This window comes from Melospiza georgiana, chromosome 9, assembly GCF_028018845.1.
Source record: "Melospiza georgiana isolate bMelGeo1 chromosome 9, bMelGeo1.pri, whole genome shotgun sequence".
NCBI classification, from domain to species: Eukaryota; Metazoa; Chordata; class Aves; order Passeriformes; family Passerellidae; genus Melospiza; species Melospiza georgiana.
In genome coordinates, this window is record NC_080438.1 from 16,430,952 (window position 1) to 16,575,130 (window position 144,179).

The 144,179-nt window shown below is 38.3% G+C and overlaps 3 protein-coding genes and 1 long non-coding RNA gene across 13 annotated transcripts in view; 3 read left to right on the top strand and 1 right to left on the bottom strand.

Moving 5' to 3' along the window:
- The first annotated feature begins 1,370 nt into the window (after positions 1-1,370).
- KYAT3 (kynurenine aminotransferase 3) lies at positions 1,371-24,677 on the top strand. Of its 6 annotated transcripts, XM_058030434.1 has the most exons (15): positions 3,288-3,625; positions 4,933-5,004; positions 7,198-7,289; positions 10,387-10,445; positions 11,664-11,808; positions 12,690-12,839; positions 14,078-14,164; positions 15,481-15,603; positions 15,695-15,815; positions 19,735-19,811; positions 20,618-20,707; positions 21,282-21,468; positions 22,475-22,548; positions 22,983-23,069; positions 24,371-24,677. In XM_058030434.1, the coding sequence occupies exons 3-15, from the start codon at positions 7,200-7,202 to the stop codon at positions 24,422-24,424; spliced, it is 1,344 nt and encodes a 447-aa protein (XP_057886417.1). In that variant the 5' UTR covers positions 3,288-3,625; positions 4,933-5,004; positions 7,198-7,199; the 3' UTR covers positions 24,425-24,677. The 6 variants fall into 6 exon arrangements, with proteins under 6 accessions (XP_057886421.1, XP_057886416.1, XP_057886417.1 ...); XM_058030438.1 differs by lacking the exons at positions 3,288-3,625; positions 4,933-5,004 and adding an exon at positions 1,371-1,410; XM_058030433.1 differs by lacking the exons at positions 3,288-3,625; positions 4,933-5,004 and adding an exon at positions 2,748-2,944.
- Positions 24,678-24,952: 275 nt separating this feature from the next.
- On the top strand, positions 24,953-47,908 carry GTF2B (general transcription factor IIB). 2 transcript variants are annotated; one of them, XM_058030347.1, is made up of 7 exons: positions 24,953-25,035; positions 27,391-27,497; positions 37,485-37,618; positions 44,564-44,710; positions 44,847-44,976; positions 45,556-45,837; positions 47,409-47,908. In XM_058030347.1, the coding sequence occupies exons 1-7, from the start codon at positions 25,019-25,021 to the stop codon at positions 47,540-47,542; spliced, it is 951 nt and encodes a 316-aa protein (XP_057886330.1). In that variant the 5' UTR covers positions 24,953-25,018; the 3' UTR covers positions 47,543-47,908. The 2 variants fall into 2 exon arrangements, with proteins under 2 accessions (XP_057886330.1, XP_057886331.1); XM_058030348.1 differs by lacking the exon at positions 24,953-25,035 and adding an exon at positions 25,631-26,040.
- Positions 47,909-50,334: 2,426 nt separating this feature from the next.
- On the bottom strand, positions 50,335-104,938 carry PKN2 (protein kinase N2). 2 transcript variants are annotated; one of them, XM_058030009.1, is made up of 22 exons: positions 104,766-104,938; positions 80,785-81,085; positions 72,855-73,006; positions 68,546-68,663; positions 66,813-66,958; positions 66,505-66,718; positions 63,555-63,740; positions 63,159-63,268; positions 61,123-61,266; positions 60,909-60,984; positions 60,411-60,585; positions 60,042-60,171; positions 59,446-59,582; positions 59,278-59,353; positions 59,104-59,195; positions 57,934-58,110; positions 57,302-57,364; positions 57,129-57,205; positions 55,821-55,963; positions 54,476-54,583; positions 52,826-52,906; positions 50,335-52,745 (listed from the first exon to the last, which is right to left on the bottom strand). In XM_058030009.1, the coding sequence occupies exons 1-22, from the start codon at positions 104,811-104,813 to the stop codon at positions 52,542-52,544; spliced, it is 2,958 nt and encodes a 985-aa protein (XP_057885992.1). In that variant the 5' UTR covers positions 104,814-104,938; the 3' UTR covers positions 50,335-52,541. The 2 variants fall into 2 exon arrangements, with proteins under 2 accessions (XP_057885992.1, XP_057885991.1); XM_058030008.1 differs by having other exon boundaries at positions 59,446-59,600.
- A 22,925-nt stretch (positions 104,939-127,863) lies between these two features.
- LOC131087055 (uncharacterized) overlaps positions 127,864-144,179 on the top strand; it is a 430,836-nt gene continuing 414,520 nt past the window's right edge. For all 3 annotated transcript variants that reach the window (XR_009114830.1, XR_009114831.1, XR_009114832.1), the window contains exons 1-2: positions 127,864-127,950; positions 138,969-139,045. This is a non-coding gene — a long non-coding RNA (uncharacterized LOC131087055). The remainder of the gene's footprint in view (positions 127,951-138,968; positions 139,046-144,179) is intronic.

Genomic DNA, 144,179 nt, shown 5'->3' on the forward strand with positions numbered 1-144,179 from the left:
AAACTCTGACAAAACACAGGTGAAGTCAGCTGATTTTTTATGGGCTGTTAATAGTGTGCTTGGGCACCCAAATTCTGCCAAGTAATTTTGTCCTCTTCAATTCAACTGCTTCACTAATCAGTTTTGAAGTGTAGAAACTCCTGACCTCCTTTCCTCTTAAAAAAAAAATGGAGCTTGATTATATAAAAAGAAATTAGATTAAAAATGCACTAATTCTTAGTTCCAAAAATGCACTAATTCTTAGTTCCAATGAAAATGTCTTAAGCTGCCATGGCAGACTTCTATCAAAAATTGAGGAGGCATTATTAAGCAGTTACAAAACGAGAGAGATGCTTCCAAACTGAACCTCAGTACAAGATGCTTGGGGTCCTTAAAAAAGGTCAGGAAAGTTAAATTTGGGTGATGGCAAAGTTACTTTTAAATTACAGAAATAGATACTGTTTTTATGTATGAAAGATAAATCTAAAAAAGCAAATGTCTCACCACACCTAAATTTATTACTTTAGCTGAGCCCTGGGTTTCAGGGCTGATTTAATTTTATGAAAACTGTTGAATGCTGTATTCATCAGACAATGTATTTAATCATTAGGCTCAGTGCTCCTGTTTTCCCTGCTGTGGTAGAACTGGTAAAGTTCTTTTAAGTTAGTGATCTTTGAAACAGAAGTTTTGGGCCTACATACTACTCAAAGTGTAGGAAGGCTGGACTGCTTACTCAGTTTCTCTAACGCTGATGAGGCCTCCTTCAAGACTATCTGACTGATATGCAAGGTGAGGATTTCTTGCTTAAAGCACAAAATATCCTTACATTTTAAAAAATTTTCCTTTTGGGGGAAGAATTTGAAAAATTGCTACCGCACATGGGTAGCAACAACAGTTTTCATAGTTGTCCACAACTACAACAGACTGATTGTTGCAGAAGTTGGACTTCTTATATGGTTTTCATATTACTTCCATTGAAATTTAAACCAAAATTATTGCACCAGAGGCTACAGAATTGTAACCAAATGAACAGACGCTGCTGTCTTTGCTGGTTAGTTAAACTGCAGTGGATGCCATTAACTCACATGCTCAAATGATTCTGTTACACCTACACGAGTCACAGTCTTGCAAGAGAGGAAATGTCAGTGCCAGATGGAGCAGACAAGACCCAAAAGCTCCTGTACTCCAGCAGAATCTCTGCTGATCTGGTAAACCCTGAGCAGCACTGGGGGTAAGAACTCAAACAGTGCTTGCTTCATCATCTGAGGATGAATCAGGAGACTCTTACCAACATCCCTTCAGCTGGCTGTGTCACGGCCTAGAGCAGACAGGATGATGCAGAAGCCTGGGATTCATGGATTACCCCTTGGCATCTGCTTTGTACACAAATCTCTGAAAAATGCGTGCATCAGTGGAACTAAAAGGCCAATGGTAGGCTAAAGTTTCTTTTTTCCCCTTTTGAAGGGCCTTGTGACATAGCAGAGGTTGGGATCTGCTGCCCTCCAGTGCATGCTTGCAGATGTCCTCTTTGGAGACCAAGAGAATTCTCAAGAAGCACTACAAACAAACAAACAAAAAAAGTGTTAAATTTTTTGTGTGTCTTATTTAGGACCTAAAATAATTGCTGGGACTTGTTTCTTAATTTTGCTGTATTGTTCTGGCCTTGTCAGACTATTTCTACATCCAAGTAGAGTGTTCTAGTTTGTTCTATGAAATTGGTTCTCTTCAATCAGCTGTTACTCTTTCATTTTCTATGAATATACAATGATTATATACATAACACAATACATATGGTAATGATGTGCAAATAGTGTATATATCCCATTTTGTATCTGCATTCTGCCTGTAATTGTTATCTTTGTGATACTTACTGACACATCAGAGAACTTTCTAGTATCCACATTAAAAGGAAACAATAACGACTTGCTATAAAAAGCATTTTATCACTGGCTTGTCCAGTTCTTTCAAAAATATTTATCTATATTATTGAACATTTTTGAACATGAAATGTATTTGACACTATGTCATGCCAGGCCCTTGTAAAATCTGATTCGTGGGTTCTTTCAGCTCTGCGGAATCACAATGGGACTTAGCATAAAAAATTGCTTGAAGTTATATGGTCTTTCTCTTAAACAATGATGTGCAATGATCTAAATGATCAGTACAATGACGTTGGTATTAAGGGTTTTATAACCGGCTTTATAAACATTTATAAGAGCAGGAAAAGTAGGCTGTAAAGACATTGCCAATATATATATTTTAACTTAGTAATCAAATTTGGTGACAGTGAGCTGTTGATTAAAGGGAACTTTTAAATTTACGAGTTGGGTAAGTCTCTGTCCTGATTGTGAAGAGAAACCTTATAAATGCAGGTTCTGTGAGTTTATTGAATACCTTAAGAAATCTGGAAAATCTCAGTTTTTTTCCTTATAAGTGGTTAACTTAGGCATGAGATAATTTCTTACGATTTTGACACTTTATTCCCTCCAGAAAGGCCAAAGCCCAAGAAAGGTAACCAGTTAGCCCAGTTTTCCAAAGAAAGCGCCAAGTTTTATGATGTTTGGGAGGCGCTACGGACATGGGTGTGTGCAGCTCCATGACGTACCAGGGAGACATTTCTAAGCCATGGTTCTGCCCCGCCGCTTCTCCGCATTGCGCTCAGTCCTCCCTCCCTCAGCAGCTGCCCACACGCGCGGCGGGACGGGCGGGACGGGCGCTCTCCGGTCCCGGACTGGAAGAACGGGAGGCGTGGGCACTCTCCGGCCCTCTGGGCAGTGGGACGGGCGGGACGGGCGCGCTCCGGCCCTCGGACTGGAGGAACGGGAGGGATGGGCGCTCTCCGGCCCTCGGACTGGAGGAACGGGAGGGATGGGCGCTCTCCGCCCCTCATGGCGGTGGGACGGACGGCCCCGGCCCCGCCCCATCGGCAGCGATCGCGGCGGGCGGCGGAGGCGGTGTCGGGGTGGTGAGTGTGGCGAGTGTGGCGGCGCCGCTGCCTCCGGGGCCTCTCTGAGCCGAGCGCCTGCCGGGGAGGCGGCTCCAGCCCGAGCTCGGGGTGACCGCGCTTGTTTCCCGCAGAGCGGCCGGGGAACCCCGGGCGGGGAACCCCGGCTCTGACCGAGGGCCTGCGGGCGAGGGCGGGCGGCGGCGGTGCCGGCAGGCTCCGGCCTCCCCAGCCCCGTGCTGCTGGCTGCGAACGCGTGAGTGGGAGCGTAAGCGCAGCACGGAGTGGCTGCATGGTAGAGCTGCTCTACGAGCGGAAAAAAAAAAGAAAAGAAAAGAAAAGAAAAAAACCCACAATCTCATCTCGCTCCTTAATCCGTATTGTAAAATTTGTTTCCCCGCGCACAATTTGCTCAATTCCTTGTAGATTATGGAAGAAGAAATGACAAAATTTGACTGCTATGATAAATCTTTCTCATAGAGAAGGTTTTAAGTTCAGTGTCTTTGCCCAACTTGCCTGAGTACAGTGATTTGGCAACAGTTCCTTTGGCTCAATAAGCCATCTATTACATATAGATGGTAGGAAAAAAAGTCCTGGAGAGCCCTCCACTGGTAAAATGGCACCTTTTCTTTCTCCAAGGCTTTCATCCTCTAGACAATAAGAAGAAACAGTCCTGCAAAGTCTTGACAGCATTTAGCTGAGGTATAACATTTCCTAGATTTGCGTATCCAAAAAATATTAAGCCCAGGACAAATATAACAGGGATTATATTTGCATTATGACATTACTGTGGTGGCAGACAGGGTTTCGGTGTTTATAGTAATGTTTATCACTGAGGCTCCACAGTAAAATGAAACTATTTGTTACCTGAAAAAATGCAGCAGCTTAAAGGGTCTGACCAAGTGTTGTTCAAGCTCTGTGACATGGTTTTTTTTAGAGATGGAATAACTGAAGCTCAAAAATGAAGGAATGGCAGCATTTGGCCTTTTGTTTCAAAGGAGAAAAATGAATCAATTACAAAATTGTAACTTTTTATAAATGCCCCAGAGGTTCAGCATCCCAGTGTCAGGGTGCTGTATGACCAGGAGGCTGGGCAGCTGTGAAGGGAGCAGAAGAGCTTACCACTCAGAAATTTTATCTATGCTGGAACTGTTACAAAGCACAGCATGAACTAAATGATTGTTAGTACACAGATGTATTCATCTATTTCCATGACCAAGTCCAATTATATCTTCCAGCCTAGTTTAAGTACCAAACCTGAGTTTCAACCCAATTAGCAACCAGAATGTTGCTACTAGTCCCACTAAAAAACATTTATGGCACTGACCTTTCTGGTAGCCTTGCTTGCTTCTCACTCCCCTAAAAATATAGAAAGCTGTAGGAGTAGTAATTTGTTATCCCTTTTCCTCTAACATGTTAATTTTCCTGTTTTCTCTATGGATATGCAAGCCTGAATTCCAGCAGGACTGACTACATGAATGCTTCAGAGTACTGAAAATTAGAATTGGATTAAAAGAATTCCTAATTTAATTTCTGGGTTTAGCAGACATGACTCTTGGCCAAAATGCTCATGACTGACTCCAGGATTGGAAAAAGAAACATTAATAAGACTAAGAAAGAAATTAATATTACCTTTTAATTCCCCCACAAAGATCAGTGCATTTTCTCTGTTTGAAGAACCTTACAAATTTTGAAGCGGGTTGAAATGGGGTTTGCAGTACTTCTCTAGCTGCCCGGAGTGTAACTTCCCTCATCTGGAAGAAACTTTGTATCCCAATGATAAAAACTCAGCTTAGGATAATAAAAACCATCTCATTGATGTGCCTTACACATACTTACATATATGGGGTAATAATTGAGAGTGCATTCATTGTAAAAGTAACAGGAAATAATTCTCTTGAGCCTGTGGTATGTCTTAACATGTCATATAAAATTACACTGGGAATGTGTGTGTTTGGAAAAAAGAGAAGGGGTAGGCCTTGGTTTTGGTTTGTTTTTTTTTTTTTCAGATCAGTGTGTGGGAGAGTATCTGGTTATATTAAGGAGACCTTTCCCTTTAAATCCTTGAAGTCTAAGTGGAGGTACTCAGAAATAAAAGAAGTCATAAAAGTACTTTATAGCAGGCTTTTTCATTTATTGCCCAGTAATCTTGTCTCTTGAGTCTGAACAAATGCTGTTCAGTTTTCAGTGTTAAAGTGTCACAAAGATAGAAACAGTGGGAGAAGTGTTACATGCCAGTGCCTGTTCTTACTGAGGCTGTTCAGCCAAGTCATTTCCATTATGTTCCTCATAAAGTTTTCACAGTTTGTACGTTTCTGTGGTATTAAAGGTGGATATAATTTTTTCTTCAGGTATTTTAGGCACTTGCAGAGATTGACCACACCACAGTTATACAGGTCTGCTGCTGCTCATGCAGTGTGGTGGGTTTGTGTGATTGCCTCGTGTCAAATACTGGCTCTGGTTTTTGGTGCACCATGGCACTAATGCTGGAAATATTTACAGCTGTCAGTAATTTTTCTTATTTGCAAGTTAGTTCTGCATGTAAGGCTTGCATGTTTTTTGTTTAATTTTTCTATTTCTCAATACAAAATGAATCAGACAAAAGCATGCATGTTTGTCTTTCTGCATTAACTAACTACTGCAAGTGTTCACAGTGGGCTGCAAGAGTTGTGCTGTCTTTGGTCTGACTCTGGGGAATGGCACCAATGTCATGGTTATGTTTTAAGATAGCATCAGTAGGTTACACAAGTAACCTTAGACAAGGAGAGCAATAGAGACCTGAATAATATTTTTGATTTTGCATAGTTATTCTCAAAGATAACCCTGAATATGCTAAGTGGTATTATTAGAAATCACTTAAAATGGATTTTCTGGTCTTTTTAAAGCACATGTATTTCTTCTATGTCTTTAAGAGTGTCTGCTGACTAATGTCAAACATTTTCTTGCTATTTACTTTTGTTAGTACTCAGACTAGCAGAGTTTCTTCTTGTAAATGAACATAAATTGTTTACTTGCACATTGCTAAATGCAGTGGGATTATGGGGCTATTTTGAAGGTCTAATTGAGTTAGCCACAACTCAGTAGTGTGTGAGAAAGAGCCTAATTTCAGAAGTGAGACTGAGTTTGTAGCACAGGAGTAAGAGAAAGGCAAAATCAGCATACTTTTAAAACTTATGCATTGAGTCATCTTTGACTGGCCTTTTCTATTAGTTAATAAGTGTAAAGGACACTTTCTTGTTGGACTAAAAGGATTCTTCTTAATGAAAACATCATATTTCACTGTGCTATGGATTTGCCATTTCCTTTCTGTTCACGAGGCTCACATGGTATTGCTTTAAGAGGCAATGGCATTCCCATGTTTCTAATGCAAATAGTATAGTTTTTTTTCTTTTTTTGTTCTCTTCCCCTTCTCAGATAGCAAAGTCAGGGGGGAAACACCCTTTAATGCATAAATGATGGAAAAAAAGTTAATAATTCTACTGCTGTGGCTACTGTGTTTCTGACATTAGATTTGTGGGTTACATGTGTCTAACACATTTCAGTTATTGTGGCAATGCAATCTAACATACATGTTTTAAAGTATCTTCTGCAAATAGTTGCATGAAGTACCAGTTCTTACTTCTTTTTTGATAGTTATTAATTAACAGAACACATTTTCTCCACTCTGTGAATGATTTTACTCTACACAAAGTGTCTTTTCTTGCTGTTTTCAGCTCTGGGAGATATTTAATGTTTGCCAAGTCACTGTGACAAAACTTATTGTAGTTACATAAAGTTCCTAGGCCTCCAGGAACTTTAAGATGACTGGTCATCTTAATTATCCTGATTTCAGCACACCTGATTTGAAACATTTGGAAATGGAGACAAGTTTTAAAGATGTGTAACATTTAAAAAATTTGGCTCTTTTTCTATTGTATATTAGCAATCTTAATAGCAATTTTCATTACACAAATACATTTTCACAGGAATTCTAACAGAGACTTTGAAGCTTGAATTGCATTTAGTCTTAGCTATTATTCAAAAAAAAAGATCAATGTCAAATAAAGGAAACCTTCCTTTGAGATGACATTCAGAAACACTTTTCAGCCCTGTCAATTACAGAGTTTCATCCTCTATGCTTACAACTGTGACAAAGTAATCATTTAGTAGCACTTAATTGAAACAAAATCACTGGAGGGAAGAGGAGAGGATCTTATCTTAAAATTGTCTAGTGTTGTGTAGGAACTGTTTCCTAGAATCTGTAAGGTTTTTCAGGTCACTTATTTATTATGCAGGCATGTTTCTTGCTTCACGAAACTTCTGTTGCCGTGGCATTAAGCTAAGAGCAGATTTGCTTTCCAGATCCATCAAGCATTCCACCTCTGCAGTAAGTATTCCTTCAGCTGCATAGAGAAAACTATTTCATATTTCATGCAGTGTTTTAGAGATGCATTAATTTTGCAATGTTGCAAATATATATGCTTTAGCTATGGTTTGTTTCTTGTTATAGATGAAAAACATTTACTATCAAGAACAAAATAAGGTATTTGAATCAGTCAAATATTAACCAGACTAGCGTAACAGAATTTGGTGATTATTGCTTTGTGTACTTTAAAGTCACATCTAGAACATATCACACCAGAAAGATTCCTTAGCTTTTAGAGAGAAGCCTGAGATACAAGAGACAGGTTCAATCTCAGCTTTATCACAGGCTTTTTGTAGGTAAATTTATTTAATTTTATCTCACTTTTCCTTTAATGATATGACAATAATGTTGCTTCTTGATGCTGCAACAACAAGGGGTCTATACGTACCTTAAACTTAATTTTATAGAATCTTTTCAGTTTGTCAGCTTAACTGCTTATGAGATTGTGTAACTTCATTTTAAGTCTTCAGTTATGTTCAGAGCAAACAGCTTTGCAACATGGCAGGCAGCTGGAGGTGACACTCTGCATTCCATAGAGAACACTGAAATGTAAATGGTGTTCCCAGTTCATCTAGTCAAACATTGGGTCAACTAAGGCACATGACAGATCCTTCAAAACAGATGCTTGAGTCATACTGGGAAGTTGCAACATATTTTGCCCATATGAGAAGTGCAAGTAGGTCAGCTTTTGCCTGAGTCAGTTTTTCATATGCTATATGTATTTATATTCTGTTTAATTGAGTTGGATATTCATTAAATGTCCTCAAATTGAATACTGGTTGGTTTTGTTTTTTTTTTAATTTTTAATTTTCTTAAGATGTTGGCTTAAGTTGTAGCTCTTTAGAGCGTATTCTACAATTATTTATGTACCATGTCAGAGTGTCTGCTTCCAACATCATTAAACTTGCTGACATTCAATTTCATGACAAGTTTCTCTGAATTAAGAAAAAGATAAATACAAGCAGCATCGGCTTTCTATCAGGTGCTTCCCTTGTTAGAGGGTGTTAGGGGAAGTAGGAGGTCAGTTAGAGCTTGATGAAGACATGGGTCTCCTGCTTAACACCCATTTTTGACTCCTGGAAGTCCTACCCCTGCACCTAGAAGTGGATTGGAGATTATCAGGTGATGGCTGAAAAAAAAAAGATTCTTAAGATTTATCATGACCTTCCAGAAAAAGAATGTGAATGAAGGTTTCGTCTTAAAATCTCACTTAATTAGCTGGCTTGCCCAAACTAGTGAGGTTGACCTGAACACCACTGTAATCTGAATCTGTGAAAACCTGAAAACTACTGCAAGTCCTGCTATTCTCTTTTAAAACTAGTTCCAAGATATAAGAAAGAAAGAAATAGAAAGACTTGAATTGTTAAATATATTTAAACTTGTATAGTAGGGAACAGTAAGGTGAAGGCTTATTTTATGGTCAATACATTTTTAGCTAGGGAAGGTTTCTCAATGCAGTTAAGATTTACATTATAGTTAATTATAAAAGTCCTGCAGTTGATAAGCCTTTAGCTTTTAGCAAGTTGAAACAATTGAAAGAGAGGCAGTGCATGGAACAAATTTACTCATGCAGCATACAGAATTGTCATTGTTAATTAGCAAGATTTGAGGTGAGTCTTATTCCCTCTTCTACAAGAAGTAGCCTAGCATGTCAAAAAAAAACATATGTGTGTGTCTTAGTGTAAGCATAACCTGTCTTGTTAGTATTTTTAAAGCCAAACATTGATCATATTTACCAAAACATACATTGTAAAATTGGATTAATCTTCTAAACTATATGTGTGTTTTTAAATAAATTCAATACAGATGACCTAGTCAGGACTCTCCCTTAACTCCCTCTTGTTCTGGGTTAAGAATTTTGCCTTGACCCGTCTAGTGATCTTAAAGGTTTTCTTCCTGAGGACAACTAAAAGGTGTTCTGTGTTTGATTCCTCTTGAGTTTGTGTCACACAATGAGGTCAGAATCAGATCTGTTGAGAAGACAAAGGAGCACAGAAGATTCAGTTTAATTTTATAGTTTCCCATTCTTCATATCACAACACACAAGATGGCTTCATTACTGTAAGCAGGATGAGTGCCAGCATTGCCCTGCTGCATCCTGTGTCTACTAGCAGTCATTGAAACTTGAGTCTAATGGTAATGCAGATATTTTCATCTCAGAGTATGCTGGCTAGAATATGGTTTTTGAATCTTTCTGGTAATGACAATAGCTGGCAGTGATAAAAGTAGCTAAAAATCTGTAGCTTGACTCAAAGAAACAGGAGTGTCTGGAGTATTGAGAAACTAGGTAATTTTTTCTCTGGTATCAAGCTAGTTTGCAAAGATAGACATGAACTTGCATCTTATAGAAATAAATTTGGGTTTATATTTCCTAACTTTCTTTCCAGTTTTAGCTTAAAAATACCACAACTATCAATAGGTTTTTCTCTGCCTCCATGTAGAGCAGTTATTACAAACCTATTTTATGGAAGTTTTCCAATACCTTAATTCAAGGTCTGAATGCACAGAAAAAGCCATATTCTGACGTGGTTTTGCTGTGCTCTAAGGTAGATACTTTAAAGCTTAAAAAATCTGAACAAAACCAGGAACTGTCTTTGCTATTTTCTTCTTACCCATCAATTTTACAAATAAAATTACATTGCAAATGCATGCTTTCCAAACTGGATTGAGCAGGAATTGGACTAGAAATAGCACAATCTTTAAGCTGTTACCATATCATAGAAACAAAAAAGAAAGTATGTACACTAATTATTTCCTTTTAAGATCACCTTTTAAAGCTACGGAGCTAAATTTTGCCCCTCCTCCATCCTTGCTGATGAAAGTTTAGAGGATTTAGATAAAGATGAATAAGAATTTAGGAGATTTTTGTTAGTCTGAATTCAAGCTATTATGCAAGCTTTAATGAAAGAACATGTCTGTAATTCTGTGTAGCTACCGAATTCAGCTGGCAATGGTGTATTTGAGAAAGCATGAGGGAGGGTTTTCATGCTGAATCCAACAATATCATACTTTGTCTTCCTTAACAAAACCCTTCTGTCTGTATGTTTTGATCTTGCAGACAATGCCCTTCAGACACAAAAATACAAGACGGATTGAAGGCCTTGATAGCAATGTGTGGTAAGTAAGAGGAAAATATCTGCAAGTGTCAGAAAATGTCCTTGGCTGATGTATTTTCTTTCCAGAAAGATAATTATTGCTAATAATAAGATACATGGCAGTTGCTATCCCTGCTGGAATGTATTTGGCACCTGTTTAGAAGCAGTGAATTAAATTCAATTAAAGGTGTGATTAATTTTTATTTTTGAGCTTTAAATATTAGGCTTGGGCTTCTCTTCATCTATAAAACCATGTAAGACAAATATAACTCATGGGCATGGTAGTATAGCTGATTTTCAAATTTAAATGTTAATTCCGTTGAATAATGTGTTTCAATTACACCTGATTTGTGTTTACCAAACAAGTCAGATTTTTATTAAAGCCATTATACTTTTTTTATAATAAGCCATTATACTTGTTTTATAATTTGGCTCATTATTTTTAATACATCTTTTTCTAGGTATTAAATTGGTTTTAAAGCAATATTGCCCTCACTGATAAATATGGAATTTTCTTAGTTGGTGAAAAGACTATTTTGGGCTTACCTTAGTTGTATGTATGTGTTGCATTACTTGTGTGTACATATACACAAGGTGTTTTGATTATTCAGCCTCAAGCTAATTTTTAGCAATTTGTATTCATTTTTCACAGGACTGTGATGCTATGTGGGAGGGCAATGATGGGGAGAGGGTTGTTTTGTTTTGTTTTTTTAAATTTTTTTTAAAATTTCAGTAGGGAGGAAAGAGTAAAATGTAAAGCTGATCTGTGCAGGGAGGAAGGAAACATTGTTCAAGGATCCTCAGGTTATTAGAAACAGTTAATAGGCAACCTGAAACAGTCTGTTGCCTAAAATTACTTTAAAAAATTACAGCACTCTGAGGTGACTGGGTAGTTTAAATGACACCTTCAATTGACTGATTTTAATCTTTAGGACATTTTATGTGCTTGGTATTCAATTTCTGCATATATCCAAAGCAACTGTGTGTTTGTGTATCTGCACATCTGAGCACACTTCTTCCAGAAATGTTATTCTATAGATGCAGAACATCAATCTTTCCTTGAGTGCCCTCTGACTCTTGTGATCACATTATTTTAGCCCTCAGCTCTCCATTCTACTTAAACCTGTTCCCATTGCTGGGAATTTGGCAAACTGAAATATTTTTGTTTTGCCTTCTAGTGCTAATGAATAAAAAGATAATTTTATCTGGTATGTTAACTTTAAGATGTTTTTCCCTCCAGGGTTGAATTTACAAAAGTGGCAGCAGATCCCTCAATTGTTAATCTCGGCCAAGGCCTTCCTGATATATCCCCTCCCAGCTATGTTAAAGAGGAGCTGGCAAAGGTAGCAGCAGTTGACAGACTGAACCAGTACACCAGAGGCTTTGTAAGTATTGTGGAACTCCAGGACCCAAGTTCAGTGGAAAATGTGCCACAGGGAAAAAAGTTGACTTTAAATTAGTTTTATCTATAGATCATAGTCTTATGTCCCAAATTAAGTTCATCTAGTAGCTTTGTCTGTTACTAATGAACTTCCTCTGTGTAGGCTTCTTCAAGGCAGAACCCTTCAGCAAAAGCAGAATGGTAGAGCAGGTCTGGGAGGTCTCTGAGGAGTTGATTCACTTTAAAGAGTGTAGGTTATTTACCTCTGACTTTAGTCAGTGGGAACATGAATCAGAGAGTACAATGGGAGAATGAGAAAGAAATACTTGTATTGCTGCCATGTCCCTGGAGGGGACACAAATGGTGAATGGTACTCTGAGATTTGGGATGTGACTATATGAATCAATATTTTGATCACAAGTCCTATTTATCAGCAATATATAAATACAATAAAAATTTTCCCTTGCGCCAAATACTTTTAGTTGAAAGATAAGAGAGGAAACAGAAGGAGATGAAAGAGACTCAAGAGGAGGTGAGGATGAACTGGTGTCAGAGTATTCCCTTCTCTCCTTCTGTCTCTTGTCCTAGCTAGGCTATAGGCTATCTGGACCTACTCTGAGATGTGATAATATCAAAGAAATTAAAAAGCAGCAGATAGAAAAAAAAATTCTGAGTAGATACAAATAAATTGAAAACAAGCTTTTCTTTCCTAGTGTGCAAAAACTTTAAACCCTGTTACCTGTTAGCAGCCATTAACACTGAGGGCTAATGTATTTTTCTATTTCAAAATGTAATAGTTTGATACACATAGAAAAGAGCCCAAACTCAGGCTTTATACATTGTCAGGCGCGCTCCAATTGGTTACTTTCTTTTTGGTTTGAACAGGGGCATCCATCACTGGTGAAAGCCTTATCTCAAGTCTATGAGAAAGTTTGTGGAAGAAAGATTGATCCTCTCACAGATATCCTGGTGACTGTGGGAGCTTATGGATCTCTCTTTAGTACAATACAGGCACTAATTGAAGAGGGAGATGAAGTAAGTTTTTACTGGAAATATTCACATATACTCGCAAACCTGAGAATCTTTCTCTTTTTCTTATTTGTCTACTTCTAAATATAAGTTAATGTTGGGGCTTCTTTCTGTCCCTATTGGTTTGATTTTTTACAGTTATACATGTGACTTGTGATTTCAGAAGCTGTGATTAGGAGACTATCCTTTGAATGTTTTCCTATCACTCATCAATTTACAAACACCTTTTTTCACTCTTAGGGCATCTGTGGTAGTTTATTTATCCCTGTTACTGTTAGGTGACACAATACACACTGATTTCTTATTTGAGAAAACATGTGGGATGTTGTCTGCAACAGAGGGTACAAAGAATTGCTGATGTTTGGGTAACCATTATGTATCAGGTTCTGTTTTGGGCCACTGCATGGTGGGAGCATAGGGCGCAGAAAAGCTTAGTTAGTTAGTTAGTTAGTTAGTTAGTTAGTTAGTTAGTTAGTTAGTTACCGTACTAGCTGTGATGGCTCAGCTCTTCACTATTACTGATGTCTGCCTTTTTGACAATCAAATAAAGAGTCATTTTACAGGAATATTTGTATCCATAGTGGATAAAAACTTTTTGTGTTGTTGTGTATTTTGCTTTCAGTGTTTCATTGATTTCACTTGTACATTGTATTCTCATCTTGCTTTTCGGTTGCTCTGATAGTCACTTCTCTTTTGTTTGGAATAGTTCTATAAGCCTTTGCTTTTGGTGGTTTTTTTTGTTTGTTTTGTTTTCCTATTGTCTAGCCTCAGTGCAGTTTTTCTTGAGTTTCTCCTCTTTCTTTACCTGAGAATTATTGATAAAATTTGAAGACTTAACTGTTCTTTTGATTTCTAGATACTGGGAAATCCTGGAATTTCATGGGCGTAATTTAAGCAGCTCTGCTGTGGTTCAGTAATTTACCATTGCTATTTCCCATCTTTGCTTTGTACCTTCAAATCCGTGTGTAGGTCTCAAACATGCTTATTGTTAGAAGTCAGTAGCTGTAATTTGTAATTAGAAAAACAGCCTCTGTATGTTGTCAAAAATGAGTGGTGGTTATCATACTTAGCCTTAGGGGATTGTTGTATTGTACTCTAAAAGGAGGAATATTCTGCAATGTTATAACATTAAACCTGGAGTGCCAGAAACATTATCAACCTATGGCACCAAGGTAAATGTAGAAATAGGATGGTATCATGCACAGTAAACTCTTTGTTTCTGATACTGATGATTGTCATTTCAGGTAATAATAATAGAGCCGTTTTATGACTGTTACGAGCCAATGGTAAAGATGGCGGGTGCAAAGCCTGTTTTTATCCCACTAAGATGTGTGAGTAACTTTTTAAAAATTACTAATTATATAAAGTTTCTCATTCATGTTCAATGCAGTTTGCTGAACATCTATATGATGCTTTTCTGTATAGTTTTTCGTAATGTCAAATTACATAAAAATGAGATTGCTAGAGTGTAAGTCTGAGACAATGATAATCCAAAAGAGAATATTTTATTAGTGTTGGAGAAGGTGTGACAGTGTTTCTTATTTGCTTTAATTTGTGCATTCTGAAAGCTGATAAAACTGCTTTCTTCAGTTTTCAGTGCAAATTATGGAAGGGGGATCCACGTATCAGTGCAATTTCTCTGTCAGTTGGTTTTCAAAAGGTTTGGTTCCTGATCCCTACAGCAATTCCTACAATGACAGAATACAGTTTATTTTCCAAAGTATGCTTACTAAATAAGGACTGATCATGCAGTAGATGTATTTGCTATACATACAGAATTACCGTTTCCTTTATTGTTAAATAGGCTATAGGTTAATTGCCAAATTGGTACTGCTGGCATTATGCCCACAGCTTGCAAGGATTGTTCTGTATGCCAGCTGTGCCTTGTGCAACTGGCAGCCTTGCTGAGGGGTTCTTTGGGCAGCACTATTGCAGGAACACCATGAAATCAGAACAACACAGAATGACAAAACCTCCAGGACTGCAGTGGGAGTAGGTGGAAGTCCATCTTCTAGGGATGTTTTGAATGACAGGGCACCTCCAAGCATTTTCTGTTTCACACTCTTGTTTTCGGTCTGGCCCTCTCCCAGTCATTGCAGGTGTCACAAGGGTGGTGTGGCCATGCTCTGTTGTTCTGTGTTCCAACTGGCCCAAACTCCTTAGCCATTTGTAATACTTCAGGGATAGTTGTATTGTGTAGTATATAAACTCCAGAGACTCAGTACTACAGATTTTTAGCTCTTTGGCCATTTTCATTAGTTTAAGAAGAAGGAAAAGACCTTGAATTCCCAGTGGTGATCAGTCTTTTCAGTCAAGCAAGCACACACTTGCTCTACTGTGTGGCAAGTCTGTAAACTCTCCTGCCATGTGACTGCATTACACACTGTAATAATCAGCATGTGTGCAACAAGATCCTGGAAATCAATTCCTGCAGGGGCTTTAGGACAGAAAGTGGCCAGAGGAGGACAGCCACTGTCACTACAGTTTACCTGTTCCTAGAACAACCTCTCTTAGGTGAGCAAGACAGATTGGATAGGTTGTCACATATGGTTATGAAAGTGTTTCAGCGTGAAAAGTTGAGCAACTTTAGGCTGCAACATGTATTAAAGTCACATATAAATTTATTGTGGGTTGTTTTTTTTTTTAGAAAAAGGATGGAAACACTGCATCTAGTGCTGACTGGGTCTTAGATCCTGCTGAACTTGCAAATAAATTTAATTCCAAAACAAAAGCAATTATTCTAAATACTCCACACAACCCGATAGGCAAGGTAAGAGTCCTGCTTTAACACCACTTTAATTTCAAAGAATGCCTTAAATACTGTGATTAATGTATTTTCCTTTACTTTTCCTGTATCCCAGGTTTTTACCCTGGAAGAGCTCCAAGTAATAGCTGATCTCTGTATAAAACATGACACCCTGTGCATCAGTGATGAGGTGTATGAATGGCTGGTGTATAAAGGGAATAAACACATTAAAATAGGTACTGATTTTTTGTGGCATCTTAGAAGTAGTAGTGGAATGATGCTGTGAACTTGCCTCCCAAGGATAATGCTTGCTGGAAGAAGCTCATATTTCAAGCTTTGAAGTTTTTCAATGTTTAGGGTCTAAGGAGGGGATCCTCTCTCTTTTCTAAAAATTATTTTAAAGACTTATTTCTAAATAGAATTTCCAAGGCTCTTAAGTGACTTTGGAGCAGATATCCATAGAAACCAGTGGGACTGATGCTTGTAAGTCAGTTATGATCATATAAATTTACCATCCTTATTCAGTTACTCTGTTGGCCATGACAAGTATAGTTGCTGTTATTCTATGTATATTAGACAGTGCTTTGCTGAAGAACTAATAGAAGGAACAGGAATTAGAACTTTCTTCTCAAAGCTTTGTAGAGATAATAATGAGGGAAATGGACAATGAGGAATACAATTATTTTTGCTCCACTAATTATAAAAAACTAAAAAATAGTATAAAGGTCATTGTGGAGATAGTGCATGAGCACTGTCCCACCCAAGGATGGAGACAGGATTAAATACTAGACATTGAATTCATTGAAGTAAGTCCTGCAAGTGCAGTATGAAAGCCTGTTAAATCTTCAGGTAGTGTTGTTACAGGGGTAAAGCAAAATTGCCAGAACAAACCAGAAAAAAAAAAAAAAAAGATGCCAGGTTCTTGATCCACTTGTTTTACTTGATCCAAGTTGATCCAAGTTTCACTGAAGTTAGTGGAATCACTCCCACTGCCTTAGAACAATTTAGCCTAAGGTTACTGAACTCCTTTTCCAGTTCAATAATGCTACAGCTATGTATTTCTGTGAAAATTTCTCATCTGGTGGCCTTGGGTTGGCTCTGCTGATGTATTTGAAAAGTCCAGAACTTCCTTCTCATATGTACAGATACTTTGTTTCTGATGGTAGCATCTTGCATGAGCCACCTGTTCTGATGTACTTACTGTATGGAAGGCACATTTCAGTCGTGTGCAATAGAGGCATACAGTAGATTAAACAATGATATCAAGGCACTTAAGTATAAATTAGGCATGGAAAGACTTACCTTTTTCCCTAGCTCTGCCACTGGTTGAATGCTGAATAACTTTGCTTCTAGGCTTCAATTCCATATTTGTAGAGTGACAACAAAATCCATTGGTGAGGGGCTACATCATTGTGAAAATTGAATCTTATGAGTAATAGAAAGAAAATGATATCTAAATGACCTTGCAGTACTTGTTAGCTCAGCTGCACAGTTGCTGATCATCCAGCTGCAGTACATTGATTATATTGGCCATGCATAGGGTCTGTTTTGAGGGTGACCTAATTCCATGGCTGTTGTGGTTACCTTGATAGTGATACTGTGTCAAAGACCTTCGGACATGGAAGAAAGAGAACACTTTGGGTATGTTAATGTGATAGTAATCTGAGTCACTGCATCTTAACAGGTTACCTAACAGTAACTGATCATGTGTCCCAGCTGCAAAGTGAAGTCAGTTAGATTAAAAATTTCTGCTTGGGCTTAGCAGGTGTTTCATGGCCTTAGCATTTCATGCAAGGCTGTCTTCAGAATCAAAATCTCTGTGTGGTGTAAGGTAATCCCTTTTCCTTTTCAACAGGAGCAGGTCCAAGCACATTGTCAGCTACACTGCATCTTATGGACAGGTGGTGAAATCTTAGGATGAAATATCTCCATTGTCAGCACCTTAATGCTTCAAACCAAAACATTGCACCAAACCAAAGACATTATGTAATTTAGCATAAAATGTAAAAGTACTGTATAAAGAAAATGCAAATTAAAGCCCAGAAAGATAGTCAGCTAGGTTTAGGTATGGATTCTCTAACACATCCCATGAGGTCATTAACTTTAGTGTTAAAAGTACTCTAGAACTTTCAGGGTAACACTGTAAACAATAACATTATTTCAGTAAAAGAAACAGACTCTGCTCTTTTTTTACTTAAGTTTCTCCTATTCCTTATTACTTTTAAGTCTACAAAAACAATACAATAAAAATGAGTGTGTTATTTCTCTATGTATAAACTCTTGTGCTTCCATAATAACTTCTATATATTCTATCCAATGCAGTGACACTTTTTTTTTTGTGGGAGATACAAAATGGATATTGCATCAATTTACAGGATCTGATAGTTGTTCCTTCATACAATTTAGCAGGGGTTGCTAGCCACAGCTCATAAAATTAGTACAGTCTTTGTGCTGTCACTGAAGCAGTTTTCTGTAGCATATAACACTTCATCATGTTTCCCATCATCTGACTTCTGTGAAAACGTGGACTTCTTCTGCATAATGATTAGGGTTGCACTGACAGATTTAGAGATTGCATCTCATAGCTGAGGATTCTGAGCAAGCCACTCAACAAGCTGAGTACTATCCCAGGTAACAGGCTTATTATATGTTAGTTGCACTTCATTAGTTTTTAAATTGTAGTCAGACTTGGTTATGGTGTCATATGATGTCATATATGGTTGCCACAGGGAAATTTCCCTCTCTATTTAAAACTTGTTTGGAAAAGCAATGGAGCTACTTCTTTCTCTGTGCCCTTGTACTGCTGCTATTGTTTGAAAAGCTGTCACATTCTATCTCCAAGGTTGAATTCCTGTGACTATGTGGCAAAACAGGCTTGCTAGAGGCCATTAGCTTTGAAAGGCAATTCTTGTTGCAGTCTGTGAGAGCTGGTTTGGGTGCCTCTAGGAAGTGATCTCTACTGTTGGCCTAGCTTGGTAGAAGATACATCTGTTCAAACTTTTTCTTTTCAAGGTCACAGAGTAGTTGAGTATGGGTAGGCTAATAGAAAAATTAGTTTCTTTCATGCTGTTTGGTTTCTCTTCTTGGTAAGTTTGCTCCAAAAATTGCAATACATGTTTTCAAATAGCTGAAAGACTTATGCCATGTCTAATGCTGGTAACTGCCACAAAACCTTCCTCGTGAAATTCGGGAGTTTGATTTGGAAAGTCTTTGTTCATTGGTTTCACTAGAGAGGGCATTTAACAACTGACAGATTCACTGGTAGGGCTTCTAGTGTGCAAATGAGGTGAAGTCAGATGTTGGTGACTACTGTAATTGCAGCCTTGACTGACTTTGTGTCTCAGACTTAGGTGTGTCTGGATTTGTCTGTTTCTCTTGAAATTAATTAAGTTAGAGTCCAAGCAGAGCTTTGCAGAAGCTGCATAGAGAAAAAAAATTGCAAACTACAGGAAGGGACCTTTGCTCTCTTATCTCCTTGGAAAGGGAACAAAGGATTTTGGTCTCCTATCAGATACAACTGCAAAGACAGAGAGAGGCCTCTGTGAGTCTCTTAATCCTTGCAGACATTTGAGCTAACTGCTATTGTCAGTCAGTCTCAGGCCTGTTCAAATTGTACAATACAGCATAATTTATTTACTCACTCTGCTAGTTTTCTGGTGTTTTGTTGTTTGGTTCTGGGTTAGAAGTCTTAGTAATTAGTTTCTTTTTCTGATGTCTGAGACAGCCAGTGACACTGAACTGGACAATTCTAGTAAAGAGGGTTGCAGTGCCTGAGTTAATGTTGTGTATAGTACAATTACCAGGCATCAGAAATAACCTGTCCTGGGGTGAATGGATAGCCTTAGATAATATTTTTCTTATGGATAACTGTGCATTTTGGCTGAGGATAATTAACATGTAGTTTTCAAACTGTACCTCTCATTTTCTGTCTCTTCTTTCTCTTTTCATTAATCCTTACCTTCTTTTCATGCTAGAAAACACTGGCCCATATATCCTTTTTCATTTGTTACAATTGCTATAATTTCAGAATATTCTTGTTGTTTGCTTAAGATGCTGCAATGAACATACAGCTCTTAGCTAGAGGCATTGCAGTTCTTCAAATTACATGGAATATGTGAGTGCACCTGTACCAAAATAATTTTATTTTATGTACAGCTACATTGCCAGGTATGTGGGAAAGAACAGTAACTATAGGAAGTGCTGGAAAAACATACAGTGTAACTGGCTGGAAGGTAAGAAGAATCAATATAAATGAGTTAAATTACACAGAATGCATTTATTACTCTAAAAACATTACTCTATGACCTGTGTTCTGAAAGTTTCTGGCAAATCTTCATGTCTCCAAATGTGACAATACCATTCAGTTGGAGCAATTACCTATTTTTAACACCCATGTCTTAATTATCTTCTTGTCTCTTAACTGATAAACTCTTGTGAGCATAAATTACTAAAAAAACCACCACAGTATGTTTTGTTCAAAATCAGTGAAGATTCTTGGAGAAAACATGGATATTATAATATTTTAACTTCCCAGTTTTCCCATCTTGACTTTTAAATATGTATCAGAAAGTGAAAAAAAAAAATTTTTAGCAACGAAATTTTTCATCACCATGTGTTCATCAGCATGTGTTCAAAGTGAAGCCAGCATATATGATGCAGTAGTGAGCTTTTGTTTTATATTCAAACTGGCTTTGACACAGCAGCTTAAGAGATGGATAGGCTCTAAACCAATTAGAAATAACATTTCTAATAAATGTTCAGTTGGATTTCTAACTCTTGTTTTATGAAGAGTTAAAAGTTTACTCAGTGTCCTATGAGAGATAGGGATAAGGGAAAATAGAATAGTTGTCTCAAATCTACCATTTATTAAAGGCATCATACATCAAGCTTTGTGTAAACCAGCTTTTTCTTAATAATTTATCAAAACAAATGCTTAAAAATAGAAAAAACTCAAGACATTGGCTAATTTTTAGTATTTGTTATCTCTTAGTAACACCACTGCCTGTAAGTGTAATATATGCACCCTTTCCTCCCTTAGCTTGGTTGGTCCATTGGTCCTGAGCACCTGATTAAGCATTTGCAAGTTGTTCACCAAAATACACTCTACACTTGCCCAACTCCATTACAGGTAGGTACAGATGGGCAAAGGAGATTGTTTTCTGGTGTAAGAAAGCTGTGGGCCTCATGTAATAAAACAGTAATCACTACAATGACCTTTTAGTTGTCAAGATACATATTCTAGGGTGTAATAGGAGGAAACAAATTTGATCAGCTCACCAGACATTTAAAAAAAAATCACTCTTGCGGATTCTGTCATCTTGTACCCACAAACTACGTGTTGCGTAAAACATGAAATCTTAATGGTTTCCTAGCAAATATAAATGAAAGTTCTGTCTACTAGTGTCCAGTATTCTATGGTACATTATTATGAAACAAATAAATTTAGCTTCAATTCAGATTGTAAACTTTTGTGTCCGGGACTCTGACTTCAGTGTATGATTAGTGCCTAGCAAAAGAGTGAGTGTTTTGAGTGATGCCACAGGACAAAGTAATTAACAGATTACAGATGTATCTTGTGTAATTTGTGTGGTGATTTGCTTAATATGGGCCAGGATTGAACAAAATTCCACGATTTCAGCAGGAAGTGGGAGGGTCTGTGAGGGTACTGAGTGTTAATGTGTGCTTTTACCCTGTGTTTCCAGGAGGCTTTGGCACAGGCATTTTGGATGGACTACAAGCGCATGGATGACCCTGACTGCTATTTTTACTCCCTGTCTCGAGAGCTGGAGAGCAAGCGTGATCGGATGGCTCAGCTTCTGAAAGGGGCTGGACTGAAGCCTGTCATTCCAGATGGAGGATACTTCATGATCGTTGATGTTTCCACGTTAAGTCAGTATAAAGTTTATTAAAGAGTGTGGGGAAAGTAAATTTGGTTAATGAGAAAATTCAGCTTTCATTTTAAACTATATTCTCATCTCATATGCACCCATATGTGTGCATAACATTGTCTGGAGTACTAACTGGGATTGAAATTTTCAGTTTCACCTTAGTTGGTAAGGTAGATTTTATGAGCTTCAGCAAAGCATTTGTGATCCTAACTTGTCCATGCTTTGCAAAGCCATGACATGTTTTTAGAGGGGATAAAGGAGGTAGATAAACTTTCCTATTTTCAAAACATCTGTGATTATGAGAATGAGAGCCAAGCGCCTGGATAATATACTGAGTTCATCCCATTTGCATTTTCTTTTTTCTGTTTGTTTTTTTTTTTTTTTTTTTCCTAATCTGAAGTCACGCCCTAAAGGCTCTTTGAAGCATTCTGATCTCTAAACACTGAATGCTACCAAAATTTACAAACCTTTTGAAAATTCAGGCTATGGTAGCTTCAGAGAAAGCATTCACACAGGGGATGGTCTTTTTAGTTCCCCATTTTTTCACTAACTAGTCTAAATGGCATTTGTCATTTAGACAGAAATGTTTAAACACAGAAAGATATCACAGTTTAATCATGTGTCAGGAAGTTTTCAGTAGCTCAGTTTCACAGATGAGAAAACTGCATTTTCAGGGATTATTGCTGTCCATGCAATAAATGCACTCTTCAGTACCCTCCATAGCCCTGATCCCCAATAGTCCAGACTTTAGGACTTTTGGAGTATTACAAGGCTTTCCTCCAATTTACATGTCTGAATTTGCTTTGGATGGAAAACAAGTGCTCAGATCAGAAGGAAAAGGTTCAATCTGTTGGCCTATTTTACTTCTTAGAGTATAATTTAAAAATTATAAATTAAAAAAACACATATAATTTCATTCTTAAGTATTAACTGTAATAAAATGCTGTTAATGAATGCCTTCCCATTGAAGTCTAGGAAATCTTACAACATATTTGTTTTACACTTAGATGTGGATCTCTCTGATGTAGATGAGAAACAACCTTATGATTATAAATTTGTCAAATGGATGATAGCATCTAAGGTAAGATGTCTTAGTCATATTCTAGTTTTATGAATTCTTTTCTATTGAAAGCAAGAGCAGTGCAACTGTAGTTATTAAATAATGTAGTAGAGATGTTCCATTCAAAATATTATTTGGTGTTATTGATAATGGTGTGACTAAAATATTTTAAGTATGTTGAAAATGTACACTGTAGGTTTTTGCTACATCCCAGCACTTTTCTTTCAGGAAGCTTAAGTGTTAGCTGTACAAAAGTACCTTTGAAATATTTTGCCTAAAAAAAAGTAATTTGAATTTAGTACAAGCCTAGCTAGTGCATACAAAACTGAACCTTGTCTTTCCCTCATGTGTTGGGAGGGAGAGTTCTAGAAACAGAATAGTAAAATCATCATGCTTAAACCAGATTTCTTATACACATTTAAATAAGCAAATGCTATTTCTGTTTTGTGTTTCAGAAGCTGTCAGCAATTCCTCTTTCAGCATTCTGTGCTCTTGAGACAAAGAAACAGTTTGAAAAATACATACGGTTTTGCTTCATTAAGGTAAGCTTGTGTCCTGAAATCAATCCAGTACAGGAATCTGCAAGAGACTGACCTACATTTTTCCCAGGATCTCTTGTATTGAAAGCTTTTAGGAACATAAAGTTAATTTGATGTAAAATTCAGCACAAAGTATCTTCAATTGTCTTTTTGCTGAAGGACTTTACACCATCAGTGTAGGTGGCATGGCCAGGAAGGGCAACTGGCAGAAAATAACTGGATGGGTAGCCCTTTTAAGCTTATTGTATTGGTTTCAAAAAGCATTCTTGACCAGCGGTGACAGTGAAAATTATTGAGACAGGTAAGCTATCAATTAATGTGATACCCATAATCCAGAGCAGAAAATAACTGTACAGCAGAGTGTGTGCCCCATGTCCATTCAGTGTCCAATACAAAAAACAATGAAGAGGACACCTTCAAATTTAGAAAATACACAGACTTCATGTGAGCTCCAAATTACAGAAGCAAACATGTTTTTTTTTTTGTGAATTGGCTGGTTTTTGCCATTTTGTGAGCACCTTCTTTGCAAATATTCTTCCCCTGTTAAGTTTGTTCTTGAAAGGCTGGAAGGCTTTGGGGACAGGTATGTAAACTTCAATAAGGCCAAAGCCCTGAGATGTTTCCCAATTGTTCTGTAACAGCATAATGAAGCATGTGCAAATCCTGAGCTGTTCTGTGTAAAGATCAGAGCCTTAGCCTGAAACAGTAATGAAGGGGAGTTTCTCCTTGTGTTACTTACTTCTTCTGATGAGGTGTAAAGTCTTTATGGCATAAACTGAGCCAGAAACAAGCAAGATGAAGTTACTGGTTGTACCTGTGGCTGACAAACAGCACTAATGGTTTCAAGCTAGACTGCCTGTATGACTCACCGGGCTGGAGCCAAGCTACACAGTTTGGAGGGATTATGTTTAAATAGATCACAGCATAACCGGGCTGCAAGGAGTTTGAAAAATCCCAACTGTACTCACAGGGATTAGGAAAGTGTGCTAGCTTGTCTCCAAACCAGAGCTGCTAAGTTACATCACTGCATTAATGCCATGAATTTATGTAAGTTTTGCTTTCATTAAATGAATGCTGAGATGGTATCTTTTAAACATATCTAATAAATGTTTTCAAAGAATCAGCACTGAATTCTTTGTATTGTCCAGATTTCTACCTAACAACTGTCAATGAAAAACTGGCTGAAAAGAAATTTACAGGATGCAGCTGAAACAACCAACTACTGATTTGAGATGATATAATCATGATTGGCTCTTTTCAGGAACTCAGTACTTGCAGTAATAGTGTTGTTTCTTGTTTTGCAGAAAGACAGCACACTAGATGCAGCTGAAGTGATCCTGAAGAACTGGAATAAATAGACAGACTGATTTTTCTTATTAACTCTTCCATATAATGTAACTATCTAATAGTAGGGTTTTTTAAAATTGGAAATGTAAGAAAAAAATTACTTAATACAGTACCGAATTGACATGACATTGTAAATAACTTTTTCCTGATACTTGCTGAGGAGTTAAAACAAGGATTTACTGAAATATGTGTAATGCAACTCAGAGGTTATTTTCAGTCTTTTAAAAACAAAAATTAAAATTTTCAGTCTTTCTCTTAAAGAAACCCCAATGTACTTCTGTGCAAACTTGCGGCAGTTTTGCTCACGCTTGTCTGCTGTGGAGATTCACGAAACTGCAGAGTGTGCCCAAGAGCAGCTGAACCGGAGTCACGGCCCGGGGCCGGCACGGCGGGCTTTGCGCAGGGGGTCTGTGGGGTGCTGCTTGCCCCGGCGGGAGCGCTCCAGCCCGCGCCCCGCAGCCCCGGGCCCGGGCCCGCCCCGAGCGTGCGCCCGCCCCTTCGCGGCACCCGTAGGAGCGCTCGGCGGCCCCGCCCGCCGCTCTCAGGATTTAATTGCAGGGGCCGCTGGGCCGCCCGCTATTCGGCCCTGCTGCAGCGCCGCCGACATGGCGTCCACCAGCCGGTACGGGGCCGGGCTGGGCGCGGGGGGACGAGCGGGAGCGGCTCCGGCTCCGATATCGCTCCCGTCCGCGGCACGGGCAGAGGATGGCTGCGTCGCCCCCACTACCGCCTGGGGACTGAGCGGCGGCCATCGCCGCCCTTGCCCGGCCCCGGTGCTGCCGTTTTAGCACGGCTCTCGCGGTGCACGGCACACCGGCCCCTCTCCGGTGTCCTGATTGTCGGGGCCGTTCCTTAGGGCGGCAGCGGGCGGGCCTCAGGGCGCCTGTTTGTGCGGGCCGCGCCGGGCGGCCCTCGGCTGAGCGGCCTCTAAGGGGCCGAGCTCGCCTCCTCTGCGTCTTCGTGTCTCTATTGCGGGGCAGCGCTCCGAGGAGACGCCGAGGGTTTTGGGGGATTGATGTTCTGCGTGCGGAGCTCCTCGTCAGCCACAGCTCGGTGCGAACGGCGGCTCGGCCTGGTTTGTCCCCCGAGCGCGGCTGGGGCCGGGCCGGGCGGGCCTCAGGTGGCACCGAGCCCGTCCCACCGTGTCCCCCGGCCGGGCACCGGCAGCTGCGGCCCCCGAGTCCCCCGTGCTCAGCGCTACCTTGAGCCGAGTGCAGCTCCCTGGCCTGGCTCCACCTTATCGGGGCCTGCAAACTGCTTTCAGGCTCCCGCCCTAAATCCGGACCGGCGCTAGTCAGCGACCAGACGGGTTTCGGGTTCTGAATTCCTTCCTCCTGGAGACACTCCGAGTTTTTCTTTCTGGTCTGAAAGCCCGCGGAGCAGACCGGAGTGACTCTGTAACGCCTGCTAAACCTGTCCTGGGATCTAGGAAGCGCTTCCGAGTAGTCTTGCTGCAAGCCGGCAGTTATTTGCTGGGATGGGCCTTTACACACGTGCCATGCATTTTCCTTGGGTGTAGGTGGCTTAGTCAGTTGAACCCATTGTAAGGAGTACAGCGCATATGTGTCGGTAGATAAACTGAGTTAAATTGGGATGGGAAGACAAATTTTTGCAATGTTTTATGAAGGTAAAGTCTGAAACAAAACATGGTTGGTATTCTTTGAGACATCTGCATTTTTTTTCCTTTTGCTTGGTGTGTCACTGTCTTTTATGTAATGCCAAATGTCGGATGATTGCGAATGCTTTGTCAACAGTGTTGTCATATGAAACTTGTGGCTGGGAATAGAAGGAAGGTAGTCTGAAGAGCTTTCATGTACTCTTTTGAACATAATTTACATCTGAACATCTTGTGTTGACATGCTGTCTGGAGGTTTTAATATTAATAGTTATGTTGATTTTCAGTTTTAGTTTCAGGTTGCAGACATTTTTGTGAAGTGTCAGTGGATTAAAATGTTCTGATTTTTTGTGTTCTAGACTCATTGGAAATATCTAAAAAATGAAAATTACGATGGGGACTGTGGTTAGGTTGAATTAATGGCAGAAAAAATTGTGGAAATGGGGTAACTCAGAGTAATTCTATTGGAAACATTTTTACAATTGAATGGATTACAAATTGTTTTTTTGGCTTATTCAAATAGAAGTTAGTAGTTATGATAAATTTTTTGAGATCAATTTCTTGTGCTTTTGAACTTTAGCAAAATGGCTTTGTGGAATATATTGGATCCCAATTGTAAACAATTTTTACTCCCATTTTGAAATAATTCTTGTAGTATTATGTAACATATTGTTAATACGAAGTATTTACTTTTAAAACATTTGGTTAGAAGCAATTGGTTGTTACTTTAGTCAGTAACTAAAAGCTGTTTATTGAATAATGCTAATGCTTTATGGGAAGTTGTAATTCCTGAAGATCCATGAGTGTGAAAGAGATCCCTGTTTTCAGAACTTCTTGTCATGTAATTGCCATAGGAGCTGATTATTTTTTGTTAAGATTTCACTGTGCATTGCTTAATTTAAAATGGAATTTATTCTTCAAATACTTTAAAATAAATCAGTGTCTGAATTAGGAATTTTCCAACCATACATGTTGTATGTGTAACTTTCTGAGTTAAGGACCTGGTAAATAATACTGTTCTGAGTAGGAGGAGTGAAAATGCTCATTTGGAATGAAGAAATCACCACTAACTTCTTAGGAAAGTTCATTTAGCAGTAGTTTGAGTTACACTGCATTTAATCAAGTCTCTTATGTAGATTTTTAGTGTTTGATTTGAAGTGATTTTGGTACAAGATGCATTACAAGAAAATTGCAATTTAGGTGAAGTCTTGATTGTCAAATGTAGTTGCAGCATTCATATAAAAAGTGCAGCTCAGATAATCAGGTTAATATTCTATAATTTAAAACATTAAGTGCTGTATTACTGAAGTGTTCTTATCATCAAGGAACTTTTTTGCCTTTTTTTTTTTTTTTTTTTTTTAGTTTGGATGTGCTTCCAAGGGTGACTTGCCCAAATCATCCAGATTCCATTTTAGTGGAGGATTACAGAGCTGGTGATATGATTTGTTCTGAGTGTGGGCTAGTAGTAGGTAAGTAGTTATTCATATTTTTATAAATTGCCATGTAACCTAAATGGTGTGGGTAGGTTTGTGCTCTCTTGATGCCAAAGTGTGGGTGGTAAATTTGATGGGGTGTGTGTTTGTTTGTTTTGATTTTTGTGTGGGGCTTAAGTTTTTTTGTGATTTTCTGTTGCTAAAAGCTTACTGCTCTGAGTAGTCTGTCTTCTGGTAACTTCATGCACTACAAAAATAATCAAACTCTCTTTAAAGACTGAAAATTTAAAATGTGCTGTAATATGAATTAGAGTGTTGTGCTGTCCAGTCCTGTATTCTGTTTTTATTCATGACTCTTTTGTTCAGGAAAGTATAAGAGATGTTATAGAAGCTCTCTGTGAAATAATTTGCTTATAAGAAAAAAACCCATACAACACAAAACCAAGCCCCAACCAACCTCAGTGTCCCAGAGGCTAGATGTTATCTTCTGCCCTGAAAGATTTATATTTATATGGTTGCTAGCATGTGTGTTTGTTAATCACTTCTCCCAAGGCTTTTAAGACTATCCTAAATTTTTCCACTGGAATTTTGTGAAGCTCTTTTACTTGGTTTCTGTAGCAGCAACTCCACAGACTAAACTGTATTTCTAAGTATAATGGAATATTTTAAAAGAAAGGCCTGTTAGGCTTTGTCTTTTGTTTGAATGAGAAAGAGGAAGTTGCTGCATATACATTTTTATTTACCTTTTCTAGGATAAATATCTTACATGCACCTTACTGTCTTTATTCCTTTTATCATGGCAAACTTTCCACGCTTGTATTATGATAATCCTTTAAACTTCATTGATTTCTGCTAATTTGTTTTTGGCCCTTATGTGAAAAAATCCTCCTTGAGGGTACATGTTTGTGTGATTCATTCAGTGCTGCTAAATATTTCAAATTGTTTATATCTATCTTTCCTAGACAGTGGTGGTTTTGTTTTGCCTTGCTGATTTTAAAAATGTTATTAAAAGCTGAAAGTTAAGGAATTTGTGGTGAAGGTAGTACTAATTCAGCCAAGCAACTAAAATATGTCGTTTTATGCAAGAGCAAGCTTCCACATAAATTTTTAAAGTAAATGTTAAAATATTTAAACTTGAGCACCAGTTTCCTTTAAAATCTTGAAACCATTTGAAACCTCTAAAGGAAGGATTATAATTGCTTTGTTAAAAAGAAGGGGTTTAAATTGCATAAAGGTCAATTAATCAGAATAAATTTGCTGTTTGAAAATTCAAATATCCACAGCAGTACTTCCTACTCAAATATGATAGTAAGCTTTTAAGTTACTGCTTAAAAATACTTTGGGGCATGTTCAGCTCTTTGTGAGCAAAAGTTTAGAAAAGCCCATCTTGATCAATTCATAACTTTATAAGATAGTTCTGGTATTGGGAGAAGAGGAAAAGCTTTTTCTTTATAAATGTAATTTTTTGGAACTTGGAATTTCTCATAAGTCTCACTTCATGTACCTTCTGTTACCTAGTCACAAGGAATTCTTGCCTGAAGAGTTTATCCTCTGTTTTTTTGAGGTAATGGCATTGGTGCATTCTTTAGTTCAAAATGTTAGCAGTTTCAATGAGCAGGATCATTAGAATATTAATAGAAGCTGTTTCTGAATTGAGTTTTTAATGTGTTTGTAATTGTCTTAGTACAGTTTACCACCAACATTACTGGTAGAATAAAAACTGTTTTTTTTAGGTAAGCATTCTGTGGATTTCTCCCCAGAAGGCTTTAACAGCATTGTGCTGATTGTTCTCATTCTGTGTTGCATTCCTTCAGCTATTTAGCTTGCCTCTATGTGTCCAATTCCTTAGCTAGGCTATCCAGCAGGTAATTTAGAAAATCAATTAAATAAGGTGACAATAAGTAATCAAAGAGAAGTGAGAGCACTAAATATTTTCTCACCTGGTCTGATAAGAAATTTAGAGAGGGTGTAAACCAGATCCAGTCCTTGGTGCCTGTTTTCTGGAGATGATTGTGAAGTAGAGATTAAAGGAGTGAAGACAAAATTTAGCTTTGATGTGTTCCAAATGCAACTTTCCTATATTTGTAGCAGATTCCATGAGACATGTTCCCCTTAAGAGACTCAAGATTTCGTTTCCTGTTTTTACTTAGGAAAGTTTTGTTTCAGGGCTTGCATGCATTGTGATCACATGTGAGCAGAGCCCACTGAAAATATATTTTGGGATGGACTAAAAGTTACTGGGATCTTCCAGCGAAGGGGATCATTTAGAGCAGTTAATCCTCCCTGTGCAGAAATCAATAAAATCAATATATCTTGTAGCTGAAAAAGTGCTACAGATTTATTTAAAAATATTGTTTTTAGTGTCTGCAGGGCACTGCTGGTATAGATGGTAAATGCTGAGTTTGTGCTCTTACTTTACTGCTGTAAAGTACATACTGGTGTGAGTTCACTGATTTTTTTTTTCTTTAGTGTGTGTGCAGTTTAGCTGTAGACAGAGCTAATAGTCTTTGACTTAACTAACAGTATTTGCATTTGATGTTTTTCTGGCTTGCTATGGTAAAGTACTGAAGTTGCTTATTCATGGAAAGAGTGTAAAACTATTATATGTAGAACTGTGTTGTAGGATAAAATAGCTGGTGCACAGATAGTTTTCAGGTTTGTAATCAATTTTCTGGGAATAGGAGATTAAATCAGTATTATTATCTTGCATTTGGCAGTTGAAAGGGTAAAGCAGTAGAAAATTTTGGGGGAGCAGGAGGCCAGGACACAGAAGCTGATCTCTTTATCAAGTGAATTCTGTATTTTAGGCACACCTGTATGTTGCAAGTACTAATTTTTAAAGGGATTTTTGAGAAGTTTTTTTTCAGAGTTGTTTTCTACTTACAGGTTCAATAATTTAAGTTAAATCTAGTATGCTGTGTTTTTTTACACGGTATTTTCCATATGTTCTGAATAAACTGGTGTTTTGCTCTGCAGTATTAAAATAATTTAATCTTGTAATGTCATTATGACTGAAGCTGGTGTTGAGAGTATTATTGTTTCAAAATACTGCTTCATTCTTATAAAACCTCTCATCTGCTTTTTCATTATTACTTTTTGTGGATTAGTTTGTGTTCTGTCTTTTCATGGTAATTATTTCCAACTTGTTAACTTTTCCTTCTGCTAATTGCTTTTTACTTAAAAGGTGCTTGGAGACCTAAATTATAATCATCCATGAAATTTTGATATTAGTGTGGATTGACATGCATTTGAGACTTAACAACTCTGTCCAGGTCTCTTTGCTGTGACAAGAATAGTGTTTTATTATCCCTACCTTTCTCCAGTCATTCTAAGCTATGTGCTACACTGAGAGTTCATGGACAGAGTTCTTAGGGCTTAGTTCTGTGTTCATTTAAAGCATTCATCATATCTCATTCTCCAGACAGTGTTGGTGGGGGAAAAGGGTATTGTTCAAGAACAGAGGGCTAGTAAATCCTCTTTCTTGACAGGCAGCTATTTTGCTTGCTACCTTATAGGCAGTAAAAAAGGCTGGGAATCAGCTCATATGCCAGAAGGGGCTGAAGAAAGCAGAGTGAAAGTGGAAGACAAAGCACTGAATTTTCTTGATGTAGCAAGGTGGTGATGTGAATTTCAGAGGAGGATAAGAACAAGTCTGGTGCCATGTACTGCTGTGTAGTATCTCAGGTATAAGGAATACCTCAGGTTAGGAACACCTTTTGAAAACATTCCTTAAACTTCTACATAGATAGCTTCATTAAATGTTGTCTTAGTGTGCAGGAGTTAAGCAGTGAGGAATTTATTTTCAGTGTGTAGTAAGTGATTTTCTCAAACTGGTTAGCTCTGTCTGCTTCACTAGGCAGGTATGGCTGAAAGGAACAGTGCTCTTGTGTGGATCTGCTTTAGGGAGCCTTCTTTGGTAAAAAATCAGAAATCTGTCTCCAGCTGATGAGGATCCTTGGACACATATCAACTCATTAAAGCTTTGAATCAATTATGACCAATATTCAGACATTTCTGCCATGTTCTGTGTGTACTTGGGTGTTCAGTTGAAGAATTTTAGGGAAAAATAGTCAGTAGTCTGTGGTCTGCACTAAGGCTGTTACAAAAATCTGAGGATTTGTTTGGCTGATACTTCCGACACGTTTGAGATCAAAATGGTGCATTGTAAATTCAGCTTGGTCCATGAAAAAGAGGTAAGATTTGACTAAACTACAGGTGCTTTTTTTTTTTTTAGCAGTAAAATAAACAAGTAGGAAGGAGTTTCACATTTGCCTCTCAACTGGCCAGTTCATTACTCAGGATATCTGTCATTAGGGATAAGATTGCTTGCTTCTGTATAGCTGCTTGTTTTTTCTGAAAACCAAAGAAATCTTTTATTTCTTTTTAGCTGTTTGTAGTATCCAGTAGGTGGGGAAGGTGCTTAAGTACTTCTGACTTGCATCCAGTAGAGGGCAGTTACATCCATAGGGGAAAAATCTGTTAAAATTTGGCTGTATGTCCAGGTTTACTTCTTTCTGCAAGTATTGTTAATCGTTAAAATATTAATTCTTGATTCAAAGTATTGCTTTAAAAGTAGGCAAAAATCTTTACATATGGATGTGAATTAGCAGCCTTTAAATGTTTGGTGTCTAGACTCCTAAAAAGCGTGTGACAAAAGTTGGCCCTTGGAAAAAGACTCTATGCATTTAGAGGAAAGCTAATTATAAAGGACACTGATGCTTAAAGACATTCTGAATAGTTGACTCTTGCATGAGCATTCACAGGTACTAAATACAGGAAATTTATAATAAGAAAGTGACCTGCTTGCCTTTCTCAGCCAGCATTTCAAATAGTCTGTTTTAATTCCAAACCTTTTCAGCTTTAAAGGCAAAGGGTGATGCTTCTAAGTTTAGATGTTAAGAGTCAGCATCTTTTGTCAGGCTTTGTAATAAGCACTGCTCTTAGCATGAGATTTCCTGGAGGGTGCAGGAAGCTTTCTAGTTAGTGGGTTTTTGGCTGCAGACCTAAGGTATTTGAGGGCCACTGCTACTTCCATTCGGTGAAGTACTGGGTTTTTCTAGTAAGTAACAGTAACATTTTGAATCCTCCTATTTAGGGAGTGCTTCTTAACTTGCTTCCTTGCCAGGCTGACAAGGTAATTAGGCAAATAAGGGCTGGAAACAGTCTGAACTCTGATGGAAAGAGAGTCTCATATATTGTGATGTAGGGTAGATCAGGCACAACATTTTCAATTGAGATTCTGTAGTTTGGAGCATCCTTCACACAAATATTTGAGCCTTTAATCTTTTAAAGGTCTCAAGTCCTGGGGAGGTGTAACTTCAGTTGACCAGACTTGTCCATCTCATCATTTAACATTTCTACTTTCATTTGCTTCTTCCAAAATTATTATGCAAGCTGATGGCTTTGGAAGCCTGTAAGTCCTTTTAGATTTGTCATCATTTTGATATGCAGGAGCTGCTGAGCCTTGGTTCTTGTAGCAGTCATTTGCCTGCGGTGCTGTACTGTCTGTTTCAATCCATAGTTGCCTTTTGGTACTGGTGTGATGCTGTTGATGTCTGGCAACTAGTTAAAATCATCTGTGGCTTTCTTGTTTGTTGGCTTGTGGGGGTTTTATGTTTTGTTTAGCCATCAGAAAGCCTGCTTTAGTTATTTTAACTGACTTGTGAATAGACTGGTGTTGCTGGTTGGGATGATAAATTTGTGGTGGTGACAATTCATTGAAAATAAGATAACTTTTACAAAGAATACAAATGCCTTGCTAAGGGCTAGAAATAGTGGTGACTGTAAAATTATATGTTTATTTATTTTTCCCCTCTCCATGGGTTTATTCTGTGGAGCATTTAGTACATCTGGTCCTTAATAGAAGTTCTAAGGCTGAAAAATGGAAAAAAACGTCATGTGTTCCCATATGGGGCAATATGTAAGCTAATAATTAGAATATGGAGTAGATACACCTGGAGTATTATGTCTAGCTCTGGGCTTCTGTGTACTAGGAAGAGAGAGACTTGCTGGAGCAAGTCCAGAAGAAGGTTGCATAAGTGATTTAGGAGTTAGGTGAGTCTTGAGAGCTGAAGCTTGATCTGATTGTTCAGCCTGGCTCTGTGCAGTTTCATGTCTTCTTCATTCTCCCCAGCCTGTAGCCTGCTCCTTAGTTTTTTCACTGTAGTTTGTCACAGCACCTCATTACTCTGCTTAATAAGGAGCTGACTGAAACTTAAGTGTAATCCTATATATCTGTACACACATATTTATATTTAAATTTGGCATTGTAAAATGCTTTTAATTAAAAGTATAATATATGTGCTCACTAGATGGCAGCAGATTCCCTAACTAACTGTGAGAATGAAACATTCTCTGTTATCAGTAGGTATTTTGGATCTTCAGAGTGCAAATCAACTTTTAATACTGTATTTATGGTAAAATTAAAATATTAGTTAACAATATGCAGAACTTAATGCAATGTGCAGCTAACATTAGGGCTCCTCTGAAAAGAACTTAAGAACATGCCTTCTCAGCAGTGTTTCAAGACTGGATATGGAAGATTACATAGCTCATGAATGTCATCATATTTCTAGTTTTGCTTAGATATCTTCAGTTTTAAGCTATCTTGTCTTCTTATAACAGATAATACAAAATGCAGAAGGAGAAGAAAATACATATGTCTTATGATTTACTGCAAGTTTGATGCATAGATATTTCAAACTAAGCTTTAAAAACTACTCAAAAGTCTATTTTAATTTTTGGGTCTGACCTGAGTTTGGTTTTGCATTTATGTAGCACATATTCTTTGCATGTGTCAGTTGTGAAGACAAGTAACCTTGGCCTGAGGTTTTCTGTTCTGAGTAGCACTTCTGCATTTTATTAAATGAGCTTTTCACATGATGAGTAACCTGAATTTGGTCACCAACCAGGGGAGTTGGCAGTGTGTGTTTGCACTGGAGCCTGTGTGTTAGTCTGTTAGTCTGTATTTTAAAGAGACACTGAATCCTGGAAGAGTAGTTTAGGAAAAGAAATGGACAAAAATTAGTCGGTTCAGAAAGATGCTTTGAGATATCAGCCTGGAGAGGCATTTCACAAGGATTTGGTCCTGTAAACTGGTGTTTCTGTGTGTATTTCAGAGGAGGAAGCTGAGGAGGTGAGCTCTGTTAGAGGAAAATCAAATAAAGGAGTATCTAATATGACTGTATCCAGTGAAGCCCTTTTGTTCAAACTGACTGCTTAGAAAGGGAGTAGCCAAGGAATATGTGGCCACTCCCATCTTTATTGCAGTTTTAGAGGGTTGCCCAAACCAATATAAGATTGCCCAAACCAATATAAGAATAAGTGAGCAAGCAGAGACAACTGTATGGTGTACTTGGAACTTTTTTAATCTCATGTTGGACTGTTGGATCCATATTCCAGCTTGGAAAAGTCAGTCAGTAGGGCATGACCTAGCAAATTGAGTTTAGAGCTTGAAGTCTTAACTCAGTCTAATTTAGTCAGTAAAAAATCTTAACTCAGTACTAAATTTAGTCTTTTTGTAAGACTAAATTTAGTATTTTAAAGTTTTGCTTTGACCACTTAGGGTGGGGCTTAATTGCACCTGTAGTAATATCACAGTTCCAAAGTGGTTTTTATGTATTGAAGAACTAAAGATAATAAATGCTGCATTTTGTTTCTTGTTTTAGTTTCTTGTTGAGTGGGATGATCCAGCTAATCATGCTTGTAGCTGAATATGTTTTCCATCTATGGAAACCTGTGGGCTTATTTGTTTGATTTTCATTAATGCTTCTAGCTTGTGTCACACTTTTATAGAAGCCTTTTGAAAGATGGAATGTGCTGCCTAGGATTTCTGTATATTTTCTGTGACACTGACAGTATACAGAAAAACTTTTCTGTAGTAGCAGATTCCTTGGCAAAATGAAGATATTTGCATACTGCATCCTAATTGCACAAATGCTTTATAGTCAGTGATTTGTTCTACTTAATCTTTTCTTACTCTGGCATAGTAGTCTCAATCTTCTGTTTGTGATGTGTTTATCAGAGCAGGCAGTGATGTAGAACTTTCTTGTTAGAGCAGGAATGGTTCATAACTCACAAGAGGCAGATCCCTGAGTGAGTCATTTAGGTCATTCCCACTTGTGTGGAAAAATATTACATCATTGCTCTGTACTCAGTGTTCTATTTATACCATGCCAGAATTTTAAGTACATTTTGCTTTTTTTAGATGCTGTAAACAATATTGGGGGTTCGTCTAAAAGTAAAGTTACTGCTAGGCCATAGAAGGAGCATTACTGAATCAAATATTTACAGAGTCCAGGAGTCAGAGGAGCACACTGTCTGCAAATTCAAGCTTGCCAAGGGTGTGGGGGTTGACCTTTGTAGCAGAAAGAGTAAAAGGCAGCACAGATTCATTCTATCCATAAACCCTGTAGCTTTTCATGGTTGATTTTTTTTCTTCTCCCTCTTGGTTTTTATTAGACCAGTAAATAAAGGTGGAGCCATACTTATGAGCAGGTCTGACAGGTATTGATGAGAACACCTTTAACCTAAAGTTGGTTTTTTTTTTGTTGTAGCAACTTCTTTTGGTTCATTCACAGCTTTCAGTTTCAGGCATCCTCCTTGCATAGTTTTATGCTAAAAATTGAGTTATTCTGTCAGAATAGAGTCCCCTTGTATCCCCCAGGGAATTCTGCAGTTGCATCACTCTGTCCACACCTTCTGCATTTTCTCCAGCTTCAGATCTTGTATTGTTTGCAGAGTGCTTTTTTCTGCCTGTTTTCACCAGGTTAAAATCAGCCTCTGTGATTTCATTCTAAGGCTTCCATACTGTAAACTGTGCAGTCAGTTCTACTTTTTTTTGCAGGCATTTCTCTCACAACAAACTTAAACATTGATAAAGGTGATGAATTTTCCCTCAGGTTTAGCTAAGGGTACCAATTATTCTGAAGTTTCTTCTGAGCTGTATTCTGCTTTACTGCAGGACACTGAGAGAAGTGTTCCTTTTGTGTTATTTTGTGCATGTGTTCTTAAAAATTCTGTAGTATTGCTCTGGAGGCAACACCTTTGTGATGCAGCTTTTATCAGATCTTTAAATACAATGAACTTTGCTGGGTTTGGGACTGGGGTTTGTGCTTTCTTTTGTGTTTCTTTTTTTCCCCCCAAGTTCCTGTTGTTGTGTTTACTGTAGGGCTTTTGCCTGCATCACAAATTATGTGAGAATTAATTCTCAAAACTGGTAAGTTTTGAGAAATAATTCTCATTGCTGTTTCCTCTCATTGCTGTAGGAAAGGTTTAGGTGGATGTGAAATTAAGAGAGGACTGCAAGGAAAGTTGTTTCATTCAGAAAATGTGGTGCTTTTCCTGTTTATTCTGAATCTATACTGAAAATCTTTCAGTTATAGCAGGGTTGATTGTGTTTAAGTAGTTGAGTATATATATTTTATGTAAAACTGTCAAGCATCATGAAATTGAGCAGAGTCACGACTGTCTTCAAGAACAAAAATTGAACTGCAAAATGTCATCAAGGGTGGGTTAGGAGTTACAAAATTGAGGGTACAAAGGAGCTAGAAATTATTCAAGAGAAGTAATTTACTATAGCTTGATGGGATTGTGCATGATAGGTAAATCATGTGTGCACTGTTAACACATGGCAAGTGTGATGAACTTGTTAAGTTACAGCAACTGACTCATTGAGAACAATCCACAGGCAGTCCTGACCTCAGCTTGAAACTGAGATCTTGATTCCTTTTGTGTATTGGAAATGCCATGATGTTCTTAATGGATAATCCATAAAGGTGACAGTTCCTGGTTTCAGGATGCATTTCTTTAGTTATTTATGTCTTCTGTTCAGCTCTAGTTGCATTTGTTTTCCATTGTAGATCCTGAGCATTCCTGTTTGTTGTCCTGCCAGTTACTGTTGTGTTTGGGAATGGCAGCAGACTGCCTCCTTGCAGTGCAGAGCTCAGATGCCTGCCTTAATGTTTCATGCAATATTTTAAAGCACTGTGTCAATGCAGACTTTGTGTTGCCCTGTGTTCCCAGGTGACCGGGTCATAGACGTGGGCTCGGAGTGGAGAACGTTCAGCAATGACAAAGCCACCAAAGACCCATCTCGAGTTGGGGACACCCAGAATCCTTTGCTCAGTGATGGTGACTTGAGTACAATGATTGGCAAGGTAACGCTGGAAATACTAAAGTTTACTGAGTGTTTTTATTTCAAGTACCAGGTGATACTTCCATAGAAAAACTATACAGCATGTAGTTTTGAGGAGATTTTCACCTGAACTGAAGTTGCATGTTTCAACAGTCTATAAAATGTGGCCCTTTCCTGAGGATAGAAGGAAAGGGCCAACCTTGGCAAAAAAACCAAAAAGTTTGCAGTGTTGTGAAGTTACTTGCTATACTTAGATATGTTGCTATAAATGGGAAAGCTGATGTTGCAATTTTAAAAGAAGTATACTTTGACTTAGCAAGTGTATTTGAGGTGGTTCTGAAATTAATGTTGAGATCTCAACAGCTAATGCTGCTGTTTTTTTGTAGTAAAGTCTGTATCAGATTCATGTTGGAGACCTGGAGACCACATTGTACATGTTCTTTCAATTAATGTTAAAGCACTAAATGTAGAATTCTTTCATGGTGTGAGTGCCTCAAAGGAAAGTAGCCCATCTATACTTGGGTTGAAATTTTGTGGTGCAGTCATGTCCTGCTGTTTCTCCTTGAGAGCAAGCAGGACTAGTCACACAAATGCATTCCCTCTGATGAAGCAGCAACCCAGGTAAGTTTTAATTGTTGTACTTTCTTTTTCATATTTTACTGCAAGATCCAAATTAACTTTTTGTGGATTTCTTGAATGTTTCATGAAAAGGGGTAAAGTTGCTGATTAGAACATTTTGCTGCTTTATGTGTTTTCTCAGAAGTTTTTGTCCCAGTGATGCTGCTAGGATGAAGTGCCTAAATATGTATGTATAGGGCAGTTTGCAACATACTTTTCATCCATGAATTCTTAAAAGCAAGGAAGTCAACAAGTGAATACTGATGGGCAGCTAATTTTCACCATTAGTGAAAAAGAAATCTTCTCTTTGAGGAAACGTCCAAGTAGATTATTATGTTTTGGACAATTCTAAGAATTGCTGCCTATCACATTTTATGGTTATAGGTGGCTTTTGGAGTACATTCAGACAAACAAATTTCTGCACTGCTTCATTAAAACATTGGCATTGCTAAAGGGCTCTGTGAAGCAGTGCTGTAGAAGTCACTGGAATTCTAATACCACCTATGTAGGATCAGAAAGATTGTAGTTCAGAGGGCTTGGACTTCTGTTGCTGATTTGGTCAGCTGTGATAAAGATCTATACCTTTATAGACAGATGGAGAAATGGACTGTTTGCTCCAGGTTCACATTGTTTCTCACTCTGAGCTGTGTAAATACAAGGTTTGTTTCTGGGAGCTCAGCTTGATTCAGTCAGTAGAATGACCTGAGCTCGTTTAGAATCTGGACATTGGAAAAGACAAAAGACATTTCAGCTTTATCACAGGTTTTGTGTCCAGGCGATCAGTGGCTTGTGGTGTTAACACCCTTCCCTCTGAATGTTCAGATCATAATTTGGAATAAAGAGGGATAGCAACCTTAGTGAGAGAATTAAAGACACAGGAACTTGTATGAAAAGTTTGCCCATGAAAACTAAAAAACTTTTAAGAGCTGGACATTTGACTAATGAAAGTTTTGCTGTAAACCAGAACATCCCAGAACAGGCAGGAGCAAACTTGCTGTAGCAAAGAGTGCCATTCCATAAAGACAAGATGAGAGTTTTAGTGTGGCATGATTTAACCTTTGAGAACTGAGTAAAAAGTGCTGGAGCTGCCTGGATTGTGTTTGGGATTGTAGAGGGGGCAGTCAGTCCAACTGTGGATACTTTATTTGAAGAGATGCATTATTTTCTATGGGAAATTGAGAGTCCCTTTGACAAACCAGGATGTTTTCTGCACAGGAGTTCCTGTGTTTGTCTTGCTAGGAGCAAGCAGGAGCTCTGCCATGTCAGTTCCTTGATGTGAGCTCTGTATAAGGGACTGCTTTTTTTTCAGTTGTTTGGAAGGAAGTGAATGGCTTTTATCAGAAGATGCTGAAGACATCTCCTGTCAGTGCAGAAAGGGCATGAATTTTGCAGCAAGGAAGTGGTACATTTCTCAAGCAGTCATCTGAAGTGCCTGCTGGCAGTAGGTTGGGATGTGGATTGACCTGGATAGACACAGTGGTTGAACACTAACTAGATAGACACAGTGGTTGAGCAAGGGGGAAATTGGTGTAATCGTGAAGAGGGTAAGTAGCATCTGACAGAGTGCAGAACAACCTATATGAATTCCAGAGAGTGAAACAGGGTAAGATTATTATTTTCCCAGTTAACAGCAGGTTTTAGAAGGGCCTGGAGTAAACCCCATGTTTGTGTGCCAGAGCTGGCTTTAACCTTTCATATGGGACAGGACCAGGGCTATTTCTTTCTGCTTGAGGTAGGACTGCAGATAATAAAATCTTTACAGCTGACCTTCTCCACCCTCACAAAAACACTCTCACCAGAAAAACCCCTAAAACACAACCTGTGTTGTGGGAAATCCAAAAGAGAAGGACGCTGATAATTCTCATGGCACATCATGTTAGATCTGTTATAGACTTCTGGGAACAGAGATGGAGATGGAGTCTCAGCCAGTTATAACAGTATTGCTTTGTAACAGTAGAGGAAGAGGGTCAGTTCTCCTTCACAGAGTGGTTTGTGTCTCTTTCCTCTGGGAAGGCAGGAGGTGCTGCTCTGGGGCCCCTTCCTGCAGGGATGTGTGGTCTGTATATGTTAGCTGCTCTTCCTGGGCAAAGGGATTAATTCCTAATTGGTTTTAATGTGTGAGGAACCCATGTGTCTGAGGCAGCAGCAGCAGCCTGCATTGGAACACAGATTAATTTGCCTCTGAAGAGGAGGGTGAATAACATAGTTGGTGGTGCTGGAAGTGGTTTGAATTCCACAGGCAGGTCTTCAGGATACTGGCACAGAGCAGTAACTCTGAAATTAGATGCTGTGTGCTGCAGTTGATCTGATTACAATGCAGATCAATTGGAGGCACGGTGAAGTGTCACCTTAATTGTTACTTGATTGCCAGAATGTTGTAGTTATTTCTAAAATTCTAACATAAAGTTAAAGAAAAATAACTAAACAAGCATCTTTTAGTTTCGCTTTGATACAGGGAGCTCTCTTGTATGAATCTAAAAGCAAAAACTGCAAGTTTTGTTTCCTTTCTTGTGGAAAATGTCTTTTGTCATCTTTGCTAGTTAATTGATTCCTTTTTTTTTGTATTAACTGCAACTCCAAGAGAATTTATATTGGTTGAACAAAGATCTAATGCAATCTTTTGGCATAGAATTTCTATCCTTTTATCAGATATCTTTTAAAGAAAGCTGGCTTTTGTTAAACTGCATGACCTGAATCTGGAAGTGTTATATTGATAAACAGTGAGAAGGTACCAGGGGCTGATGAAAAAGGGGAAAGGATCCATCAGACTGATCCATGTGAGCTGTTTGTACTGGACAAGAAGACTGCTGGATCGGGGCATGCCTTGGTGCTGTGGTTAACCACCAGTCAGTGGTGTGGGTGATACTGGTCATACTGTGTGCTGCTCTGGGGAAATACTGGGGTACAAAGCTCTTGAATGCCAGCACTGTAAACCTGACCTCCACTGAGCCCCTTCAGAGATTCACTGTTTACTTGACTGCATTTTTTCACTTCAGTTACCTTGAAGGGTGTTTTCAGGATTGTATCCCTGAGATTTCTGTTCTGTTTGAAAGCCAGACAGGTAGAACTCCCGACTCAGGCCACAACAGTAAACCACATGATTCATAAAGTCAACTTCATTTAAGTTAAAACTGTGTGGCTTCTGTCTTTTTCCATGAAGGGAAAGGATCTCCTAACATGATTGTCAAGGGCTGAAATCAATAAAGTATTGTCCCTCAAAGCTCCAGAAGGAAAGTAGATGGTGCATTTAAATAACACCTGCAGGGAGAATTTCTGTGGTTTATGTAAGCAGTTGAGGTGGAAGAGAGTTTCACCCTTTTTATAGTTGGGAGTTGTATATTGGGCATGGCTCTTGAAGAGGGTAAAACATCAGCAGGGTAAAATCTTTGTCTGCTTTCACTCCACAGCACCTAATAGATGTGGTTGTTCTTTGTTTGGTTTTTGTAAAATTTTTTTTGTTCTCATTAACCAGTGGACCAAGGAAAATCGCTCTGGTGAAGGGAAATCCTTGCTGGCTCCAGGACAGAGCAATATTTCCTGGTAGATTAGTCTCTGATACAAAGCCTGACTAGACAAGGACCTGGGGACTTGCTGTTGTTTGCGCTCACTCTTCTGGCATCTACAAGAGTTTGAGCTCATACATTTCCATGTAAGCATGCGTGCATAGTTCTGGTCTGGGAGGCCATGATAAACACAAATGTAACACCCTGCAGGGAACAGGGGTATAACTGATGGCCAGCAAGGAGCCTTTTGGCCTAAGACTTCTCTATACTTCGGGCCAAAGGAAGTTTTGGCATAATTTTTGAATGGAAGGCCTAGTATTTCTCTTTGTGGCCTGAAGTCTGTTGTACTTCACTCTTGCTCTTTGTTTACGTTTTCATCTTACTGGGAACCTTTGAATAGTTGGAGGTGTTCCTCCAGCCAAGGAAGTAGGATTGTCTTTGGAGCAGCCCTCTGTTGTGTTGGTGCCAGGATCATGTCTGGGTCCTTATCTTATATTAAAGGATGTTTGGAATAGTAGGAAAAAAGCCATGAATGGTTCTGGAATCTGTTGTAAAGACCTGTTGAAGGAGCTAGGGAGACTTTGAGGAGGGTTCTGTGCTAAAGTCCTCAGCTGCTGCAGGGAGTCAAGGTGTGTGAGCACCACAGATGGTGTCTAAGCAGGGAGGATCCCCTGCAAGGGGCTGCTGGAAGTGAGGTGTCCTTGAGGCCTTGGGCATGGGAAGGGGAACAGTGTAAGTGAATGGTCAAGAGCAAGTGTTATAACTGTCAGAAAACATCTGTTAAATGCAGAAGTGCACCTCAGAGATGACAGAGTTATAGCCTGTGTTAAAATGAAGGGCACTTCCCAAGAACGTGGGTCAGGAAGGAAGGAACTGGGCAGCTGAGAAGAAAAAGGTGATGCCAGGGATTGTTCTATGCTTTGTTCACTGTCTTTACCCCACTTTGTACAGCCTGGACATCTCAATCCATTGCTGGGTGTTTAGTTTGAGATCTCTGTGTGCAAGCGCTTAGCCAGGTTATCAGTCAGCCACAGATCAAGACCTGCTTTGTGTTTACTGGTTTTGGTAAAATGACAGTGCAGTAGTCGGTGTCTCTAGTGGCTTGTTTAAATGACCAAATCTGTCTGCAGTGAAAGCTGGATGCTCCATCCCAGGTAAATTGTTTGAAGGTACCAGCAAGGAATGAATGCTTGCAGATTCAGGAAATCCATGTTTCTACACATGATGGAATGATAAAGAAATGTTTTCTACTTGAAGGAACTTGGGGCCCCATGCATGCTGTGACAGTGAACGTATGTATGTTATAAATTGCTCTTCTCTTACAGGACATGTCATTATCAGCTATCACTAATCTGACATGGCATCATTTGGTTAAGACTTGTTTTGGACTGCTGGCAAATTGAAAACTTTGAACATTTTAGAGCCTTTTGCTTGGGCATATTTGCATATTTAATAGAAGTATGCATTTTGCTCTGTAAGTTGTAAGGTATAAGCAGAATGGTACCTTGGAAGCTTGTTTTGAAGTTGCCAGGTTGAGTGTGAGGCTCTTAATTCTATGGAGACCTCAAGCTTTTCTTTTAAAAGGCCAATGATTTTTCCATAAAGTCAAAATACATGGATATTTCCATTTTCTGATACAGGCTTGCAACCTCTAACAGGCACGGTATCAGGTTGGGTTTGACTGGCTCATTGGTTTGTGTGTTCTCTTTGCCCATGCCTTCTCTATGATGGTTATCATTGTAACAACTGGTCTCCAGCTGACCATAAAAATGTTTTTCTGGCTCACTAATGTTGAGGAAGATGAAACAGGAAAGCCTTATAGATATGATTGTCTGGCAAAGGATTTTGAGAATATAGAAACTATAAGCAAGATTGAAATGAAAGCAAGCTTTGCAATCCCTTAGTTACTGAACAACGGGAAAACAATGGTGTGGCCGCTGAAGGTAATGCCCTTTTGATGAAACAAGACCCTCTGCCTGCAGACAGGTCCAAGGGTCAGAGCAGACCCTGTCAGCTTGGCAGAAGGGGTCTAAAGAGTAGTTTATAGGGTTTAAAATGTAGCACAATATGGTAATGTAGTGATTTTTATAGGCTGTATGGAAATGCTATAGGATTTGTATATTGTGCTAGATTGGTTAGTGAGAATTAGAATATTCAACACAGAAGATGATCTATTGTACTGTAACAGGAACTTCACTCTCTTACCTCTTTTACTCTCTTATGCTTTGACTCTCTTGCCTTTTGCTGTCTTACCCCTTTTACTCTCTCACCCTCTCATCCTCTCTACCCCTCTCTTCTCTCGGGCCTGCTCCGAGCTGTGGCTGGCAGCTCCCAGCAGGGCCCTGCACCCAGGGCCTTTGCAATAAACTGCAAGTTCCACAACCTGGCTTCAGAGGTCACTCATCTGTGTCCGTCCTGACTGTGCTACCCCCTGAGGCTCCTACAACCTGTCTGCCACAGATGCAGCCTAAAGGACACACCAGGGTTGCATAGAATGCCATCCTGGACCTCAGCACTGGTGACAGGAGTATCAAGATGCACACATTAGCTATATATTCTTTCTCTCTTTGGCTGTGTAACTATTGTTACATAAGGGAAGAAAAAGCCCTGTGTAATCTGCAGTCTCTGGGAAGCAATTCATTATTTGAGACTGGTGCCAAGTGTAGAACTTGTTGTGTGGAATGATGCTTGGTTGAACGAGTTACTTTCAGTGATGTTTATTTGCACAACTGTTGGAACCGATGCCTTGAATTAAAATGTATAAAGCTGGAAGATGTTTGCTCTTGAAGTGAGCAGGAAGTTGCTTAGATACTTGTATTATTGATAATACAAATTTTTCTTTTCAGGGCACAGGTGCAGCAAGTTTTGATGAATTTGGGAATTCAAAGTACCAAAATCGCAGAACTATGAGCAGCTCTGATCGTGCGATGATGAATGCTTTTAAAGAAATTACGAACATGGCAGACAGAATCAACCTCCCTAGAAATATAGTTGTAAGTTCATGTCTCTCTTCCTTAAATTGTTCTGGCATTGACTTAGTTAGCATAATATAATGAGCACATGAATTTTTGATATTGCTGCTAATTAAATGGCCTAGAGTTAATTAAATTTCATCTTCTTGCGTTGAAGGATCGAACAAATAATTTATTCAAGCAAGTGTATGAGCAAAAGAGCCTGAAGGGGAGAAGTAATGATGCTATTGCTTCCGCTTGTCTCTACATAGCCTGTAGGCAAGAGGGCGTTCCAAGAACATTTAAAGGTAAGTTTTCAGTGATACAGATTCAGTTTTTCTATGAAGGAAAAGTTTTGTTTCTGTCACTATAGGAGGTTGATTTTCTTATTCCTGGACTTTGTCAAATTGGTTGTTTTCAGCTGTAGCTCACCTTTGAGGGGAGGGTGGAAGGGTCTGTGAGAATTTGTTGTATTTGTGGAGTAGGCTCTAGGGCATGGGGGTTTTAGCATTTGGAAGTTATTTTGAGTGTTGGTGAAACAAAAGGCATTGCTTTGATCAGAGGATGGTAGAGCCTGTGTTGTAACTGATTTAACTGAATTTGAATCAGCAGTTCTGTAGTGAATAGTGCAACTTTTCCCTAACAGAGGTACAATTCTCTAGCATTCAGTACCAAATTTCCCTTACTAAGTGAGCTGTATTAATAGTGTCTTGTGATAAATGTGCACTGACTGAAGTTTCACAAATGGTCAGAGCTTATTTTGTGATGGTGGCCTTCAGGACATTGTCCTTCTTTGTGGGTCTTAATATATTGAGAATCAAGTTTGATTATTTTGGGGCCAACAAATGCTGTGAAGCCTAAGATTTAATTAATACTTTTTTTTTCAGAAATATGTGCAGTGTCCAGGATTTCAAAGAAAGAAATAGGCCGGTGTTTTAAACTTATTTTGAAAGCTCTGGAAACCAGCGTTGATTTGATTACAACTGGAGACTTCATGTCACGATTCTGTTCTAACCTGGGTCTTCCCAAACAAGTACAAATGGCAGCAACCCATATTGCCCGGAAAGCTGTGGAATTAGATTTGGTTCCTGGGAGAAGCCCTATCTCTGTAGCAGCTGCAGCTATTTACATGGCATCACAGGCTTCTTCAGAGAAAAGGACGCAAAAAGGTAAAACTTGACTTTTTCTGGTCTTTTTTTGGTTTGTTTTTAGTTTGCCATGTCTTTTTTCCTGAAAGAAACTTCAGTATTGCTGTAAAACTTGGATGAGGTCTGTGCAAACAGTGATAAGCTCATTCTAACTGCATACAGCAAGGACCAAACCAGGATCTCCCTGTCCCCAGAATGAACGTGGAGTAATTGGCTACACTCAGTGTAAACTGAATTCATTTTCTTCTGGTATTAGGAGTTGGATTCTTGAATGCAATGGCCCAGTGCATTCACATAAGCATAATAATTTAAGTTCACATATATTTTTGTGTGTCCATTTTTCTGCTCTAAAATATTCCAAACAGGAACTTGATGGCAGTTGCAGGGAGCACTTGGGCTTTGGATTACATCAAATCTTTAATCATTCTTGCAGCCAGGGAATCGCCTGCATTAGTACATGGTCCTTGACTTACTGTGAGCCTGTGGTAAAGATGGAAGCTGTGGGATGGCAAGGTTTGCTGTGGACCAGCTGGGGCAGATAGGGTGGCCTGTGGGGAGCCAGTAAGGAGTTCAGGGCTCTTGAGCTGCAGAGCAGCATGGATCAGCCCCTGGGGCTCAAGGGAATGGGGCTACAGGGCAGTGATGTCTGGGGAAAGAAGTTCTAACAACTAAGGCTGCAGGGGGTAGAACTTGATGTGAGAAATGGATTCAAGTGCTCCTCTGAGTTGTCCAGTCCAGATCAGAGATGTTGAAAATGTAGCAATTTCTTAATGGAGCATTCCTTTTGGATATAGAATAGCTTTATCTGTCAGGTTGTGGTTTGTTCTGCATTTGCAACTGCTGATGTCCTTGGAGCTTCCATCCTGTTGGCACTTTCCTGGGCCTATGAGTGATCTGTAGCCCAGGAAGTTCAGTACCTTCATCCTTGCTGGTTGTGAGATTGCATCTCTTAAGAGTGATAATTAAAATACAGCTGCTTGCCATGGACACCACAGCTCCACACTGCTCCAGTGGTTTTGGACTGTGCTGAAGGCTCTCATGCAGTTCAAGGTTTAAATTCCTGACTTTTTTTTCTTATTAACTCTTGAATAAATTTAAGTTTCTGTGCATCTCAAACAAGTGTTCCCTTAGCTTGTTAGATAGTGGTGTGTGCCTCTGCCTTAATTTCTTGGTGCATTTTAAGGTAAATGTATTTCATGCTTAAGTGAAGGTATCAGTTTTTGTCTGTGGCTCAGTTTTTTGCTTGTTTTTGCTTATATTTAATCAAAGCATAAAAATGAAGTTCTAGAAGTTGATGATTTGTTAAAATACTGGTGGTCATATGTAATACATGTTTCTAATTACTTTTACCCTCTTCCAATTTGAAGTTTGTTATTCCACAATTTATAGTTTAAGGTGAACTGTGGCACATAAGAAGACAGACTTAAGTATCCAAAATATTAGTCACTACAGTTAACAACATTTCTACCAGACTTTTGGGGGAGTTGCAAGTGAAGCAAGTGTCCAGTGCCTCTTGATAAGTTATGCTTGCTGGTTTTTTGAATATAAATGGCAAAAGTAAAAACTAACCACTTCTCTGCTTTTTGTTGTAGAAATTGGTGATATTGCTGGTGTGGCTGATGTTACGATTAGACAGTCATACAGGCTGATCTATCCTCGAGCTCCAGATCTTTTCCCAGCAGACTTCAAGTTTGATACCCCAGTAGACAAACTACCACAGCTGTGAGATTGCAGAGGGTTAATTTCTGTTAACCCCCCCAAAAAACCCCAACAAAAACAAACTCTTTATTTTTGCCTATAATAAAGGATGTACAAAGTGTTAATATTGGGTCTTCGTGTTGTGGAACTGAAGGATATGGAGATGGAGCATAACTGCTGGAAGGCAGCATACATTCCAAGGGTAAACAAGCTGATTGTGTGGCATTTTGTATGTATATATTAGTGGAAGTAAATATTTAATATCTGTTGCAACAAATTTAATTTGATACTGTTGTACTTATTTAGATTTCTTTTCTAGGGATCTAGTAAGATGTATTTTGGAGAATTTAAAATGTTGTGTAATTCCCAAATAAACTGTTTTCCAAAAACACCATCTTGTGGTATGACTGCAATGTGACATGCATGTACTGTTGTACATGCTGAGAACTGGAATGCAGTCCATGGAATGGTGGAGTGAGCTTCATACTTGTGGGCTTGGTCACAAGGCTGCTTAAATGCTCACTTTGTGGACAATTTCTGATCTCTGGAGTGCTCTGGTAGCTGTAGGGAGCTGTAGTGTGGGTGCTTGCACCCAGAATGTAAACAGTTGCTGAAAAGCTGTTCCAAGTTTTGCACAACTGCTGCAAAATATTTCCAAACTGGTTGCAAAAGGATTAATCCCATCCTTGGCACAGTCTTCCTGATTCTCAGTGTCTCTGCTTTTCTGCTGTGAATTGGAGGTAATGACAAAGCAGCTACTTAGAAGCATGAGGACTCACTTTAGTTGAATTCCTGCTAACTTCATGATGCTTAGTACTGAACAAAGAAAAGTAAAAATATTTATAGTGTATGTTTGTTAAATGTCTGTTCTACCAGCCCACCCTGTAGTCTGGCTGGCCTGTGGTTGTTCTAAGTGAGCATTTGTTGTTTGAACTGATATGCCAGGTGCTGAGTGAAGGCCTGAAGTTGTTCAGCCCTGCCCAGACTAAGAGCTTTGAACACTGGTTGCCTCCTGACAGTGTCCCTTTGTGTACAAAGCAACAAATGTGCTTAACTGGGACTCTTACGGTTCCTGAGATTTTTGTATCACAGGTGCAAATGCAGTTTAACTACACATATAACAGCTGAGGGGTCAGCTTGCTGCACATCTGGTCTGAGCCAGCCGGAGGAAAGGCTATGTCCAGTGCTAATAGCACTCAATAATTGCCAGTGGCCCTTACTGTTTGTTTTCTAGTTGAGCTTTAATCCTCTTCTGCCAGTAGATACTGGAAATGTGGAAACTGAACGTTTTTTTCTGTAGGTTGTACATTCCTGTTACACCTCAGGAACTGTTGGTTGCAGCCATGAAGGATTCTGGTGCAGGTGTTAGGAGTATGCTCAGTCAGCAGGGCATGTATTCATTGTCTGATGTATTGCCTTTGACTTTGTTGCAACATTTTCTATTATCTGAGCATTCCTGGTCTTGGTCTGGTACTATTCGGCCTGTATCCTCTATGAGAAAAGGGGGATGCTGTGAATGGGCTGGGCCTGACCATTAATGCCTTGCTACAGCTTGGGAATGCAAAGGTGGAAATGGCTTTTACTGCAAGTGCTGCTTTCCAGCATAGATCTGTGGTTTAAATCTGCTCCATGAAGATTGAAAGTGACTGAAATGTACATTTGCCCATAATGCTTATCTTAAATCCTTTCAGGCATTAGGCACGAGCACTTGACATGTGATGGGTGAGTGTTTGCAGTTGAAATTGTTGCATACAGCAAAGATTGCCTGGACAGGAATTTAAATACATCCGTACAAAGCTCTGAAGTGCAGCAGCTGGAGGCAGGGAAGTGCAATCCTGCTGTGACCCTGCAGTGCCTGTATCTCCCAGGGTGTGGGAGTAACTGTGCAGCACGAAGAGGCACAACTAGGAATCTACTTGAAGAGGCAGGTATATTCTGAAGGCCGTTTACTACTGGTTGCAGTATATTAGTTAATGTGAAGCATAGCAGGAAAAAATACGGCCTAGCTCCCAGTTTTTAGGCAGCTCTGGCCCCTGTGGTAGCTCCTGCCCTGCCTGTGTCAGCCCGGCGCAGGGGCGGGGCCCGGGGGAGGCACCGCTGCCCTCAGGCTGAGGGCGGGCTCCGGGCGCTCGGCTCAGCCGGGACGGGCCTGAGGGGGCCGCTCAGCAGCCGGCCCGGAGAAGGCCGGACAGGACGATGAAGGGTTGGATTATTCACACACAAGTGTGTGGGGAACATCTTCAAACGTTAATTCAACGGCAGTTCAGATTAAATCCTTGAAATGCTGAAGCGAGCCCTTTCTGGAACGATTGTTTAGCCAGGTGTGAAGTGTCTGCCTCGGGGCAAAATGGCCGCCTAAAATTCCACGTGGCTCCTAAAAGTAAAGAGTTTGGTTCTAAATGCACTCAGAAGAAAGCTTCGTCCTCTAGACTGTCCAAAGAACGAGCTCAGTGAGGTAGGTAGGTACAGATTGTGGTTTGGTTACACAGCTTGCTAAGGAATGGTGGTAGGAAGGCGACTGTAATGAAGCAGTACCCAGGAGCAGGGCTGAGTTGTCTCCCCTGTGCCCTCAGAGGAAGCCTGGGAGGGAGAATGCTGAGCCTGGCAGACAGACTCCAGCTGTCCTGACTGCTCCAAGCCAGAGACTGCTCAGAGGCATTTTGTAATGTTCTTTAAAAAAAAAAAAAAAAAAAAAGGAAGCCTACTGAGCTGCCACCAAGAGACTGTCCCCTCCTGGCATTAAGATCTTTTCTGAAGTTACCTGTGGGGAAGACATGACCAGCCACTTCAAGGAACAGCAAAATCATGTTTGCGACACAATTTACAAATTACTCTATTTAGACCTTTAATTTGTGATATTAATGACTGCAAAACACTTAGAATGACATTTGTTAAAGGCACATTTCATTTAATGCATAGTGTACCATTCTAAAATATCCTAATTTCCTTACAAAGTGCTTGAGCAGCCACATACAGATAAAGTATAGCAAAATATATTTACAATCTAGGGTTTAAATCTTAATCTGCCTAAAAATATTTAAAAAACTACAGAGATAAAATTAGTGCTTTTTTCAGCTTAACTGGGTGAACATACCCTGCCCTCTAATTTTTTTCTAATTTTTTTTTTTTTTAGTGATTTGCTTAGATTAAAAAAAGATTTCTGTACAAGATGTAGTTACAAAAAGGTATGTTTGAGGATACTTTTTGTAAGTATTTAAGCACCCTGTGAGATGCTTGTGTATATATATATTTGGGAACCAAAAAGGGCGAGCTGACTGTACCTCAAAAGTATTGGTTTCAGCTAGATACAGGAACATAATTTGTTTCTAGTCAATATAGAACCTGGAAACAAGGAATGCTGAGGAGTTGACTCACTCTTTCCAACATGATTTGTAGCAGTGGGGAAGGTGCCTTGCCCCCTTCCTGTGGGGGATTGGCCTGTTTTAGACCAGGTAATAGTAATTATTATTTTATTTTTTTATCCCTTAAGCCTCTCCCCTGCCTAACCCTGTAGGTCTGTCCAGCATCTTGATTTTAAACCACCACCTTAGCATTGCATACTCCAGTGGTTTGCATTTCTTCTTTGAATTAATAAAATGACCAGTTTTAAATTCATTTGAGTGCGATGCTCACTGCCTTAGCCCATGAACAGCAAACTCCTGGCCAGGATGAACCTGTGAGGTTACAGTGCTGAATAGTGCTAGAGGTAAGGACCAGGAGGAAAATTTATTTTCCAAGAGTCAATGTTTGCCCACAGAACAGCAGATGCCAAAAATAGGTCTTGGTTTACAAATACACACAGTGTCTGGTCTAAATTACTTTTCAACTTTTGAGGTACAGCTTTTAGTGTTAAGGGGTTTATAAAATATACACTGTTTTTATCAAAAATATTTATACATTCTATTACAACATATTGCTTTTTACCCTCAGTAACTGCCAATCCAGGGGCTGGAGCTCAGTGGCCTACATGGATACATTTTTTTGCTCACTTGGCCACTACGCAACGTCGGTGAAGTGGTACAGTTAAATAACTTGCCTGGAGGTAAGAATACATTACAACTTCCAAATATACATGTTCACAGCATGTATACATTGAAAATGCTTACTTTTCCTAAGTGATATGATACTGTACAGCAGACAGAGGAGGATGGAGGGGTTAGATACGGACTGGGAACTTCTCTGCCCCCTCGGGCTGCGGGAAAGGCTTGAGGTGAGTGTGGAAGGGGCTGGGCCTGGGCCTTGCAGCTGCTCCACTCTGGGGTTTCACTGAGCAGCATCCTCCTTACATTCCTCATCCCAACCAGGGCCTTAAGCTATGCTCAAGGAGCTTGAAGGCAAAACTGTTTGGCAAGTGACTTTGGTAAACTCTCCGGATTTTTCTGGGTTTTTCTTTGTAATGGAAGCACTTACACAGTTGTTATCTCAAAGGCAAGGTGTTTAACATTTTTCCTAATAAATACCATAGAAAATTTACAAAACAAGGCATATCTGTTCTCAATAGCATTATTTTAAGAACACAAGATGAAGGTGTACGTAAAAATGTGTAGTTTTAAAGACTGCACAATGTTTAGCTGAAATCATTTGCCTTCTCCAACTAGAACCAGGTTCTGTGTGAGTGTCACCAGTATCCCAACTTACTTCAGTGTGGCTGAGTGGAGATTACCTAGCTCAAAGTCTGCATTTCCCACGTAAGGCAGATACTGTAAAAAGCGGCATTATCTGCTGTGGAAGAGTGAGAGGAGCTGTACAGATCCACGTGCGCCCATGTGCGGGAAGTTCAACACAGCCTGGCTTCACCATCTCAGCTTAGGAACGCCATAGACCTGCTTTCCAGTGCTCAGATAAAAAACAATATACAAAGAGGCCACTCTTCAAAAGAGTGTTAAAGCAGTACTTAAAAGGATCTTCATGTGATTTAAAAAAACCCAGAAGCTGCAGGTGGCACAGAAAGCAATTGAAGGGTCAGTATTCTTCAGAGAGAGGCATTCTTGTGAGCCAGTCAGCTGGGGCTTCACAGTGTGTGGAAGTTAACACCAATCAGCAATGTAATCAAAATCTCTGAACATTTCCTGCTCTTCTTCTGAAAGTATCCTTGGTTCCCGAGGTGGAGTGAGGATAGGTGCTTCAGAGGTAAATTCATCATCAAAATTACTGACATCTTCTCTTCCTCTAATGGTAGGGACGAAAGGAGGCTTGACTTTCTTGGCCAGTAAAGCATGCCAATCTATTTGCTGTAAAATAAATGAACTGATGTTTAGTTTCCCATCTCTACTCCTTTGAGTTCTTAGAAATAATACTAGTTTGTACTCACCCTGAAAAAGTGATGCTTTTTCACATCCTCAGCATCTTTCTCTCCAGCCCCAAGACGCCGCTCTGGATTTCTTCTTAGCAGCTGACAAAACATGCAGAGTTTTCAGTGGAGAAATTCAGGGGCAGGGAAAGGAAGGAGGAAGGATGAGTGTTACTGTGTAAGAGCCAACAGCAGGATAAGGTGGACAGTAAAGCCATACTGCCTGACCTGTGGGTAGTCCTTTCCTCTTGAAGGAATGGACAGAGAAAGCTTTTAGCAGTGCTCTTTCAGCCTGCCAGCACAGTTTCAGCAGCAGCTAAGGCAGCACCAGTGCCAGAGCAGACTCATCTGTCTCCCTGCAGAGCTGTGCTGCCACGTCTTGGTACTGGAGGTGATCTGGGGCAAGTCACAGAGTGCAAAATTCCTCTTTGCTGGTGAGGGTGCAGATTTACATAACCCAGTGGTTCTTGCTCAGCTCAGAGAAGAGATTGATTAACCTTGCTGTCTCAGTGCTCAGCTCCTTCACAGCAGTTGATTTTACCAGGAGCAGGTTCAAGCTGCTTCATACATTCAGCCAAAGGAAAGGGTTTCCTAGTTACCCCCAGAAGTTTGATGCTCCCCCTTGTGAACTGTACTGCTGCGAGCAGCCCCCTGTTCCAGGCAGGGCTCAGCAGCAGGCTGGGTTGATATTCAGATGCAGCCATCAAAAAATAATGTCTAGTATATTTTGAATGAAATTCTGTGATGGAAAGAGCATGCAGAGAGCTCCAACTGGTAAACTGCCAGTACAAAGTTCCTAGTACATGTATTGTGGGTGCAGTGTAGCAGCACCCTGTGGCTTGTGGATATTGGCATGAATTTTCACAGCAAAAATACCTTCCCCAGGTACTGCCTTAAATCTGTATTCTGCTTGCTTTCTCTAGGCAAACACTCTCTCCCTGAGACTAAGCACTTGTTTTAAGTTACCCAATATTTATGCTATTACTTAGTTTTGTCACAGTAGTTACTGTGCTACAGCACAGTGCTGAACTGGGTGCTAAACTGATACACAGCATCAGGCGTTTATGTGGAGAGGCTGATTCCAAAGGCTTTGGAACCACCTCCAATACTGCCTTTCTATCAATTGTGATAAGGTGCTAACCTAGATTAAACTGCATTCCTTTGATAAGCAGACACAGCTCACTAAGGAATAGCACTAACAACTACCATAACCAAAATCAGCTGTTCCTTGCCAAGAATGGGACTGCAGATGCCATGTATACAGTGTTCCCTGCCCCAGCTGGAATGTAACCAAAAAGATTGAGAAGTCTTTGAATTAAAATATTCATGTGACAATGCTAATCCACCAAACAGGTCAATGCAGCAGTGTTTGGCTAAGAAAAGAGAGCTGAACCATTCTAGTTAGGTAAAACTAGGAAACTGAGTCCAGAGAGAAAATGGAGCCTTAAGTGTTTTACACTTTAAAAAGAAAAACTTGCTCCTAATAATGTGGAATGGCACAGACTATTTTCATTTAAGGTGACAGGCAGAGCATAAATGAAGCAAGTTTGAAATTTAATTGTCAAAAAAACCATGAAGTGCAGGTTCCTAATCTGTTTTGTTCCTCACAAAAGTAATTGTTGGAAACAGGTCAAAAGGGAGATACTGTAATAATTAGTAAAATGTTCTTACCCGTCTCATTATTGAGATGGCTTCTGTAGACAGAAATCGTGGATATCTTACTTCATCATTTACAATGCTGTCAAACACCTCTTCCTCATCATCTCCAGGGAAGGGAGACTATAAGGAAAGTGAAAAAAACCCCCACTATAAACAGGCTTAAAATCACAATTGAAAACAACATAAACTTAGCTGAATATTTGGAATTAGACACCCTGAAATGAAGTCTTCCTTCCCAAAAACAGATACATGGCTTTCCATAAGGAAGAGAGAAAAGGCAAGTTGGCATTATCCCATAATACCTACTGAAGGACTGTGTTTTAAAAATGTGCTTTTATAGGTAGAAACACCTAAAACTGGGATCTTCTTTGAACTTAGGGTGGGTGTACATGGAAATTATCTATCAGCTCTTCTTTGGGGTAGCTACCATTCACAAATAGTGTGGGCAAGAAAAATTTGTTTTAGTAAAATCTTCAGCATGTTGCAGCTCAAGTGTTTTCAAACTGTTTTGAAGTGGCCTGACAAATGTAAGTGATACTGTACAAGCTTTTTGTCCTTTTTTACCTGAAAGAAGTGAAAGTAATTTGAATGACCATCTTTTTTTGAAAAAGAACAAAATTATAAGTTTTTAGCATGCGCACTACCACTGTGCCACCTGGGAGATACTGTTACAAAATGGACCAGAAGGCAGAGCAGTACATACAATGGCAAATAAACTTCTCAACAGTGATTTATTTATACCAGCTCATTTACATGGAACTGAGGCTTTATATTTTAGTGTGTTTGGCATAATCTTTCATTGCTATCCAGTTTTATGTGTTAAAGTTCACTTCCATTCAAGCTAGAAGAGTTAAGAAGTTTATTTTTTCCCCAAAAGCATTTGAAAGCAGAAGACTGATATTGCTGTGCACATCTAGATTTGGTAACAGATGTGTCCTGGAAACCTAGCTCCCCCAAACTGTATGTACAGATGTACTGTACTCTTAGAGACACTACCATTACTGAATTTGATTTAGGACATAATGATGTAATTAAAACAGAGTAAAGCAAAAATCTGTTACAACTTGTTGGCTTCTACAATTGCTGATAATTCAAGCTCCAGACATGACTTGCCAACTTCTCCAGTGTTACAGCAGCCAATATCAGGTGAGTGGCTGCTCAGTATTTCACACTTCTTTTTCTTGCTGACTCATATTAAGATGCTGGCTGTAAAGCTGGGTATGCCTATGCATGCTGTATAATGAATACTGATACTGTGGCAGGTAGGGCATATGAAATGTTAACAGGCTGGTATCTTGAGGTTTGTAACCTTTGAACATTGCTTTTTATGACCCCACTGTACCTTACTAGAACTTACCTCACCCACCAGCATCTCATAGATAAGAACACCAAGACCCCACCAGTCTACAGCTCTTGTATAGGAGGTTTCTGTCAGCACCTCTGGAGCCAGAAATTCCGGTGTGCCACAGAATGTGCTTGTTCTGTCTCCAAATCCCATTCCTGAAAGTTACAGATGATGAAAAGCAAGCAGTATTTTCTGCCATTCCACAACCTGTTTCTCCAAGCAGAACCAACTTCAACCAACACTGTAGATCCAAGGCCTGGGACCTGAAGGCTCAGGCCAATGAGATAAAACACTCCCTCCTTCTTCCTCCCCACGCCTTTGTTTCACGTGTGCTTCCATTCAAATCTTTCTATCCCTCACTATATGCAATGAGCCAGATTAAGGTTCCAGTTACACCTCTGTTACCCAGTTATCTTTGTTTGGAAAGATACAATCTTATGCTCCACTTCTAACAGGACAAGAAAATGCAGTACACACTAGTTTAGCCAAACGTGCCCCTCTGGCTGCTTCTGCAGTGCAAATTACATATAGTAGAGTAAAACATGGAGTGTGGTGAGAGAACGTGGAGCACAAAAAGCCCTGTGGATTTGCCAGAGGGGCACAGTTTGGGACATCAGCACCACCAGGCCTGATGGGACATGACAAGGGGAGCTGCTGCAGAAAACTTGGGAAAACCATTAATTGTAGCAGTCAGTAAAGGAAAGAACTTTCCTTCTCATTTTGTTTTGTCATTTACAGAACTTATTTGTAGCTACAGTCACAGGACTTGCCCTGGCACTCCTGTCTGAAGACATACTGAGTTTACCCAATTTCCTCTTAGGCTACCTTAAAGGAAAATATATGGAAGACAGGCTAGAAAAACTGAAAAAGGATCTTTGCCCACACAATGGGTTTTTAGAAAAACACTGTAATAACTACCTCTATTTGGTATTTGCCAGTAGTGAGATGCTTGAAAGTAACTTTCTAGGCTTCCTGTTTGGGACAGTCTCTCAATTTTAGCTGTAGTATACTTTGCATATCATTTTCCTAAGAGTCACACACAGAATCACATTTCCATATACTCAGAGCTGCAACTGTTTCTGAGCTAAAAAAATACATAGTCCATTTGTAAAAAAACAAGAACTCAGGATGGATTGTAACGGCACTTGATTTTGTTGTGCAGGGTCAAGATGTTTAGAATGAAGAAACCACCTAAGTTTTTCCTACTTGTAAAATGTAAATAGACCCTGTGCATATCTGGCAGTCCAAAACTCTCAAGGAACAGTCAAGAGTAGGACAGACTATGGAATTCCCCTAGAAAGAAAATTTAAGGGCCATTACCTTCTTTGCAAAGACCAAAGTCAGCAATTTTCACAAAGCCTTCTGTGTCCAGCAATAAGTTATCCAACTTCAAATCTCTAAATGAACATTTGAGAACAAAATTGCATCATTGATGTGTTTCTTTAGTACTGTTCAGAACAGCTGAAATTCATCTGCTGGAAATGACTACTTACCTGTACACTATTTTGTGCTCATGTAAATACTGAAGTCCAAGAACCACACACGCAGCATAAAATCTGTTGAAAAAGTTAAAATTTCAATGGAATTTTGTCTTGCTTTTCAGAATGTGAAGTCCATTTTTATTGACTTTTTATGAACCATCCTTTGAAGATTACCAATTGGTTTTTTGGGTACAGATTAGTTTTACAAGGCCAGAGTTTTAAAGCCAGATGGCAAGAACACCTAAACTTGCTTTCAAACTGTGGCATGTTTGACTGGGCTGGAGGATAAATTTTCTGTAGTGTTTACTGCTATAGCATTGAAGGTTTTCTAAATGAGCTTATTCTTTCCTTTTTTAGCTTTGTCTACTATTTTAACTCTTCGTTCACATTTTTAATGTGATCCTAAAAAAAGTGTCATAAAAACTAAATACTTGCATATGGATTTTCAGTGTAGAATTCAGTGTAGATTCAGGCACATTAAACCTGCATGTCGTCTTCTAACAACAAAATCAGTTAGAATCTCCAACCCTTAAGCAGCATTTACTGAAGTGGCATAATGTGGTGGCATGTGGTGATAAAGCCCTTAGTTCTTATCCACTGAGCAAAGCCTTCCCTTAATGCCACAGGAAGGGAGGGATACTCACACTGCTCTGGGCTCAGAGAAGACATCAGTGTGAATGTGCATCATCAGGTCCCCACCAGCAGCATATTCCATTACAAAGCACACGTGATCTTTGGTTTGGAAACAAGCAAAAAGGTTCACCAAGAAGGGATGTCTTACACTATTCACAGTTTCAAATATTCGCTTTTCACACATCAAGCTGCAAACAAAATCAGGAACAACATAAAGCTCAGTGCTGAACAACAGTTTTTCAATTCTCAGAAATTACTGGTATTTTATATTTTATGTTTTTTGCTCTGTTCCTCCGGATAAGATAAGAACATTTTTTTTGTTCAAGAGAGATTTTAATATCAGGATTTCATGAATTTATATTTAGCTTTCCCAAATGAAAAGAGAAAACTTAGCAGTCCATGAAAATTGTGCCAACAATTTTCCTTCCAAATACTTGGATTGCATTAACTATGCACTGCTATCATGTGACATTCATTTCAATCAATTTTTATTTTAATTATTTTCAAGACATAAAGAGGAAATCCAGTGACAGTATTACAGATTTCTCTCTATAGTAATTCATGGTTATTTCTCCTTAAACTAATTGTTTAAGTTGTAGGTTATTGTTAATACAGCTATCTTTCTTCCTGCAAATGAACACAGTCACTCTTAAGCAACTGTAAAAACACCTTCTTGCACTAAAACCAAACAATTTTGTAATGGCTCTTTCACGTCCAGGCAAATAAAAAACCCCAAAAAAACAGAACCTGAGTTTTGGGTCAAAAAGATTGAAAAACACCCAACAGTGGAGTATACAAAGAGAAATATGATGGACAGAGCATGACAGTATGTTACAGGTTCAGAAATAGCAACACAGGTTCTGCCAGTAAAGCAAACAGTCACTGTTATCCCCTAATGTGATGGAAGTAATTAGAATAAATACTTGCAAGAGAACGTGAAAATCAAAAACAGGATCAGCTTTAAGTCAGAGCTGTAGTTCAGGCATAAGGAAGGGCACTAAAACAAACCAGGGGTTACTCTGCTTCCTGCTTGCCTCCGAACAAGAAAGAATACACATCTACAGCAGCCAGCTACAAAAGGAGATGACAACTGACTTTGCTCTTCCACTCAATTCAGCAGCTCCCTGGCAGAGCACACAGCTGGTTTATGGAATCCACATGTTTATACTGTACAAACTGACCTGTCCACTTCATCACGAGCCACAATATCTCCTTTCTTTAAGGCTTTAATAGCAAACATCTCATTTGTGTTTTTGTATTCTGCCAACAGCACCTAAAACAGAGGAGATAAATTTAAGAGCTATATCTACTTCTTGATAAAGCCCTGACACTTGAAACAGCCTTTTGACATTTACCTTTCCAAAATGTCCTCTGCCCAGTACAGCGCAGCATCTGAAATCCTTCAGACTGAACTGGAATCTTTGTTGTGATCTATGTAAATAAGAATTGGTCACAAAGTTTCTAGTTTGTTAGCTGTAAGAAATATTATTCAGATCAAAACAGGAAAACCACTGGTTTTTTACCTTCTATCTTCAGAGTCTCTGGTGTTGGTGTATTTCATGTCTGAATCTGGAACATCAGACTGACAGATTATTTCAGGCTGGTGTTTTGGAACAATACTATTTCTGCCATTTTCAAAATCAAAAGTTGCTACTTCATCCTGTGAAGAAAAAGAAACCTGAAAATTTAAAACTGATTGTGAAGGCAAATGAAAGTAGAAATTTTACTAAAAGCACATGAAATTCTTAATACACCCATTGCCTAGGCTAAAATGACAAATTTCCAGATGATTCAGCTAAGTAAGATTTTAGCAGACTGATGAAACCTACTGCTCCAGTAATTTTGCTCTCTCTTAATAAAACCATTTTATCCTGAATACTCTAATAGTTTTGGAGCTCTGGCTTTTTTCTGTGTTGGAATTAATTACATGGAGTGTTAAACACAGCAAGCACAGAAACAGTCTGCCATCAAGATCAATCGGAGCATTCTACTGACACAATTCTGTGTGTGGAAGTTAAGGGAGCATGTGCTGATTTATAAAGGCAGAAATCCATCATAAAGATGCCAATACTACAACCATGTTAAACTGTATAACCCAAGACTCTTAAAAATTACTTACCTGAGAAGGCACATCAGGAGCCTTTATCTCAGAGGAAGATTCACAAATTTCTGCAAGGGAAGATGCACGGGGTGGAGCAGGTGGAGGCTCAGGCTCAAGTTCAAAGTCCAATTTGGCTACAGGAGAGTCACTGGCAAGAAAATAAATAACTCCTCAGTGTATAGCAAAGACTATTTTAACACTTGTAGATTTCTCCTAAACCAAACATGTGTGTCTGGATCTAGCTACAGAATAGTTCTCCACAACTATAAGAAGGAAAGGTGTGCAGCCTTTCAGGATAACTGTGCACACATTCTGTACATGAGGGCAGAAGCCTCTCAGTGCTCCCTCCTGTGCTCAGGGATACAGCAGAGCTGCAGGGTGACCTACCCGGCTGGCAGGGTCAGTTCAGCGAGCTGGGCATCCACCACTTGGCCTGTGGCAGGCACTGCTGCTTGGGGGCTGAAGGTGCCAGAGTGATTCACTGTAGGAATAGCTCTTCTCACCAGCCTTCCCCAAGTGGCAATATTAATATTCATCTGAGGAGCTCGGAGAAATGTTTTGCCTATAGATATTGTGAAAAAAGAAAACAGAATGCAAGTAATTTTCTTACTCATTACCAAAACCAATAATTAAAAAATTCCATATTAATTAATTTATAGTTTATGAAAAACAAACAAAATTTATAATTTTCCTTTGCAATTTCTAATTAACCACAATTAAATGCTAATGCATAATAAGGAATTCTTATACAAAAGATTTCTAAATGCAATGCCAAATCCTTCATTATCAACAGTATAATTTGCAGGCAAACATTAGACCTCTGTATAAAAAATTTCACAGATCTATACAAGTTTTAAGCTTTACATGTTTATATGAAAGAATCACCTTGCTGTTTCGAAAAAATTTTCTTCTGCCTCTGGAGTTTTGGTCTTCTTTCAATAACCGGATTAAAAAATGTAACCTGCAGTTCAAATAACGTGTGTTATAGTTGAAGTTTCAGAACAAAATGCATTCTTAAAAGTTCAAGGAAAACTTGTTAAACTATTCTGCCATGTAATATTTTCAAGTATGTTCAAGTGCTTCAAAGAAACATTCTTACCTCTGCAAACAGAGTGCCCTGGGGTTCGAGATAGAGACACATGCCATGCCGTTGGTTATCCAGGAAATCTTCCAATCTCAGAAACTTTACTGCACACAAAGATCTCCAGTCACGCCAATAAACTGAGATTTCTAATTCACGTGACTATGACAGGAAACACAGACACAGGAAATCACTTATTAGTAATTGTTCTGCAAGAGTTACCACAGTACAATTGTAAGATCAAGGAACTCAAGGATCAAGATGCAGAGCTGTTATTTTAAAAGGCTGTCAGGGCTAACCAGTCAGACTGAAGCTCTGATGATCACAGCATTTCACTTCAGTTCAGATGAGATCTCCAGTGTAAAAATAAAAGCACAGATGTAAAATTTTCCCTGAGAGTAGAAGCAGAGAACCACAGTAACCAGACTTTTTGGGTCAGTCTAACAACACTGCTTCTTCAAGATGTTTTACCTCAAGCTCTGACAACAAAGCTTAACTTGTGCTTAGAAACCTCAATTTTGGTAGTTTCCACATTTTTTACAAGTACCAACTTCATTTGATGCCTGCAAACATTTTCGTACCTGGATATCCATGATGATGCAAAACCTTATAGACTATCTCTAGAAATGCATACACCTGTTGTAACATGGTTGTAAAGAGGAGTCAAAACTTCAAACTACCAGGAACTACTGCTCTATCTTGCTGATGTGATTTATGTATTCTTAGAGTGTCTTATATGTGTGTTACAAAAACCTGTCCCAAAAGGGAAGAATCCTGCAATGTAACCGCACCATCGCATGTTACGACTTCAGTTCCATCATGATACATCATTTTACTGTCTACCATGGCTATGATATGTTTTAAAAGAAGTAAAAGTCAAGAAGCACCAGATTAAAGAATAACGGGGCTTGGATTGTGCATTTCAAGCACAGAAGGATTCACAGAATATTCTGAGTTGGAAGGGACTTGCATGGATCATCAAAGTCCAGCTTTTAAGTGAATGACCCATATGGGGATTGAAACCACACCTTGGTGTCACTGGCACCAAGCTCTGACCTTCTGAGCCAGTCTCAGGATACGTGGCCAGGAACATCAGAAGCAAAGTCCTTTTCTGGCACCAAAACCTGAGTTCTTAAATAGAGCCCACAACACATATGAGGCTGGCAGGAGCAGCTACTATGCTGAGTAGTTTAAGTCTTAATCTGAAAATAATTGAGGCTTCAGAGCTCCACAGCTGCTTGGTTTTTTTTTTTTTTTTCTGCACTACTCCTGACTGTAACCTGAATTTCTCTACTTGCAAGTCTAAAATTGCTTCCTTCCTAGATGGAGGGAATCTGGACTGGGGCTTGGCAGGGAGAAAGCAAAAAAACAGGAAAGTGGGTGTTATTTTTTCTCATGTGAGAAGCATGTATTGGAGTAAACATGCACTGGAGATAATTTAAGCTCCTAAAATACAGTTTAATTTTCAGAAAAAAAAGAAACCTTATACCTTTAAATACTAGGACTATCAGGTATCTAAAAAAATACTTGGCTAAATCTATATAACATAAATTCTACTTCAAAAGTAGCAACTCAATACTTGTGCACTCTAAGTAACATTTAAAGTTATAAGAACGAACAAGTAATGAATTTATTATTCCTGAAGAACTCACCAGCTTTACTGAGAACACTTCTATAAAAACACTAAAAATTCTATGATGCAGTTTTACCAAAACATCCCAACTGATCTGATATCACATTTTACTGATAAATAATTAAAAGCTGATTATCCAAATAAAAAAGTAAGCACCATCTCTCCCATCTCCCATCTTTGAAAACCCACTAAGGGTTAGATCTTGACAAAAATATTACATCAGTATGTAAGTCAAAAATGTTAAGATTTCTAGATTGCTGGCCCAGCACAACAGCTTAAGCCCAGGGAGCTCTTTCTAGTAAAGATGGGAATGCTGCACTTACGGAATTTGAATAAAATGACAGCAACAGGGGAAAAAAGCAACATGAAATTAATACAAGAATCAAGTACAGCTGTTGAGGAAATCAGGCCACATTTTTACCCTGTCTAGTTCCAGTGTAAATTTCTGATCCCATGACTGATTGGAAATCGGTTTCCAGCTAGTTTGACCAACCACGGTGTTATCCAGCTTCAGTACAGCACAGACTTCATCTGTAAGTAAAGTACACAAACTCAGCTTAAAACTTTAAGAGGATTTTCCACAAACAAAAAAAAAATCTCCAGTAAGTTTCCCTTAGAAATGTAATCTCATATTTAATTGGTTCTTATGGGCATAATAGCGTGGTTGTGCTTTTGTTAATGGCTTAACAAGTAAAGAAATATTAAAGTTTAAAGCTTTGAATCAATTTAATATTTTAAATTACAGAACATATCATGCCCATGAAAATTTAAATGAAAGACAATGCATAAAAATAAGAGAAGTAAGGGTATACTGAACTGGACAAGTCATCAGTTTTCAGAAGGTTTCTACCACTCCCACTTTTACTTTTACTGGGTCTGCTTATGAAAGATGATCTGGCTTCATTTGGACTCCAACCAGGTAATGTAATTGATGTGGCTTTTGATCGACCAGGGACATTTTCCAATATATCTTGGCAGCCCATGAGCCTCACTTCCAGGGTACCTAGAAGAAGATGGACAATGATTTATGAAAGTTTTCTGCTCTTAAGTAAGCCAAGTGAATGACTAATGACTGATTGATGGCAATAGCTCACATTCTGACTCCCACAGGGCATAACAGAAAGATCAGATGAAATCAAAAGACAAATCCAGGACACACATATATATTGAAAATAAAAGCATTAAAAGTCAACTATGTGGGACTCAGCCTTCTAGAAAAGAGCAGCAGTTCACCAAGATAACACAAAATAAGTTTTTGTTGTGTTCCAGAAGTCTTTTTGTTTTCTTCACTTGGGAACCTAACTGAGTTGGGTTCGAATTGTAAACAATGTCATTTTTTAAGACTGACAAATTTCAAGTTTCTTATTAAAGCAATGAATCTTGCAGATGGAGAAATAACAATTTTTAATGAGTTTTATATAACTAGTTAATACTGGATAAAATTAACAAACTACTGAGACTACAGATTTTGTAAGAAATCACACACCACAAATCACATCTGCCTGGTGCATGCTAAAGTCAAATTTGTATCAGTATGTAATTTAAAATCATTCAATTGTTCTAACTTGACTGAATTTGGATTTATAAAAGCTGAGACAAGAAGCTACTCTTCAACAAGCTATTCTTCCAAATCTTCTGCATCTTTAACCAAATGAGGTATAAGGCTGCTGTTCAAATTGAAGAGTTTCCTCCAGCAGCACAAAAACATCTGAATACCACAGATGGTTACAAGAATGGTAGGCTTCATCCTGTACAAGATAACATCTATGAAACTGTGACAGCATTGACTGACAAAATCAACTACTAGAAGTGGTGAAATTAGCCAGTTCATAATAGTGTCAGTTAGAAATGCAGCTCTGAAATGCAGTCTTCTTTTGACAGCAAATGTACTTAACCATGACACTGAAAAAGTACTCTTTTGTAACAGAAACTTAAGTCAGACTTAACCTAAAAATGATCTGGCAACATCATAGCCCACAGAACAGACAGCAAGAAACCAGTCTAAGAAGAAATCCCAACCTGTAGGAAGCTAACAGCCGTAAGTGACAGCTAAGCATTAGGCTATGAAGACAAAGAGATGCTATTGGCTTCCGAAACAGGTTAAAAGGTAAAAGAATACTCCATTCCCAAACTCTGTTTAGAAAAAAAAAAGATATTAATAAGCAGAAAAGCTATACTCTTGTATAAGGAATGGATGCAAATCAGAAAGTCATGTTGATGCACTTAAAGATGTATGACAGTAGCATTGCTCTATTTCTCACAAAGCATTAGAGGCAAAACACAGAGACACTGTTCATTTAAATCCTGCTCAATACAAAAGCTCTTTGTGTAGGCAATATGAAAGTGAAACTATTAAGAACTTCACAAGCGTGTAGCATTGTCAATTTCCATTAAAAAAATTTCATATGTATAAGGAAATCATGTTTAAAAAGAAATTATAGTCACTATAAAGTATCTGGCTCCTCATTATGTGTTACAGGAAACAGAAAAAAAAAAAGCAAGTTGTTTTAAACCCAAGGCATGATACTTCCTGCCTTGATCATTTGAGTTTCCATCTGATGAAAAATGTTCTTATTACCACACAACTTTACAAGGACTCTCAGCAAGTTTCTCTTGCTTCACAATGCAAGAGAAATAGACTTGTTCCATCATATTATTATTATTATTATTATTATTATTATTATTATTATTATTGCTTAGCAGAAAAGTTCCTCTTTTTGTTTCAAAATATAACCCCACAGTACTTCAGAATTAAATTCCATTTCATTTCTACATGTATATCCTGAGTAACATTTTAATTCCAGGTATTTCTTTTTTCTTATAAACTTACTCTGTTAATAATAGGCTTAATAGTTACATGCCAAATGTGTTAGGAAACAAAACAAAGTCAAACCTATCTGTCCTAGGAATTCTAGACCACTGGCTAAAATACTTTAGAACAGCAGCATACCCCCAAGTAGTCAGAAGCATGTTTTTCTTTAAGAATGCTGTGAGGGGCAAATGTTCAAGACTTTTGTTAAAGTATCGTTTTCTGTTGAAACCTTACTTTCAATGAAGGACAATTCCAGGTGAACCCAAACTATGAGATTGTTCCTAATTCACATTTATATATAAATGTGGTTCTTCACAGTAGGCCAAGTCTCTTTAAAAAAGTCACTCCAATCTTATTTGCAAGGAAAAGAGTTGGCACCAACAAACTAGTCTCCCATGGTTTCATCTATGTTTGTTAGGACCTCCTTCTTTGGATTACAAATATAATGCATGGTTTGGTAGTATAAATCTCACCTTCCAGAAATCCATTGAGGTCCAGTGGGTAAAATAGGAACTGGGAGAAAAGCTGGGTGCCTATCTCCAGCTCTGTCACCTACTTGTTGTATGATCAGGGCAACTCACTGAACCCTTCTGCAACCTAGCTTCCCTATCTGTAAAATGGGTATAATGATACTTATACACCTTGATGATAAGTACACGATAATCTCAAGATTAAAGGCATTTGGTAAATGCTAGCAATATCATTCCATAAGGAGCTATTTAATGCCAGAGCAACACATTTTCAATAACATTATAAAAAGGTAAACAAATAAATCAAAGAAACTTATCTGCATTTTTTGCAGTGTATAGACAATGGGAAACTCTAAATGCCTTTGTCTAGGAAAAGAACAACAATTACATATGTCCAGTAAGAAATATAATTGGCATTAAAGGCTTGTTTTAAGTCAATAATTAAGATCAAAAAAGGAAAACCAAAAAAGCTCTTTAAATCATACCTGTTAAAGCTGCTGGTTTGGACAGTGTACTGTACTGGTTTTGAGTAGATATTACACTCTGACGAGGACTTAATGTGGGTGAAGACACTAATGAAAGCTCTTCTATAATAATACTGCTTTTGGGATGGTTTTTAGGAAGTTCATTCAATCTCTGTTCCAGTGAATACTTCAAGAGGTCCAGCTTCTGGCTTGATTCATTAAATCTTGCTTGTGCCTTTTTAAAACAAAAAGAATTTGAAATAGTTCAATTTTTTTTTCCCTTAAAGAACCTTTAAAACAAAGTATCAGAAATTGTAATGACAAATTACTTCTGAAAGTGCCTTTCTGTCGGTAACTTTCCCAGATCCAAGTAATTTCATCACATTTTTTGCACCTTCTGCTACAGCGTACTCTATCCTAAAATGATGCCGTAATTCTTCCATTCGGAGTTCAAGAGGGCTTATCACAGGTTTTGCTGCAAAGAGATATAAACAAACAACCTTCATTGAAGATAACAACCAGGTTTAATTTATTTAGTATCAACCCCTCCTCCACATAAACAGAGGGGAGAAGAAAAAGAAAAAAACAGGAGAGATGCATATTTGGTAGTCCAAAGAGAAACTTGAAGTATGTAATAAAAGTAAAAACTGATATTTTAAGCATCTACATTTGAATGAAGAAATAATTAATCAGGGCCTCTATTCAATAAACAGCTCCTACTTCCTGAAGAGCTATAATTGCTAGAAGGTGTTAAAAAAAGAAAATGTCTTCAGGGGAGTTAAGGGACAAAACTGAAATATCCCCAATATTCAACTGGCAAGGAAGTTTTGGGATTTCCACACTTCTGAACTACACCATGAGCATTTATCTTTTATACTGCTCTGTAGCCAAGTAGATCCCTGATCAGTTTCTGATAATCTCCCTGGCTCACTTGAAATCCCATGGAATCTGGCTTCTGCCAGCACAGAGAAATGTGAGAGATTCCATACACTGCCTTTGCCAAATGGCCTGGGTCAACCATTCTAATGTCCAACATCTCAGAGTGCTTACATATCCCAACCAGAACACTTCCTGAATATATTCCTTTCTGCTTAAAGCACTAAGAGTAGTAGGAACACAAAAAGGCATTTGAAAGCCCTTTCTAGCATGAATTTCTTTTCCTTTTAAACAAATTATATACATAATCCATGTGCTAAAATGGGTGTTAAAAAGTAGTGTGGAAAAACAAACACAGAAACCAAACACCTCACACACCACAAAACAAAATATGAACATACATTTTTCATTACCTAGGATATATACAGGCCCTGACTACAAGCATTGTCACACAATGTCAATATTCAGAAATGCACACAAATAAAGTTCAAGACTTAGAGATATACCCATATGCCTGTGAGTTTCTAGTACACTCATGCTATTAGAGCTCAAGAGTAATTTTTTTTTATTATTATTTGAAGATTTTCAATGAAATGAAAGTTTAAAAATACTTCTGAAATGCAGCATGAGGATTTCAAGCCAGGTCATTTAAATAACACTTTTTTTGGTTGCTTTAAAGGTAATTGTTTAGCACTCAATCTAGCCTAAATACCTATAAAACCAGGAGAAATTCTCCTCCATCTGTCCTACCACTAGAAATAATAAGGTCAGTCTATTAAAGTATGTATGACAAGCAGGCTTTGTACTGGCATCAGATTTTTTTAGCATCATAATATAAAGATTGTACGCTATAAAAAAATCACTAATTATTAAGACAGAAGAAAGCATGCATGAAATGAGAAGCTAGACCACAAAGCAAAAATGGACAGCATAATGTATAGAAAGGATGATAAAGAGAGATGGTATTTCTCTTCATTACAATGTAGGTATTTTCCTTCACATTCCTTCAGATGTTTTTGGCACCCCAAGACACACAAAATTTTGCCTAGCCTCTGAAAATTTTTGGTTCATGCATGCTGTATCAAATGTTCCCAAAAGAAATGTATGGCAAGTCTGTGTGCATATGGGTATATATCTATATGACATTCTGACATTAAGGATTCATATTTCCTTTCTACACCATCACCATTATCAAAAGCCAATTCATTGGTCTGGACTGCCTGAAGAATCTGCATCCTTATAACTTCTATTTTTGTCTTGCTGTCCTGAAGCATCTGCTGAGCTGTGGCAAGAAGTTTTCGATCCTGTTAAAACAAAGAGACAAATTGAAATCAGAAACATCTTCATGGAACACGACATACTGAAAGTTTCAAACCACACATACTTAGGAACAAGAACTAAATCTATGCATTTCATTTAGTAAAGCATTAGGCAAACTAACCACATAAAGATATTGGTGAAAATTAAGTTAGGACAGAGGCATTGGTTGATTAAAGACTGTAAGCCACTCCCAGGGAAACTGTGTTTCAAGGTCAGTGAAGGAGGCATGATCTAGAAACATTACATATGTAGATTAATATTTTGTAATCTGATTCTAAAGAAAGGAGAAGATATTAAGTGCAAAATACCTCCAAAACTATGTAGATTGTCTCCAATTTATTTTGAGTATGGTAAAAACTCTTGTAATAGGCAAATTTGCTGGACTAAACCCATATAAAAGTAATTGCACTATTTAACCTGAGTTGATTTTCAATACTGAAATTAGAAATATGATGTTGCTTAGAAAGCTCATTAAGCTTGCAGAACATTTTTCTGAACAAATGAAAGCTAAAATTTTTTTGCATTAATAAATAGGTAACAAACAAGGCCTACTTCATTAGCTATTTCATCAGCAATCTAAGTACAGTACAGCATTTTTTTATCTAAATAAACTAAGATAACCAAGCTTCATTTTCAAAAGCAGTATCACAAGAAGCTGTTTAGAAGAGAACATTCCTAAAGATGAAGTTTCATAAACTTCCATGGCTCCACGTGGCTCTGTCTCTATGTTCTGGCAATTACCAGACAGCTTAAAGGTGATCTGACTTGCAGTATGAACAACAACAAAAACAAGGTATGACAAAATTTAAGGAAATTTAAGGCAGTGTATTTGTCCTGTCCATGCAGTACCAATCAATCACAGTAATTAACACCAGTCAGGGCAGATGTGTACCACCCTTACAACCCAAAGGGTATTTTGGTTAGCTCATTTTGTAGCCACTCTATAACCTCATTAATAAGTTACTTTCCCATGGACATGGTTTATAATTGTATTTTTGATTTTATAATGAAGTTATCAACTACTTAAGAAGTTAAAGAAAGTAAATTCTTCCCTTGCCATAATCAAGAGAAAGACCTGCAGTGAAGCTCGGGTCCCAGAGCTGGAAATACTTGCACCATGAAGCATACTGTAAGAAAGATCTGTATGCTGAGAAATTGACCTTCACGGAGCTCCTCTATGACCTCTCCCCTTGACTTGCTACTCACTCAGATATTTTAATGCTGCCCTTTGTTCTGCAGGGTAGATTTACCAAAATCTACACATAAAAAGACTTTGGTTTTGTGGAAAGAAATTGTGCCCCCTCTGCATACCATAGTTTCACAACTCTCAATTTTAAGTTGTAGTATTAATCAACATTACAGGGAGATACTACAGATTTCATATTTTAAGATTCCATATTACTTATCCAATTAATGATCACACTGACTTTCCTAAATTAATACTTTCTCGCATACAGATGTGAAATTTTGGAATAATCACTGACTCTAGCAGAGTATAGGGTTTAAGGAACAGATTACAAGTTACTCTAAAATCCTGTATTAAACCTTATCCATGCATCATTCTGATGTATAAATATGCTGGAAGTGTTTCTTTGTCTGTATCTTCCCCTTTATCTTATTTTTGATCTTGCTGCTCTTGATTATCCCTCACAGTCTCTTACTGGAATGGATTTGCTTGCTCAGGAGCAGCATTAGCCCTTCAGTGTGTAGAGCAAAGGCAATCCAGCGTTACAGAGATATCCTTAGGTTTTAAAGAGACAGAAGATCACATCTTCCGAATCAAAATGTATGTGTAATGCTCAGCAGCTCTCTTAGTGTTGGAGGCTGAATACAAAGTATTTCAATGCATCTTCTGAGTACAGAAGAACTGACAGTGCCTGTAAAACTGATCTGCAGAGCTGTCATGGGATCTCAGAGAACCTACGCACATGCAAGGAAAGATGATCGTTATCTCAGAAATGTTCAAGTCCAAATAGGTTGAGCTGAATGTTACTGAAGCAAGTAAAGTACAAAGGGAAAAGCTTCCCATGAGATGATGGGTTTATTAACAGACTGCTTTTTCATTTTTAGAAAACAGATTATAACTTCCCTCCATTAAATTTAGGTCTCAAAATAATACAACAGATTTGAAATTAGATCATACAGTACACTTGCAGAAAGGTCACAAATGAGTTTAATATGTTTAAAGATGGCCTATGACTACTTTTTAAAGAACTACTGGATTACTGGGATTGGATTCAAACTAGGGATTTTCTGCCCCTTTTGCCCACCCCATCCAGATGGTTGGATTCTTTTAAGCTCTGCTTTTTAAAACATAGTCAGCATGCTCAAGGCTACAGTTCAAACTTGCCCAATAACTCACAACTGAGCAGAAAAAAAAAAAGAGAATGAATACCCACCATTTCCATCCTGTTTGCTGAAGTGGCTGGCAATGCTTTTGTGCTTTGCAGCTTGCTCTCTCCAGCCCAGTTACTATATACTCCCAATGTGGTAGGCTCATTTAAGCATTTACCAATCACAAATACAAGATTCAATCAGAGATTTTAATTACATACCTCAATCTAAAGCAAACCAGAATTTATCTTCTCTACCTAGTCTGATCAAAGCCTGCTAACAATGTCTAATATTACAGCCTGAGTGTTTAGTTAAGTTTTTCAGCCTGTTATAAGGTTACTTACCAAGGGTTTATTAGAACCCTTATTCGTGTATGTCTTTTGATCCATTTGGGTTAGCTAATTATTAGTTCTAAGTGTACCTGATGTTAAGTACATGGCCCCAGAGAATGTAGACTCCAAGGGTTTCTAGGAGCTGAGGGACTGTGGTGGATGGACAGCATTCCCAGGACCTTAGTCATAATGTGCACTCCAGCTATTTCTTCTATTTGCCCCCAGCTAGTATGTTACAGGTCACTTTCAGATAAGGCTGCCTGGGACAGGAGGAACTTGATGGCACCTCTGGTCCATCGAGTCTAAACTCATTTTCTGTGAGAAAGCAGCACTCCCTGCTATTTGTTCAAGGTATAAAGAAGTCATACAGTAGAGACATACAAAGTGATCTGCCTCTCCACCAACACCTAGCCCAAATTCAGTCAAAAACATGAAGTTCCTTTCCAACAATTTCTAGTTAAAATCAGTTCTAAGGGGTAGCAATGTAATTTCCAGATTCCTTCTCTTCTAGCCAAACACTTCCTTTTAGTAAGTTGACTGACCCAGATAGGTGCTGGCTCACCTAAGATCTTAAAACATTTTGATTCTCCTTACTACTGTCTGGACACAAAAACATCTAACCAAGCTACTACACATTATTTGTTAGATCTACTCTTGTGTTTCCCCTTAGTCTTGAAATTAATTTCCTTAATGATTTAATAAAGGTAAAGAACAGTTCATGAGTAATGAATGAAAGGTGAAGGGGAATGTAAGTAGAGGATCCTTCCCTCCCTTTTTTCTCATTTGAGAATTATGACTGCCTTTCACCTCCTTGGAAAAATTCTGGTGCTATCAAGAGAGAGTGAGTGCAAGTACTTAAAATTCAGATATAATAGTAAGTGTGGCTTTATTTTTAATTTCACTTTATTCTATCAGTTGCTACCTCTAGATTACCACACTTCCCTAAAAAGAATTTATTTCAATGGGTATTTTATGTGTATCAGTGCAGGTTATGACATCTCTATCAGAATACTACACATATTCTATTGAAGCATTTGGCACAGATCTTTTTGCTGCTAACTACAACTAGATGACAAGTTCAGAATATTCTTGGCAATACTGCCTTTGTTGCAATTATCATGCATGTTACAATGTTAAACTAATGGATCTTTTTTTTTTTCTGTGGAGCTAGGCAAAACACCAGACACCAGTCAGTCCTACCAAGCTTTGCTGCTAAGTGAATCCCACGTGGTCAAAGATTACTAGATGTACTAAATTTAGTAAGCCGGATTTATTATTTAGGTTGAACTGCATCTGCACAAACTGATAACACAATCCCTGCAGTGGGTATCAAACCACAACAAAAAATGGTAAAATAAATTGTAGCAGATTTGATGGAACTGTTTAACAAAAATATAGCCCGAACTAAAAATACTGAAGCTGCATACTGTTTATACATTTTACAGTCACATTACAGCAATGTGAAAACCCACATTCATTTAATGATCTTTAAGCATTCCAAAGCCTTACCTTTGAAGAGCCATTTGAGTACATCTGTATCATATTTTCTGCTCCCTGTTTTACCTTCAGTTCTATATCCAACTGCTTCTTTAAGGCCATCAACCTGTTGTTCGTAGAAAACCGAGGATCACTATTTGGAGTATCAGGAGTGCTAGGACAATCTGTGAATTAAAGAAAAGGTATAAGCATGCAGAAAAAAATCCAGGAAGAAAACACCCAAACCACTCCCCCAAAACCCACCTTACACTCTATTCTATGAAGTTACAGATTGAACAGAACTGGAACATCCTACTTGAGAATTAAGTGACTCTCCTGTCCAGAGCTACTTTGCAACAGGACTGCAAATGCGCCTTACCATGAAAAGCCTCCCGAGAGCCCTGTGACTCCTACACATGTCCTGATTCACATGAATCACTTCCGGCACTGGGCAAACAGGCAGGTCTGCAGCTAAGCCTATTTTTATTTCAAAGGAGATTTAATTCTTCTCAAATGTCTTGAGTCAATTTAAAAAATGCAGTTTTCCATTAAGCTCTCTTATACCCCCGATTTGAAATCAAAGTGTTTTAACAACAAACTTGGATAATAGTATTAGATACTACTGAGCACTGTCTGAATACAGCTCTTGAGTAGATCCTCATCCGTTTTAGTGTGAATACTGCAGACACTGCCATGTCAAAATTAAGAACAGATAAAAATAAGCCTTTTTCTTATTCTCAAGTTGAATGTATTCTGCTGTGCAGTCATAACAGAAATCTGGGATAACTGGATACATAGTCAGATAGGTTACTGAACAATTCACTGATCTATGGGAAGGAGAAAGCTTTTTCACTTGACAGTATTACTGTGTTTGGGTCTCCCTCTTGTTGGATTTATTTCATGGAATGCAAGTTAGTTTTATCAATTAAATTATAAAGTCAAGCTCCTTAGCTTTTCCTAACCAGTCTATTGTATAATTTCATATTTCAGCTTCTGCAACATGAACTGTTAGTAAACTGAAAGTAAGTGGCAACTGGACTATTTCCAACACATCTGTCCTTATAGCTAACTATTCTCCCGAGCAGTCCCAATGACTTCCAACCTTTTGGTAAAAGAGGACAAATTATTTCCACCATAATAATTAAAAAAAAAAAAATTTCTTCTACCCCAACAACCAAGAGAATACCTTCTCTGTGGACAAACGGTTCTGGTTTCCTTGAAGACAGTATTTACTGAATATGAACCACAGAATCTTTTTTCCAGTTGTAATAATCTTCCTTGTATTAAAACTAGGATGAGGAATGCTGGAATCCTCAATTACCAGAAAACAGAGGCAGTGCACGAGTAACTTACAAATTTTCACTTATGAGATATCAAAGGGAGATATTTTATCTGCCATTTCATACTTTCTCTGTAAAAGTTTCTGATAACTACTTCTGGAGATTTAACACATTTTGTTTCCAAGTTTGCTGGGTAATTTCCTCCTAAATGGCAATCTTTGCTGAGGCTACATACAGATTTCAAGTAAGGAGTTTTAATTTCCTCTACTGCTGATTCACTCTTCACTTCAAGCCACTTACAAGTCTCTTACTGCATCCTCACTACTTAAAGGTAGCACAGAAAATACCAGATGTTTTTAAAAAAAAATCTGCATTACTCCTCAGCTGTTTTTTCATTGATCCTCTCCTCAATGTTTTGGCTTGGTTCCTCTGTGGAAGAGCACTTGAACAGCTTTACCTAAAATCTTTTATTAATAAAATAAAGATTAACAAAATGCTTTCCTATCACTTATGTGTTCAGTTTCAACTAATCCTCATCTAATAATCTATTCAAAATGAGAACAAACATGAACTTGAAAGTCACAGTGTCAGGTCTCCTTGTAAAGTAGATTCATCATATAAATGATATTTACCAACTTTAGATATATGATGCAAGCCTCTACCACTTAAAGATCCCAGCCCTCTGATGATCCCTGTGAAGGCTGTGGGGCTCCTGAAGTCTGTTTTCACAGCTTTTAAGGATGTACACAAACAGCCTTTCTTTGCATTAAAACAACACACAAGTTGCAAGTTAAGGACTAATTAGAGATACCATGTTTCAGGCTGCCCAGGCAGCTGTCATTATCTGCCTTTGCATGTCTCTGCTGTGAAGGTGTAACCACACCACTTACCTGGGTCATCTCAAGACCTGGTCTGTACTTGTGGGTGTAACCTACCCTCTACTACTTAGTTAAAATTGTTGTACTATGTGCTTTGTTAGTAACTAATAGCAAAGGAAACTTTGGTGCAATAGGGACTAATTGCTAGGAAGAAGTAATTTTTTGCCTTTAGGCATAATGGCTGCTCACTAAACTCCCAAATTTGGAACAACATGCTTCTTAATATATTATGTTAAAAAAAAACCAAACAATAGTTTTTCAGAGATGCTTTCCAAGGACTCCTTCTACCATCCCCCAACCAATCTCCCCATTACTACTCAGTAAGCAGCTCGAGGCAGCTTCTTATAGAATTCAGATTAATTTTTAAATCAGCCAGACAAACCGGTTCTATTGCAGAAAGGATTGACAGTCTCAGCAGCAACACTACAAGCTACATCTGTATTAGCTGTTTCCTTTTCTCTTTGTTCTGGAAGGTTGTAATGACTTTGCATGGCTAGTTATCTAAGATTTATTTATCTAAAGCACTTTACAGAGGGAGTCCTATCTCCTCTGAGAGCATTTAGTTATCTTCATAGAACGAATAAGTAATAAATTCATCCACGTAATTGCAATCAATGGAATTTATGTATACTCCTAAAGTTATACAAGAGTTAAGTACTAATACCAAATTGATATTTCACTCAAAGTAGGGACTGGGGAACAGAAGAGATTTTCCAGGTTGCCCCATTTGTTGGTTAATAAGGGCAGTGCAAGACTTGCCATTTTGGATACATTCAAGTACAGTTTTGCATAGGACAACAAGGGCTTTGCTGGGGTACAGGTCGGGCTCCCAGACCCAGATATTGTTCTTGACAGTGAGTATAGAGTGAAGCAACACATGCATTTCAAGTGAACTCAACTTCAAGCAAATAGGCATCTTATTATGCTCAACAACTATGAATGTTGTTGCTTAACACCAGTGAGTTTTGTGCAACTTGTCACCACACATGCAGGCTGCTGGAAGAGCTACAGTGCTGCTTCCCTAGCATCTAAAAGACCCTGTTTTCATAAAAATATACTCACCAGACTTAAAATAAGTTAATAGGGATGACTTTTTATTTAATATTTGGATTACATGAGGACAATTGCAGTTTTCAGTCTGAAATGCTCATATGAACCGTGATCTTTGCTCTTCTGAAAACCTTTTCAGTTTGAGTTTGTACAGTGCTCACCAGCAAAAACTTCTTGCTTCTAAATTGCCTTTTACCCATCACTGCTATCTAAGTTATATTTATAAAGAGCAGTTACATAACTCTTCTGAGACTGCTGCTTATTCTTTTGGGATCTCCTCCCCAGATGCTACATATAGTATTTCTTCAGTAAGCTTCAGAAATCGAGGATCCCACATAACTTTCTGAATTTGGGTTCCCAGATGGTACTGCAGCTTGCTGCTTAAGTACTCAATTAGCAGCAAGTACCTTTGGTAAATAGTTAATTTTAATCTTATTTGAGGATATTTAATTGCAGTTAGCCTCCTCAGTGTCATACCCCACAGAAATACCTGCAATGCATTTAGGCATTGCTGAAGGGAGGAAGAAAGATGCATTGTCAGGCTTTTCTCAGGGAGTCAGAAGGTTGGATCAGCACTGGAACTAAGTCATCAGTAGGCCCAAGGCAGCAGGGGACATTCTGCACTCTAAAAACATCCAGTGCTGACCTCCTGGAAACTTCTGAAGTTGAGCTGAATTTCCACTAGGTAGCAGCTAATTTTAACTACTAAAAAAGTGGCATGAGATTCTTTCAAATTGCATAGATAATATTATCCTATTTTGGGTCCCAAAGTTATCTGAAATTCCAATGGATATGAGTTTGTAGGTGGAGTCTGCTATCTAAAAAGTCACTACCTATTATCAGTTTGGTTGCTACCTCTACCAGTTTCCAGTAATTGGTCTTATGTGGACACTTTGGTGTCCAACAGATTAACCTAGTCTTTTGTAAGGACAAAGAAATCCCCCAAACAGCTAGCTAATAATATTATTTTAAAAAACAATTTATTTTCTTTGCAATGCCTACAGCCAAGTTTGATGTAAAGTGGATAGCTTCCATGTCAGTTAGGAGGATGGAAGAAAAGGCATTAACTTGTCTTTGAGTTAGTTTTGTCCATATTTTATCCAGTTTTATCAATTCACTCTAAGGTTTTCCTATCATTACACTTCTCTATCCCCCTTAACTTCAGCTCAATGAAACAGACCAATTTGCCAATTTATAGGTTCTCTATGTATTAGCTACATGTCTAATTAAATCAGTAACTTGCTATAGGTAAGCTATTTCAGTCTTACACCTCCCTGAGTCACATTAGAGACCACAATCTGTGCTGCTGCTTTTGACACAAACACAAATCCACCAATTCAGTCTTTGCTGTTGTATAGAAGTATGTTTTCTAGACACAACATTTCTTCATCTCTGAAACAGAAGTAATCATCCCCATGGGACACATTACATCTCTCAGACTTGCAGGAATAATGGTTGCTAGGCTTGTCCTACTCTTTTTATGTTGTTGGATTCTGCTTCACTTTTAAGTGTTGACCTACAAATTTTAGAATTCCACATCCTTGCAGTGACTAATACACTGCACAACAAGGGCAGACTTGGGTACAAAGTCCCACTTCTAAAACAAACTTAGATTCATCAGCAATCCCTATAAGGTAAAGTACACCTATGTTGTGCTAAAAGTTGTTTCTGAATCACATACCCACTGTCAAATCTACCCTCACATGCTCTAATAAAGCTGTTTGGCAAACTGCACTTTCTAGTTAAAGTTTAGTACTAATTCTTCAAATAATTGTGATCTTTCAGCTCTAGGCAAACTACTACAAAAACATCTAAACTTGCTTGGAATAGAATGTTATTAAAACAGATTTTTCTACAGTAGATTTGTTAACACTATATTTAATGATTTCAACATGTATTGATTGCACTGTGCTGATTACAAAGCAGTTACACTAAAAATTAGTGGCTTGTTAAAAAGTAATACAAGTTACTGCTTGATACCATAAGCAACAGAAAGAACCACAACAGCCTGTGTAGCATTTCTCAGCTCTATATTGGGAGCACTTCACAAATATATGTTCACACCCACTTTTCAGATACAGGAACACAAGAAGATTAAATGACTGTTCTAAGTTACCAAAATATTCTTTCAACCAGTCAACAAAAAAGTAAAAAAAATCTTTACAGTTCAGTCCTGACAAGTCAAAGACATCAGTTCAGTGAATCTCAATCCTGACTTTAGAACCTGAAAAAACCTACCCAGTATATTCTGTCACACAGGGAAAAACACAGGACTTTAATACTGAAATGTATTAAAGTACATAAAGAGAAGACAGACCTTGACTCATACAGCTCTTGAACCTTCTTTACCTTATTTTCAGCATTCATGATCTGCACAGTCTAAAAATTTCCTATATATTTCCACCTCTTTTATATAACTTGTTACTAAGTGACCAGAAGAAGGTCAAACACAAGCTAAAGTGAAAAGCAGTAACACTGAATAAAGATAATCTCTTTATTCAGTTCACTTTTTGGGGAGCTCCCATATTGACCAGTAAATGGATATTAAATTGAGCAAAAGCAAGAATTGCCCAAGTGAGGTATCTGTGACCTGTCCACTGAGGTATCTGATGTCAGATGCAGTCACCTTTAGGGTTATGTATCTCTGTACTTCCTCAATACCATGCGTGTGTGTGTGTGTACACATGTATCCACATGCACACACACAGTTGGCATGTCATAACTTTTATGTTACCAACTTTATTTTGTGAAGGTCAAGCTCACCAATACCTTAAGTCAAGCCTAAGGCTTCAGTATTAAAAATCAAAATATCACCAAAATGACTTGCATCCGTTTCTCTCAAGACAGACAACATTTACTGAGAATGCTCCCCCTCCATGTACTACTGACCATGAATGAGGAAGGAGACAAGCACTTAAAATACAAGGCAAACATTACAAAAACCTCAAGCACTTCAACTTCAGAGGGTGGGTGCTTCCAAATCTTTATCTAAAAAGAGGTATTAAGAGAATTAAAGATTATTTTTTTTCCCTCTTCATGAAGATTATGCAAAATAGTCAATTTAAATGGGTCTTGCATGGGACTACCTGATGCAATACTTTACAGAGAATATAAAGATCTCAACCAAATTTTCAAGTTTTTTCTCGCATCTTTCCATGATGAAGACTGTACAATTTATCTACCACTAACACCTAGAACAGAATGGAATTTAAAAAAGTCCTAAGAAGTTTAGCACACATCAAAAGCATGTAGAAGCACATAAGATCAACCATGATCTTTTGTCCTTTGAATCCCTCCTGCATTTCCCAAGACATGCACAATGACAATATTACTCATTAACTCATTATGATAAGGCTTTTAAAAATGCTACACTGGAAGGAAGCATTCAAACAAGAGCATTTCTGTGCTCATCCACTTTTCAAGTCCTACTGCTAGATGAATTTTGCAAATTGTATCTGCACAGATTTTTAATATTTGGTCTATACACAGTTTGTATACAATTCTCTTTCTGTTCCACTCTTCCTGTTCCTTTAAAAGCCACAGTCCTGTCAACAGTGAAGCAGATTTTCATAAACTTTAGCTGACATGGAACAGAATGCTTCATGCCTACCAAAAGCCCAGTGGCTATCTGGAAGCATACATGATTGCATTCATTTCCATTTCATGCTGCAGCAACCACTTAACCTCACTGGTTCCAGCTGTGTCCCTGCTCCACCTCTTGTATCCTCACACAGATGAAATGCCAAAAAGAATCCAGCACAGGCCACCATGGCCACCTGAACACCTCTGCAGTGTGTCACTGGGCCAGACTATGAACTGCAGACATCACCAACCACTATTTCCTAAATTCTCACTGTAACCAACCTTGCATCACAAGGATGCTGCAGACCTTTATTCCACTGCCCAAGCTTCCTCAGGCTTGGCATTCACTTCACATGAATCTTCAATGGCTTGAGCACACTATTAACATTTTGCCAAGAAGAGTCTGTGCAATGTGAAATCACCATGCTGGCAGTATCTCCCAGGCCATTCCACAAAGCTCAAAGAGGACTGTTTACTTTCACAACATTCCATCTTAAAATACCAATCCTGGTATTTTTAAAAAATACATTCAAAATTAGTATTGACTCGCTGCCATGCCACAGAAAATACTAATTAAAACCATCAACTACAACCATTCTGTGAAAACAATTTCAAATTGTCTTTAAAATAGTAGCTTTGCTGTGGAAAAGGCTGGAGAATAAATAAATTGTAAGAATTGTCACTGTAAGAAATGTTTGATAAGTTAAATAACAGCACAACTGAAAAACATTTTCTAAGTTAAGTTTAAAAATCCAAAACCTAACAAAAATTTTTAAGTATGAATGTTGTAATTTTTCCTGCATTGAATAAAATGGTGCATCAATTCTGATGTCTACAGTGTAATTCAGAGAAAGTCACTGGAAGAGCTCATGAAATTTGCTTTCACACAGAGAAAAGTTACTAGGAAACATTACAGTGACTGAGAAAATATTTTAGTATGCTAAGAACTGAAAGTGAAGAACTCATAATCCATAAAAGACACTGTTCCCTGGGAAGGAATTTTAAACTCAAAGGTATTGGATACTGACTTGTGAGTCAAAACAAAGAGACATACATAAGTAACAAGCTCACCAGCTATAGATTTGCTCGTTCACAAAGCAAATTTTTCAAGTGAAATGGGGAGAGCTTATCTCAGCTATAAAGAAAAAGTGATTTCACAGTAATGCGTGGTACCTGCAACATCTTCGAGATCTGTTACAACAATGTGTGCATTTAGCTCCTGTAACTTATGGTGCAAGTCTTCTAACTTCTTATTCGATTTTTTCAAAATGTTGTCCACATATGCCAAGTTCTTTTTATCCGTTGTGACCTTCCTGAGGTTCTCTGCTCCCTCCTTGATTTTAAGTTCCTTTCTTATTTCTCGCTTGATTTGGTCCTTTATTTCATCCAGCTTCTGCTGTACCATTGTATCTGAGAAGTCCAACTTCTGGCCAGTGCTCACATTCTCAGAGGTTACAAGGCCTTTGGCATCCCCCTAGGAAGAAAAACAGTAATATAATCACCAGGCAACACTGTTTCTGACAACACACACTTACAGTGCCCAGCACTCAGGTCTAAGTTAACCCTGTAAGGCCACTCACTAACCTCAGCTTACACTCGCATTGACCTAAAGCAACAATATCACAAGATATGATGTTAACTGGAGCTACATTTTACAACAGATTTATTTTAAATTGAGTGACATCTTTACTATGCCTATTTTTAACAGCAAGAGATTTAAATACTTTTGTATTTGTCATGGCTGCTTGCCTAGCAGTTATATGCCTCAGAGCTAATGAGTCATGTTTGTGATTTTATAGATTTAATTTGTGTTTTAATAGATAAGATGGATAGAGGAAATAAGACTAACTTCTAATAATTATAATCTATGGGGAAATTTTATACATTCTTTATAATAGGTTCCTTTTAAAGATTGTTAAAAAAAAGTAGTGATACTTGCAGTTGTTTAAAGAAATACTGGCATATCTGTAAGGATCTTTCAAGGTTTTACTGGAAAGACATTTACCAGGTCTTTTTAATCCTTCAAGTAAAAATGTTTGTTTTTTTTTTTATTTTAAAATAAAAATTAATTTCTTTAAAAAGTAATAATCATTAAAAAAAGCCAAATCTTATTTTCTTGTGCAGGCAAGCTAGGCTGAAATGAAAAAAAAAAAGTTGCACTAATGAAACAGGAGTTGTTGTAGTGAGGGAGCAGGGGATAAAAAGCCTTCAGAGTCCCAGTACACAGGGGGTCATAATTGTGCCTACTATACATTCACATATCATTGAGAAGTAGGAGCACAAGGGCACATTATAGAACCTACAGCTCTGAAGTTCATATACAATTAATTACATGTGTAACAAGATTTGTGTGCCTTATGCACAGGCCCCAGACAATGAGCAGACATTAGGTTCTACCCAAAAAATTCCAGCTAGAGGTAAATGAGTGAAGATAAAGAAAGATTCTCCTGAACTTGAATTTGAACCCATCCTAACTCAGAATTATTTAATAAATGTCTGGCCTGATTTTCATGTAACTACCCAAAAGACCAAAATTCCACCAAAATTTCTTAAACACTATGATGAAGTTGCCTTGACTTCTGAAAAATGGGGTGAACAAAAGGCATTTTATAGCATAATTAAAATGTAGAAAGTTTTTGTCATAAAATCAGTTAGCATCACAGTAAACAGAAGAAGACTTTTGGGAGGGAGTTCATGGAGCACAGCACCAGGCTAATAAACTGAAGAATGTCCAGAACACAAAACTACTACAGACACTCTACAGTAACTTGGTTTTCAAAACAATTTGTATCACGAAGGTTGTGCCTGGACCCTACATGTCAACAGATAATGCTGGTCAAACTATTTCAATCCATGCATATTCCAGCAATACTGCCTTCCATAAGCAAGATCCAATCTACTAGTCCTCAACTATAATTTCCCATGTTTCTCAAGTCTCTCATTAAATTTGTCTACCCACAGATTCCACTTTTAGTACAAAACGTTAACAACTCAAAGATTCTTAAATATTCAAAGTAGTCAGAACCACCATCTTGCCACAGAATTTGACTATCAGTAAAACAGAGAACAAGAAAGCAATTTAGAAATGGCAAAGTGAGTTAGAAATGAAAGGGAAAAAAACATGCAAATTTACTTTAAGTACACTTGTGAGTGCTCTTCTATCAGTGCAGATTAAAATAAATAATTATGCATATGTGGAGAGGCTATTAATAGCTGTACTGGGAAGTACATGGCATTGTTTCCATATATAGGCACATAAAATAGAATTGATTTAAAAAAATAAAATAGAATAATCAATAGCAATGAGCAACTGGTCCAAAGGTTCTTGAAATGAAGGAAGCCATCCACCATGAGTTGAGTGTTTAGTTTTGAGAAAACTGAAACTGAAAATAAATTGATATAACAACTGTATGGCAAACTATTTAAGTAGTAAGTATATCCAAATCAGATTAAGATCTTTGATTTCCCTGTCTTTCTAACACATAAAAATTAAGGACATCAAAAAAAGACAAGATTAGTATGCTACTAGTCAGCCTTTAAGGATAGAGATATTAAAAACAATTGTGAATAAAAAGTATTTATTTTTCCACCACAATTTTTCATGCCTGTTGTGCAAGCTTTCTAGAAATAAACTTATGTATCACATGCTTGCTTTAAGCAGGATATTATACTTTTTAAAGTTCATAGGAGAAAGACAAATGAAAAATGTAAAAAACTCCAAATCAAATAACCACCAAAACCCAAAAGAAAACCTTTTTTTCAATGCTGTAATAGCACCTGAAGTTTGCTAAAATTATGCCAAGAATGTACACTTACACAGAACAATGTAATTAAGATCTAAATAATTCAGAAATATTATTCACTCGGGTTTACTAAAGAGACTTCAGTTAATTGTTCATCCATTGAACAATAATGTATTTTGTTACAGGGGAGGTTTTTATCCCTCTACAAGCCCTATATCCCATCTGTTAAAATGTTGTTACGTTCTCCCATAAAAAGGTTTTTGGAGCCCCTGTTCCAGACAGAGTCCCTAGTAAGCCTTCAATGCAATTAAGTCTCCATGATCATTAGTAATTTGCCTTCGGAATTTGCAGTAATTGAGTTGAAGTTCTCCTCAGCCTGAGTAGTCTCAGCAGCATTTTTGTCTCTGGATTTAAGGGTTTCAGGACAGACTTGTCTTCTTCAATCTGCTTTTGAGACAGTAGAGTTCAATAGTGGGGATGCTAACACTGGAAGCTGGTCACACTGCCTGTACACTTAAACATTCTTTTGTAAATCCCCCCAAAAGCCACAGATGATACTCCTTCTCTCTCTCCTGTCATCCAGAGTTAATTACACTTTTGAGCAAGAAGTATTCTCACCTAGTTATCCAGATGTGTCACCTGGCACAAAGGTCACAGTGAAATAAATTCTTCCAAGGAGGCACCTGTGCACTCAGTGACCCCTGAAGGTCACTGTGAAGGCAGAGCAACACTGTGTTCTGCAAGTGAAGCTGCTCTGGCCCTGCACTCTTTGTTGCTGAGATGCAACAAAGCTTTGAGACAGAGCCTCATGCTGCAAAGATGAGCAGCCTCAAAAGTGTTCCAGTTTAAGATGAAGATAATGTCCACAATGGCACAGGACAGAACGTCTGATAGTTAAATCAGTCTAATAGTAAATGTCTAATAATAAGTCAGTAGTAGAAATGAGATGGATTTTTTTCTTTAAGAAAAGCACCTCCCAAATGCCAAACTCAAAACTATACTTTTTTAATTGAAGTTACTTAAAATACAGCATATTCCAGTTTTGTTAGATGAGAACCTACTACCAAGTCTCTGCTTAGAGTTGAATATTCTTTCAAAAAATGATTTTTCTCATTTGGATAAACTCCTTCCCAGGATAAACCTCACATCCTTTAGGTTATAGGTGCTCTGCCCACTCAACCGGAAAATTAAGTGTAAAAAGAAACAACAATTAGGGACAAGGCTCAAGTTCTTTCCTTTGCAGTGCTCAAACAGGCAGCGTGCAAAAACAAGAAACCATTCACATTCTGTATACCAAGAAGCTATCAATGAATTTTTGTACAGCTCTTTCCTTTACTCTCCCTCTTAACATAAAATATCTTAAGAGTGGAAATGCTCGAAAACAGATAATGACTAAACCACTCTTGCTGGCAAAAGAGAGAACAGGCCTCATTGCTTTACAATCCAAGGTAACAGAACGGGCAGCCAGTTACTGATTCTCAGTTTCTTTTTAAATTCTGTAGTGTTTTGAGTGCTGGTTAAAAGAGAGGGGCCAGTCTTTGCTGGGTGCTGCCAGTACTGGACAGCCCAGCACAGCATCCTTTCCCTTGTGCCACACAAACCGCTGGGGACCTGGCTCTGGGCCTGAGCAGCAGCACCCACCCACCGTGGGAGGCACAGACAGCACTGAGAGGCAGCACTGCACACCTCTCTGCTAAATACATGCTTCTGAGCCCTGCAAATTACTGAAACATTTCAGTGTGTAATGAAACTCAAATATGCTAACCACAATTAACTATCAACAACCGCACATAAGATACTACTGCTTGATTTAAAAAAAAAAAAAAAAAAAAAAAAAAAAGAAGTTAAAAAGAGCACATTTATGCAGACTTCCCATGGCACAGGGCTCAACCTCACTTTGATTGATTGCTGGCTCAAAGACTATCTATTTACATAGATTAATTCAAGATGCCAGCCTTCAACTTCTGTACTTCTGGGAACTGTTTTTAAGTATAGTCGCTGAAAATAATAAGTAGTGGTCTGAGCATGTCTTTTAATAATACAGTTGATTCTGGCTGGTGTGGTGAAAGAGAGTAGTAATACTGTTTATGAAAACCATGTGGGGCTGGCACTTTTGCTTCAGATCAATTCTGAACCAAACAACTGGTGAAGCAGGTGCTTTGATATACTGCATTTACCACCAAAATCCTATTTAAGAATAAAACATCCAAACTGCACAGCAGTGGCAATGGTACTACTAAAGAGAGTACCATGAAGCTGAACATAGCAGGGAATCTGTTTAAGTTGTGTAAACCAAATGGCTTTGAATTCTAAATGAGATTCTCAAACTGCTCCCTCTTAGAAGATAACACTAAAACTCTGGGCATTAGTAACTCCTGAAGACTTGTTCCTAAGATCACAGTACAACTTGACTGTGCTATACCATATATTCATTACAGAGAATATCCATTAGAGCAAGAATTTCAATGGCTCATTTCTGTTAGAAGTTGTTATAGAAAGGTAAGTGGAGCCTTAAACTAAACCACACTTAACAGCTGATGACTGCTCATGCACAATATTATTTACCTTTTACATTGATGTGCTACAAGCACACACTAAACCTGCATTTAGAAAAAATCACAAACCAGACCTTATCAAAACTCCCAGTAAAACTGCTTACATTTTTTCCTAAAAGTATTAGCATTTCTTTTTATATGCTCTTGAATTTTAGCAATCATTTCAATAGACAATGAGACAATTAAAAACCTGTTTGACAAATATAGTAAAAAATGCTATATAAAAATAGGATTTTCATCTTATGTATGATTAAAAAAGTTATCATTACCCAGAAAGACAAAATGCTTATTAACATGTAATTTAATTTTGAAGAGCAAGAAGTACAGTTTTGGAACTACTAGGTATCTTAGTATAATAATTTTCTGAATAATTTTTTAGGAAAAAAAAAAAAAAGGAAAAAAACCCTGCTTTTCTGAGCTAACTGCCAAGGTTCCCAAAGTTCTCTACACTAATTCCAAAGACTAGAGTAGTCTTTTATTTTACAAACAATGTTAATCAATTGCAAACTTCCCTTCCCCCCAAAGTCATTCATAAAACCAGATGTGATGGCTTGTCTGCATTACTGGAACTACATGGGCTATTTCCTCCTACTCAGAAGCAAATGTGATTGTGGTCAAGATCTCAGCACTCACCCAATGTCAAGAACTGAAAAACCCCCAACTTGGAGGCTTAATAGATTTTGGCATTAGTTTGCTGTGCTAACACGTCACAAATCAGGATTTAAATTTAATCTAAGTCACAGCTTTCTGCTTTGTAACAAGAGGCTGTTTAAGGCAGAAATATCCACAGTCCACTATATTATACATGGATGAATTCAAGTAGGACACTGATTAAATGGGGTTCAATTCCTGTGCACAAACAGCGAGTGCCCAACTGCATCTGTAAGAGATGAATTGATTTTAAAAAAAGGAAAAATGTGTTCCTTAAATAGGGAGGTCCTCAATCAGCTGGTCACCTCTGCTATGCTCTCCCAGTTTGAACTGCTGTCCTGATGAATACTTTAAAGGGAACATTTGCTTTCACTCACACAATAGGTGCTGGGCTGCAGCAGTTGGTCCTACAGCTCCTGAATGAAAACCTGTGTGACCTGACTCAGCCAAAACACCTCATCTAGACAGGTAATAAAATTCCCTGGGGAGTCCTTGCTATCATCCACCATTCCAGCCATCAAAAATTCCTGATTCAGCCAGAATTTTCTAACACAAAGAGCATGGCACCCAAAGGTACTCTAACTGCAGTAAAGACTTGCTTACAGAACCAGAAGTTGTGTCCCTGCAGAGCTGTGCCAACACTAATGAGAGAAAGGGGCATAAGAGAGAGAGACTTTGCTACAGAAAAGAAAGAAAACATTTTAAGAAATGTTGCCTTCAGCTGCTTCTTGTTGCAGGAGCTCCTGATGGTTTTACACAAGGAGAAGAACCTGCAAGGAGGCTTCCAAGGAAATATGACATTGAAAGAAAATCTTCACACTTCACACTGAAGATTTTCTTTCAATGCCATATGACTTCATGTGTCATATGTCAGTGACTTCACACAGTTCCTCACAATCACAAAAGCTTGATGGAGGCTGTGGCACAACACAGGTGATGAGCACTCAAATGGGAGGCCAGCAAATGGCTACAGTATCCAAGAAGCATGACCACATATTCTGGCAACAGGCGTGGTACAAACACTTCAGCGGTTTCCAAACTTTTATCTCCAAATTGAAGTTCCGACTCCAAGCCAAAAAATTCCAATAGAGCCCAGTACAGTGGAAACAAAACTTCCCCTCTGTAGTTTCAGATGTGCAAAAGAAAGAGCAAAATCCTAGTTCCCATCAATAGGGACTGCTGTCACAACCTTTATTAACACCCAAGAAGATCAGGATATGAAATTATGGCTATAATAATGCCACTTCTCCATTCTCTATGAGACTTTGCTTATTTTCATTTAGCTTCTCATCACATATGAGAATAACATACTCAGAAGAAAATTGCTTTTTATGTAAATAGTATGGTTTCAAGCAGACCACATATGGTAGGTGAAGCTCTATTAAATGCCAAAATACAAACAGTCCCTTTCAAGGTACAGGGAACAAGATTTTATGAAATGTTAATACCATAGTGCATGCTGAAAATATCACCAATAATGATGTATCATAGAACTGTGCCAAGAAGACTGAAGTAATTCCCCTAAAATGCAGCCTCACCAAGATGCAGGCAATCAAAGCACTGAAATGATAATTTCTCATCTAATGCCTGTAACATTATCATATATTAATAATGTGGTAAATATATACACTCCCCTTTAAAAGATAAGAAAAACAGGTGGATTAAGTGACAGTTCAACAAATGAAAGAGAGGCAAGTTCACGGAAGCACAAAATATTGCAAGACTAAGTCCCCGGGCACAGATCCTGGAGTTGTACACTTACTGCACTCGACTGGGCAGCAAAAACAGACAGGTATCTGTGTCCTACCTCCTACTGCCAACACAGGAATTTCATGCACAAACTTGTTTTGCATTTTCTAAATTTGAACTGAAAAATTTAGTGTTTTTTTGAGAAATGTGTTGGTGAAAAGAATCTTTAGATCCCATAAAAATCTGAAGTAAATATATGAAAATATGAACTAGTAAATAGCAGAGAAATGAGCATTCTTATGTGTGTTTGACAGCATGAGGCTTCTTTAAAATAAAAACCCCTTAAATTTTAAAACTGATAGCAAAACTATGTATTGCGAGGGACTTAGGTATTTGTGAATTTTGGGGTTTTTTTCTTTTCTTGTTACTTTATACACTTTCAAAAATCCCATAAGAATTGCAGGAGTTTTTTCATGAGAACACCTGCAGTTTTCTGCACTATATAGATAAATGAACAACTTCATCCTAATGGCCTAAATTTATTTCTTGAATATATACAGCATGTATTTAAAATACAGTGTATTTTAATACACTTGGCAAACCCTACATAGGGGTATCCATGGTATCCATTTCTTTCAGAAATTCATACACTCATTTTGAGTTACTGCTAGAGACTGAAACAAGGAAGGGGGCTTGAGAGAAATTCTTATCACAAGATTTGTCTCCATTTGACTTGATTGATCTCTCTGTTACATTAAGCTCAAGTTTGGTGCAAGCAGTTGTTATAATGCTTTGAAGTGCTTGCAGTATAACATAAGTTACTCAGGAAACAGAACTATTTCAGATAAAGGTAAGGTCATGCAAATATTGTGTGGTGAATTTGCCTCTAAGTATAAGTAATACAGAAACTAATCAGTCCACCAGGGAGAAACACTCTCCCTCTTCCCCATGCTGCTTCCATCTCAACCAGTAAGGGATCTGCTGAAGTGCATGTTAAAGCAAACACCTAAACTCAAAAATTTCTGCCGCTACTGAAAGTTAGCATAATTTTGTTCCAGGTAATCCCAATATAAATATGTTTATTGCATTTTTTTCATTCAAAACATTTACCTGTCACTGTCTAACATTCAGACTAGAGTAATATTATACATGTAGCTCAAGATGTTTGAAAAAATAATGTCACTACATTATCCAAACTACAGGATGTGGTATTTAATTGGGTAGAAGAGATTTTCAAAGGTTAAAATGTCAAGTCAACAGATATGAATCAAAATCATGTCTTATGACTTTGATAACTCCTCCTCAAACTCAATGCACACTGTATAAAGGTGATAATTTGGTGGGCATGCATCCAAAAATATGCTTACTTTGAAGAGAAGCTACCATTCATTGCAACCATATATTTTCAACAGCTGTAATGTTAACATTAAGATAAAAATGTGTGGGTAAACTTCTGCTTGTGAAGGAGTTTTAGTTACTATGCATAAATACAAAAATAAAACCTCAAGGAACCAAAACTCTAATTTATTAATGCTTAATGACAATCAGATCCAATCCCAAGTGGTAAGGTATTTTTCTTGTATATTATGAATGAAAAATTAATTCGATAATAGCTACCACCAAAAAGGTATTATTATCTATCTCAGGTAATGCAACAGATTGAGAATTCTGCTCATCCACAAATCACAGTATCAGCTGTTGCCACATCTGTTAAGTGGTGGGACTTCAGTGTAACACACTTTAACTAAACTGCAAGAGAAGAAAGCTAAAATGTCTTACTACAGAAACAAATCATTACAGCTGGAACTTCTGTGGTCTTTCAGTGCAGGTTAAAAATCTTCAGCATTGAAATGATGCAAAACAAATCCTCACAATAAAAAGGAATTTCTCAATAACACAAGCAAGCATCAGGACACTGCTGAAGACCAATACACAATGTCTTTAATCTGAAAAGTACAATAAAGGGGTCACTGTATGAAAATCTCAATTTCTGAGATGGATAACTAGCAATCGAAAAGAAAAACCCACAAATTTCTTTGTTTCTGGCAATTCCAACTTTCAGCACAAACATCTGATATGTTAGTCCATTTTACTTTACTATGTTCTACAGGAGCTATTTTTAGCCGTTTCAAAACTAATGGAAGAGTTGAGAGTCTACATTCCACTCTAATTAAGCCATCATCTTTAGCAGCCAACTATTTTGTACATTATAAATGCAGCAATACATATCAGAGATAATACTAACATCTGTTTTATAAGGCAAGAGGCCAAGTGGCTAAATACTAGATCCTGGTGAAAGAACCAGATTTTTTGCTTTCTAGGACTGTGTGCAACAGCAGCTTCAGCAGAGCTTATGGGTTTCCCAGCTTGGTAGCTGAATCTGTTATGCAGGAAAGGGATGTATGCTTGTATTTATACTAAGGATCTGTGTCTTCCTACTCTAGGACTGAGAACTCTCTCACAGTAGCTTGGGTTGTTTTATCTGAAGTTACTCAAGTTCCCAGCCTACACTCCAACCAGCTGGAAATCCTGCTCCTGCTTTCACCTCCACCAGTAAAAGGAGAATTGGAAAGTCTTCTTAAATCCTTTCCTCATCTTTTACAGGTGGTCAGTAGAAAAGATCACTTTTCCCCACTGGGACTGCCACGCCCAAAATTCCACTTGTAGAGATGCAGGCATCTCATTCCATGCTCTTCCAGTAAAAGTTTACGTATGAACACAGGGTTATTTATAGAAGCATTACTTCATGTTCCATTTGTCTGAGACTTCTACAGAGCATCACTGATGTACATTGTGATACATTTAAATAGTGTTTTTGCAACCCTTCTTCCTCTGACCCTTACAATATGGTAGAAAGATTCTCACTGGCTCTTAATGTCCATTTTCTATTTAAGAATTCCCTAGGCATTACAGAATAATGAAGAAATAGTATCCTGTCTTAACCTGCAACAGAAGCCAAAAGAAAATTGCCTGACTTAACTGCTTTATATGCAACAGCAATGAAAAAGAGGCAGGTGAATTCACTTCCTACATGGATTGCAAAAAATTCTCAGTACATTTCTAAATACAAATATGCCTAAAGCTTTGATTGTAAAACCTTTCTACATTTTCTTAGTTTTTAGGAGCTCTGATTCTCCACTGACTGTAATAAGTACTCTAAGTAAATCTACTTTTTTATGACCTAAAATGAACATATGACTAACATATGAAGTTTACAGTGAAAAGTGTAGAATAAAAGCCTAGGATTTTAGCAAGGGATTTCTTACTGCATATTGAACAAATTTTACTCTTTATGCTTAGCCTCAGCACCATCTCCCAAGTAAGCTGTTTCCTGTTTTGCACACACACTTGCATAGGACTCCTCTCCACCTAGCTCTTGCTACCAGCACAGCTCAATATCAGTTAAATAGAAAATGGGAAGCAGCGGTTTCAGAATAACCAATGCACCAACGAGACCTGTAACATAACAGAAATAAAGCAGAACAAAACAACAGTTTTTCAGTGCATCATGTATAGACATACATATAAAACTAAATCTTAAAGGATATCTCAAGAACCCATGTATACATAACAATGGTAAAAAGGTCTCACCTTACAAGTGCACTAGATTAGTTGTTTTATATACTGCTGAGTATTCAGAAAATGCACAAGACATCCTTGTTAGTGATCTCAATACTCCTCCCTTTTCAGAGTAGGTAAGGTTACATATGCAGTCTATGTGTCTTCCAGCCACAATCATATGAATGGAACCTTGAATGTGGTATGTAACATGTTTATCCTAAATTGATCAATTTTTTAACACTGAAAGCCTCACCCTATTTTACAGGGCACATATAAACAGCAGTTTCCATATACACAATTTCAAAAAACATCCTAGAATACTTGTTGCTAATGTGAATCTGATTTTGGTATGCTCATCGCTTTTGAGGCATTTTTCTTCAAGAGTAAAAGTTTTCCACTTCATTCCAGTTCAGAAGCATTTCAGTTAGCAGCCTGAGAAAAATCTTCAGATTTTTCTCTGTAGAAAACTAGAAACTGTAGCATGAGAAATCCGTTAAGCAAAAGTAGAATATTCTGCTTTATTAATAACTAAGAACTACCAAAAAATACTCTAGATATGACATTAAGCAAACCTTCATGAAGAACTGCCTTAAGCTAAGGAAAGAAACTACTGCAATCAGAAGCTATTTATGGTTAACCTGATGCATTCCCCAGAGTATCTACAATGTATTCCTCTATAATGACCTGTCTAATCTAAAGCATGTCATCTTTAGGAGACAAAAATACACAAATTAACTTCTGACTGAAAAATACCAGCAGGAAGATGACTCCTACTTGATGAAAGAGATTTTCATATTCTGAAATGTAAGTGTTATGTGGTTGTGGCTATTTTGTAACTGCACTTGGAAAGGGCTGATTCTGAGTGGGCGGGGTGTGTTTTTTTGATGCTCTCTCAAGTATTGTATTAAAGATGTCACGAGTCACAAGAGAAAAATAAAAATCAGTCTCTGCAATAAAAAAAAAGAATTTTAACTACAAAAATAAAGTACAGTTCCAATCTGTATACAACATTTTCCAAATTAAGCTAAGATACTATATTTAGGTCAGGCTACCATCCTCTCAACTCTAAAAATCTCTGACCTCTCTGAGCATTACTGGTTTCTTTTTCATGCCCTTTGCACTGCTTTACCCAGCCAGGACACAATGAACCAGCATTATTATGAACGTTCTGGGGTGCAGCAGCCAATGCTTCTGCCTAGGCACAGGTCCTCCCCATTTTCTGAAGATGCCACAACCACAGCCAGCTAACCCTGAGTGAGGAAGAGGCAGCTCTGTTCATTGCCAGTATATGCCACTAAAATGCTCACTGCCTTTGTATCTCAGGTTTCCAGGAATTCCCAGCAGTTGTATTTCACTCTGTACTAAGTATATTCATTGCAGTAAGGAAACATCTATGGATGCCTGTAGTTAAGTTTTAAAAATCTGTTTACTTCAAGTACTGTATAAACCTTAAATTGACACTAAATTAATTAAAGTAGCAGATGGGAAGGAAGGCAAATGCTAAAGAAAGGAAATGCTACCTCTGAGCTCATAAAACAGTGTAGTCTATTGTAGAAAGAAATAAAAAATTGCAAAAATGGGAGATCATTAGCAGAACTTAGATCTCCCTTGCTTTTCTTTCATATCCAACATCATCTAGTTCAAGAATGTCACTGGAGTTAAAGAAATCAATCTCCATTTCACAGAAACTGCTGCCCTGACAGTGTCACTGAGTTATTGCCACCAAAAAGAAACACTTCAAATTAGATAGTCTGGCTGATAACCTGAAAAATAGATGATGATACTGGATACCCCTCCTGCACTTAAGAATCTTCTAAGGATTTAAAAAAAAACTGTTAGAATTAATTTAATTAAAACTTGAGAATATATTCACTTGCTCTCTTGTGCAGAATCCCAATACAGATAAAGACCAATTTCTAAAGCAATTAAAATCTACAATTGTAATTTGTTTCAGCATTATGTAGCATGTTACAAGTAAAGGCAGAATTCAAGAAAGGAGGTTGCCCCCAAAACAAAAAATTAACTGCTGATAAATGCCATGTACTTTGCCACAGATTAATATTTTATTTGAAAAATGTGCATACAAAATGAAAAGGAAAAAAGTCAGATCAAGATGTTCCTTTGTGAAATGGCTTGCTTATATGCTGAGGAATCATATATGAACCAGTTTGATAAAAATGAATAGTTAAAACTAAATTTTTCACCCAACAGAAAAATACTTAGTTTGACTTACACTAACTTGCCTGAATAAAGAAGTAGAGTAGAATTAAAAAACCCTCTGATAGAAATTATGTTTTTCTAGTATTGAAGCACTGTCTGCTTTAATTTTCAAAATGTCATGTTCTCACCTCTTGGGAAACCAAAGATGCAAATCGTAGCAACTTGAAGAAAACCCCCTCAATAATGAGTTAAGTTTCAATAACAAAATTTAAATAATCTTTCTGAGGACCCCGAGTTATGGATATTATAATATGCAACTCATAACTTTTGGCATTTTCAGCCTAAAACAATGGCTTCATTTGAGCTTATAAATAAGCAACAAACAAACTCAAATATTGAAGAAAACATGCTTCCATTAAAGGAGATTGCTGAGTCCCAAATGGGCAGCAGTTCAAGAATGCTACATGAGTAGTCAGGCATGTACGATTTACAGTACTTTTACTTTTCTACTGCTGTCACTAAGTTTAGAATATGTCTACAAAAAGGCCTTGCTGATTTTAAATCTTCTGTAGATCTGTATGCTTGTTTTTGTATTTTTCCATACAAGTCTCTGGAACTTTGGCTTCTGTAACCTTTTGCTAGAATCTGCTTTACTCTATTGGGTCTCCCCATCCGACTGTGCCCATGGAATTCCCGACATGCTCTGGATGGGTTGCAGGCAGCACACACCCTTACAACTGCAGAGGTTAATAACACTTGTCAGAAAAACTGACACTTCCTTGTCATAACTTATCTTATAATTTTAGCTTCCACAATTTGAGTATTAGGAAAGAAAGAATCTTGTCATGCCATAAGCAGATCCATCTATAAAGGAAACATCCTCTTAAAACATATTCCATTTCATTGTTTTGCAGTGTCTTCCCATATAAATAAACATATGGAGTTGAAAAGCAGTGGATGGTTTTACATATTGTGCTTGTAAAAAGCAACAAGCCACACAGTCAATTTGCATTCCTTCTAAATTCTCAGCAATAGATTTGGATGCTTTTGGGCTTATGTTACTCAAAAATCCAAGTGATAACATGTATTACAATGATGAAAAAGAAACTTCAATCTCATATCTAGTAAGCTCAGTGATGCAAATAGGGCAAGTCCTAAAATCTATCATACAAGGAAGTGGTTATGTTCCTCTTCCTGCAGAAGAGAAGTAAGAAAGGTAGAAAAACAGAACCAAGCAAGTGTTTTTCCATTTCTCTAAGGACTGGCATAAAGTTTCTTGCCTACATTACATAAATTAGCTTGTTGTTACTAAAGAGCTCTGGAACACCTGGAATCACCAAAAACAATCTCCTTGTTTATTTTAAACATAATCTTTCACCTCAACAGCACAAATACAAAAGAATACATTCAGGGTTTGCAAGTACAAGGAGAATAAGAATTTGTAATTTTGGAATTAATTCAACACAAGAACATTGAAAACATATAATCACTTTGTTACCTCAAACTTCTTACTTCTGCACAAGATTTTTAGGCCTTTTCTCCCCCAAATTTGGCTAGACCTCTGAAACACAGAATCAATCTTGTACACAGTAGTTCAAAGTCCTCTAAGTGGTGCTTTAATTGATGCTCATGTGACCATTCAGAGATATTTTCCTATTGCAAACATTCAACTCATCACTGTAGGGGATTTATTTCCCTATTGAATATTCAAATGTCTCACACTTATCGAGCTACTCATTAACTGACAAATGTATTCATACCAAGCTGTATATAATACCTCAGTCTCTTCATTACCTTTATGGGCAGTACATTTCTAGTATTACTTGCACAGTACTTTGTCTCCACTCCAAAATTCATTCCCATCCATTTCAATTGTACACTCACTTTTTCTTCCACTTCAGTTAGAGAAATAACAAAAAGACTCAAGATTCTACAAAATTTCTTCTTGCATTGAGTGCATGAAAGGTTTAACAGCAAAGACTTAGCACTTCTAAAAGTTAGCTAATAAACTTGGGCTTATAGCCCTACACTGGCCTCGTACTGCTACCAAACCTTACCACTGTTCTCAGCCTTCAACATCAAACTAAATGTAACTATATCTTCCATCCATGCATGATGTCCAAACCAATTCTATTTTTAATGCCTTTTCAGACAAACAGGTTTTCATTGTCACAGGCATATTGTGAGACTTTCTGCTTGAAGAACGTCAAGCTAGAAGAGAATTGCCACAGACAGTCTTGGACTGCTCATTATCAGCATATTCACCTGCAGCAGAATTGGACTCCACACAGTCCTTAGCTGTGAATCTGTATTCCCATAAACATTTTACTGCATGAACCACCACTGCAGGCAATAAAAAGCATCCTAAAGAACAAGCAGTCCTGACCTCCCCTAACAGTTTGTTCCTGTTCCAGACCACTCACTGATATATGCAGTACAAACTTTTATATGGCCACACAGTGAACTGCAATTTTGAACCTGATCTGGCTGAAAACTAATCTAGGGGTGAAAAAATCCCACCAAAACAACCCAACAAAATCTGTTCACCATATAGCTGCCTGTGCAAATGTATAGCAACATAATATGGCACATGCTTACTTTCAGCAGTGGTACCGGCTGACAGAGTCTGACACTTTCTTTGAGCAACAGACTCAATTCTGGATGGGCAAAGCTTCCAACTCCAGCACATGACATCATCAATGAACCAACTAGAACTTTTCCATCCTAAATTTATGGACCTGTCTTACATCTTACTGCAACAAAGAAAACTAAACTGAATATACTTTTAACAGTTTTCAAAAATACATACGTTAAAGTTCCTAAGTTCACAGGCCGACTATGGCACCAGTGATATACTAAACAACATCACTATTACCTGGTTAATTAGATGGTTTGTGGTTTGGACTTTGAAATGAAAAACAAAAAAAGGACATTTTTTCTGATGTTTTAAACATCAACTCTCAGTTTCTCTTCAAAAGTTACATGAAGTTTGTATAAAAAAAATTATATACATACACACAGCTGAATAGAAGAATAATTTCAAAACACCTATGTACTGCTATTATTTACAAGTACTATTTCAGGTTAATAACAATTAAAATTACTATTACTTCTTATTAATTTAAATAGCCTATTTATTTCAACAGTCTTACAAATATGAGTACACATGAGCGTGCATATGTATTTATGAAGTTCACATATGTGTATTTACTTCTTAAGTTGCATTAGAGAAAATGTATGTGGTAGAGATGTTCAAGTACTTTGAGTATTAGGAGCTAAAAAAAAAAAAAAGCCAACCACAAGGTGTATTGGCACCCACATTCCAAGAACTGAGTAATATTCTCTGGGTTTAGGGCTCAGAAAACTACTACTGTTGTATTTACCCACAAGAAAAGGTCTCCCTTCTGACCTGATCTGCTTGGAAGTGTTTCATCACAGTAACAAACAGAGTTCCACAGTATTCGTGAGATTTATCTTAAAACTTTAGTACAATCTATTAGTTCCTTGGTATTGCAGACTTAATTATGCCTTCTCCTGGCTATAGATTTGCTGCCTATTGCATTTTGTTACATCCTAATAACAAGTGTGGAAAGTTAGTGGAAAACTCCATGGTTCTTCTCAATAGAAACAGAACTGATTCTACTACTTTAATTTTCAGGCTAATATGTTCTTGTATTTAATGGAAACTTAAAATGTATCAACCCTACTACCATGCTGCAAGGTAACAAATGTCAAAAAAACCTCAAGAGAATAAAAACAGTTTTCTTCAACACCAGACTCCCACACATAGCACTAAGACAGGAGCCAGGTATTAAAGGCTTCTGATTCAAGCTCTCTGATCTGCACTTATTTAGGGAAGGAGTCAGAAACTCCCTATAATTTAAAAAGCAATACATCCCCCATGAAGAAAACAAGGCTTAAAGGAATCCATAGGAATTGGAAGTAGAAAAAGCGAACTAATTTAGTCACATCCACATTAAGGTTTTTACTAATCCTGATTTGTATGTTGGGCCAGAGCACACTGTCCCTGGGTCTTGTCACATATCAGCCTTTCTTCATGACACAAAAAAGAACAGGGAAATGCTGCATATACTAAACTTTCACAGCCCAGCCTTTTCCAGTTATCATTTCTTATTTGGTACCTATCCGATAGCTAGCTATGTATCTACAGTAAAATAACAAAGGCTTTCAGTAGGGATATACTTGGCCTAGGAAAATACACTTCTGCTAATATTCCTATTTTTCCCTGTCCAGTGGAAGTAACAAATTCAATTACTGAGACCACAGCCTTGCCATCTCCGTGCATTCCCTCCAGAAGTGCTCTGTACACTGCAGCAGCAGTAAACAGGAAGTACAGCCACAGTGGGCATAATGCTGATACAAAGCATAGGAAACTGTATCTACACCTAACATCAAGGAAAAGTAAGGCGTGGCCTGCTCTAAAAAACAACCAGCTGACCACTACCCAGCTGGTGGTCCCACTGTGAGCCATGGTAACTGATCACATGAATCCTCTCAGCTCACCCTACGGATGAAGTTGAATGCACTACCTCGAACAGCCTCATTTCAGCCTCTTCCACTAAGCAGAGCAGAACAGCAGCAGAACTCCCAGCAAAGCTGGCTCATTGAGCTGAACATAAGCCTGCAAATGTGCACTACTATCCTGTTCATGTGTCTCCTCACCACAGAAACCTCAGCCATCTCATCCTCACCAGATACCAGAATTTGCATGGCAATTCTGATGGATGCCACAAAACTTCCTTAGTTTGACATACAGTCCCCAAATTCCTGAAAGTTTGGAAAATCATCCCACAAAATCATGAGAAAACTGAGCAGTACTTTGCTCCAAAGGATGTACTCCCAGACTGCCATGCAAGTAGTTTAATTCACTGGTAAGCTGTCAAACAGTAAGTAAGTGGTAGCTGTAAAATGGCAGTAACAAAAATTGTGTTGATTTGTGTAACTGTGACATAACTGTATTGCTGCAGTTCAAATAAACAAACATATCATATCTGCTGGTACTTGTAAGGACAGGCCTAAAGCATTTTGTTAGCTAATGGTATTATTAGTTTCTGTTTTGATGTGCTACTTCTCAATCATATCTCAAAGTAACAGAAGCCATGGATTCAATTTTACAACATAAATCTCATTTCCTTATAAAGAACCTCCCCCACCCACACCAAACACTGGCAAAGATGCTCTTTTGCTTGTGTCAGGAACTGCAGACCAAGCATTAATAATTAAAGCTTCAAAGTACCATACAAATGCTTTGTCCATGCTACAGTAAAGTCTCATGAGAGATGCTTCAGCTCAGTCTGTTCCTGAACCCTTTCACTTACTGGACCCATGTAGTGAAAAAACAAAACAAACAAAAAGCCTACCATCAACCAATTTGCACCAGCTGTACAAGTGTGTACAAAAAAAACCCTGAGCCCTCCACTGCACGTGGGAGACTTTGTTACTCTGAATCCATGTAGAGGTCTTAGTCTCTAATTCAGCACTGAGGCACTGATGAAGAAATCCTAATCCCAACATGAAACCCTCAAACCATTGTTTCCCAATGTCAAGGACATATTTATCTAGTTATTCTACTGCAGGCTTTAGGTTACACTGTAATGAATGACCTTCACAATGTATAAAACTCTTCCAGAAGAGCTATTACATATAGTTAACAAAATACTTTTCTACTAGCCATCACTAATAATTTATCTTGAGTTAAAGTAACAGATCTAGGTCCCAAAAAGACAGCTACTCTGATAAAGAAAATTCAGTCAAATGTATACAAGTCTAAATGATATACAAGTTCCTGTGTTAACAGGAAGACGAACAGAATTCAAAAAAAGAAAAAAAAACAAACCCCAAAACAAAACAAAAAACCCCACCCATCCACCTACCAAAAGGTATTTTAAGGACTGTTTATGTTCCAGTGAGAACAGGATGCATATTTTGCTAATGTAATATTTGAACACAGGAACGTTTGAAGAGTATATACATCCACAAATGGAAAAAAAAAACCTGAAGTGCTTTTCTAAATCCACCAATTGTGAAAATATTTGTAGGGACCTAAGAAGTCCCAAGCAGCTGTACATCCTTTCTAAACTGCAATTGACTAGTTCAGGATATTTTCACCTGAATGTGACATTCTTTCCTCCTGAAGAAACAAGAGTAATTCAAAATTATTTAAAGCTAATCTGTCCTAGCTGAATATTATTTGAAGGCAGTCTTACTGCTGAGTGTTCAGCCCAATTACAATGTTTCTTCAAAACAGATTAATTAGGTTACTTATACCTTTTTACGGTGTCCTTAGGCACTTGACCACAGCTAATAATAAATACCCAGTACTTTCTAACTCTAAAAAAAGCAGGCATCATTACCTCTATTCTAAAGATGAGGAAATGGAGACATGAGTAAGCAAAGCCATCTGCCTAATGTCACCTAGCTGAGAGCAGAGAAGCCAGGAATGAAATACAGGTTTTCAGAGTCCCAGCTAATAGTTTAACAAGTACAAGCATCCAATTTTATACACATTTATATACAAAACATAGTTGTACAACCTCAGACTCAACTGTCCAATTTGTATCATGCAGACCAATAAAATACTAAGCATTGTTCAGTCACATTAATTTAACATATATTCTTGCCCTAGGTATGAAATGGAAAAATAAAACAAACCAAAACCTATACCGATGTACCATCATATAATCTTAATTTACACATTTCAGTTGTGGTACTGTTCATCACTATTAAAAAAAAAATACCATGGCCTTTGAACATGATTCTGTCAGGAAATTTATGCTTTATGATCTCTAAGTAGAGCACCTCAGGAAATTAGGTGACCAGGGTATTAAAACAAAATATCCATTAAAAAGGTCCCTTTATGCTGACCAGTATAAAGACATTTTTCACAATGTTCAGTAATATCAAAAATATGTATGATGGTTGAGTTTGAAAAATTAACTCTAGGAAGAGACTTTACTATTTCCATTTGAAGTAATGGAGGGTTTGTTACATGCTTATTCATTTCAAGGCATAGCCCAAGTTCTCTATCTTGACCAAACAATTTCATATAAGCAAATAAACACAAGTAATGTACTTTTTTCTTGATATTAAACAAGTATTGCTTTACAAAACACAACTTTAAGTGAAGTGAAATTTTTTGTAAAATAAATCCAGTAACATTAACCATAAATGCCCCAAGTTTAGAAGATTCACAGTACTGTCTAGAAAAGAAGTGGTAGTGAACACCTAGAAGTACACAAGTGTAATCACTGTGCATACACACTGGTTTCATTTAAATACTCTAAGCAATAATTTCTGTCAACACAGCCATACCAATTTACTATGCTGACATCTACCATCACTGCCAAGAAAGCATACATATTTTTTTACAAAAAAATATTAATAATGATTTGAAAAAAACAAATAAAAAACTAGCTAAAAAAAAAGTTTTTCCATAAAAAACTTGAAAATATTTTATTTTGTGGATGCCTTATTTAACAAACTACAGCACCATATGTTAGAGCTTAATTTCTTTGAAGAAACAGGGTTGGCACTTCCACCAGGAAGCAAAGAGTTAAAGACTGTGCAATTAATCTGAGAGCCAGCACTGGAGAGGCTAGTTTACCTGGTGTTCAAAGTTCTAAGGGATGCAAGCCCACAGAAGGACAGCAGAATTTTGGAAGGGAAGGCAACATCAGCAATACTGGTTCTTACCCAAGCTCATTCCTCCTCCTACTAAAGAACCTGTACTAGAGATAAAAGGAGGTAAAAAAGGGTAATCTGGCTTTATGTAATCTTTCAATCTTTAGTAATCAGGCAATTTTGTTGGTGAAGCTACCAGAACAAACTAAAAAGAGGATTTGCTTATTGCCAAGTTTACCTTGTACTTTGCATTTGCTAACTACTGAGAAATAAGCGTTGCATTTTTCACCCTGAACAGGCTTAAGTTTAAAACTTGCTAAGTGGCAAGATATACTTTCTACATACCACTATCAGTCTGGAAAATGTTTAAAGTAAAATAAAATATACAAGAATGGATACAATATTTTGTAGAAAAAGCAGAACAGAAATATGAAGCGGATATTTGCTAGCAGAGATTTATAAGCAATTGCTCTGATATGGCATCACTTATTTAAAATACAAAACTTTCATTGTGAGAATTGAGATCTAAGGTCTATTTAAGGCCTGTTTAATTAAGCCTTTGAAACAAGGACACGTACTGCATCCATGTTTCACCACTTGCTTATTAGCAACTAGTTACTTTGCTCTTTCATTTTTCGTATTTTCTCAGAATCCACTTCACATCCTGTTAGTCGGTAATTGTGCCAGTCTGCTAATCTTTCTGCCAGGAGCATTCAATTGATTCATAACTACTGATCTGCCTCTATCTACTTCACCCCAAGCTAACAGTTTCCTTACAGCACGCTGGAGTGCACAGGGCTGTCATAACCAGGAGCACATAGCCCTTAGCACAGCACAAAGCAACGTGTTATATTGATCACTGACTGATGCTTTAGAGCCCCTGGCAGGAACAAGCTTGCCATTTACACTGGGTTTAGCTTGTTTTCAGTAAGTTTTCACATCTATTAAGAAAACACAGACCACACATCACCCATGATCTAGATCAACCTATGGACTTGACCCTTTAAACTTTTACTGTAGCCATGAATTTTTCAACTTCCTCTTCTTTCTGTGCAGGATTGCAATATGCAAGCAAAAGTCTGTTTCACATATAAGCACTTTTAAAGTTAGAGTTCTTATGATTGAGGAAGTTCCCTCCTGAAGAAACATGAGTGAAATGGCGTATCTCACACCCCACTGTAGTTCCCTTTACTTTCAGACCATACCACTAAAGCAACTTTGATGTACAGGTATTTGAAAAGCAATTTGTTTACGTACAGGTATATGAAAAGCAATTTGTTTTGAGGTATTCCCAAGCAGAATGACATTGATGCCTTTGTATTTCACTGCTAATATACAGCCTGGCAAACAACACTATCTTTACAGCAGTTCTTTTTGATATGAAAGTTCTTCTCAAAAATACCTTAAAGTTAGCAGATCACAAACCTTAAACACTACTGGCATTCCCATGTTAACTTAACCTTTCTGTCGTGTGCAAGAAGCTGTATTTAGTAATACAGAAATTTCATATATAATGGAACAGATAGTGCAACCCAAGAATCTAATCCATCCTAGGCTTTTTGGTTGGTTGGTGGGTTTTTGTTTGGCTGATTTTTTGGGGGTATTTTAGTTTTGGGGTTTTTTTAATTAGTATCACTGTTAATCTCATCTTATAAGAAAAAAAGTAACAAAACAGAAACAAAACCAACTTTCCAATGCCCCCCAAAGAAAAATCTCCACTCATTTCTGTTTAAAGTAATTGGAATCCTGCTTTGTGTACTTCTACAGAAATGCTGCTTCCATTTAGCCTACTTGAAACACTGCTATGGTTAGTTATTCACACAGCTCTCCACTTCAAACAGGTTTACAAGCTTATATATCATCGTATCAAGTTTGTATTAACATACTGATTCTTCCTAGGCACTTATGAGCCACTGATTAAAGTTCAGCATTTTAGATGGATTCTTAGCCTTTAGCCATCTCATGTGCTACAATATTAAAAAGACTCCTACATCTGTTGTGTCTTCTCTTCCTTTGCTATTCAAGTGAGCACACCTTCAACATTCAGAACTACAGGAGAACTTAACAGCATTACATAAATAAAATTACTTTTTTCTAAGACATGCCTTTCTAATTTTTATTTGACCATTAAATTCAATACTTTCCATTTATGGACTTCTTAGTTTGGTTCATTGTCCAACTAATAAATTCAGAGACACATTATTTGCCTGGGTAAACATAACAATTTGCACGGATTAAGTGATGTATAATTAAAATGAAAAAAAAAGAAAAAAGAAAAGCAAGCTTTCTTCAGAACAAGGAAGCTGAAGAGGTAGCAGGTTGTGCTGACATTTAAAGATAAGGGCACAAAAATGAAGCTCCGGAATTGCATCTAACCTTGCAGCTGGCAAGAAGAAAAGTAACAGTTGCACAGGGAACCAAACCCGGTCAAATTACAGCGATGGAAACCTCTAAGCCTTGAGCTTTCAACCTTTAACAGTGTTGCGGGGTCTTTTGGGATTGTTTTTTCGTAGTGACAAGAACCCTTGCCGTGTGACAAATCAAGTCGATCGCACCATTTTCTCCTCTTCCCAAGCTCAGCGTTCAAGGCCTACAAGAAGGAAGCTGCTCGGCCCCTGCGCGGTGCCGTGTCCAGAGGAGAGAGAGGCTCTTTGCCTGACCCTGACGCGGGCGTGAGGTGGCCACCGGGAGCCCTCTGGGCCCGGCCCGGACGAGCGCCGTGCCCCGGGCGCGGAGAGGGCGAGAGCTCCGGCCTCCGTAGGGGCTCCGGGCGCGGGCAGCCTCGGGGCGGGCGGACGGAGATCCCGGCGGGGCCGCGGCGGGGCCGGGGGCGCGGCCCGGGCAGGCCCCGCCGGAGGGACGCGGCCGCTCGGCGGGGGAAGGAGGGAGCCGAGCGCAGACAAAAGCGGGTCGCGGCCGGCGGCGGGGTGGGGCGGTGACCGGGCGGCGGCGCCTCCGCTCCCGGGGGAGAGCAGCGGGAAGAGGCCCGGGTGGGCACGGGCTTCCGCCGGCCCCCCGGCCCGGGCTGGGCTGGGGTGGGCGCCCCGCGCCGAGCGGCGGGCAGGGGGCGGCGGGGCGCGGCGGCTCCTCCGTCCTCCCCGCCAGGAAGGGAGGGGAGGGGAGCGGGGCTGGGGCGGCGCCCCTCGCCGCTTACCTGCAGCTCGGTGAAGAGGATCTCCCTCTCGGCCGCGTTGGACGCCATTTCGCCGGGGTTTGAAGTCCGCACCTGGGCGCTACTGCTGCCGCTGCCGCCGCCGCCGGCGGGGAGGGGAGCGAGGGAGGCGGGTCCGGGGCCGGGACTAAGGGCGCATCGGGGGCGGGGGGAGCGCTCCGTGCTCGGGCAGGCGGGCGGGGGTGCGCGGGGGGGCCGCCGCCGACCCCTCTACTCTCATGGGGGTCGCGGTGGGCTGTGGGGCGCGGTGCGGCGCGTTCCCCGCGGGGCGGTGCGGAGCGGCGCGCTCCCCGCGGTGCGGCGCGGCGCGCTCGGAGCGGCGCGGAGCGACGCGGTGCGTTCCCCGCCGAGCGGTGCCCGCCGTGCGCTCCCCGCCCGGGCGCGGCGCTCGGCCCTGGCAGCGGTGGGGCCGCCGCGGCTGCTGCGCCTGCGGCCGCCGCCGATGTCGCACCATTTGGCTGTCACCCTGTCGCAAAGGCGTCGCCGCTTTGCGGCTCCCGGAGCACGTGACTGAGCGGGGAGGAAGAGCGGGCTCCCTCGGAGGCGGAGAGCGGCGCGCGCCCCCCGCCCCACCTGCCCCGCGCGGGCCGAGCGGCGCGAGGCGCCGAGCGCGGGAAGGCGGGCGCGAGGCCCCTCAGCCCCTCACTGCCCTCAGCCCCTCACTGCCCTCAGCCCCTCGCTCCCCACACTCCCCTCAGCCCCGCGGCCGCCTCGCCCCTCTCTCCTTGCACGCTCCGCTAGTTGCGCTTCCCCATCCGTCAGGCTCCAGCTCTGGGAATCATGTCTTTTCCTTCAGTAGTGGTGGGGTTTGGGGGGCGTGTGGCACATTCCTGGTGTTGGGGGCTGCAGGGGCTCGGCTCTCCCGGGCCCAGGAGACAGGTGAAGCCCTCAGTTTGTTGGGTAGCGAAGGCAGGTAGCTCAGGAAGGAGAGTTCACGCTTGTCTCAAGCAGCCACCTGCCGCCCTGGGGACCTGGAGCAGTGGCCCAGGAGGTTGTGGTGAGTGGGGGCTGTAAATGCCGTTTTTAACAGTTTAAAGGGCTAAACATTTGTACTTGGGGTGCTTGGTGAGTTTTTTGGGGGGTTGGCACTGTTCAGTTAATGTGCAGAGTAATAAGCTTCTCAGAGCTTCAAAATCGGTTAGAGTGTCTGGAGGAAATGGTTTCTCTTTCCTCGTGGCGCCATGTGACAAGACCGTTTCTTTTCGGCTTCCTGCCTGTGCCGAGGGTTGGTGGTTTTCTTCACCTATCCATTAAACGTGTGCTTTCTGTTGGCGACTCTGTACCCACGCACTTTCTCATTTCACCCTAATATTTGATGCTACATTCGGCTGATAGGACTAATGCAAAATGCTCTGTGGAAGCAATTATAGCTGTTTGGTGTTTTTTTTTTTTTTTTTTTGGTTTTTTTTTTTTTGGGTTTTTTTTTGTGTTTTTTTTCCTCTATGCAGTTCATGTAAAATTTATAAGCTGAGGCATTTTCAATAGATTCAATTTCATGCAAGCATCATCAGCATTGGCTCTGTATATGCTACTGCATCTCTGTATGGCTACAGACCAATAGTACTCTGTTTGCTCTAGGAATGCAAGTTAATGCATTTGGAGCATTGGCTTGTTTTGTTTTCTTGAGGAACTAGGAATGGCAGAAGTCAACATTAAATTATCACTACTACTCCTAGCAAATTAGAAGCATTTTAAGTGTGCTTATACTTCCACTGTTGAGCACCAAATAAGCCTGGCAATCTGAGGTACTATCATGCAGTAGAAAAGAATTTATGAACACATGCACCCAGTTTCACATAAAAGAAATATTAAGATAATTTTACAGTAACAATGCATATATTTACTGAAGTGACAGTTTCACTGACTTGCATGTAAGTAGCTGTTTGATACAGTTCATAATCTTTCACATACACAAATTTATGTCTAGACTTAGTCCATGTGAAGCCAATGGCTTAATTTCTCGCCTGTGTGGCCAGGCAATTACAGGCTCAGAGGAAAAATTGACTTGCTGATTGTGTAAAAGTCACTATTTTGGAAAGGCTCTTGTCCAGTGAGATGTGTGCTGGCCCAGCTTCAGTGCCAGTGGGATGAATCAGTACTGTTTCCCTGGGCCCCTCTCCACAGCCATGCCATGACTTGTGGCACACAGTGCGTACAAATGGGATGGGTGGGATGGGGAAAGAAAGACTTTTATATAATAATTTCTCATTTTGACCATGATAGAATGATTCCTAATGTTTAAACTTCATTTGAACTGGTTTTGAGAATAAATGTTGAAGGATATAAAGAGGTAATCAGAAATCACTGGATTACTGTGACTTGGTGACTTCATATACTTGTCAGCACGTGCGTGCTCCATTACTGCAGCTCACCTTGCCTGGTCCCATTGCAAAGGAAAAAGAATCAATATGCTTGCAGGTCTCATTTACAAGATGCGGTCAGAGGGAAACACAGATGTGCACCAGAGAAAATTCATAGATATATGAGTGGGTGTCAGCAAAGTTAGTGAAGCTTTGAGGTTCTCTGTAAAACAGGCAGCTGGCTTTGGTTCATGCTTGGCCTGCCTGCCTATTGAGCGTAGCCTAGAGCATGTTATTGCTCCTGTCAAGGCAAGGCGTGTAATCCTTTTTTGTATTCCAAATGTTACTTGCACAGCTTGGGAGGACACAGTCCTAGATTCTTTGATGGAAGTGTAGTGGCACAGGGATCTAAAGAGAAACTGGTTTGGTAAAACAATATTAGCTTAGCTAAAGCTCTGATTCTTAAGAATTCTTCCTTTAGAGTGTGGAACGTACGAGGCAGTCCTGAACAACTGTAGCTCTGCATTGAAGTGCTGTGACAGGGAATTGCTGAGCAAGAGGGAACATTCCGAGTGAGTCCCAAAATAGAAGGCAGTTAAATACGTAACTCTGAGAGTTTGCATTATATGGAATCCTGAGTTCAGCCTGTGCCTTAAAAGATCTGAGAGCAATCTCTTCAGCCATTATTCTGTTAGCTCATCCCTGCAGTCAATTAGCAAGCTAGGAAAGCAAACTGAATGAAATGGATGTCAATATATTGGCTAAACCCTTTAATTGTTTCTTCATGTTGTGTTATTAAAGTTTTGTCACAAAGACCTGGAAAAATGAATGGCTGAGACTTTCAGTGTTCCTGGTACAAAACACACCTTGTGACCCCTTAAGCACAGTACAGAACACTTTATGTAAATGTTTGGGATACTGTAAGCAAAATCAAGGGTATTTTTAGGATAGTTCTAACTAGTCCAATGTATCACCTAAGAAAGAGTTACTTTCACTTAGTGATGCCTGTAGAAATGAGGATTGACATGTGAAGAGCACCAGATAGGTGTTAATTATATGCTTATACTTACTACTGGCAAAACTCTACCAGGAAAGAAATGTAATTTCTTTTTAAGGCTTTTGGTTAATCTTGCTTGTTTAAATTAGTGATGTAGGTCTAGAGGGACAACAATGTAGAGATGTGCCTAGATATGGGCAAATTTAAACTCTTGGAAAGGAGAAATTGGATGTGATGCTACATATGCTCTTAATAGATGAGTGGGGCAGAGCAAAACTAGGCCAGCTCACCACCTTTTTAAGCACAGGACAAGCTCTAAGAATTGGTGACCTTGTTAATGGGGTGGGGTAAAGGTTATTTGATTTTGCAAGTAATATTGATACCTGTTAAAGGAATCCCTTGTCTCATGAAGCAGGAATGCTAAAATTCACACTTCAAGTCAGCTTTGGGATAGAATTTAAGTTCTTTCACTTAGGAATAAAGACAACTAACTATATAAAACAAATGTAGCCCCAACATTAGTTAAATGAAAACAACTTCAATCCACTACCACCACCACAACAGATTTTCAATAATGTAACCATTAATTGTCCCTGACATCTAGACAAAGCAATGTTACTCTTGCATAGTTAACCCTTGAAGTTGGATCTTTTAAAAACAAAATTCTGGAACTATGAGGCACAGGAAAATGAGATGGAGAATGTATACATCTTTGCCTTTATTTGTTTACTTCAGCCCAATGGTGTTGAAAAAATTGCATATTAGTGAAGAATAGTACTTTCCATCTTCTTGTTCTGCTTTGCAAATAATTGTGGGAATAGGAGTAATCTTGGTTTTATAAAGCTTCCAATATTACATTTTCCAATAGATTTAGGAATAAATATGTCTAGGTCAGGTTAAAACTTGAGACAAAAAAATAAATGTATATAATAATATTTCTTAGATCAACAATTTCCAGGTGTTATTAAAGAAAATGCCATAAAGGAGAAAATAAAAAATTGAAAAAAATTTAAAGTGTGGATAATTTTGTTTTTTTGAAAACTCACTACTTTCATAGCACTTCTCAGGAGTTAATTACCTGCCTTTCCCTCAGATTTCTCCAAGGGAAATCTGTGTAAGAAAAGGCTCCTGAGAGCATGTTGATGTACCAGTGCCAGTGAAGGGGATGAGTTTATGGCACATCACAAACAGAAAACTAAAATGATTACCTACATTTATTTAGCTCTTGTGGTGCTTGCAGATTTCTTGTACACGTAAACTATTCCTTTATTACTCTTTTAATTACACAACTAATCTTACAACTTCTGTGTGGATTACTGTGATGCAATCATAACCCTCCTAGCAATTGCTGCACACTTTCTGCTTAAAATTTGTCTTCTATGTTTACATACTATTACCCAGGGCTAAGTGTAGGCATATGTTATGAGGTGTGGAGTGCAACAAACTTTATCTTACTATCTGTTTTATTAATTCTGGACCCTGGGAAGACTTACAGTCAGTGATAAAAGAGTGCTCCAGGGGAAGGAGGTTCTTTCCTGTTCATTATGGCCTGCTGTTTTTCTTTTCTATCCTTCTCTTATGAGGAGAAGTCTGCCTTATGCCAGCTAGTGTCACTGGTACCTTGAGGAGAGGAGAGCCCTACCTGTGCTCAACCAGCTGTTGAGGTCAGACCTCATTTCCCTAGAGGAGATCAGCTTGGATTATTTGAAGTAATAACAAAATGCATTATGTCATTACATTAAGGCTATGAGTCCACAAGTGGATCAACATTATTGATCTCTACACCTATGCTAACTCCCAGTGGTTCTAATTAATCTTGATTGTAGGATCCAGCTTATTATACTTGATGTTGTTTCTGCAAATGAACTGCCCAGATGGACTCTTGTGCTTTCATTGACTCTGCTGAAGTGAATAGGGCCTGGTGCATCACTGCTAACATCAAGACCTTATTTTCAACAATGTAGATAAGAAATCAGTCCAAACAAGGTAGCTGTACCTCTGGGTAGTTCCTGGTCTCGTTGCTTTATTTCTGTAAATTGCAAGCACATTACTTCAAATGGTGACTAGGGGAAAATATCTTAGTTTGTTACAAAAACAAGGCAAGATGACAAATATGTCATCCTGTTATGAAGAAGGCTGATTTCCTGAAGGAATGTAGGTGGCTGGCTGTGACCCAAAGTTGTTATGAATAAACATCAGAAAATTCAGGCTCAGGAGATAATTGAAGGACTTTCTTGTGCAGCAGTAAGGTGTGCAACTTCCTATGATTCTAGGAAAATCAAGTCCTCCAAAAAGCTTTTCAAATAAAAAAAGTTTTACAACTTCAGCTGAAATCCCAGTCTGCATTTGGAGGAAAGGGAAATGTATTACAAGGGATGAGTCAGACATGGCTTACCCAGAGAAATCTTTGCAAAAGAGATCTGTGCTTGAAAGGCTGCAGGGATGTCTCTGGCATGTTAGTGGTGTGGGGTTTGACCTGCCTATGGGCAGTCTGTTGCTTTCAGAAATATGACACTGCAGATTTGCTAGCAGCTTACAGCAGGGTATAAAGAAGTCAGAAGATTGTGTCCATTTCCTTCTGCACTGTACTATCAACAGACTTGTCTCACCTCGTGTTCTGGAAGTTGATGTGTGTGACTTGTGAACTTCTGGTTGTCCTCAACCAATTTGAACTTGCTGTTTTGAAATCTGCAGCACAGACTGACAAAACCAGGAAGTGAGTCCTTTGCATGACGTGTCTGGTGGTACAGCATCTATACACCAGTGTTTTCTCAGCTCTAATGTGTTTGTGGACACATAAATAACTATGTTGAATAGTCCTGAAACAGACTTCATCAGACACTCAGGCTTAGATGGTAATGATTTCTGGTCATGATTAACCTGATGGCTGGTTTTTTCCTGCATGTCTTTATCTCTTCTCAGAGACAGTAACCTGCATATGTAACTCTGTCAGGGACTGAAGTCCTAAGTAGTTATTAGCTTGTACTTAGTAGGCAATGTCTCTGAATTAAAAGGGCAGATCTATCTTCATCTAATGAGCACTTAGAACAAGAGTTACCTGGCAGGTTTGTAGCTGGCTCTAATTGCATTCTTGCTCCGCTGGGATGGACATCCCCAAAAGAGAAGAGAGCTTAAAAACTTTCTGAGAAAATCACAATTGCATCAAACAATATAAAGAGAAAAACATTCCAAAAAGTTCTGCTACCAAATATGTTAGAACTTCCCCCTCACTCTTCCTTGTCTTATATCCCTCACCTTCAATTTTTTTTTTATTCTTAGGCTGTAGCAAACTTGCTGTCATGTAATTTAATGCAACTTTACATTGCTTTCATTAATGTTCTGCTTATGAGCCCTGTGGTTCAGAGATGGCTTGTTACAGTGCATTCCCCTTAATTAAGTGTTATTTAAACATAAGAGGAAGTAAGACTAATCCCTCTCTCTATCTCTCTCTCCCTTCTTTTTTTTCTTCTTTTTTTTCCTTCTTTTTCTTTCTTCTTTCTCCCCCATCCCTGGAGAGGGATGGTTGTAACACAAGTGAGCAGGGAAGTTAATTACACTTATCACCTTTTTAACTAGCTGTAATTTCCACACATTTCAAGTTCTTCAAAGGTGTTTTCTCTTGTGTGAGAGCATCTGCTGGCGTTTTCATGTTTTCTGAAAAAAAACAAGGTGGAAAGGCTTAGGTGAGATTTCTTAGGTTAGATTTCTGTACTGAAGCCTAGTTACAAAGTTACTTGTGGAGTGACTCTTCTGACTGGAAAGTGAAGTGATTTGGCATTTAAGAGATTAATGAAATTCTTGTGCTTCTCTTAATATGCTTAGATACATAGGTGCCAGTGTTTTCTTAAAGTGTGAAGTGTTTTCTTGTGAGGATTTTATGTCGTGGCTCTTCTGTTCTAGGCTAACCCTGGAGGTCTCAAGGACTAAGCTGAATCAGTTTGGGTTAAGTTGCTTGAAATGGATTCACTGAAATCCCACACTGTCAGTCTGGCCTCGGCTTTGAATTGTTTATTATCATCACATAATGAAATCTAAAACACTTTCAAGTTGATTTTTCTAGTAGGTAGTTTACAGTTAGTGAACTTGTTTGTTCTTTATAAGAAAAATGGGCATAGAAGCCACTGGAAAATGTGGGGGAAAATGTTTTGGGGCCTTGATCTGTTTTCTGTCACTACCCTGTCAAGGAGCAGTCAGCCAGAGGCAATTGCTGAGGTGGACTTAATGGAGGAGAGGTCTGAAGTATACTGGTTTGATGTTTGAAATGTGATTATGTGGATGTTGTTTATGTTCATTTATGTTTTTGTGTGCTGCAGTGTTAACATGTCAGCTTTAATGAAGGCAGCTTTTACACAAATGCCAGAAGTGTCTCCAGCTAATGCAGCATGCTCATTCTTGGCTTGCTCTTTGCTTTCTTCTCTTGCCTGCATACACCCCTCTTCCCCCCTGGAAGTAGTGCAGTGATGGAGCAAGGCATAAAAATGAAGTGTAGTAATCTCAAAACAAAATAATAAGGTTTACCCTCCTCCTGTCCTATATGCTTTCTCTTCATTCTGAGGTCCATCTAGTAAGCCATTGAACAGCAATGTCCTTAATGACTATTTGATTGAGATAAGCAAGATAAGAGATTAGATTAATTGAACCTGTGCTAAATGTGGTCATGATAATGATGGAAATGATGGGGATATATCAATGATACATCTTCAGAAACCTTAGAACCATGGCTGACTTCTCTAAGAGAGAAATGCACAATTGCCTTAATAGTTGTATAAACAGCCTGGTGTTTGGATTTTATGTATCATCAATCATAGATCATAGTAACAGTTCTTGGAAGAAAGCACCACATCTAGACAATAAAAGCATGGACTTTCACCATGGACCTGCTAATTGCACCTGCTATGCAGGTAGAGATTGATTTAACATTAGAAAAGTTCATTAATAGGAAGAATATTAAAAGGTATACTGTATGTTTGCAGACTTTAGATGCTGTAGACCATTCATGATGCTTAGATTATCATACTTATCAATCAGAAATATGAATATTTTGTAAGTATGGTATAACAGAAGTCTTTTAAAAGAAGAAAGCAGAGGCCAGTTGGGGATTGCTGTTCACAGGCTGTCCTTAACTGTGTTTATTCCTTCCCCTTTTCCCAGCAAATCCAGTATTAAAGAAGGATTTTAAGACCCATGTAATCATTGAGGATTTACTTTCTTGGTACCTCAGAGCAGCATTCAGCAACAACACCATTATTCTGTTTTTAAACATACATATTGCCTTCACAAGGGACAGATAGATGCTATCAGGAGGTACTTTGGATAGTAACAACTGTAAATTGTTGCTTGAAAAGCACATTAGAAATATAAATAGACAAAGGTTCAACTTTTGGTCTTACACTGACAGAAGGCACTGTAGTTCTACAGCCATCTTAGATACAACTGATGTAAAGTGGGACTCAAGCTAATGAGGTCAAGTTTTTTTTCCTTTTGTGTCAGTACAAAATATTCTTAATTCTGAGTTTGATACTAAAATATAGAAGAATTCTAACTATATAGTAGTTTGGCCAAAGTTCAGGATAGGATAGAATGATCTCTGCTGGCAAAAAGTTCAGGTGTCTGGTGAATAGAGAGCATACTATTCTGATAAACTGCTTAATATTTCTTAATGCCCAATGTTTCTCAAGATTAGGAAATGTAGATTGGTGGATTAATTAACAGTTTAACAGAAGTAGTTTAGAATTCCACTTTACCTTCCACTGGTTCCAGTCTTTGCTTCAATACAGGCAAAACACAGAAACATTAGTGTTTATTCATATGCAATTTTCCTTTTACTTGCATAATATGCAAGGACACAGTATTTCTAAGTATCCTTAGCATAAAAAGGAAAAAATCAATCAGTAATGGGAAAAGTAAAAGAATCTTTATAAATGGAATCTTAATATTAAATTGCTCCATCTAGTGGCTATCTTCTAAAACTGACATTTTTCTTTAGTGATTCTTACTCTTTAGTAACAATTATGCCTCTTAAGAATTTAAGATTGAATTCTTCTTTTACATAGGAAGCTCTCTACCAAGGGAACTGCACATGTGACAAGGTACAAACTTGGATTTTCTTTCCAGTTTCTTCTGACGATTTGTACTGTTTACTTCAATGGAAGCAAGCCTTAGGTGTCCAAATGTCTCAACTGCTTTTGAAATCTTGGTTTTAGTGCCTTACAGGGTTTTTTTGGGAAAATAGAGAAGCTGGATTGCATAAATAGTACAATAAGGATGAAGTCTCTGATTCTTTGTCAAAGAGTTAAAATACACAAAATACCCAGTGAATTATGGACTGAGTCCGGTGCATGGTGAGATGCATAGTGATACATAGTGAGATGCCTCTCGTGTCTTAACATGAGAGAAATACCAGTTGCAGATTGTTTCACCCAAATGCCTTAACTAGCACTGATGCTGTACTTTTGATAATAATAATAATGAATAATTGAATATTGAATGATTTGTTAATGTCAATATACTTTGTAAGCAACTGGAATTCTTATGCCAATCAAGGTGAAAACACCTGTGTTTCCCAGCTATGAAAACAGGAAAAAATTCAAAAGAAAAATGTTCAAGAAAAGATTTAATCCAGACATCTCTGATGCTTTCTTCCTTTGAACACCTTGAAAAGACAAAATAGAAAAAGCAAAAAAGAGGAAGCTCTTGAGGAGACCTGCAAATTTCTTGCTGCCCACTGCTGTCATCCCTTATGCAGCTGGCTTTAACGGGAACTGAGGTGCTTAAGAAAGCAAAATCATAAAACAATGAATCACTTTCAGGGTGATTGGTATTGTTTTTCAGTTTCTGAATAGAGCCCAAAATTGTGCAATCAGCAGCTGAAGTCCTGCAGAACACAAAAAAACATTTAAAAATGAAAAGCAAGAAAAAGGGGTAACTAAAATAATTTAAGTCCAAATTTTAAGTATTAGATTTTTAAAAAGAAAGTTGCCTCTTCTTGAAAATGTAGCAGGTGCATTGGACTTGCTTACTCCCCTGTCCTTTACTTTTGTCATTAATTTTTCAGTTTTGGTTAATCTGCTACCTTTAATTTCCTAGTAAATGAATTCTCTCCTCGTTTCATGTCTAAATACTCCTTTAATATTAAGAAAATGCTCTGAAAGTCTAGAAGAGTTGCATTGTATTCCAAGACTGTTGTTGTTTTTATTATTCACTTGAATAATGGAACATAGACCTAGTAGTGCACTTTTCCAGACTTCCTCTTCCCAATTAGCTTGGTCACTTAAAATTGCAGATTGCTATTCCTATCTTCCTTTCCCAGGCCACTGAATATCACAATTGTGTAACTTCCCTACATGCTAAGTAAAGTTTCCTTGCAGGGTGCATTTTAACCTCAGCTGTTGTACTTTTGGCTTAACTTTCAAAGTTTGAAATACAAGGTAGCACATCCTGATAACAGTGCATGAAGAAATAATTAATTGCTGTGAAATGGAATGGTGCTTTATCTTAAAGCAGTGGAAATTTTCTTTGAGTTAATTAAAAATACATATATGAAATCTTTCTTGTTTGCTGAGGCAGATACATTGTGAGAGTATGCCTTGTGATGATTTGTACTGGTTCACTTCTGCTCCTCTCTAGGGTTGCTTTGTTGTGTCTTTGTAGTGATTTTGATATTGGAAAACATCTTTACCATTTTATTTCTCATCCCATCAAAAAGGCCTTGTTTTTGTAATGAAACATAATTGTTTCAAGCCTGAGCCAAACAGCAGCAGTCCCAGGAAACAGTCAGCATGTGCACTGAGGGAGGCAGTACTTGATGTATACTCCTCAATTTTTTTTCAGATGTACTCATCAGAACCTGGCTGTTATCCACATGCAGTGTAAATAAATATTTGGCATTGACCCCTTTTTCTTTAGGCTTCATCTTTGCTTCTGCTGCTGTAAACTTCCTTGGTTTCTAGCAGAGTATGTATTTTTAAAAATGTTATGGATGGATACAAAAATGGTGAGCATGTTTGTCTTTTTGCAGGTTACTGAGAGTACTGGTGCTGATCCATCTGATCTGAGCATTTTCTCTGAACAACTTCCATAGGACAGTGCAGGACCTGCAGAGTTGTTGGGTTTTTGGCATTATCCTGGACTGTTGGAGTTTTTTGGCATTATCCTGGACTTGAAGAGCTTGCTTTTCTTCCAAGTTTCTGAAATTTTGGTCTTGTGCACCTTCTTCATTAGACCAATGCCATGAAGTTTTAATTCTGTCAATCTGTCTTGTGGCATTTTGCATTTTATGTTGTTTACTGTATGAGAATGCTTATTTCATAAGCTTAGTACTGGATTGTGTGACTTAATTGGGCAAACAACTTTTTCTCTTTCATCAAAAAGTGATTCTAGATCTCCAAGCATGGATAACCTCTTTCATTTTGGATTGTAATAAAATCGAATCTTACTGATTATTCAACCCTTTTTGATCATACAGATGTTAACTCCCTGAAAGAAATAAATGCCACACTTTTTTCTTTTCTTTTGGTTGGTTTGTTTTCAGTATATTCTTACCATTGATGATTTTTGTAGTTCATTCAGGTTTAACTCCTTCTTAAACTTTCTTTCTTATGATTCTTATTATCATATTCTAACTTCTGTGGTATTTCCATGATTGGCCTTCTCTTAGCTAATTGAAATTAACTGATTTTCACATTCCCCTCTAATCAAAACTAGTGTCTGTTTTAGTGGCATGTACTGTGAAAAAGAAAACCAGCATGTGGCTTCTTGTTTCTGCATATTTCCATGCTGACAGGTAAAAAAACATTCTACTCAGTTGTTCTACTCAGGTTTGGGCTTTTAACCTCTGATACCGTATGATCTTCAGGAATAATTTCAGTCCTGTTATTGTAGCTAATCTGAAATTATTTTAATTCCATCTCTTTAATGACTGCAGAACAGATAGTGGACTATTTGGGTGCTTCTTTCTAGATTTACTGCCACCAAAGCAGAAGTTGACAGAGAGGCATTTTTTCAGTCCATCAAGCTCTCCATGTCTGCATCCATGTTTCTGTGAAATTGTGAATCAAAGCTTTAGAAGCAGAACATCTGAAGCAGAATTAGGCATTCTTATTCTGGACAGGTGGAATCACATGGGATTTCATTAGCATACCTAAGAATCCTTTTGTAGAAGTCCTGACTGTCTCTGCTCTCTTGTAAAGACAAGCAGTAAAAAGGACCACTTAAGTACAGAGCAGAGAAGTGACACTGTGCTTGGCTTTTGCCAAGACTTCTGATACTTCCCCTGTTTATTGCTAATGTGAACTTCCCACTGTTTAATTAAACATGGCTGCTCAGAGCATCCTATTTTCTTATCAGATTCCAGTCACAGCAGCTATTCTCAGACTTGACAGCCTGGCAGCTGGAGATATGAACCAGGCATAGCAGGGAAAAATTTTGGTGTTCAAGGACTTCTAAATCCCTCTTATCTTTTCAATTGCTTCTCTTTTTTCCCCTTTTTTTTTTCTTCTGTGTTTCTAAACTGAATTTTGTCCTGTTATTCTCCTAAAGTAGAATTGTGAGGTTTAAGTTTTCCCTCCTCTCCTGTGAGTAAGAAGTGGGTTGCGATATGCGAGGTGGTTTGCAAATTGTAAGAATGCAAGAAGAAGGGATTGCAATGGAGGCAAACATTCCCTAGAAGTAGCATTTTTCAGTCTGCTTTCTGGGTTTAGCATTAGATTTGTGTGTTGGAGTATAGAACTGGACATTGTAGAAAGCTCCAACAGAAAGACAGGATGTCCTCCTGAAGCACATAGATCTTATTTAACAACGCTTTTCTGGAAAAAGTCTGTATATTGTGCCCACAACAAGCAAGACAAGTAATTCAATCTCTGATTAAAGGTCCCAAAAAAGTTCTTGTGGGAATTGAGCTGAGATATATGTGCAGATGTAGCTGCTATATGTATCGGAATGTCTTGTGCAAACCAGAATTAAAAGTTGGTAGTTACTGTATTTGAGCAAATGTGGAGTCTGGAAGGCTGATGCATCTGGATCATACAATTTTGTATGTGTGAAGAGGTAACAGGCCTGTGTTACATTACAAAACTGTAGGAGGATGCAGTGTCCCACAAGGCTATAGAAAATGCACCTGACTTACTGAGAAACAGAAACAACATCTGTGGCTTTCTAGCAATGAGATTGTTTCCTAAGGTGCAAGGATGTTTTGCTAGAAAGAATGGATAGATTATGTTGAACTTAGTTTGAAATTTGCCTCCTTTAAACATAGTATTATGTCGTGTTTGCTGTAAGAAGTAATCACTCTCTGCATGTTCTCCTGCAAATAGGTCTGCATCATGAATTTCCTGTGCACCATCACATTTATTCTTTGCTGCTTCTAGGGCTATTGAAGTGCTTCCCAGTTACAGACTTAATTCTACAGCTCACCCACCTTGTCACCATGTAACTGGCCATCCTCACAAGGCTGCATATCTGATCTTATGACTATTTTCTTTTCTTCCACACAAGAGGTGACTTTGAAATGACCTAAAACAATTGCTTTACTGTGTGTGGCAGTTAGGAAAGAACACTGGGGTTATGGTGCTCAAATAGCAGGGTCTGCCACTCATGTGAGGATATGGAAAATTGTGGATTCTCAGCCTCTGAAAACAGATAGATCATACTTTTCTAACTGAGATAAAAGCTTGAAGACTTGGCAAAAATAACTGGGTATTAGTTTGCTGAAAAGAAATTTGGCAGGGCTGATGGGGAAGCCAGGAAAATCACCAGCAAATGTGTTAAACTGATTCTAAGCAACCAAAGGATAGCTCTCCTCATTACTTGTGTTAAGTCTCTGTGGTCACTTGGAGAAGAATAATGTGACAAATAGCAATCCAAATGGATCAGTCATATCATCAGTATATAATCATATAATCTTGCTTGGTTTCACTCCTTGATTGGAAAGCTAATTAAGTATTAAAGGGTTGTATACCTTTGCAATTTCTGTTTCATTTAATTCAGAAAGTGCAGTAGGGAATCTCTGCTTTTCAGAAAGATTTAACAACAGCATACAGGCAAAGGAGGCTGCACTGCATGCAAATAGTGACTATGGTCTTACCACTGCAGAATCCTGTTTGAATTGAGTAAATCCAGTTTATTAGGCTGAGTATACACAGATTATCTGACTAATTTATGTATAGTAATGCTATTGTTGTTTCTCGAGGCCTGTCCCTTTGCACATGTGCTTTAAAGATGGGACTATCTTACGGCATTCTTGTGTGCTTTGCCAATTATTTTTTATTTCATCCATTAAGTCATCTTTGAAGGTAGGGTTGCAGATAACTTTCCTGTTTGTTCTGAGATTCCCAGATGTCTAAAGGCTGTAGAATATTTTATGTCAAAGCATGGAATCCTATCTAAAAAAAAGACTTCAGTCATAATGCATCTTTTGCTGCTTAGCATCAATGAGTTGGCAGCCCACAGAAAGTCAATAGGAAATAACCTGGCTGTTAATTAGCTCATTAGCATCATGTAACTAAAAGCAGAATCAGGTTTGTATTTCAAGAAAGTTCATTTGTAGAAGATAATTGAAATAACAGGAGTGGTGGTTTTTTGTTTCACCTTATGTAGATAGATTAAAAAGATAATACTTTTGTCCTTACAGTGAATTCTCTGAAGGCCACTAATTTCAATTCAAAAATGCCAAAATTTTTGAGTTGAATTAGCAACTTTTCCTAGAACATGTTAATAGCTCTCCAATGAAGGAACAATCTTCCCTTCTCCACAGGGCAGTTCACCTTATCCATTTTTTTTTAACCATTATTGGTGAAGACACTCATGGCCAAGATATCACCAGCTGTGTATTTTTCTTACCTTTCTGCTCTTAATAGGAAGCTGGGGTCCTCAGACTTTCTTATGCTGATTTGATGTTGTTTTTGTAAGTGGAACAAACTTTTTAAATCAGTAAACCAGAAAAATGGATGGAGCCTGCTTTCCAAAACTATTTCCAGAGATAGTGGAAAGCACTCAGTGGAGGCTTTTGTTAATTTAAACTGTGGAGCTGGCAGCCTTGGCCACTCTCTTCCCCACTAGGATGGGGAATATAAGCTTTTCCATTCCTGCTATAACCACACATTGTGTCACTGATGACTGAATGGCTAAGATGCAAGGATAAAGGAAGTAGCTGAATTACTATGCTTATTTAATCTTCTTTTAACTATTGAGATTTCAGGAATAGTGGCAATTGGAAAAATTGTAACTGCAGTCTTGGCGTTCATATGAATGAAATGTCACAAATGAGATAAATTCTGTATAATGACCTTCCTGCAAGGATTCTAATTCTGCTGGTTTGACTTGGTCAGAAGCTGCTGTACAGAAGAGCCCATAAGAACTCTAGGATCAACGGTTGCTATTTGCCTCAGTTCAGTAATTGTTTTCTTTTATGCTACTTTTTAGAGTGCTCTGACAAGGAAGGAATGAACAGCTTATCTTATCAAGATTTATAGTCAATAGCTTCTGTAGTCTTGTGAAGAAGACATCTGCTGTGCAAATAGCAAGGTTAAAGTGATTGCACATGAAGTAAATACAAACTTCAGCTAGTATTTCATCCTGAAAACCAGTCTGAACAATACTTAGATAACTTCATGTAATGAAAGCCCTTTCATAATCTTGACCCATATACAATTTTGTCAAATCCAAGGTCAGATAGAATTTAAAAAATAAGCTTTATTTGAACTTCTGTAACCATGATTTCACAATTGTAAGCATGCTCTTTAATAAAAAAAAGCACTAGTATTGTGTTGTGGGTTTAAAAAAAATTCTTATATAAGTCTCAGAGTTTGATCACTTGTAATAGAAAAGAAAGTATTATCTATTTGTTTAGGAAATATCTTCTAAACCATTGCAGCAGCAGACAAAAGGAGTTCATTTCAAATTGATTAATGTGCTATAAGTACCTGGAATTGCTTGGTCTAGTCACTTTGTTGCTTTCTCATCTCTCTGAAAAATCAAATGAAGCATCTGAAGATACCTGATTGATGCAGTCAGCTTTGTACTGATATTACAGTGTATTTCAGGAAATGTTCAAAGTGGGGCAGTAATTTTCAATCTGTTTTCAAGCACGCTGCAGTAAAGTTTTTCTATCAGATTATACAAAGTCCATTTCCCAAAGAGCTGTGGATTTGTGTGTTGTGTATTTGTGGGCAGGTGCTTCTATGTATGGACCTTTATAAATATGTATGAGAAAGTGATGTGTTGGTGATATTGCCTACTCTTGTAGTATGCTGAGGTGCATTTTTTTCTCCATAACCCATGCTGCCTCTTTTGATTCTATATAAGCTTTAATTATTTTTTTTAATTATTATTTTATTTCCTCAGAAACCATGTGTAACTTGGTTTCATTTCATAAGGTATGCACAAATTTTCCAAATCTTGCTGCAGAATGTTTCAGGACCAAATCCGGTAATTCATTGGTAAGAATGTTAAAGTACAGGAAACTGTAACAAAGAAGATTATTTTCCTCTTAAATAGAGAATTTAGACAAGATAGTATTACTAATTCCTCTATTTGTGTTTCTCAGCTTGTGAGGAAAGCATGAATTACCTTAAATTTTCAATTCTGCAAAGTCTTAGATGTGGATATGATGAGGCCAAAAGAAGTTCATGCACCTAAGCTTCCTGAAGCTGTATAAAAGTCTTACTGTTGCTTTGGTTTCTTTATGAAAGCATTCAGTGAAATAAAAGCATAGCCTTTAGTATCCATAAGCTGTACATGCAAACTCTGCAGGAGATCTTGAGCTGCAATAAAGGTGGAAATACAGAAAAAGTTTAAAATTGCCTCAGGAACCCCCTCCAGTTCATAGCAGAATGGCTGGCTGCTCGCCATGCTGTCACTGGCTGCTGGCCAGCACCAGTGCTCTGTGATCCCTTCTGACACAGCTCCTAGGGGCTGCAGGATGAGTTAATGCTGCTTCTAGCACATTAATTAACCAAATTTTAAATGTAGATTCTCATCCACAGTGGTGTGAGAAAGTCCATTGCTCTGAGAAGAAACCAGGAAAGAGAAACATTCTCTTAAATCTAGATTTTGTGTAGCTGAATAAAAGGAGTCTTTCTCTTCTGATCAACCCCAAAAACAACACTGTTGGTGTCTTACAACAGCATGAGAAAAGAAATAACTGATTTTATTAGCATAGTGCCACGATTTGTATAGCATATCTTGTATGTGTACTCTGAAAGCTGCCTGATACATAGTTTTCAGTGTTGTTCTTTCTTGGTCTAAAATACAATGGAATATCCTGGTTCAGGATGAAAAACAGCAGAATACATTTAAGCCTGTACTTAACTTCCATTGACTGTAATGAGGTTAAAAAAGGCTTATAAATTCTAATATGTGTAGGTATTCTCACGTAGAAATACTTAGGGAAGATAATTTCAAGATACTAATCCTCAAAAATGGAATGCGGACAGTCTTAAAAATTTATTGAACACACTTTGTAAAAAGTATTCTGCTGTCTTTTGAGACCAAAGCAATTGTGTCTTGAAAATCTGGAAGGGGAGCACAAGCATGATGAAATTAGTCTCAAAATCATTGATATAAACTTTAAATAGGGTGTCCTAATTATAATGATTTACCAAAATTATTTCTTTTAAGTAGCTGAAGCAGTAACCCAAGTGACTATTCTTTTGCAGTATAAATTGTGTTCAATTCAGTCTCTATTTGCTTGCTTATTGCTGCAGTGAAGGAGGCAAAACAGTTGCATAATCAAGTCTTTATTGTATTGGTGTAATTTGCATGTTTTCTTTATTGTTTGAGAACCATCACAAATTATTATGAAACACTTATTTTCATGCTGGATGGATGATTGGAACTGCTGAGTGAATTTTTTTTCCATATTTTGGGGGTTGTGTGATAAGGAAATATAAAAAGGCACTCTGCTTTGTCGGTTATACAGTAAAGTATGTTTTCTTCTTTTTTAACCTTTAGCACATGCAGCCTGATTCTTTTTTGCTGAGGTGATTTTGTGCCACAGAAGTTATCAATAGCACTGTATCCTGGACACCTTCCTTCCTACCACGTTACTTGTACAAAATTGGACTTGTGTGAACAGGGCCATTGTTTTCAGCTTGACTACGTTTGCAGGGATGTGCTCTCTGTAAACTTGGCCTAGTGAGACCAACTGCGATGTAAATGGAAAATTCTTCTCTTGAATTCACTGCAAGTCTGGACTAGGCCTATAGTGGTACTATTTAGGCTGCCCCATGCTGTTTGAAAATTTGCTCTTCAAAAAGAAAGGCATAATCAATAAAAAGGTTGTCTGTTGATTGTGCAGGTTTTTGGTTTTTTTTTTGTTCATTTGTGGTTTTGTTTTGGTTTTGGTTTTTTTTTCTGTTTAGATATGGGGAAATATCAATGGTTTGCTTAATAAAGTTGTTACTGGCAAGAGCAACTCTCTCTTAGTCTGATACTCTTCTGAGGCTTGATTATCAAAGGCTGTTCTACTGCCCTGTGCTAATCTCAGATCAGTTTGTGGCCCTGTGTGTTTTGTAGTCCAGTGCCCCACAACTCCTCCAATCTCAAGTACACCACTCCTGTTCTCTGTGTGTGGCTAAATATTGTAAGCAAAGTTCCAAAATATCATAGTTTCAAAATATTCTGCCTCCAGTTTTAGGCTATTTTCTTATGGATTGTAACAAAAGACAGTAATTTTCAGTGTTCAGGTGTTTGCAGTTCTTCATTCAATCTGAATTCAATCATTTATAGAATGCTACAGTTTAGCTAAGGTATTTTTTTTCTGTAATAGTGTATGGCACTGTTTTTCTTCCAGTTCTCTGAATGTATTTCTTTTTCTAGGTTAAGAGCAATCCATTCCATATAAAACTGTCTTTTTTTAAAGTTAGGCCTAGAGATGTTTTGCATGGCATCGTAGCACTTCTTCCCCATTCTGTTTTTGTTTTGCAAAGTGACATGCTGGGTCTGTGCTTGTATTTCGTAGTGTTTGCCTTTGGTCGGCACTGTGTCAACACAAAGCTTTAAAAACAATAAAATACTGACTTTGGGGAACAGAAAGGCTGAAGGACTGACTATATATCTCTTTAATTTAAAATGATAACAATAGTCTCATATACAGTTTATATTAGCACCCCTATCAGCACTGAGCCACCTTCTCCCAGAAAGTACATGAAACACTCTCCTCAAGAAAGCAATTTCCCTGCAGAATCAGTGAGCTTTGCCACCTCTTTGTCCTTCTTGAAATGTCCTGTGCTTCTGGCCCTTTAATTTAATGTGAGACATTCCTGCACTCAGGCAGCAGAGACAGCTTATGGCAGAGACAAATCAGCATTACAAGAAACATGTAATGAGCCATACAGCCTGCAGAATTCTGGACAGCATAAAGGGGAGACACTTAAAGACAGCTTTCTCAAAGTCATCTCATTAGCCTTGGAACCAGGGCTAAGAGATAAGAGAATTCTTAATCAGAGGCTGGAACTTGCTTCTTATGTTTATTAGAAGCTTGTTTTTCTAAAGGTTGTACAGTGTATTTTCAAGGGGTCTGATAGCTAAGCTGAAGTAACCTGACCTGTCTTGAGTTTCTATCATTACTGCTTGCTGACTGTAAATAAATCCCAAATGGTAGTTCCATGAAACAGTAACTAGGAATATCTGAAAGTTACCAGAATTTAGTAAGTTTGGATTCTGGAACCCTTGCATTAGTAATCCTCTGAAATCAAATTGTTTTCACACAGGTAGTGCAACCGGAACTGGGCAGGGAATCCCATTTTCCCCAAAAACTTTTCTCCCATGACTATTTTAACATTAAATACAAAGGTAATGGAGGCTTAAGCCTCAGTCCTGAGTAACAATTATACTTTTCCCTTCAAAAGTATGTTTTGGGACCAATAACTGAGATCAGTGTATAAGGATGGGAAGTATAATTTTGTGAGATTCCTTAAGTAACTGGAAAAAGCTTTTGTTCTGGAAAGAGGAAGCGTGTAGGTATGCAGGGGCGGGAGGGAGAGGGAAGGGTGCATAATAGTTCCCACTGTAGTACAAACTATGCAGGAACAGAGCTATCAGCAAAGTGGAAAATAGGAATCAGCTTTGCTTCTAAGGAAAACAACTCCCAGGAGGAAGCAAAAGTCCATATGTAATGCCATAACTGCTGATGTGCTGTTACTTCCCACAGCACAATGAAAGTTCAGCTTGTTTTGTTTCTTAAAGAGGCACCCATGAAATTATGGAAATTCTCATATACAGAGTTTAACACAGGGCAGCTACTAATATAATGAGTCACCAGCTGCAATGTGTGTTTTCCTCTGTTATTTATCTGCAGAGAGGGAGAAAACAGCAAAAGAAATCTCATGCAATATGAACTGAAGACTTATTATAGCATTTTCTTAACCAGAGCCCCTGTCCCAGCACAGTCGTCTAAGCCTATGACATGCCAGAGAATCATCAATGCAGAAGAGGTGACAGTTTCTGAAGGAAAATTTTAGCCTTCCTTCAGTGTCTAGCTACCCTTATTGAACCCATGGTTATAGATCTATATTTATCTTTGTTGGGTCAAAGCTTTGAAAGCTGTGTCCCTTATTTAACCAGTAAAAAAGTGCTGATGCTCATGTCTTGCCTACATTGAAGAGGCAGGAATAAATGTTCTCTTAAGACCCTGGTGGGTGGACATGTGAAGAGACTTCCTTTGACTACTGTCCACCAAGGAAAAGTGGAGGTGCTGGTGTCCTGAAGCCATATATGACATGTGGCCAGGGAAGCTAAGCTTTAATTGATACAAAGCTTTTGCCCCCCTAAATACTCCAAATGTAGTATTTCAAAATAGTTGCATTGATAAGTATTTGAGGTTGTAGTTATGCTGCTGCTGTCACTTGAAGGAAGTAGGAAAGCTGGGGTGACATGAGGTATGATCTCTGCTTTATGTCAGTAGGAGTTTTGTGAACATGAACTTACACTGCTGTGATCTGTTCTGTGCATCATGGCCTCACTGTATTGGTACAATGCACATCCCTGTAACAGTCCCAGCAGGAGAGTGTTGGGGTATCCCTGCATGGGAGTGCCTGTAGAGTGAGAAAATGGCAGGCACCTTTCTGATTCTTATTTTCTGTGTTGCTACAGCTTCACAGTGGAGTCTGAGGCCCTTGCTTACAGAATAAGGGAGAAATTTAAAATCCTGCCATATCAGGGTTTTGCACTTACAGCTCTCATCAGGAGGCTGCTGTCACGGCTGCTGGGAACAGGTTGATGTCTGAAGTGCAGCCATGGAAAATATGTTAGTTGAACGCCCCCTAGCTGAAATAATTTTCAGAACATGGCTAAGACAGAGGTTTCCTGGGGATTTCAATAAACAGCTGGGAGGAATTCCACTTTCAAGCTTCCTTGTGTTTTTTAGCTCAGCCAAGCAGTTACTCTAAGGATGGATACATTTTAGTTCATATACTGATCATTTTAGAAATGTGTCTTGCATTAAAAAAGCAATTTTCATTTTTTGTTCCTGTTAATTAAGTTGGTACAAATTTGGACATATGAGGCTGTGCTTGCAAAACTCATCTGAAAGCTAGATTGGCATAGATGTGTTCCTACTTTAGAGCCAAATAAAGCAATCCTACAAATACAAGTGTCATAGAGCTCTGTGCTTTCTCTGGTGTCACAGATTGCAGGTACTTCTCAAAGCAAGAGAGCTCTGCTTTTTCTTTTAGTAAATTGACTGAACTTTGAATAAACCAATAGCTTTGGTTTCATCTTCATTGAAGTGGACATTTTAATATAGAGAAAGAAAAGAAGGAAAACCTCTTCCTATGTAGTAAGACTTTGACTTTATTATATACAGAGGATGGCATTGATTCTACCTCTTCCTTGATTAGATTGCTCAGCATAGCAATTTCTCAGTCTGCCAACACTGTATACATTCAGAAGTTTTCATGTATCCAGTTAATGAATTATTTCTATTGCCCATATTCTCTCTTTCTCTCCCTCTCTCTCTCTCCATAAGTCTCATATTTGGTGTTATGTTGGAGGGAAATACATGGCCAGTTTAAAAGCCCCAAAGCTACACAAAATTAAATATCTCAGGTAATACACTTGACTGCTGCTTGGTTTTGGACAGGCTCTCCTGTGAGAGTTTCTTTAATCATTAAAAAAGTATCACTTGGCTAGGAAGTGGGTGATAGGCTTGTTACAATGGTCATGCAGTCCTTCCTTTGCAGTGCTGACATCACTGCTTACACACAGAACTGAGTTTTTGAAGATGAGGTCGTATTGTAACAGTAGATTAGCCTGGTAGTTGCAAAAATCAAGCTATTGAAGGTTAGAGACTTCCTTTCCTGACATAATCAAATGAGGTTTTGTTGTCTTACTGTTTTCTGTGCATGTAAGAGTGCATGAAAAGGTGGACTGTCACCACAAGCTGTCTGTGTATTATTCTTTCTCAAGCAGAGTATACAGAACTGAGCAGAAGTAATTGATAATACACTACAGCAAATGCTGTCTTCAAATTTATGACAAGCATAACAAAAGTATATTCAGTATGTCTCAACTGCTAATCAACAGCAGTTGTGAGAAAAAAACTAACACAAGTTCAGTACTTCCATCCCCTCCAATTAGTGCTGAGCAAAACTTGGTCTCCCTTGTATTTCAAAAAGCAAAAAGTAACCTTTTAAGCAACTTGTAAAACAACCTCATCTTGGCATTCTGTAGAATGTATAAAAGCAGCAAAAAGACACAACCCCTGTTTTTCCTTTGTGGATCACTGTTATGCTCAGAGATCTCTTTTCTCATGGTTACAGCTGCAGTAGACAAGTCCAAAAGTTGGTGTGCTGTCTTTTGAGGCCCCTGGTGTTTTTTTGCATCTTCGGAGAAACCAAGACTAGGAGCCACATGATAGAGGACCTGAAAGCATAAGGTAATAGCTCCTTTCCAGCTGCAGCTACCTACATTTTAATGGTAACAGGTGTATTTCCAAAAGTACAGTGTTTTGGCGTTTTTTAAATGAAAATCAATGAGATCAAAAAGTGAAATTTGGAACTTACTTTTGCACAGTTCTTTATGAAATGTGATCAGAATATAGTCTATTAGTAAGACTACAATACAAGGCATGGCAATTATCTGAAAAAATCCCTTTACATTCTCACAGGGTTTTTTTTCCTGTATTAATTATTCTTTATTGTAATTTGAAAAAGGACAAAATTACATTTCCTTCCTTCCTTCCTGCCTGTCTGCCTGCCTGCCTGCCTCTCTTTGGGAATCACACTGATAATAGGCTGCTAAGTAGTAAGGAATTAGTATATTTATCAGCTCATCCATTTTAAAGCAGTTATCTAAAGCATGCTGCATATGAAAATCTCTAACAACTACACTGGTACTCATAGTTTTTGCATAAACAAAGAATTGGTGGTGCATCTTTATATATATTTTGTGTATACTACTTTCAATTAAGAAATTAATTTGCTGATAGAGCACTTGAGAAGATTCTTAGACTTGAAAAATCAAGAAAAATACATAAGTTAGACAATAGCTTATATGTATCAGTCTTGCAAGTCTTGAATATGCTGTAATACAATGATTATTGTCAAGCATTACTGAACTACCTACCTGCACTAAAATGAAACAAAGGTGACACAAAGTATGAATTGCTATATTAACATTTCTGAACCGTTATGAACTAATTCCACTACCACCTACTAATTAGTTACTGAAGCCTAAATCTAATACAATTGCTGTTTCATATCAAAGTAGCAAACCATTATAAAGGAACAGAGGAAATTAAAGTTTAAGCTGTATTAGTTTAGCATGTGTTTAAATCATGCTGCCAAATTACTTCTGCGTTTAGCTAAATAGATAACTTTAGTCATGAAAGCTCAGCAAAAGAACTTGATTCAGTACTTAAATACTTAAAATCATACAAGTTTGAGTGCATAACACTGAGACAGGATTTTGGCTTATCCCTGCAACTGGCATTTTTACTACAAAGATCTTTGTTTGGATCCCAATTCTTAAAAAAATCTAGTTCTAGACCCTTCTGTAACAAAATATCAATACAAAGTCCTTCTGTTACAGGCACTACAATAGCATGCTCCTATTACAAACAGATGGGTTATCTAAGACTCATTAGTGACTCAACCATGAGATTTTGTTGCCTTTAGAGTGTAATCAATCAGGAGGGAGAACTATTTGGTGCTTGTCTAGTGCTTTAGTAATTCATTCCTTATAGATCCTCCTTAGAACGGAAAATTACAGCTGTAGCAATGTCTTAGTTTCAAGAAACAGAAGCATCTTTTTTCTTTCCCCTCTTTTTAAAATAAATGTCCCATGGTTGTAGGTGAAGGACGTGCACATTGGAAGAAAAGCATCAAATGGCTGCTGGTAACTTATTCATTGCATTTTTAGCCATTGCAGAAGTTCCCTGCTCTACACAGCTGTGCTGGTTGCTACTTTAAGTTCTCTCAGTACACTGATACAGGAGAAAGAACCAAGCCTGAGGATCAGTTACTATTGGAAGTAATGACATGTGATGTTATGAAGGGTCATTTATTTCCTTTGCAGACTGTTTTGTAAAAAGGGAAAGGAAAATAAAAAAATTGGAAATCCTGAAAAATCAAAAATCAGAACTCATAGCGTTTCACATTATTTTCCTACAGAGAGCAAGAAAATTTGCCATGATTTTTACCACTGACATATTATACTATGAATCCACGTCTATTAAAGTTTAGTGCAAATCTAACTCAGCTCTGCAAGTGTGAACAGTGTTTGTATGGTGGAAGAAATATTAACAGCAGGCCTCTGTGCTGGAGTATGCATGTCCTCTAGTGGAACCACTTGCTCAGTCTCAAGTGTGGGCTGAAGAAGAAAGAATGTGCAGGCAGAATAGGTGTCTCTCAGAAGACAGGATTAAATGAGAGGTTTCTCTCTCTGAGGTGGCTGCTCTGTGGCCACCTGTGTGTGATTATTTTCCTGTAACCACACTTCCCCATAGAGATAACCACAGAGCTGTACTTCCATCTCTTGGCTCTCCCTCTCGCTGTGGTCTGTATTTCTAGTGGGTAATACAGATCAGGCAAAGAGCTTCCATAGATCTGAAGAAAGTTCCCTTGCTTGACCAAGGAGTGTGAATGGCTGATAACATGCCAATGTTAGGCCAGACCTATGCAGGCCAAATTCAATCTGTAGTGCAACATCACTAAAGCTGATGGACATGGTCCCAATTGCATAACACATGCAGAAGTTTTAGACTTCACTGCTCCTGGCTGTCAGTCTGCTCCTTGCACTGGTGTTACCACCTCTGAGACAAAGCTAGCACCACAAGATAGGCGAGTTTGCATCTCTACTTATATACTTTTCAGCCTGATGGACTAATGCAAATTCATCTTCATTGTTCATGTAAATTAAGATATCAGTTTTGGAGTGACTAGAGAGAGGTGTGGACTTTTACCTTTCTGCTGTCCTTTCTTCAGGGAACAGCCTGTTGCAGAGATAGGTAACTTTTAAGGGCAGCAATACTGATTTGCACTAATAAACTTGTGGAGCCTTCTCTATGCAAGCAGTACATTTGAATTATTTTCTTTAACTATCAAAGGATCTTCACATCTTCTCAAAATTAACAAGAGCAAATTATACTTCCACAATATTCTTAAGAAACAGTTTTTAGGTAACTCCTGGCTCTTAATGATTACTGGGATAGCTGACCTTGCATTTATATCTAAAGCTATTAGAATTTTGACTGTCTCTGATTGCCACTTTAAGTGATAGTCAGATCAACATGTATATTTAGCAAGTCTAGGTTTTTGGAAGCTGCTTGAGATTTGACCTTGCTTTTTAAATTAGTCAGAATAATTTCACAGATCTAATTAGGGTGTGAGAAAATCACTTCAACTCACCTCATTTGACATTAATTCATTAAAGTAACTCATGAAGTTTTGTCTATTGTTATATATTACTATCAGTGCTACATGAATAAAGATTCAGAAAGAGAATTGGCCTAAACAGAAACTATAAACCAGTGAATCATGTGGTCTTAATTTTACCTTGGCCAGCAATAGTCATGTGTCACTTCTAAGTAAAAGAAACCCAGGAGGGAGAAAGGTCTGAAGGGAGAAATAGCAAGAAAAAAAATCTATGCTATGCTTGTAGGAAACACCATTTAATCAGCTAGACCAGTTAATAACTCTTGCTGCCTTTTTTATTTGTCAAGGGCTCAATATTTTTTCAATATGAGGTCTGCTTCAGTGTGCTTTAAATGGCAGTTTATAATTAATGGTACTTGAGCATCTCTTATTTCAAAAATTCATACAACATTCTTGGTTACAATTTATACATGATTTTAAAGTATAATTAACGTTCAGCTTTACAAGATATATGCAAACAGATATGCAAATTTGGAAATAAATATGCAAACATATAAAATGTTGTTGAATTAAGTAGTCCTTAACATTTTTAATGAAATCAATATTTTATTCATATTTTGCACACAATTTTTAGTACTTAGTGATTTGGTAGTTCTCAGATTTTTGTGGACCATGGCTGCAGATTGATTCTCTTGTGGCTCATCTTGTCTTCCACTCTCCTGAACCTCATACTTTCTTTATGGAAAACAGGAGCTAATCCAAACCTCTCTAAACTATTTGGATTTTTTTCAATTATGCTTTGTGGATATTTGGAATAGTAAACTTAAAATGTTGCTGAAACTGTTGAAAATAATCTTTATAAAAACTTTCATTTTGAATCACATTAAGAGTTTGTCTAGCCCAATATCCTATTCCTAGTAGGAGCTAAATAAAAAGGGAATGATATGAAAATATACATCAAGTATATCACCTAGGTGCTTTTGGGGCACATAGCCAACTGAATCAAGAAATGGTTGGTTTTATATATATATGTGTGTGTGTGTGTGTGTGTGTATTCTATCTTTGTATATGTATATATAAAAATGAGAAAAAATACTGAAAACTTTTTTCACAGGAATGTAGACTGTTGGTTTGTATAAGCTATGATCTATAAATTTTACACAGCTCTTCTGAAAAAAGTTGCCCTAAGGAAAGGGATTCCACATTTCATTTAATTTCTAATTCCAGCTTTTGCAAGTGTTGAGGCAGTTGAAAATGTGGATTTTTGCTGATCTGAATAACATATATATGGATGTATACATATATTCTGGAGATACATATGTATATGTTGTCCCTGACTGTGTTGGTAACACACCAGTTTACCTGTGTCTTTTGAGTGATAGAGATCCCAACCCCAAATACACTGTTACAGATGTGGTCTAACAAGTGATGAGCTTCTCCTTCCTCAGTCTACTGATTATGGTGTCACCACAGTCCAGGATGATGGGTGCTGTCTTCACCAGTTATCATGTGAGCTCACTGCTGCAAGCAAGGACATTGCCTCACCTGCCCCAGCCCCGAGGAATGGATCCTGGCAATCCCTGCAGCCCCTGAGGACTGGCATCCTCTCCTCAAGAGCTCATACAACCCAAATGCTACCTCCAAAGGACATGTAGTTAAGATACCCAGATAGACAAGGTATAAAGATGTGTGGAATTTTGTATTTCACTGATAAGACAGGAAAATTCTCAGGGGCCCTGAGAGAAAATCAGGGTTCTGGATGTACTTGCTAGTAAATAACTAGCTATTAGTACTGGGAGATTGATGGGTGCTTGGCAATTGTCACAGACTGAACTAGGAGTCATAAAATGTTGGTACTTCAAACTACATCCTTTACAGTGTAATGAGGGAATGCATGCTGAGGAGAGGCACCAGGAGCAGTTGAAGGGCTTGGTGTTATAAAGGCTGAAGTAACAGACAAAATATGGAGGCAAGTTTCCATTCTGCCTTCATTTCCATCCAAAGCATGCTTTAAGATTGCACATTGTTTAACTACTGAAAGAATTCCTGCAACTGTAAAAAAAATTGCTGAAATTGGCTGTTTCTTCAGACACCTAAAGTCTTCCATCTGGATTCTGCTGTTGGGTTGGCTTGGGCAAGCATTGACTTAGACTGAAGGAATTTGAATACCTGAGCATACAAATGTAGGGGGGATGAGTAAGGAAGGCATAGAAGATTGCATTCAAGTCACAATGCACCACAGAATGTAGGAGGTGTACCCTGTTCAACTTCCAGTCTCAGAACCTGGGTAAATGTTTCGTTTTAGCCTTCATATGCTACAGATGCCATCAGTTAAAGAGTAAATATGGTTCCCTATCCTTGGTTTGCAAGATTACTAACCAAAATCACATTCCTGGGCTTTAACTCACTACACAAGTTACTACACAAACTTGTTACATACAAAAAGAGTCATGCTGAAATCTATGTTGTTGATCATATAAGAGTTGTGCATTTTAATAAAGTTTCTAGATTTGGTCACTTACATTTTTTTCAATACAACCTAGAATATGTTTCATTTAGTTTACGTTGATGCATAAGTAATCAAAATCATAATTATATTGCGAAAGAAACATCACTTTAAAACAGACATATAAATGCTGTTTTGATCATTGCAAACTGCTATTTGTGGTGCAGTGTTTCAGTTATGAGATGTAGAAAAATTCATCTGCCTTTGCAGGTGCATACTCAAAATGCTGTTTCAGGGCAAGTAGTCCTATAGTATTTCTCTGAGAGATATTGATAGATTTATTACTATAGGTATAGTGAGTGAAAATCAGTTCAGCTGCTTCCCTGTACATCTGTGGTAGTTACAAAGTTTTCAGAGTACAATTCACTGAAAGAAATAAGAGCCTGGTATACTCAGCAAACCTGTGTTCAGAGCTGTGCAACACCCTCTGCTTTCATACCAAATAACATTGGTCTTGAGAAGACTATATACCTGTACACTTGCTCATATATTTTTTATTCTCACAGCACACTTCACACTTCAGTGCTGGGTTCTTGCAAGATTTTGTTTCTGTGGGCTGGATTTCATTTCAGCAGATTGTGCAATCCCCTCTTCCTTCTATTGTAACTGGTTTTGAACTGTCTGAAATTCACCACTGGCTTTATGACAATCTGAAAATTAACAATGGCCCCTTACTTGCACAGGGCTATGTGATTCACAAATTCCTTACTTACCTGATACTTCTTTTCCCCTTACTTCCAGCCAGGCAATCTTGTGTGCTTTTTAAACCAGTGCAAAGGCAGGTAAATGTGTATACATTGAAACTTTTTCTTCCTGGCACTCTATCACTTGGAAAGCAATCGGAGGCTTTTCCATAGGCTGATGTATTGGCAGTAACTTAAAAAAACCCCAAAAATATAGAAACATGGTTTTTGATTATGCTATAAATTGGGATTTTTTCCTTCAGGCAGGCGGAAGGACATGCCAGCTGGACCTTATATGTTGGCTGTTAAAAAGCTTTAGGAGCCAAAATTATAATTAGCTCACTCATATTGAAATATGTTCTCCCTAGCTGCTTTATTTTTTTGCCAGAGCCTGATGCAATTTCTGAAAGATGCAATTTCCTTCAGCACAGGAAATACACATCATACAGTTGGCATTAGGCAAGCACCCGTGCAGTGGCTGTTGCAGTGCTTGCAGGAGGACGTGGTGCATCTGCTCCCTGGTGCATTTCCAGGCTGTCTGCCCGCAGGGCCTGGTGCAGGGAGCTTGCACCGGCTGGGACTGCTCAGTGCACCAACTGCAGGGATCCACACTCCAGGCACAGGGGCACGAATTGCCCAGACTTGCAGGAAATGCTTGTTAGAAGCAATCTGGGTGAAAAGCAGGGCTAGTCCAGCAACATATCATCCGTGCAAGGAAGTTGCTTGTATTTCAGCAGCACTTAGTTTTATGTATTATAAAGTAGTGCTTAAGAGAGCCCATTGAGATCCAGGTGTCACCTATTCAAAATCACTATTGTGCACTCTATGTAAGTGGTGGGAGGGAAGGACTGGTAGGCATAGCTGAAGGAAGCTTTATCAAGGAACTTTGACAGGAAACATGGACTACAGCACAGGATGCAGATCTGAAAGACATAATGGATACTTACTGGGACAATTAAAGTCTGTTGAGCAGGGCAGTGAGAGTAAAGCTAGTCTGGGAATGTTTTCATTCACCCCCCACCATCAATCTTCTGATTTTAGCATAGATGTGTCCACTGTGAGAACTGGTCCATAACTTCTGTAAATCACCAGAGCTGAGAAAGGGAATGGACAATACTGAGGAAGATGGGATAGCAAATGAAATTTCATAACAAGTCAGACAAAACTCTGCAAGAAGAATCCAAATTCTCCTGTTTCACGGTTCAGTGCCATCCAGTGGTTCATTTCAATTTGATCTGAAATTGTTACTAATTTTTTCTCCCACTCTTTGGACTATTTATTTGTAAGATGCATATTCAATCATATTAGAAGTGGTAAAATGCTTTTCCTTGAAAATTCTCTCAGATTCTGTGTTTGGTTGATTCCTTTTACTTGCATTTGTTCTTTCTCTCTCTGTTGCAGGTGCTTTCCCATGAATGGGGAAGTTTCTCAAAATGAACCCATTTTTTAATTCCATAGTAGATATTTATTTATGATGGTTACACATTTGCATATTTTGAATATTTTGCTTTGTTTTGTGTAAGAGACTCTTATCCAACTCTTCATTTTACTACTTTCTTCCCAAAGGAATATAAAACTTTCTTTAGGAACATTATTTAGTTTGGATAAAAGACTCATACACTTCTAGCACTGGCAAAAAATGAAGAGGGAGTGTTCTTAGTAGAAGATGCGAGAGCCTTTTAGTCGGTGCGAGAGCCGTGCACCGTTGGCAGCTGTGGTTTAGCCGGCTCAGCTCTTCCCCAGCTGAGCTTTAGCCGGCCGTTCCCCAGCTCAGTTTAGCCGGCGGTTCCCCAGCTCAGTTTAGCCGGCTGTTCCCCAGCTGAGCTTTAGCCGGCCGTTCCCAGCTGAGCTTTAGCCGGCCATTCCCCAGCTCAGTTTAGCCGGCCGTTCCCAGCTGAGCTTTAGCCGGCTGTTCCCCAGCTGAGCTTTAGCCGGCTGTTCCCCAGCTCAGTTTAGCCGGCGGTTCCCCAGCTCAGTTTAGCCGGCCGTTCCCCAGCTCAGTTTAGCCGGCGGTTCCCCAGCTCAGTTTAGCCGGCCGTTCCCCAGCTCAGTTTAGCCGGCGGTTCCCCAGCTCAGTTTAGCCGGCTGTTCCCCAGCTGAGCTTTAGCCGGCTGTTCCCCAGCTCAGTTTAGCCGGCCGTTCCCCAGCTCAGTTTAGCCGGCCGTTCCCAGCTGTGGCTGAGCGGGTCTGGCGCTGGCGGGGCCGCGCAGGGGCGACCGCCCTGGCGTTCGCAGCCCGGCGGGGGCTCCAGGGCAAAGAGAGCCCTCCCCGCGCATCAGCCGGGCGCCCGCAGGACTTTTAAAGAGTACTAAATAAGTTTCTAATTATTTCAGCATAAAACTCTACAGTGTATTCATGAATTGATTAACTGATTTTATGGACAGCCTCCCTTCAGATCGAGTTCTCTAACTGGTTTTGAAACTGATTCTTTGCAGTCACAAGAAACACATGGAGAATCATATTCTTGCAACCACAGATCAATTCAGGTATTTTGGCAGGCAAAAAGAAGAAATTCAAAGCTGGAGTAGAAGAAAGGGCTAAAAATTAACGGACCACTTTGAAGTTTGAAGGCAAGCAGTTAATGTTACTCCACGAGTTTGATTGTAATCCAGCAAGTTTTTTCCCACATACTGGATTTGATGCATGTGTCTTTCCTTAAGATGCCTTTTAAATTTCATCTGTTGAAAGACTAGGGAAAGAAATAAGGCTTATAAGTTTGAGTTGAAGACTTTCTTACTAATATTAGAAATATTTTAATGGATGGTTGAATGCTGACTTGACTTCTTAATGAACAACCATCCAATATCTTAATTTTGCTTAGATTCCTGAATTCATGCAAATATCCGTTACCATCTCTAACTCTGCTTTTTTCACTTGGGAAGAATGAATGCTTTTGAGTGTGGTACCACCAGATAACTGAACAGAATGAAATGTTTAGAATTAGAACTCCAGAAAGTAAGCATGAAGTTTTATTACTTGAGAATTACTGTAGCTTCCATGGTGAAAAATGTAGAAGAATTGTAATACAGTTTGTAACATCTATAAAAAGCATTATTTTGACGGACCGTTTTCTCTGTTTTGAAATCAATGAAATACAAATGATTGGAACGTGATAACAAATATGAATAGGGTAAAAACTTGAGACCTTTACTGCTTGAAAAAAGGGAGTACTCAGACTTTTATGCTTTATGTTCTGGAAACTATTAGTAGCTGAAATGAAAAATCTTAATTTTCCTATAAGTTATACAGTGGCATACTTGTAAAGATAGTATTTTTCCCTTCTCTTTAAAGCTGGATGTGTATTATAAAAGCAGTTGCTTTCCACACTTTTTATTGACTTATATCTTCATGACTTTTTTTTTTTTTTAACTAGTTTTGCATTAAAATACATGGTGCCGCCACAATTCTCTCCGTTGTACATATTTTCACAGGACTGCATGTTGCCAAAGTAATTCTGATTATACTTTCAAAAATCTCTAGTGAGCAAAATGCGGTTTTAACAAATACCTGCTTTGTGCTTTGGGAGGAAATACATATATTTGAGGAAAGGAAGAGCAGTTTGTATGTGCTTTAGACCTGATTCAAGCACCTCCATTTAGTATAATAGTACTGATAAGCACTGTTTTGCTATGTCCCTAATGATTTGCTACAGAGCAGCAAATGTAAACAAAGATCAGTAATCCCCTCAATGTAAGTTCAATGCTAGGCCTTGTTAGATTCCTACCTCTTGTTTTTATGTTGGTAAGACAAGATATACAAAGGAAATACATGTTTCTCTAGGGCTGTTAGATCTGAATTGAGTTTGCTTTGAAATTGGTATTTTGGAAATAAATTTGTAATAATGTGGTGATAATACCAATAAATTGGTATTGGAAATATTTTTGCTTTTTGAAATTGGTCTGCTTTGCTGTCTTTGCCTAGAATACCTATAGTCCCAAGTCCCAATCCCTATATCCTCCAACAGCTGTGGATATCTCTACTGCAGAGGTTAATGACTGTTTGATGCATGGACTTACTTTTTGACTATTGTGGTCACTAAGTAAAAAGCACTGTCCTACTCTAATATTTCAAGAAGATAATCTGCAAACTCTGGCTGGTGGTGATCATGCCATAGGAGCCAGCAGGAAGTCTGTTATGCTTCATGTATAGTTGGTTAACCATTGGCAGTTACCAAAATTAGCTTTACATGAGCATATACAGTGAAAAAGAAGCTAAAACCTTTTGTGGGAAAAAGCAATGTAAGAGTGGAAACTGTGACACAAGAAGGGTAAAGCTACACACCCATACAGAAGTTCTCTGTATCATTTGATGGCTTTAGTACAGAGCAGTGGCAGTGTGGAATAACAAACTGTTGTACCTCTGAACTTACCATTGAATAAAGAATCCTTAAAACCAAAAAATGAGACCATGAATAAATAAATAAGCAATGAGCTGTCAGCTGAAAAGAAACAATGGAAAACTAGGAAGGGAGAGAAGAATGAAGAGGAATCGATGAAAAAAAAGGTGCTAAAAAAACCAGAGTCTGTCAAATTGGTATGAGCAATAGTCCCTAGTTCTCATCAGCTACATATATAGTGCCTGTTGTCACAGTCCTTTGGTCCTACATTAATTTATTAAGTATTTTGATAAACACAAGACGTGCCAATGGAGACAGAGAAGGGAGGAAGCAATGTAACAAGAGCACAAAATGCAACCAAGGGTTCTAAAAGTTTACTGAAATGCATATTTCGTATAATGCAATGATCAGATAACTGTCATTATTCCATGCAATGATCATTATTCAAAGCAATGATCAGATAACTGTCATTCCATAATTTGCTAAGTTCAGCCACTATTTATATATGATACCAATATTACAGAGATAGTAAATGTACTCATCCTTTTTATGCAGCTCAAGTGACATTGAGGAGAAGCCATGCAATTATCCAACTGTACTGACACCATTAGGGAGCTTGAGCTGGATCACAGGTAAGTCAGATAAATATTTTGGCTTTGTGTATTTGGGTACAGAGCCTGTGGTCAGCAGTTGGTATTTGGCATGCAACAGCCTACTTTATCCATTTTTATGCACCAACTAATTTCCTTGATGTAGGGATTTGGGGATGGTGAAATAATTTCATCAATTATAAGCAAAAAAAAAAAAAAATCTGTTTCATCTACTTCATTCTGGATAGCCACTGCATAAAACCTGTCAAAAACATATTGCTTTGGGTTCATCCCTGCTGCAGTTCCATTGATTACAGTGGAGTTAAATCAAAGATGAATCTGTCTGTTCAATTTAAATCTAATGATTGGTTAAAAAGTCGGGGGGAGAGCCCTGCCTAAATCCAGGGCTGTTTTATCCTTGTGTCAGCATTTAATTCCATTTGCATATAAGCCTATTTCCCTTCTCTAAATTTAATTTGTTAGAGCTTGGCCCTCAGCAACAACAGCAACAACAAAGTAATTGCATGCAGTATTGGGCAATGGTGCCAATACAGCATGTGCTATAAAAATGTCTCATGCAAATTTATAAAATGTAGGCATTTGACCTCTGCCTGGTAACAGGTATCTGGATACTTGAAAAAAACTCCAAGCTTGAGCTTCATGGACATGTGACATCTAATAATAATACACATATGAAGAAGCCTTTTTTTAATATCAACTATTAATTGTGTCCATTTCACTAAAGGAAATAAGATATCCATGTCTTGTATGACCAATGGGAACATTCTAGAGTTTCACTGTGATGAGATAAAACTGGCTGAGGCTGAGTTCTCAGGCTGCACTAGATAACATCTGTGACTGCACAAGGTACATTTGCAGTGTGACTTAGCAAGCTTGTTTTAAACTGGGCAGGAGTGGTTGGCATTGTCACAATACACCTTGTTTGTTTAGCTGCTACACTCCATTGCAGGACTGTGTTCTCATATCACCCAGTCTCGAAACACAGAGCCCATCTTCACTGAGACCTTTCACCTGGCCATTTTTAAATAAAAATACTCCTGTTGAACTTAACCTGATCAGCAGTCATTCCAATTCAGCTGTTCTTCCAAAGGTAGTGGTACCTGCCTTCAGTTGATAGAATCCTTTATTCTCCTTTTCCCTATCCTAAATATTTGATTGCACCCAAAGGGGAAATCCTCAAATCAAAACCTTTTGTAGGATTTGAGTTTTTCTTTCTGCTTTAAACCCCAGCTTTTTCATCATACATTCTGTTGTAGCAAAACTAATCATGGTCATAGATTCTTATATATTGTCAATTTTGCCCAACTTCATGATCTCTTGAGAAGAGGTCACTTCAGTTTCACCATTTATGGAAAGAAGACACTGATGCTAAGGGTTAAATATATTGACCTGGGACACTGTGCAATTTTATGCAAATAACAAAGCCTGGAAGAGAAGTCAGGTTTTCTGAATTCGGGCTGCATGATGTGGGACTAACTTACAGAGAGCAGAAAATAAACACACATCCTCCTACTTTGTGATTTCTGTGTTTAGATAAATTAGGTGATTTCCTAACATATCAGATCTTTTTAATACAGTCTGTTCCTCATGTGGCCAGGAAAGCTCACTATTACCTCTGTTACTTGCTCCCATTACCTCTCATTGCACTTGCAGCCTATCCTCAGTAGGATTAGAAAGCACTCAGGACCTTTCAGGAGGCACTTACCACTTTACAGGATTAGGATAAGCCTACCTTTGATGTTTTTGTGATCATACCCATCTGTCATAGCTGAACATGGTGAAGTAGGCTTTATTTTTATTTAATGTTCTAATTATGTTTAAAAGGTCAAATATATTTTTTTCTCAGTTTGCCTGCTTTTCTTTAAAAAATCAATAAGGATGTGTTGTCTTTCAATACATATGCTAACATTTGAAAAGTAAAAAACCCCATGGTTAGAATCAGCGAATAGAGATGTGGTTTCACCTGATTTTAAGGTTTAACAATTGTACTCTATGTCACACTCCTTCCTCTTCTTCCATCCATATATTCATTACAAATGTCAGATAAGGCTAATCCTTCATGTGACATTACTACAGATGGTTACACTGGGGACTTAAACCAGATGCTGATAGTCTGGATAATCTGGATAAAAGCTGGTAACCTAAAACAAATCCATTTTGTGTATTACTCATGCTAACAGTTAAGATAGATATAAAATCTTTATTACCCTTTAACACTTTACATAACTCTTTTGCTTTCCTCTTTTTATAATTTCAAAGGTGTTATTTTAGAGAAGATTCTTCTTCATGTCTCACTGTCCTACCTCATCTAAATCATGCATGTATGTATGTAATAGGATTTAGGGAGGGGAGAGACTTTCTAGATAAGAATGAACACTACATTTATCTTTTGTTTTAAAATTCCCATTGGATTCAAAATTTGCACTGGAAAGTAACTTTACTTTCATAAAAAGAAGTTTAATGGAAGCATTAACAGTAAAAAAGTAACTCCCTTCTGTACTTTTGAAGAGTCCCTGAAATTCCGTGTTTTGGATGGGAGCTGATAGGGATGTCTTCTGCTGAGTGGCCCAGACCTCTGACTACACTTGAGTGTACCCATTTTTCTGTCTATTTAAGAATGATAAAATCCTATCTTAGATGAGATTTACTCTGAATATCATGTATGTTTATTCTTTCATTTAGTAATGAAGTTTGTATTCTGAACTGAGAGATTCACAAAGACTTGTTAGTCTAGGAAGAACTCTTGGGTGTGTGTTAAGCAGCTAATTATTTACATGGGAAATTCTGTGACATAAACATACTGGATCCTTCCTTGCCCACCTATGACTATCACTGAATGCTGCCCATGCCTGGAGGAATTGGAGAGGAAGATACTGGGTTATTGTTTGTGACCTAGTGTAATGCTATTTTGGGCTCTTTCAGCTGTACCACTTTTTATTTATTACTAGGTTTTGTTTCTAAACTGGTCACTAGTCTGGAAGTATAGGAAAGTTTGTTTACCAAGCACCTGAGCTAGGCAATTATTGTGTAGCTTTTCATCTGTTGCTTAGCACACTTGAGATTTAGATTAGGGTAAGCAACTTGACCAGGTCTCCATACAGTAAATGATCTCGGGTCTAATCTGATCTCCCTTTAATCCAGTGAGCCATGAGGGCAGTGGTCTGGAGCATGGTTCATGGAGCATGGTTTCTGTGATTTGCTTCTAAGCCTGTTTTGCCCCTAGTGTGTACTACAGGAACAGGTAAAGAAGTCAAGGTCCCTGGTGAGCCAAAGCACATGCAGTACTGAAGTTTGAATTTTGGGATTAATACAGCCTTCTGTTGCCAAAGCTCTCAGCTGGACAATTCTCATAGTCTTTAGCAGCATAGCCAGTAGCTAGTAATGACTATTTCTCTCAGAGTCCTTACTGTTTCACTGATTGTAAAAGTGTATAGATCACACCATTGATTCAAATCAACACAGTTCTATTGAAATCAACAGAATTCATAACCCTTATATCAGTGGAGAACCTTGAGCCTTCCCTTCATGTATGGAATGATACAGCAGTGAAGAACACTGCTCACTGTGAGTTAAGTAATTCTCAACAAGTTACTGAAATTGTGTAGAAGAGTAGTCAGTCATTAGGCCTTAGAGCATTCTGCAAGGATATATGGTGCAAACCTTCTGCATCAATGGAAATGAGTAAAGACTTACTGTCCAGATATTTTCTGCTGATAATATACTGTTATCAAATACTATTGTAACAGTTGTTCATTTTGGACCATAAACCTTTATAGTGGAAGAAAAGGTAAATACTTTGGTCTGAAAGGTTAGCCAGAGGAAGACAAATTATTGCAGAAGATGTAGAAAGGTGAAAAAGGTGAGTAATTACATGAACTATTGCAAGCAAGGAACCAAACTCTTACAGTTATGTGTTTTGTGGCAAATGCAGTCTTGGTGGGCTGATACATATTACCCTCAATATCATAATTAATACTGGTAATGTTATTTTTAGTGTTTGTGGTAATCAAAGAGTGGAAGCAATAACTGGATCTATTTGATAGCAACATTTGACTAACTTTTGGCAATTACTTTTTAAGTGTAAATTTTTAAATTGTGACTTTAAACAGCAGCACTTCCTTGATGACTTATTTTAGCGGCTTACTGAAAGTATGAAAATAGAGTGAAGTTCTACTATTGACCATATAGATGTGGTTGAAAGACCTGTGCACGGGGCAGATATTTTGCTACCATCTGTTCCACTTTAGAGGAAATGCCCAGTTCAGCAGAGCTATTTCTTTGCACGTTGTAGGCCTGGAAATTCCATTTCAGCACTGTAAAGTCTGATTGGTCAAGAATGAAACATCACTTTCAGGAATGCTGTTTAGTGGAATATGTATGTATGGAAATTTCGTTCTGGTGTAGAGAGGGTCTTGGGTTATGTGTATTTTATGATCCACATATCTCTAATTCATCTTTTCCTTTTGAAACATAACGCATGTTTGAGCTTCACTGATATGGGTTCCTGCTTATTATAGTTAATGGATTATTCATCCTCTTTGTCCTTGACATAATCCTAAGTATGTGCATAAAACTCAGATCATGTTGCTCATAAAAACCAATCAGCCCAGAGTTCTTCTGCAAGGTGTTGAACATTCACCCAGAGCAGATGGTAAAGATAATGTTTAATAAAGAGTTAGAGGATTAGTTGGAACAAAAATAAGCTAAGAGAAAGGGATAATTTCATTTCATATGAAACTCCATGACATTTCATGTACCCAAGGACTGATTAAAATTATGCCAAAAGCTGCTCTTTTTGGCCAGTTTGTCCTAATACTGACCCTGCTTATGTTGTCAGCTGCTGTATCTGCATGTGTTATTTTACCACTCTCTGAATAACTCAAAAGAAAGCTCTTCTGATTCTCCTGTGGCAGGCAAAATAATTCTTAATTAAATAGGAAGAGGAGAGATGATAGGATTCTGGTAAATGTGATGAATATATTTAAAAAACTGATACCTCAACTGAGGTTTAGAAGAAAAGTTTTGTAGGTAATTTTAAACATAAATAAATTTTAAATGGTAGGTTTCATAACATGTGGAGTTAAGCTTTGTTTTGCCTTGAATATTTAGATGCTGAATGGAAAACAGAGCAGGGGTAGTCCATAAATGATTTTCA

Coding starts and splice junctions, on each gene's coding strand:
- GTF2B (XM_058030347.1), top strand. Junction 37,619..44,563: donor TGAGTACAATGATTGGCAAG/GTAACGCTGGAA, acceptor TTTTCTTTTCAG/GGCACAGGTGCAGCAAGTTT. Junction 44,977..45,555: donor CGTTCCAAGAACATTTAAAG/GTAAGTTTTCAG, acceptor TTTTTTTTTCAG/AAATATGTGCAGTGTCCAGG.
- KYAT3 (XM_058030433.1), top strand. CDS start 2,848: ATGGGCGCTCTCCGCCCCTCATGGCGGTGGGACGGACGGCCCCGGCCC. Junction 12,840..14,077: donor TAATTGAAGAGGGAGATGAA/GTAAGTTTTTAC, acceptor TTGTCATTTCAG/GTAATAATAATAGAGCCGTT. Junction 21,469..22,474: donor CGTTGATGTTTCCACGTTAA/GTCAGTATAAAG, acceptor TTTTACACTTAG/ATGTGGATCTCTCTGATGTA.
- PKN2 (XM_058030008.1), bottom strand. CDS start 104,813: ATGGCGTCCAACGCGGCCGAGAGGGAGATCCTCTTCACCGAGCTGCAG. Junction 68,664..72,854: donor ACTCAAATGGCTCTTCAAAG/GTAAGGCTTTGG, acceptor TTGTTTTAACAG/GATCGAAAACTTCTTGCCAC. Junction 57,365..57,933: donor TTCTCTGAGCCCAGAGCAGT/GTGAGTATCCCT, acceptor CTTTTTCAACAG/ATTTTATGCTGCGTGTGTGG.